The following is a 139211-nucleotide window of genomic DNA, read 5'->3' on the forward strand; positions in this document are numbered from 1 at the left end:
GACATTGCTAATAGACAAGCAAGCAGTTCTGAAAGATAGAGAAGAAATGAATATAATGACTCAGGATAGAGCCTGCAAAGTAATGTGCTCTGGAAAGATGTTAGTTCCTGGGAATATGCAGGGGCTGGTTTCATGGGAGAGCAGGGTTTCAGCAGTGAGAGGTGGCAGCGTGTGCTGGGGCTTCTAGCTGACTGTTGGGGGCGGGGGTTCGGGTGGGGGGCACCCTGGAGCCCTGCAGGTGAGAGGCCATGCTACGCGGGGTGCAGGGGTGGCCCGAAGCCAGACCGGGGCTCCCCGGCATCACGCACTGAGAAGGGAGCCAGTGAACACAGGGAGGCTGCCCGTCTGTCCACTCCCGACGCGGGATTCACACACCAGACCCTGCGAAAAGCTCACATTTTCCCAGCTTTTCTCACCCAGAATCACTTCCTTTGTTTAGAGGAGGGGGTGGGGGAGGAGACGGAGGGCGAGGAGGGAGGGGCCCGCGGGTGCCGCCGCCGCCCCCGCCCCCTCCCGGTGTGCGGAGCCGGGTTGTCACTCAGCTCCCGCGCCGGGGGCGACGGAGGCGCCGGCGCCCGCGTCGAGTCCCAGCCAGCGACCGTCCCCCTGGACCCGACAGGCTGGCCCTGGCTCATCCAGGCATCCCCGGAGCGGGCTGCTGCCGAAGGCGTCGAGCTGGGAGGGTGCTGGGACACAACCGTTCAGGTGGCTAGGAGCTCTGCCAGCTCTGGTGACCTTGGGTAAGTCTGTGCCTTGGTTCGCCCCCGGGGCTCCCCAGTGGGTATGCAGGAGAGGGCTGAGAGGGGAGGCCAGAATGCCCCTTGGGGCAGGAGCGGGCGAGAGTCCCTGGCCTGGGAGGGTCCCTGGAGCGGGACCAGGGAGCTGTGAGAGGCGGGCGCCAGCAGTGCCCGGGGTGGGTGGCGCCGGGCACGTGTGCGCTCCGGCCGGGCAAAGCGGAGCCGGCGCCCCGATCTGCGGCTGGGCTCCGTCCCCCAGCCCCACGCCTGCCAGCCCAGTCCCAGGTGCGACACCGGGGCGCTACCTCTTTAAAAGCGCCCGGGGCCGAGCCTCCGCCGCACCATGTGATTGCTTGAAAGGCCGGGCTGGGAGAGCTGCGGCGGGAGCCGGAGGACGATGAGCCGCCGCGCGGTGCCTGGAGCCCAGCCCTGCCCGGCGCGGCCCCGCAGCTCTGCGCGCCGCCAGGTGCCCAGAACTTTGGGCACCGCCTCCGGGACCCCCTGGTGGCCAGCGGGCAGGATGGTGAGCTCCCTGCAGCCTCTTCTGTGGGATGGGTGGGCAGAGCCAGGCACAGGGACCCCTGTGGGGTGTGTGCGTGCCCAGGGAGCTGCCTCACACCTGATAAAAAAGCCAGTGGAGGAGTGAGCACTGCTATTTTAAGTTGTTGAATGGAACCTCTAGGGATGATAAGGGGAGGGGACAAAGATTAGGCAGAGAAAGGGCCAGGGTTCCCCGCCAGCCTGGGCAGGCACCAGGTGTGCCAAGTGGGGTACTGCTCCAAAAGGCAGCGGGAGTGGCCGAGCTACCTGGGCTCCCCCTGCCCCTCCCAGGCAGGCTTCCCCACCCCAGGCTTCCGTGACCACAGGTACCTGCCTCCTGACCCTTGGTGCCCGTCCGCTGATGTGCCTGGCCCGTGCCTGCCATGCCGCCCTCCATCTCGGCCTTCCAGGCCGCCTACATTGGCATCGAGGTGCTCATCGCCCTGGTCTCTGTGCCCGGGAATGTGCTGGTGATCTGGGCGGTGAAGGTGAACCAGGCGCTGCGGGATGCCACCTTCTGCTTCATCGTCTCGCTGGCGGTGGCTGATGTGGCGGTGGGCGCTCTGGTCATCCCACTAGCCATCCTCATCAACATTGGGCCACGGACCTACTTCCACACCTGCCTCATGGTCGCCTGCCCTGTCCTCATCCTCACGCAGAGCTCCATCCTGGCCCTGCTGGCAATCGCCGTGGACCGCTACCTCCGCGTCAAGATCCCCCTCCGGTGAGTCCAGAACCGCTGAAGGTACCCGCTGCGCCCCACCCTGCGCCCCATGCTGGGTGGCTCCAGGGCCATCTAGAGAGGACAAAAGGTAGAGCAGAAGACCCCACGGAAGCCAGATAGTCCCTGGGCCATTGTGTGCCAGCCCTCACTCTGCCTTCCTGTCCCCTCTACAGTGCCAGGCTGAGCCGCAGTGGAAGCAGTGGGGGGCTAGGTAGCTGGAGGAATGGGAACCTGGCAGTGCCCAGGACCCCAGAGCCGAAGCTGCTGCTGTTCCCCTGACGTGCCCGGGGAAGCCGAGGCTGCCTGTTCAGCCTGGGGTGGGAGTGGGGGGGTTGGAGGGGGGCCACCAACACGGTCACAGTAAGTGATGGGTGGGAATAAACTGAACTCCACCCAACTGGGGATGGGGAAGGGGCCAAGCAGATGGCTAGAGTGGGGTGTCCGGAGGGTGGCCTACCAGGGGCAGGAGATCTGCTTCTCCAGCCAGCCCCGGGCAGGCTTCCCGAACACACTCTTCAGCTCTCCTGTTTTCTGGCATCGGCGGCAGCCAGCTCCACCCTCCAGCCCTGTCCGGTTGAACCCAAGCGCCTGATTACCTCTGCCCAACTTCCACTTACGGGATCTCTGTTGCAGGCAGGAGCGGGGAGAGATGCAGGTGCCCGCCCTTACGGTCCCTGTTCTGTTGCTAAGCTGTGTGTGGCTTTGTCAGGCACCGCAGGGGAGCTAATGCTGGGCCCAGGCAGCGCCAGGGTGGGTGGCCTGACAGTGGCAGTCTTCAGGCGGGTGTCCGGTCCACGCTGGGGCCTGCCAGGCCATAATCTCGTCACCAGGCACTGCCTGGGCCACCAAGTGCCAGTGAATGCCCGGGCGCGCTGCCAGTCCGTGCTGGTCCTGCTGGGACACTTGTGAGGCGTGGTGGCCCCTTCTTTGAGTCTGGTTACCACCAGTAGATTCCCTTCCTACCGGGAGATCTGGCCATCTCTGGCACCTGCCTTTCCCAGAGTAGCTTCCATATCTGGGACACGGGGCCTCTGGCCTCACTTGGCAGCTTGCCCGGGCAGGCCCAGGCGCCCACATCTCTCCCGTGTGTGTTACATTTGTGCACGTTTACCTTCTCGAAGCTTTTCTTCATGCACCACTGTTCTCCTGTCCTCTCTGTGATCCTCTAAGGGCGGTGGAGTAGGAACTGGTAAAGGAGAAACTTCGGAAAGACCGACAGGGTCTCCCGAAGCTGGTTGGGAGCGCAGCCTGGATTTCCCACCTTCCTTCCTGACTCCCCCTGTCCCGGCACCGACATGCCAGTCTCCGACATGCCCTGTGTACCTCCCTCATGACCTCGTTTCCCAGGGGAGGTGGGTGAAGACTGCTGCTCAGGGGACAGGGGGAGGCAGAGAAGGGGGCCCTGAAGTCCCCTGCAGGCCCCGCTGTGGAGGGGCCCCCTGCTGCCATTGGTCCCAGGTCGTGGCTGGGCCGTGCAGAGGAAGCGGGTCTCGGCCCATTAGAGCGGCCTGGGCGTCTGAGCCGGACCATTATAACAAGGTGTTGCCACCTTAGGAAACTCACTCAGATATGCAGACGCAGGAGGGCCGCTCGAGAAACTGTCTGCTGAGCGGGTGCCAAGGTGAACCGAAGGCCCGATCCCGATGTGACAGAGGTCGCAGGCCTGCAGAATGTGCCCTACTCGCCCTGTGGGGGATGGGGGTGGCTGTGCCAGCAGGACGGCACGCTCGGTCTTCCAGGGGGTGGCTGTGGTTGCTTCTTGCTCCGGCCTCCGGGAGCTGGGGGTCTTGGGGAGCTGTCTTGAGGGCCGAGGCAGGGGGCTGCCTAGAGGCGGAGAATACAGGCCTGGGTTCGAATCTTAGCTATAAGTTCCTAGCTGTGTGACCTTGGGAAAGCCCCTTCTTCACCTTGTGAAGCTTCAATTTCCTCATGTATAAAAGGGGACATTAATAATAGTGCCTTCTTCCAGTGCCTGGGGGGCTCAGTTGTTGAAGCATCTGCCTTTGTCTCAGGTCATGATTCTGGGGTCCTGGGATCGAGTCCCGCATCAGGCTCCCTGCTCGGCGGGAAGCCTCTTTCTCCCTCTCTCCCGCTTGTGCTTGCTCATTAATAAATAAAATCTTTAAAAAATGAATAAGTATCATTTAAAAAAATAACAGTACCTTCTTCCTAAAATGATTGGAAGAATATAATAAACTATCTAGAAAACACTTAGTACCATCTAATGCGCTTAGTATCACCTGCAAGCCGTAAGTGGTATGTTTATGTGTGTAGCCCTATCGACATTGTTAACACATGCCTCAAAGCGGATGTGAATAAGCAAGCCCTGTGCCCCACCCCCTGCACACTCGTGCTCTTGTCCAGTAGCACATACGCTCCCCCCATATATGCGTGCATGCGCGCGCACACACACCGCATTTCCAGGCAGGTTTCAAAATAGTGTTAAGTTCTATTTGTACATGTTTCTTCCTCCTTGGTGGATTGTCAGTGTGTTCGGGGCAGTGAGCAGCAACTGCCTGTTGTCCCTTTCTGCAAGTTCTCCAGAATGCCTGGCTCCGTGTTTGGCACAAGGCAGACACTTAGTAAATGTCAGTTGAATTGGATGAGTTTTCAGAGCCTACAGGGTTGAGCCTCCGTCAGGCCTTCCAGATGTCTAACCTCTAGCCTTCTTGCTGGGAACTAGACCTCCCCTCCATTCTCCTTCAGGGATCTGACCACAGCTGCCCAACAGCTCAGGCCGGTCCTTTGGAACCACACCCCGGCAGTGCCTGGGAGTGTCCTGTCCTGTGGACAGGAGTCTTCTCAGGGGACAAAGACGGCTGGGGTCTAGGTCCTAAAGCCAGGATCCTTGAGGCTGGGCTGACTGGCTGGGCCACTCCAGGCCCTGGCCCCCGGGTCCCCCTGCAGGAGGAACAGCATGGTCCTCCCTGCGCAGTCAGAGTCAGCAGGCTGCTGGGCCTGGGAGAGCATCTCTCAGCCAGAGGTTCTCCACCCCCCCCCACCCCCCGCCCCCCGCACTTGGCTTGCTGCCCTGACAAGCCAGGCAGAGGCAGAGGCTGTGGACACTGGGGAGGACTATTGACAGAGCGCTGGTGGGGCATCTGTGGGGCGGCCCGGTGATAGCAGTTAGCTTGGGCCCCTCACCAAGCAAAGCATGGTTTGGTCAGCCAACCACAAATTTTATTTCATTCCATTTGGCAAAAAGCCAAAGGAGAAAAAAGCTTCACATCACATAGTATGATCCAGTTACAAAAAAGAAAGAAAGAAAGAAAGAAAGAAAGAAAGAAAGAAAGAGAGCTTGAATTATTGATTTGTCAATAACCTGTGGTCATTTACATGTGTTTTGTATTTTATTTGCATAGCACCACGCTGGCCTGCTAATCCAGACCCTATTCCCCTGAGCTCCTACTTCTAGGGAATCTCCAGCATTCTTCCACCGCCCCTCCCCTGAGTTTCTTTGGTGGCACTCTGTGGCCTACTCCAGGGGGCTGGTTAGGGGGTGGGGTGCCCTGAGCAAGGGCTGCCTGTGGCCAGAGAGGTTGGGGTGGCGTGAAGGGGTGGTGGGCGTCTGGGAGTCAGAAAACCTTGAGTCTGAGCCTTGCTCCGTTACCACCTAACTGTGCGTCTTTGGCGAAACTATTCAACCTCTCTGAGCCCCAACCCCCACCTCATCTGTTTGGTGAAGGGACTAGGTCTGAGGCCTCTGAGCTTCCTTTCAGCGCTGTGTGGTTCTTCCTTATCATGACTCCTGCCGATGTGGTGTTGAGACCCTGGGACGGTTGTGTTGGGTTGTGTTTTCTAGCTTCTGGTGGTTCTGAGCCAGGCACAGTGTCACGTGTTGTTGCTGTTTACATGCTTCATTGCGTTTAGGGTTCCTAGCCTCTCACTAGTAGACCGCATTGCTATCCCCATTCTATTGACGCGTCTGTAGAAAGACTGAAGTCTGAGGGCCAGGGCGGTTCAGTGATTTGCCCAGACAAACACTTTGTCAGGAGCAGAGACAGGATTTGAATCCGGGCCTGTCTAGCAGATGTCTGTAACCAGGGAGAACATATGTATCTTGAATCAGCCCCACGAAGCTGTGGGATTTATGGAGTTTCCTCAAGGCTGTCAGTGGGGTGATTTTTCTCCTCTGATCTTTGCCAATGGCTTCTGCGCTCTGCACGGCCGTGCTGGGCGCCTCCCTCTCAGACCTCCTCACCTTCACTCCAGTGGGCAGGGGAGCCGCTGGCAGGCCGGCTTCTGTCCACAGCTGGAGGCCGGCCCAACTGGGCTGCTGACCCGGGGGAGCCCAGCAGAAAGCGTTGGAGGCCAGCGTGCCGGGGCAACGGAGAAATCTGGTAGATTAGGACATGTTTGCTGTTAGAAATCAAGTGAGCCTTTCCCACCCGGTGAGCCTGGGTCTTTTTTGATACCCCAAGTGTCTCCTGTGCTTGTACCCCGGCAGGCGACCGGCTGTGGCCTCAGGGTCCCAGAACAATTGTTCTCTATGGTGCCGTCTGCTTTCAGGGGTGGTAGGCTGTCTCCAGCTCCCCTACTGGGGGTGGGGGGGTGAGTCACAGGCCTCGAGTGGCTGGGGGGAGAGGAGCCCTGCAGCTTGACTTCCTCACACTTGCAGAAGGGGAAACAGCAGGGACCCAGGGCTTCAGCTCAAGGTCACTCCGTCTCTAGCCCTTTCCTCCTCCCAATTCTGATTCTCCATCCCCAGCCTCTGATGGAGAAGGCTCGGGCAGGAGGAGCCCTTGACAATGGCCCCTCCTGAAGGAACAGAACAGAGCAGGCAGCCTCCCCAGGATAAGTCAGCAAATCAGTGGTGGGCTTTGAGGGAGAAAGTGAAGAGAGGCTGTCCCCTTGAGATGAAAAGGGAAATGTCTTTGAATGAGGGCTGACCTTCGGGTGCTAAAGAGCCTGCCGAGTGCAGGGGGGACGTAGATTTAGTGGAGACAAATCTGGATGAGTTTCAAGGACGAAAGAAAGCTTCCCCCAGCTGGCATCGGAACTCCTTCCAGGAGGCCTCCCAGGGCTTTAGGAACCGTTGCCCAGGTGTTAGTGCAGCTTGGAAGCAGGGGAATGGCCACGATGCCGTCTAGAGAACCCCTCCACCAAGGCTCAAGGGGTGGAAACTTAGAGGCCATGCCCTGACATTTGATATTCATTTCTGAGCACGAAAGCAATCCACGCGCATGGTGAAAATGTTGAGAAATATGGGGAAGAATACAGATGATAAAGTCACCAGTAATTCCACCACCTACAGATAACTAGTGTTAACATTTTGGTGTTCCAGAAAATTTTTCCACATGTATCTATATATAGCTGTATCTCTATATATCTGTGTCTTTCTCTATAGAGAGAAATATAATTTTTACATGGTAGAGAGCATGTGTGGCTCTATATCCCGCTTTATTTACTTACTGTGTTATAAGTATTTCCCTATGTCAATAAGAATGATTTTGTAAGAATTTTATGAGGGTAAAATATTGGATTGTCTTTTGTTCATCCTTTAGGTCTCAGCTAACACAGCCCCTCCTCTGGGAGGACATCTCTGACCCCCTCTCCACCTGGACCGGGCCAGGCTCCTCTGTTAGGGACTCAGGCTGTATCCACTTCTTCCCAGTTCCTTATGGTCCAGGTGGTTTTTCTGAGCCGGCTACACAGCAAGAGAGCCAGGACCCCATCTGTGTTCGTATCCTCTGTGCCCGGCCCAGAGTAGGCATGCTGGACACATTTTTTGAATAAATGAATTTCATGTCTTACTTCTTCATTCTTACATTTTTAGCTGTTTGGATTGTGACTGATTTTGTGTAATTACGATCAACACTACAATGGTACCCACAATTCACCTTGTTTGTGCGGTCAGGGCCAAGCCCAGAGCCCTGGGTGTGCCTTCCGGTACAGAGCACAGCTTCCAACTACCAGGATTTTTAAATGAGGTTAAATATTTCTCCTCTCTCTTTACTCCACTTCTCCCCACTCCTCCTGCCCAAGTTCATGGACACTGCCGACCCCCAGAGGTGCGTCTGGTACCCCTCTGCCCATTTGCCCTTCTGGGCTAGACAGGGCGGGACTGGCTGGCCCGGCCTCCTTCTCATTACCTAGTCTCTATTCCCTGAGGCCTGGCCATCCTGTTTCTTTGCGTCTTGGTGAGGAGAGCAGCTCCCCGGGGAGAGGCTTGGAGCGTGGCTCTTCCTAGTTGTCCGCATTTGGCAGGGTGGGCACAGAGCAGAGAGGAAGGAGGACGGATGGCTCCTTGGGCTGTGTGAATGACCTCTTCAGCCTCAGCCTCTTTAACTCAAGCCCAGAGGAGGCTGTCAGCTGCTGTAGGGCAAAGAAGAGGCTGGTGGGTCATGGTGGGATGGGAGAGGAAGAAGGGGCAGGTGGGTGGGTGGGCCTTGGCATTCCTGCCCCCTTGGAAATACCGGCTTGGGGGTGGGCAGGGAGGTGGAGGCAGTGGCAAGGGCCTTCCCTGACCCTGAAGAAGAGGAGATGAGGAAACTTCTCCTACATTGCTCCTCACCCTGGGAGTTTTATCCCTGGCAGGAGTGGAAGTATAAGGTCAAGGAGATGGTGGCTTCCACACAGCTATGTCATAAACTGACTTGGAGCCCCTGTCATGTCCCAGGCACTGTGCAGGCCTTGCACCTGCAGATACAAAGATGAGCGGGCTGGTCTGGTCCTTCCATCTGGAGGCTCTCAGCCACTGTTGAAATTGTGGATTCCTGCAGACCAAGGTGGTCGAGGACAAACTCCCAACCTGCCTGGGGTGGAAGTGGGGGTGTCAGGAGACTGGTACCTGACACCTTGCAGTGCCTGGGGGGCGCAGCTGGACTTCACTCCACCCACACCCTCTGCAGCCTCGGTCACGCGGGAGAGGCCCTTCGGGACTGTCTTCCTGCCGCCTGCCTCCAGAACTTCTCTGTCCTGGGGGAGTGGGGCAACTGGTTACCCTTTCTTGTTCTCATACAGAGCCCTGATATAGATAGATCTATTCATTCATTCATTCATTCAGCAAACATTTACCTTATGCCTCCTCTGTGCCAGGCATTGTTACAGATACTGAGATACTCAGGATACGTTTGTTAACAAAACAAAGATTCCCCCTAGAGTCTGCATTCTAGTGGGATGGAGGACAGATGCTAAGTATTAACCACAATACCTGATATGCAGAGTGTTAGAAGGTAGACCCGAGCAGATGGGAAAAGGAAAAGAGCAGGCTAAATGGGATTGGGGTTGCCAGGGTGGGGGTGGGGAGAAAGGGTTGCAGTTTTTGTTTTGTTTTGTTTTAAGATTTTATTTATTTATTTGAGAGAGAGAGAGGGAGAGCGAGTGACCACGGACAGCGTGTGGGGGGGGGGGGGAGGGGGAGAAGGAGTGGGGGTGGGGGGCAGGGAGAGGGAGAAGCAGGCTCCCCACTGAGCAGGGAGCCTGACACAGTTTCCATCCCAGGACCCTGAGATATGACCTGAGACCCAGAGATCATGACCTGAGCCGAAGGCAGACGCTTAGCCTTAGCCGACTGAGCCCCCAGGCGCCCCGTAAAGGGTTGCAGTTTTAAATGGGGTGGCCACGGAGGCTCCCTTGAGAAGGTGCCGTTTAAGCAAAACCTTAGAGGGGAGGGACAAAGCTGCGCAGATATTAGGAGAACATTTCACGCAGAGGAAATGCTTAGAGCGAAGGTCCTAGGCAAGGAAGAGACCTGAAGGGTTTGGGGGACTGGCAAGGAGGTCTGTGCTGCTGGGGTGGAGTGATAAAGGGGGAGAGTGGCCGAAGATAGGACTGGAAAGGTCATGACCTACTGACTCGGAGGCTGCTGGAAGGACTTTGGCTTTTATTCTGAGGGAAATGGGAGCCATTGCAGGGTTTAGAGCAAAGAAGCCACATGATTTGACTTAGGTTTTAAAGGCTCACTCTGCTGCTGTATTGCGAAGGCCCCGGAGGGGGAAGCAGGGGTCTGGGTAGTTCTGCAGTAGAGGTGGCCTGAGACAGAACGGCGCTGCGCTGGTGGTGAGAGGTGGTGAGTTCTGGATGCGCTTTTTCAAAGTTCACTTTTTATTGAGGTGACATGTGTATATAGTGAAATGCTTCAGTCTTAAGCATGTAGCTTAATGAAGTTTTGCATGTAGCTGTCTGTATCTATGTGACCACCACCCCATCAGTATTTGCAGCCTCTCAGCACTCCAGATGGTTCCCTTTTGTCCCTCCTATACCCTCTGAAAGGTCGCCACCATTCTGACCTTCATCCCCATAGACTGATTTTGCCTGTTCCTGAATTTCTATAAAGGGAATCCAGTAGTATGTCTCTTTTGTGTCTGGCTTCTGAAGCTTCAAATGATGTCTGGGATTCATCCCTGTTCTTGAGTGAAACAGTAGGAGTTTTGTTGGTTGGATGGCTTGTGGGGTTTTTTTCTCATTGCTAGAATTCCATTGTATGAATGTACGATGATTTGTTAAAATTCTGGATGTATTTTGAAGAGCCAAGGAATTTGCTTATGGATTGGGTGCGGGATGTGAGAGAAGGAAGAGGCGAGCAGGACCAGACTTTCAGTCCTCAGCAGCTGGCAGGGTGGAGTTGGCATTATAAGGCGGGAAAAGGCTCCCGGGCGGTCCGGGTTTTGTGTGCAACGGAGTTCAGATTTGGACACATTGAGTTTGGGGTATCTGTCAAGTAGCTCTGGAATGTTGAGTGGGCGGGTGGATGGCTGTGCAAGGATGGAGTGCAGGAGAGAGATGTGGGCTGGGGATATAAACACGAGAGCCATTGCATGCCAATGGTGTATACATCCCCAAGCAGCCCTGATGAGATCTTCAGAACGAAAGTCCAGACAGAGAAGAGACGAAGCATGAGGCCCGAGCACTGAGAGGTCAGAGGGAAGAGAAGACGTGGATGTAGGAGGAAAACCCAGAGCCCGGAGTGAGTGTGGCGCCCGGAATGAGTGTGGCGCCCGGGTGGCGGAGCTGGGAAAGTATGTCAAGGAGAAGCGAGGGATTGGCTGTTGCGGGTGGCTGGCCATGGATCCAGTGAGACGAGGACTGAGAATTACCACTGGGTTTAGCAAAAGCAGTGTCAGTGGAGTGGTGGGAGCAGAAAGCTTGGCTAGAGAAAGCTCCAGAGAGAAGAGGAAGGAATTGAAGGCAGTTGACGTAGATTACTCTTTTGAAGAATTTTGTTACGAAGGGAACAAAGCAATGGGGCAGAAGCCATCAGGAGACGTGGGAACAAGGCATTTTGTTTTGTGTTGTTTTCTGAGATTGGAGGGACGTTAAGACGTTTGGGTACCGATGACTAACCATCCAGCAGAGACTGCAAAGCTGACGTTGGAGCCAAGGAGAGAATTTCGGGGGTGTTGGCTTTGGTTCGGCAAGGTCAGGACCCACGCAGAGGGGCTGGCTTAGAGGCGCATGGAGGTCGTCTATCAGGCAGGAAGTCGGAGTGTGTGGGTACAGATGCTGGGAGGTGAAGTTCTCTTCTGAGTGTTTCAGCTTTCTCTGGGAAGTGGGAAGCAAGGTCATCGTCTGGGAGGGAGGATGCGGGAGGAGGCGGTCGGGAGAGTAGCAAGTGTGAAATAATTCTCTGGAAGTGGGGGAGGGACTAGACTCGGGAAGAGGAGTATAACTGGGGGTAGCATGAAGGGCCCACCTGAAGTTCACGGTGCTGAATCTAAAGGGAGATCCCAGCAACGGGGTTGTGTGCTTATCGCCAGCCGTGTTCAGCGGCACTGGTGCAGGCATGGGAGAAGGGGGAGAGTTCATTCCTGCATTCACCCAGAAGGGCCAGATTCTGGGCCAGGCGCTAGGTGTCTCATCACGGTCATGGAGTGGGCCCTGGTCCCTGGGGCTTAGGAACTGGTGGAGGGAGAGGGCCAGTCCACAGATAAGCGAGCAGGTGGTTACAATCATAACTGGAGGAGAATTCAAGGAAGGAAGCCGTCCTGCTCCTCTCTGCGGCTGGCTCTGGCTTCTCCAAACCCTGAGTCAGTGTCCAAGGAGACCTACAGGTGCCCAAGGACTTGGGTAGGGTCTTGTAGGCCTTATGGTTCACGGTTAAGGGTTTGAATTTTATTCTAAGTGCGCTATGAAGCCTCCGAGTGCTTTAAGCAGGGAATGACATAATCTAAATTACATTTTGAAAAGGTCAGGATTTGTCAATGAAATATTAGCAAATCAAATCTAGTGATAGATAGAAAGGTTAATACATCACAACCAAATAGGGTTTATTGCATGCATTTAAGGCTGGTTTAACATTGAAAAAACTCAATCAGTGTATTCAGCACATTAACATAAAAAGGTCACCCTGCCTGTTGTGTGGAGGATGGGTTGAACGGGGCAAGAGAAGACTGTAGGAGGTCATGGCTACCGGTGGGGGTGGGGGCGGGCAGGGAGCCCAGGAGGCAGCGGAGATGGAGGGAACTGCAAAGAATTAGGGTGTGTTAGATTAGAGCCAACTGGCAATGGGCTGGGTGTGCAAAGAGGGAGAAGGGGTCAAGTGTCACTGCCACGTTCATGGTTGAAGCCATTGGGTAGATGGTGGTGCCAATTCTGGAGAGAGTGTGGGGAGGGAAGAAACTGGAGGGAGATTCGGACCCAAGTGGAGGTGATATGCTAGTGGGTTCTCTGGTGGTCTTCTCTCTCTTGCTCGTACACTCCAGCTTCTATCCCTTCATGGGGTCCGGCAGGTGGGCCCTTTCTTCCCCCACACAGCCTTGAGGAAGGGGCCACTCAAATATCCAGCAAGCTTCCTGGGTGCCTCCTGTCACTCCATCTACTGTCCTCCCACTTCTTAGGAGACCGTCGGCTTTCTTAGGCTGGAACCACAGTCAATAAGGACGTGTGGCTTTGGGCTCCCTAAAGCTTCCAGAAGGAGATAGCAGAGTTGGGGCTTCTTCCTTCCTGCCAGGCTCCATTCAGAATGAGACACAGTGGCTTCTGGGATAGCTAAGGCCCCCGAGTCTCTGTCCATCCTCAGTGTCCCTCGGGTGACACTGTCCCCAGACTCTCTGTGTGCCTCAGAGCCCCTGTTCCTACCCGCATTGCTGCCACTCACCAGGCCTGGCACTGTGGGTTGTGCCAATCCCCTGTGCGGTGGCTGTCCCTCCCCCACCCTACAACAGGGTCCCCCCAGAACCATGGTGGGGCCCTGAGCAGTGCAGTTTCCGCTAAAGCAGTGGAGAGACGGTCAGTCACAAAGCAGCGAGCCAGTATCCGCTCTGGCCCCGCCCTGATGGGCAGAGCAGGTGGGGCAGGGGAGCCCCATCCAGGTCTCTGGTGCCCGGGGCTGCTCGGAGAAGCCCTGTCTCTTCTGCCATGAAGAAGCAGTCTCCTTTTGCCTCGTGCAGCAGAGAACGCCTTGCAGGGCAGTTGGCAGGGTTGGCATGGGCACCGACGGCCGGACCTCGCGGCAGGCAGCATGCAGCCTGATCTCAGAAGCCACTGGTTTCTGATTCCCCCTCTCCACCCTGAGGAGGGGCCCAGACTACAGCATGGCAAGAGCTGCTTCTCAGTGCTTTTGTTTGCCTATCCCAACAGAACCAGGAGCTCTGATGCACACCCACCCAGTTGGAACGCGAACTCACCAGGCAATGGTTCTCTTACAGGCACAAGAGGGGAAGGTCTGTTTGCAAAAAAGTCCCCCTACCCCAGATATTTTTAATGATCCCCTTTCCAGGGAGGCATCTCTCTTGCCCTGCTTTACGGAGATACATCAGCGGAATGAAGGGTAAGAGCGGTCTCCCCAGGCCGACGGTTCCGGCACTTAGAGCTCTGCCACTTTGGAGCGCTTACTTAACCTTTCTGAGCTTCCGCTTCCTCTTCTGCCAAAGAGGCTTCTTAGTACTTCCTTCCAAGGGTTGTCAGGAGGCCTAGAGATGAGCTGTGTTAAGGGACTGGCACGTGTAGGTACTCAGTGAGTGGGGGCTCTTGTCCAGTAATCCTAACTCCTTTTTCGTTTACTGCTCCGTGTTACGTGACCGCTGGGGTCCCACGGGGCTTGGGTCCGTGGCAGATGGGTTGTGTGCCTTGTGAGAGCAGGGTGTGGTTCTCTCCATCTGTCTGGCTCGTTGTATCCCAGTACCTAACACGGGCCCGGCGGTCGCCTGCTAGGTGGCCAAGTCAGTGTCTGTCCGGGGAAGGAATGAGAACATGCTCGCGTGGAGGAAGGAGGCCTCATGGGGGCAGATGGAGGGGCCGGCTTGGGAAGAAGTCAGTCTGATCTTGCGTATTCCCACAGAGGCAGGTACCGGAGCGTGAAGGGTTATTTCATTAAAACATTCCCAAGAGATCGGAGGGCGGGGGGCCAGGGTGCAGAGGCGTAAAAGGTCTCACCAGAGCTTCCCCGGCAAGTTGCAGGGAGAGTCCTGGTCTCTGGACCCCAGCTTGTGTCCCTCTGGTCCCCATGCCCCTGTTCCTATGAAGGGAGGGTGTGAGCAGCCCCTCCCGAGCCCTCCTTGTCCTCCCGAGGAGCTGGCATCTGAGGGAGCTGAAGCAAGAGATCCCCTGGGGGCCGGCGGCGCCGTAACTGCTCTCTGGAGGGGAAACATTCAGTGTGTTTGTGGACTCACAGTGCTCAGCGGACACCTCCAAGGTGGCTTGTGTTCTGCAGAGTAAACACAGCTCCCACCCCCCGTGTCCTGGGCTCCGAGGGCTGCCTTGATGACAAGGGCTGGGGAGAGACACAAACACCGTTCAGAGTGGCTGTGTCAGGCCCCAGGGGCTGACGGTCTGGGACTGAGCAGCGAGACAGCAAGGGGTGTGAAGGCGCGACACCTCTGCCACCACCACCTGTAATGGCCACTGTGGCTTCGGGCTCTCAGTGGGGTGTGTGTGCATTCATGCGTGCATACCTGGATGTGTGCTTGTGTGGGAGTGTGTGTGTGTGTGTGTGTGTGTGTGTGTGTGTGGAGGGGTTCTAGCTTTTTATTTTTATCTTTACAAATAAAAAATAATACCCTGGGCTTCCAGACCTTTCATTTGACCCTGCTTGCTCCCCCCGACCCCCATCCCAGCTCTCACTCTCTGAGGCCCAGACAAGAGTCCCAGCCCGGCTAGTCTCTTTCCTGTTTGTGGCCCGCCCCCAACCTCCAGTTCTCAAGCCCCACCCCCCACCATTAATCCTCCTTGACATAAGAACACAGTTTATGGGTTTAAGTCAACAAGTGTTTTCTGACAACACAGGTCCTGTCCTCAAGGGCACAGACACACAGTCTGGTAGTGAGACACAGTTTACCAGCTGCCACGCAGCAAGAGGCCTGAGCGGGCCTGCCCTGCACCCAGGCACTCAAAGCCAAGGTCACTCCCCCAGCCAGGATACTCAGCCCCATACCTCCTTGTTCCTGTGCTCAAAACTCACTTTCCCTGCCTCCGGGCCAGTCATTTCTTACCCTGTGTGTCCTTGGTCTGGAGAAGAAGATAAAAGAAGGGGATTTAGCATGTAAGACCACATCTTAACCACACACACACACACACACACACACACACACACACACACATCCAAGAAAGCTATTTTTTTCTCTTCTCTTGTCTAATTCCTACTAATTCTTTAATACTCAGCTCAGATAAGACCTCCTCCAGGAAGCCTTCCTTGATCTGCCTTCATGTTCCCATATTCTCTTCTTCAAGGGCTTTAAACACAGCCCTTGTCAAATTGCATGGAGGTAATCTCCCTCATTTGCCTGTGCACAGTTTGTGTGTGTGTGTGTTTTGGGGGCCGGGTCCAAGGCTATTCATCTGTCTCCATAGTGCCCAGCGTGCTTTCCACCCAGTTTTGATACCCGATGGCTGGCCCAATGAATTAATGAATGAATGGCAATAGTAACAAGTGATCCTTGAGCACCTAATATGTGGTAGGCCCTGTGCTAAATATTTTATATGGACTCTATTTATTTATTTAGAGTGCAAGCGGGAGGGGGGTGCAGAGGGAGAGGGAGTGGACTCTCTTACTTAAATCCATGCACAATTTTAGGGGCTCTAACAGTGTTTGACATTAGTGGTATAATATAGCCCTAATGTCCACAGTTTCTGAGAAGCTGAGGCCCAGTGAGGTTGAACAGCGTGCTATCGGGCACATAGCTGCTAAGTGTAGCAAGAGTTGCTGAATGAACATCTGAATGGATGAATGAAAAGATCTGTATTTGAGCCTTGACTCCAACACTTATTCTGGGTGATTTGGGGTAAATCACTTCCCTTTTTGGATCTCAGTTTTCCCATCTATAAAATGGGCCTAATTCCAATCCTTACCGCAAAGAGTTATCTGTGAGGCAGTGTTCTTGGAATTCGAGGGGAGAATGGCTTCATTGTTCGGGGATACGGTGGCATGGGATATATGTCAGGGGAGGAAGGAGTTACCATGATCCCCACCCCCAGCCCAAGTCTGCTCTCTGGCCTGTAGTTCCAAGTGCTGCCCAAGGCTGGCCTGATAGCCCGGCACGGAGGTAGCAGAAGGAGCTGATGTTTTCTGCAAGGCTGCAGGTGCGCGAGGGGAGCAGAAACCCAGGAGCCAGACGGAGCTGCCACGAGGAGGTGGGGAGGGTCAGGAAGTGGGTGCTGCCGCACGCCTGGCATAGGAGCCAAGTTTGCCTTTGGAGCTGTTTAAAGAGAAAGCGTCTTCCCTCTCGGGTGTCAAACCATGCTGCCTGCCACCTGCTGCTCCCGGCTCCAGCGTGCTCCCCGGGCAGGGGCGTGCGGGCAGAGCAGAGGCTACACCGCCAAGCTCCCTGTGGCCACACCAGGCAGGGAGGCGTGCCTTGAGGTTGGCGGGGAAGGAACCAGCAACGACTTGAATGTGCAGGCTGGTGCCGGGCTTTCACCCCACGGGAGAGGGTGTCTCCTCCCGCTGCTGGAGTCACTTGGGCGAGGAAGGGCCTTCTCCCGCCCCGATCCCCGCTCTTCCTGTCGGAACGTGGCCCGCACCTGAGCTCAGTCCGCAGGCAAGACTTGAAGAAGAAAAATGTTCCAGTGAAACACCTGTGAGGAGAATCAAGGACAGGGAGGCTTCTCCCAAACCAGGGGAGGCTGGGGGAGACGTGATTTCCCCATCCGGCCAGTGCAGAGGGAGACTGGGGGCTGGGAACCAGGAGGCCAGATCTCAGGGCCTGGTCTGCCACCGGAACAAGCCGCCTCCCCTCACCCCACAGGACCTGCATCTCCAGTGGCAGAGAGGACTCACGGCCCCCACCTGCTTCCCTGCCAGGCTGGCCACCCTGGTCTCCCAGTCTGGCTGCTGCTGCTTGTGTATTCTGACCTTAGCCAAACTCTCTCAGCCTCAATTGCTTTGAACCAAAACGGAAGTAATAGTACCTCCCGCATGAGCTTGTCCATTGTTAGACATGAAAAGGAACACGTAAACCCAACATCTCCCTGCAGGATCATGGGGCTTGTTCTTCCCCTTTCCTGCTGTTAGGTGGGAGGGAGGACGATGGATGGATGATGGGGTGTGTGTGTGCGTGTGTGTGTGTCTTCCGTCTCTGGTGCGGTGGGGGTGGACAGCTGACACCTTTACGTGCATGCCAAGGCCTGACGTTTGCGAGCTGGGTCTTGGGGAAGTGGCCGCGTGGCAGGGCTGGGAGGCGCACGAAGCCCTACACGCAGGTAAGGGTGTATCCCATCCCTGTTCTGGGTCCAGTGCCTTGGGCACCTCCCTTCCAGCTCCAGGCTCCTCCCCAAGCCCAGGGCGAGACGGTCCCCAAGAAGGGGACGTGCAGGCTGGTGGGGGCGAGGGGGTAGTGCCTGCCTTTCGAGCATCTCCTCAGGGGCCGGAGCCCCGCTGGGAGCCTTCTGTGGCTGCGTATTTAATTTTCTGTAGTTTGCAAGGCTGAGATCAGCATCATTTTACACATAAAGAAATAGGGGACCAGGGAGGTAAATCACTTGAAAATGGTTACCCAGCTCATAAATAGCCAAACTTAGAATGGAACTTGGTGCCCGCCAGATAGCAAAGCGGATGCCATTGGTGAGATAGCCCAGTCCCGCTGCCACCGTCCTCGGGGATTTCCAGGCTGGGCACCACAGCCCGACCGTCCTCAGGGAGCTTCTAGGCCGAGATGCACACACAACACAAGCTTCTGCAGAGCACGATAGGTCAGCACAGGCTGAGCTAAGATGGCTGCGGCTTCCGGGGCAGAGACTGCCAGTGGGCACGGGCCTGGCCTGCTGCCTGGTTTCCTCTAGGCCCTGCCTGCTTTCTCGCAAGCCCCAGGGCTTTCGTGGGCTCGTTTGCACAACTGCTTCAATCACAAGGGCAGGGAAGCTAAATCCGGAGGTGTCGCCAGCATCACGGCAGCAGAAATGATCCCACGGAGGTGAGAGGGGTGGAGATGGGGTAGAGAGGCAGCCCTGGGCTGGGTCCTGGGCTGGGCCCTGGGAGGGGCTCAGAAGGACCTTCTCTGCCATCCGCAGCTAGAGTGCATCCTGTGAAGGGCACTGGGCCAGGGTCAGAGGAGCCTGAGTTCAGTGTCAGCTCAGACACTAAGCAGCCAAGTGGTGGCCTTGGGCACTCACTGAACCTTCCTGGGCCTCAGTTTTCCAATCTGCAAAATGGCAACAATCCGCTCTTTGTGTACCCGGCAAGCTGATGTTTGCAACAAGTCAGATCACTGGCTGGGAAGCACTTTGCGAGCGGTGCTGGGCTGTGTCTTTATCAGGTTGCCAAGATGGGGAGCTTCTCTCCCCTCCTTTTTCTCCAGTGCTGGCCCCTGGCCTTTGCTTTCTCTGCGTGGTGAAGGTAGCCATTCATGAAGAGAAACAGGTCACACAAGTGGATTTCGATGGACCTGGCGGGGATCTGTGTTCCTCTTTCCTCTAGGATCAAAGACAATGCCTTTCCTTTTTCTGGGCTCCTCACTCGGCCTCCTCCCCAAACAAGGGCGAGGACGGTTACTTCTGTGCCAGATATCGTATTGAGTGCCATTGGATCCTGCCCGTCATGCATATTCTAGTCTGCGAAGCTCAGACAATATGGGACACTGAGGACTGAAAGACGCTGGTCCCTGTCCTCTCTTCCCTCCCAGCCTCCTGAAACACAAAACACTACCTTTGGAGGCAGCCCACCTGAGTTGCCATTCCAGTGCCAGCCGCCGGCTCTGGGACCTTGGGCAGATCACTCCGTCTCCTGGGATGACCGAGGAGAGACGGAAGGAGAGACTGTGGGCAGAACTCCGTGCCAGATGGCCACAGGGAGCACAGTGGGGGCTGGGCTGGGCAGATCTCACCTCCATTTTACAGATGCGGAAATTTGCATTCTGCGGGGGTCATGCAATTTGCTAATGCTGCAGGTTTGAATCTGGTTCGAAGCCAGGCCCTCTAATGCCCCGTCAAGTGTCTGCTAGTGCTGTGTCGCCTGGAGCTTCTGGCTCCCTGGCCAACTGGTGTGGTAAGGGCAGAGACGTGAGGACCAGCGTGGAGGGCGGGGAAGGGAGAGGTGTGGGTGGTCAGGCCTCTGCAAGATTTCGATGTTGGGGGCCCTGAAGGAGGACCTTCCAAATGGCCCAGATGGTCGGCACTGGTATCAGGGAAACCACTTCGGGAGCCCCAGCCCCACCTCCCTCACCCCGGGGCTGCGGTGCGTGTCCGGCCTGATTCTTGCCTGGCCGAGTCCCCAGGGCCCAGTACCGCCAGCTCTCTGTGTTTTCTTTTTCCAGCTCTGAGCACGGCACTTTGAAGTTTTCGTGAATGGTAGATGGAAAAAGAAGGCTTTGATTTAATAAGCTTCCCCCTCCCCCCCACACATCATGATGTGAGATTCCCCCGTCCAGGGTCGTGGCGCACGTGAGTGATTTATAGGGCTTTGCAGAAGTGGGAGTGACGGAAAATGAGTGTATCGATCGGCCCTCCGAGAGGCTGCCTCGCCAGACCCCTGCACTGGGACGCGGCCAGCAGTTCAGGCTGCTCTGATCTCCCGGTGCAGACGGCAGGGGTGCAGGCCAGCTCCCTGCAGAGCGAGAGAACAGGCTGTTCCCCACCTCCACCCAGGGCTGGCAGCGAGGAGAAGGGCTGCTCTTGCAGCAGGAGGAAGTGTGGTTAGACTCTTGCTGGAACTACCTCATTAAGTGGCTTAAACGTGCCAGGGCCGGGTGACGGAGGCAGGACCTGAGGACCCTGTAGACCCTGTGGAAGGCGGCTGCTCTGTGTGCACCCGGTGCTGGAGCCTCCGGCAGACCTCTGACCCTCCCTCCGCCTTGAGCCACATTTAAAGTGATTATTGATAGGATCAGATTAGTATCTACCATGTTTGTAACTGTTCTCTAGTCATTGGGTTTGTTCCTTATTCCTTCCTCCTGCCCTATCTTTTTCTGCCTTCTCTGGTTTTCACTGAGCGTCTTATATGAATCTATTTTCCTTCCGCAAGTATTATTGGGGGGCTACTGTGTGCCAAGTACGTGGCAGCTGCTAGGAATATAACATTGAACCACACCTGTGTCCTGCTCTCGGGGTACTTGCAGTCTTACGCTGGAGAGGAAAACAAAGAGTTCAGCTTATTGTCCCACGTGGGAAGGAGGAGGGCATCAGCCTCCAACCGGGACCCAGGAGATCCAACATCCTATCTCCTGCCCCCTGCTGTCCTGGGAAGGGGAATCTAGGCCCTCCTTGCATCCCCCCCCAGGGTGAGCCTTCCACTGCATCAGGCCCTCACTGTCTCCCAGCTCCTTTCTGTGTCTAGGGCAGAATAAAGGGGGCAACCAGAGCCAATACAGGGGGGCTGGAGGGGCACAGGACCAGGGCTCCCATGTGCTGCTGTCTGGGTGGCTGCTGACCCTGAAGGACTGAGCCTGGGCTGGGCTGGGGCTGGCCTGGGACTTGGCCATGTGGGGCTGGGTGAATATGCATGCATGCAGTGAGACTAGAGGCAAATAAAACAGCAGGAGACACCGGGGAGCAACTGCTGGAAAGTGCCAGAATTCTTCCTGCTGTTATTGTTAGTGGGTTTGGGCTCCAAACTCCACTGACCTGGGTGCCGGTGGGGAGAAAGACCAGGACCTGGGAGAATATGCAGCTGCTTCCAGGTCCGAAGAGCTGAGTACCGCCTTGGGTTGTGAGGCAGCAGAAGGGACTGAAGTTAGACCCAGGAAGGACTTTCTGATAGACAAGTAGACGCTCTGGAGTGGAGGCCTGATGGTGGGAGTGGACTCTTTGGGAAGATTTCCAAGGTGGAGAACTCCCCCCGTCCTCTCTGTCCTCCTACATCCTGCCATCTGTCACATCTTTTCTAGAGGAGAGAGTATAACTTTAGGAAGCCCCAAAGGCCCAGGCAGCAGAAACAGAGAAAGAACCCACGCCCTGTGAGAACAGTTGCCTCCCCAGGGTGAGCAGCCCTGTCTCCTAGGCCGGGGAGAGTCCGGAAGGGGCACTGCCTGTGACTCCAGGCTCGGCACCTGTGCAGAAGGCTCGGCTCCTGGGTCCCAGCCAGGCTACTGCCTTTGGGCTGCTCTGGAGTCTGCATGGGGTCTCCCTGCTGGGGGTGACATTATCGTCCCTTGATGGAAATAGGCTTTCACGCAGATGCTGAGTACCGTGGTTTCGGACAGGCCAGGGGCCCAGAAGGGGGGAAGGAGAAAGGGCATGGGCTCCCCGAGTCAGGCCTGCCCCTGTCTCCAGCCTCCACACCGGCCACTTCCCCTAAGAGAGCTTTGCTGGGCCCAGCCAGGGAGTGCGCCTTCTCCAGGGCCCTGTGTGGGGTGTAGCGCTGGGCTGAGCGAGCTCCCACACCCCACCCCTTCCCCACCTCGGATGGATCAGGAACACAGGCTAATTCTGTACCAAGGTTGGGTTGGGTGGGAGGGCTGGCTGTAAAATAGAAACTAAAGCCGTGTGACCAGTCTTCCAAAGTGAAACAAGTCACTTTTTTTTTTTTTATCTGTGCCCTGCAACCTGTGTTGTATCTCTTTTGGAGCTGACTGTATTTTCCAGCGGAATCAGGGATGTCCTCCGTGTGGCGAGGTGATAAGGCTGGGCGCCAGCTGCTGTTATGTACCCAGGGCCCGGGCGAGTTAGCGCACCAGCCCCACGGTCACAGTGAGCCTGCCAAGCACGTCTTTGCAAGCCCTTGTGCTGAGGACAGAACTGAGGCTCGAGGGGTGGTGACTTGCTCAAGGCCACGAGCTGTTAACCGGCAGAGCCACAGTCTGAAGGCCGATGGGATCCACAGCACACTTCAGCCAGCAGCCGGTCCCTTACTCACGCATTCCACCACCATCTACTTCTTTCTCTTTCCATCCTAGATTCCTGCCCATCTTCCTCGTTCTGGGGCGCGGAGCTGGAGCGTGAAACCTTAGGGGAGGGGCTCCCTTCTGGGGACTTGTGGGTGCCTCACAACCACAGCCCCTGGGCCCCTCGTCCCCAAACTCGGAGAGGAGTTTTGTCCTCAGCACCCTCCCCTTCTGTGAGTGCCACGCTCAGCTCATCCCTAGAGGATGGTCATTCCAGAAGAGGGAAACACGACCTGCAGAGCTTGGGACACATCTGGTTTAGTCCCACATCATCTTGATGAGGACACGGATGCCCCAAAGGGGAGGGTCTCCCCCAGACCAGTACCTGGGTCTCCTGACCCACACCGCCTTGGAGGAGAGCCCTGTCCCTCTTTGAGGGGTCCTGATGTTCCTGCGGTGCAGGTAGGCACCCCTCAACGGGCAGCACGGGCCCCTCTGTGCTCTGGGCCCCGGGAGGTGTGCATTCCCGGGACCCTCCTGCCCTCGCCCTGCCGACGGGCCAGCCAGACTGGAGGATCCTTGGCCGCCTCTTGTCAGAGGCCACTGTCTGCAGAGACCACGATCCAATCGGCTCCCTTTCCCCAGAGGCAGGTCTTTCCACCTCGCTGGAAAAGGAATTTGGCCCCTTTCCCGCCGTGGTCATCATGGTGAGGCCTCACTGGGCCAGCCACTCACAGGTCATTAAATCTGCACGCAGACAGGACGGGTTTTTCCGTCCCACCCACCCGATGACTCAGAAAGTCACCCACGGCAGGTGGGCCCATTTGGCCTTGGTCTTTTTGCCATCCTGGCCTTACCTGAGAGCCAGAGAGAATCAAGTCTCAGGGCAGGAAATGGCCAGGAAGGCTGAGGGCTGGGCCCACTTTCCCCAGTTTCCCGATCAGGTCCTCCTCCTTAAGGACCACCCGGTCACTGGGATGTGGGGCTCCACCTGGCCTTGGGAGTCAGAGAGCTGCTTCCCATTGTGTGTGTGTGTGGGGGGGCTGCCTCTCAAAATCCCCGAGGGCATTGTTTCAGATGCCGTCCCTGGGTCTCCGTCATCTCTATGGGGACCTGCTTCACCCTGGACGGTGTGGGGGACAGGACTGGGGATGGCAGGCAGATATAGTTGGAAACTGTGCCTCCCCCAAATCTGAGAACCCGCTCCCCACACACCACCCCCAGGAGCCTCCTTTGGAGCTCTGAGCCAATCCAAAGCCCTCCTCGTAAGGATGAGAGAACACAGCCAGAGAGCAGAGAGCTCTGTCGCAAGGCGTTGCCGGGCATTGTGCAGCCTGTGAGTGCGGGGGTCGCGCCGGGACCTTCGTCCCTGTGTACTTCAGCCCAGGCTGCTCTCTCCCCGGACTGGCGGCTCCCTTTGGGCAGGCGCTGTACCCCTCTGGTGGACAGAACGTTCCCGAGGACAGGAGCTAGGTTTTTTCTGCTCCCTGCCAGATGCAAGGAAGAGGCTCTGCGTCTGAAGCAGGGAGAGGGTAGGGGCGGTTGTTGGTCCCGGAGTCACATACGGGCCCTCAGTTATCTTCCCACCAGGCTGTGGAGCTCTCTGTCCCCAGCCAGTGAGCAGGAGCTGTTTCCAAGGCCCATTTACACTAATAACGGAATCAATTTATCCAGCTCTTCTCTTTCAAGGAGCTCCGAGCGTCTGCCCCTCCTCTCCGTAGCCTTCAGGCTGGCCCTGGAGGTGTCAGACGGATTTCCCTTTTGGAGATGGGTGACACTGATATTGGAGATGGTAGCTGATGCCACAGGGTCTGAGGGGAGTAAGACTCGAGGCAGGATGATTAGGACCCAGACATCAGCCCCCCCCACCCCTGATCCAGACTCCCCCGGGCAACGTTACTATTAAATCTGTGGCCCCTGGAGTGTGCCCAGCGCCTTTGATTGTATCTGGTTTCCTGTTCTCCTTGGGGAGGAAGAATTTCTCTGCAGGAAGTAGTTTAATAGTCTGAAAGCCTTACTTCCCTGGTCTGGAGACCCAGGCCAAGCTCCTTGATAAAAAGGGAGGCAGGAGGGAGGGCACCAAGCTCTGCAGCATTGCTCCTTCTCAGACACGGAGGATGAAGGAAGGAGAGGCAGAGGATTTGGTTCCTGATTCTCCGAACTGCAGGGGTGCAGAAACATGCTGTCCCTCCCCGCTCCAGCTCTCGGCGGTGCTCTGGCCACGTGACTGGGGAACAGGGCCAGCCAGGCCTAATGACCCTGTCCTGGCCTCGGCAGTTGACAGGACACTTCATCACCCCTGTCGTCCAACAGAGTCACGTTTAGCCTTTTCCAAACCAACCATGCGGCTTCTCTCTCACTCCCTCCCGAGTTCACACAGATTTGTTAAGAGTCTGGTCAGTTCTCTGCTGTCCCTGACAGGGAGTTCTTCATGATGACTACGTCGGTTCTTCCCCGCTCTGGCTTCGCTCCTGAGCCGCTGGGGTCTAACTTGGAACTCAGGGATCACTCAGGTGCTTACAGCAGAGGGATTGGTTATGCAGGTGATGAAGCATCTGAGAAGTCAAGGGGCCAGTGAGGAAACCCAGGGATTAGCAACGAGGGAAAGTTAGCCCTGGGAAGAGCTGGAACCGAGGTGGGCCTGCTGGCTGGGAGGTAAAGCCAGGAAGGACATCTAACAGCTGCCCGAAGCACAGAGACGGGGGGGGGAAATATCCTGGCTTTCCTCTCCTCCCTCAGGGCTCCAGTGCCTCCTGGGGACCCCGCTGACACGGGAGCTCCGGGGATGCAGCTGGCTGGGCTCAGCCCCTGCGGAAACAGAGCAGGGCAGGGAGAGGAGCGAGACTGAGAAGAGCCGGCTTCAGGACCAGCACGATCCAGTCTTGTTCGAGCAGGGACAGAGCGGCTGCTCTGAGCGCCTTCCTCTGGGTGGCAATGCTCCGTCCACCAAAGAGAGTTCTGTAGGGCCTCTCTGCCCTCCCCTTCTCTTTTCTCTGTCCAATGCTTCTTTCCTGCTTAGGTCTCAGGGTCTGTTCATTGCTTGATGACTTTCTGAGCTTTTCCTGTTCTTAGGAGGCTTTTTGTTCACGTTCTCAGAGTCAGCCTGAAAGTCAGTCCCCGGTGGTGTCCCGGAAAGAGCCCTTCTCTGAGGCTGAACGCAGGGAGAGGCGACCCCTCGGTGCTCAGCCAGGGCCTGCGACTGAAAGTGATCTTATCTATGAAAGGGGCCTATTCATGAGGCCGAGGACCAACGAGGAGCCCAGATACGCTCATGGCTCCCACTAGGACTTAGCTTGAGATGGAGACGCGGCTTCTCTGGACCGCAGGCTGGAAGCCTCTGGGGAAGCTGGCTCTGGCCAGGGGAGTCTCTGCTGGTCTCACAGTGTGAGGTGGCAGCGCGGGGGCCTGGGCTGCATGGGTGTGTTGGCGGCCAGTGGCACTGGCTCATGCCTCTCGTAAGAGGCCCTCGTCAGAGCGGCCTTCTGTCCCAGCACCTAAGCAGGGCGCCAGTAGTTACCCAGTTCAGCGGCAGACTCCCCACGGCTCCCAGCGCGGCGGGGAGAGACCCAGGGAATGATTCTTCTCATCCAGGGCACTGTGATTGCTTCCAGGGCGACGGCTACACCTTTCTCCTCTGACATTCTCTAACCCAGCAGCTACAGTTCGTCCTTATTTCAGGCCCCCGAGATGTTCTCATGGGGTAGGTCTTCAATCAATCGCAAGTGATTGAATAAATCCTTTTTATTTATCACTGAATTTTATTTATCATTGAATAGATCATAAGAGATTGTGTAAGTGGGTGTATGGATTCACCTACCCATTTTCACACGTATATAGTCATTTATTCGGCGGATAGGGATTGAGCTGGGTTCTAGGTACTGTTCTAGGTCCTGGGGATACAGTGGTGAGCCTGCAAAAAAAGGCCCTGCCCTAAATGGACCTCATATTCTGCTGGGGAGAAGCAGATGCTAAATGCATACATATATATGGAGAGGGAATGAGAGAGACAGGAAGTGATCAGTGTTATCAAGAAAATTCAACACGGCAACAAGTACGGAGTGGTGGGGGCTGTTTTTGCAGGCTGCTCACGGAAGTTTCTCTGAGGAGGTGACATCTGAGGTGGGATCTGAATGAGGGGAACTGAGCAGGAAGTGGGTGGACACAGACAAGGGTCCAGCAGTGTGGTGTGGATCTCACGGGCAAGGGGGGTGGGGCTCAGATGAAGGGGAGGGGCCCCTTGAGGAGACAGGGGTCCGGGAGACTCAGGAAACGGAGTGTCTCTCTGCTCAGTGGCCGGGATCAAAACCTGAGCCCGTCTTGATTCTGTCGGCCGGACACCCAGACTCGGCAGCAGATCCTGTTGGATCCGTTCCCAAGGGTGCCTCAAAGCCGCCCCCCGCCCCAGCTGCTGCGCCCACTAGAGCGCACCCCGTCCTGTCTTGCCTGGATGGCTCCAATGGCTTCGCTGTGGTTGTCTTGCTCTCCCTGCTCCAGCACCTTCTCTACAGGGCGCTCTGGGTTAGCTTTTAAAGACAGAAATTAGAAGATACTACTTGTCGGGGCGCCTGGGTGGCACAGCGGTTGAGCGCCTGCCTTCGGCTCAGGGCGTGATCCCCGCGTTCTGGGATCGAGCCCCACATCAGGCTCCTCCGCTGTGAGCCTGCTTCTTCCTCTCCCACTCCCCCTGCTTGTGTTCCCTCTCTCGCTGGCTGTCTCTATCTCTGTCGAATAAATAAATAAAATCTTTAAAAAAAAAAAAAAAAAGAAGAAGATACTACTTGTCTGCTTGCAGTAGCTTCCTTGCCCTTAGAATGTCCCCGAGAACCTTCACTGTGGCCCTCCCAGCCCTAGATGGCTGTTCCTGACCACAGCTGGCACTGACCCACCCTACCCTTGCCCTTAGCGGCCTCACTAGCTGCTCTCTGTTCCCTGACCCCCAGCCCCAGGGCCTCCACCAGCTGTATCTTCCGCGCGGAATGTTCTGCCTCCCCTCTACCCCCCATCTCTGCCTGGGTGGCTCTTGGTGATCGTTCAGCGATCAGCTCAGCATATGCTCCCCAGAGAGGCCCCTCTGTCCCCCAGCTACTCACTCTCTCGGGGTGTCCTATTGATTCCACTCTCTGAAACGATCCGTTTATTTGTGCATACATCTATTTCCTGCTCCCCTGCCTCTAGAAAGTTACTTTATGACAGCCTGTTCTTGTCAATATTTCTGAACCCTACCTTTACCACTTGGTGCCTGGCACCTAAATGTGTTCAGTGGATGATGAACCCAAGGGAGGTGCCTTGTTTGTTTCGTCGCCCCAACACGCACCCCTTAATAGCCAGGCAGCTCGTCAACGGACAGTCTGGGGTCTATGAGGAGGTCAGACCTGGAGGGAGGAGGGAGGCTCCCAGGCAGGTCTAATGGCATCTTCAGAGCTGCTCAATCCAGGGAGCTGGCCTCGAGCAGGCAAGGCTCGCCATGGCTCCCTAGCACTCTGAGGTCCCACCCTCCAAACCCCCTTCGCCCCAGCCCACAGGAGTGCCAGAGCTGGGTCCAGCCGGGCTTTATTTTAGCAATTTTGTCTCTACGTCTTCCTGGCTAAGGGACCTTGGGCAGGTCTCATAATCTGAGTCTCAGTTACGGTAATTAGAAAATGAAAATAATAATCATAGTAATACCTAACTGATGGAGCTATCTTTAGTCAATGTCGGGCCCGCGGAAAGTGTCAATAAATGTTAGCTCTTATTAGCATGTTGTTGTCATTACTACTGATCAGTTAGCTGTTATTTTTATTTTTGTTTAAAGATTTACTTATTTGAGAGAGAGAGAGCATGCCCATGAGTGGGGGGAGGGGCAGAGGCAGAGGGAGAGAGAGAATCTCAAGCAGACTCCCTGCTGAGTGTGGAGCTGACCCGGGCCTTGATCTCACGACTCTGAGATCACGACCTGAGCCGAAATGAAGAGTCGGACTCTCAACCAACTGAGCCACCCAGGCGTCCCAGTTAGCTGTTATTTTTCAATGCCACCGCCCCCCCCCCCGCCACCCCTTAGCCTTCAGAACCTCTGTCTTCTGTGTGGTAGCCCGGCCAGAGAGCAGGAATGTGGCAAAGTTGTCCTCTGCTCTGCCCTGTTGGGTGTGGAATCGTAGCCCCGCCCCCACGTCCGCCTCTGAACCCCACTTACTCCGCAGCATGTGTGATAGGAGACACTTCCCCACTCGGCCGGGCCCGCTCCCTCCCATTGGTCCAGGTACACAGTCTGCGTGTTATCAACATGGTCAGGAAGGTGCTGGCTGATAAACGAACTCATACTCTGGAGTTAGTACTGTCTTGGCTTTTGAAAATGACACACAGAGGGGCCAACTCTTAACCCAAAGGAACGTCTCACCCATGGTGGGATTGTAAGCCCTGTAAGGGAGGTACTGGAGGTGATGGGGCTGGTTCTGTAAGGAGCTGCCTGCCCTGCTTGCCTGTGGACAAGGCCCCACGGGTGTTTCAGTGTCTCCATTCTGTTCCTCCCCCTCCTGTGTCTTTTGGAGACTGCGCGCTCCTGAGGACAGCCATCTCTCTGGCTAGTTCCCAACACAGCCCCGGGAGTGGGGAGGCCTCGGTCCCCAACTCAGGAGGGATAGCCCAAGCACTGGCGACGCGTTCAACATGCCCTACCCCATGTGCACCCTAGGATTTGCAGCCTCTGCTTCTCTTTCCCACGTGTGGGGAGAGGTGAGTTTCACCCTGGCCCTGGGACACAGCCCTTCCTGTGGGAGCCTGCCCCACCTCAGCTAAGGTCCTGGGTCCAGCCCTTTCCCACCATGGAAAAAATAGCAAGAAAAACAGATGAGAACTGATACCCTAAGCTGCAGGTCTGCTGGGACCTGGCCCTGGAGGAGCCCCAGGAAAGCTTTAACCCTGGGGCTCCAGGCCATCAGGAAGGGCGAGAGGAGGAGGGGAGTGGGTGCCTCCCTAGTGCGAAGCTGCCTCCTTTCTCTCTTGCACCTGAGTCACTGCTGGGACCCATGGGACCCACCTCTTCTCGGTGGGTCATCATTGCTCAGATGTGAATCCTGGGCAGCCTCCCCCGACCCCCAGTCCTCCGGCTGGACAGCAGCACGAGGTCACCTTGTCCACCCCCCCATCTCTGGGCATACCCTCTTTGAACAGGGTCTATATGTTCCCATTTTAAAAGCTCTTAGGAAAGGGGCATTTGCAATCTGCCAATCATCCTGTATCTAAGTGGCCCGCAGTGAGCCTGATGCCCGGGAGGAGTGCTGGTCTTGGAGTCAGGAGTCCTGGGTGGGCTATTGGCCATTTCTGGGCCTGGGGTTCCTAATCTGTGAAATGGTAATCCTGTTATGTGCTGCGTCACAGGGTGATTACGGGGATGACCTGAGACACGACTGTAAAGGGCTTTGTAAACAATAAACGTGATATAAATCATACGTGCGAAGGGCCGGATGGGGGGGCGGGGCAGGTGCCTGGCCTCCATCCTTCCTTCTGCAGCTGCAACCCGATTAGGTCCTGTTGAGGCTCACCCTGGAAACCTGCCCCCCCCAACCTCATGACAGCGCGGCAGCGTCCCTCAGCCTTCTCTCTCGGCAGAAGGATCTCCGCTCCTTTGGTCTTGCCCCCTTGATTCACCTAGAGCTTCTTTCACCATAGGATGTGTGGAGAGCACTTTGAGACCGTCACCAACAAGCCCTGAGCCGGATGTTTGCAGAGCTCTTAGGCCGTGTTGGCTGAGCTTCTAGAGATCCTGGAGGTTTTCCGAGCATGAGTGTTACTAGGGGCTTGGAGGGTAGGAGCGAGAGCACAGGAGTGTTGGTGGTGTATTTACAGACTATGGCACTCACGGTGTCTCATCGGGTCCTCTGAAGCGGGGTACGCTGTCTCAGTTTACCGAGGAAGAGTCGATCTAGTAGGTTGCTGATTGACTGCCAGTGTGTGCACCTGGCTGGCCACCCTGCTGGGGGTCCGAGAGGCGGGAATGGGCTTCAGTTACAAGATAGCGAGGACTATGTGTGAGAAAACTTAAGGAGGCACAAGTGAACTGTGTGCTTTCAAGGCGCCTTCGTGCTTTGGGGACACAAGGACCCTATGATCACAGAGTAGGGTCGGGGGCAGCACACTGAGGTGCCGGAGTCATCTAGGTTCCTCCTTTCCCCCATTGGAACGGTGAGAAGATTGGAAAAGAGGTTCCATGATCCCTTCTAGTGCTTGCTTCCTCCATGGGGTGGGAGGATCCGGTTCCTCCCACCCCCCCCAAGTCATTCCCCTTCCTGTCCTTGTAAAGCCTTCCCGGAGCAGTGGGCTTTGGTGCGTGGACAGGTGTCCAGGGCAAGAGGGGCCATAAGTATCGTCACTGTGAAGAAAGCCATTGATCCCATAGCGCAGAAGAAACCAGAGGCGGAGGGAGGCCTCTGCCTTCACCCCCATGGGTTTCGGTAGCTGCTTACAGGCTCGGGGTGGGGGGCACTCCATCCATCTCAGAAGCTGCACTGGAAAATAACAACTGGGCAGCGTCCCGCGCAGAGCTAGCTCCTCGGCACAGAGCCGGGCGGGCCCCAGCCCCTGGCACTCGCTCCAGGGCGGCGTGTGGGCAGAGGGCGTGCTGGCCGCTGGCTGCACTGGTTTAAAGGGAAGTGAGGCGCTCCCAGGACATTGTGTTGTCTGCCTCTTCACCCAAAATGTGAGCTGCTGAGAGGCCAGGGTCCTTTCTTATTCAAGGCACAGAGAGCAATGCCTGGCGCAGAAAGCACCCACGTTGGGCGCTTCGCCGAGCAGACGCAGCCGTGCACACATGTACGCAAGTGCCTCGCTTGGGGCAAAGCTCTGTCAACACTGGTCATCTTTCCCAAGAATCATTCCCCCACTAGCTTGGGGATGCGGAGCTGGTGCTTGAGCACAAGCCCTCGGGAGATACGCACTGCGTGGCGATTGGAAGGGGGAAGGGGAGGTCAGCTTGGAAGGGGAGATGGGGGCACTGGTAGGGGGTACGGGGCAGAACCCGAAGGAGGGAGGTGTGCAAGGCGTTTTTGGACAGTTGTGTCAGCCGGCCTAAGGGGAAGTGTGGTTCACTGATGATCGGGCTGGTTTTGGGTCAGTGTCACACAGGAAAGTGCTGTCACCTTCCATGCGGCCCTGGGCAGATCACGTGATTGCTTCGAACCTCAGTTTCCTCCCTGTCAAGGCTTTCCTACCTTACAAGGACCGCCACGCAGTGACCAATGACGCGGTGACCGATGGCGATGTGCTGGGCGGGCACATGTGATGGAGTTTTACTTTGGTGATTGTATTAAAACTCCTCTGGGAGGTCTTCTGTTATTTTCTGTTACGGTGTTTATCTTGATTTTTCATTCGTCATGATTTTTACGTTAACCAGGGTTCCCACCCTCTGCAGACGAGATGAGCCCGTGCGTTGCAAGCTCTGGCCCAAATCTTCGACCCTGAAGACTCGGACCTCTAGCCAGAGACCCGCACCTCCCCACTCGCGGGGCCCTGGTGGGGAGAGGGGGCCTCCTCTTAGAAACCCCTGGGGGCGGGTGGAGCCTGGGGGGCGCTCACACTCTGCCCTCCCCTCCCCCAGGTACAAGACGGTGGTGACTCCGCGGAGGGCGGCGGTGGCCATCGCTGGCTGCTGGATTCTCTCCTTCGTGGTGGGCCTGACGCCCCTGTTTGGCTGGAACAGGCTGGGGGAGGTGGAGCGGGCCTGGGCGGCCAACGGCAGCGAGGGCGCACCCGTGATCGAGTGCGAGTTTGAGAAGGTCATCAGCATGGAGTACATGGTCTACTTCAACTTCTTCGTCTGGGTGCTGCCCCCCCTGCTGCTCATGGTCCTCATCTACCTGGAGGTCTTCTACCTGATCCGCAAGCAGCTCAGCAAGAAGGTGTCGGCCTCGTCCGGAGACCCGCAGAAGTACTACGGCAAGGAGCTGAAGATCGCCAAGTCGCTGGCCCTCATCCTCTTCCTCTTCGCCCTCAGCTGGCTGCCCCTGCACGTCCTGAACTGCGTCACGCTCTTCTGCCCTTCCTGCCAGAAGCCCAGCATCCTCATGTACATCGCCATCTTCCTCACACATGGCAACTCGGCCATGAACCCCATCGTCTATGCTTTCCGCATCCAGAAGTTCCGAGTCACCTTCCTGAAGATTTGGAACGACCATTTCCGCTGCCAGTCCGCACCCCCCGTGGACGAGGATCCCCCGGAAGAAGGGCCCCACGACTAGACTCCGCCTTCCGCTCCTGCCTGCCCACATTGGGGGCGTCTCAGCCCAGTCCCACCTCCCCGCTGGTCCCACTCCTGAGCCTTCCTGGCTGGGCTGTGGGGTGTGGGTGCCCTGCACCTTGGGCCCTGGAGGAGGTTTGGGAGGGCGGTCCATGGGGGAGGAACCCGGTAACCTGAGGAGAGGAGGAAAGCGGCTTGAGCCCCCCCAGCTGTGTGACCATCCTACGGGCAGCCCAGTGCTTCAAGCTGGACAGACTGGGGAGACTGAGGCTGCCAAGGGGCCATGTGGGCAAGCTTGGGCTTCCATGGTAGTCAGGGGAGCCTGCTTGTCTCTGGTGGTAGTGGTACAACCCTGGGACCAAGTCTAAAGAGAGGAGAGGATCCCCTCCAAGATGGAGGGAGGGAGAGAAACGACCTCATGGTCTTGCCTTCTCTCCTTGCTGTAGGAGAAGGTGGCGGAGCCACTGAGGGGCAGGAATCAAGGAGCCTCAGTCTCTGCCTCCCAGGACCCTGAGCTCCAGGCCATGCTGGGTGCCAGGGTGCCTGCTCTCCCTGCCCTGGGGAGCCTAGGTTTAGACTTGGGAGAGGCAGAAAGAGCGGGTCCAGAAATCATTCCCAACCTGCTTTATTCTCAATACCAGCCCTCGGACCCTGAATGGGGGCTCCAAGCCCTGTGGAGCTTATGTGGGAGTGGAAGTGCAGGCCTCACACAGCCACCAGGTGGCAGCACTGAGCCCTTGCTCTGGCCCAGAGCGTCCGGAGGAGGAGCCGGGGCTGTAACTACCTGTCATCTGGGCTACCAGCTCCACTGGCCCCTGATGATGGCCTGGACTCTCTGGAGTGACACCCATCTCTGCTGTTTCTGGGCCAGATGGAGAGGAGAGCCCCAGACATGCCAACACGAGGGAGCATTCTGATTGCCTGGGGAGGGGGTGTGGACAACGGAAAGTGCCAACCGTCAGTACTCCCGGGATGACTTGTGACCGGGCTGGAACAGGCCAGGGGGGACCACACTCCTGAGAGCGAGGCAGGAAGGTCTGGCTGGCATTTCAATGCCCCCAGTAGCCCTGGCACTTAGCACGGGTTTCAAGGGCTTTGGGGCTCTGAGGCACAGTGTAGGCTTTAGAACACCCAGGGAAGGGTCCACCCTCTGCCAAGCTCCGGAGACCCTTGTACAGAGGGGTGGGGGCGGGGTTCCGCATGTGATTCCAGGCTCTTCCCTTTCTCGGAGGTAGGATGTTCCCTAGCTCCCCAGAAGGACCACCTGACCAATAAAGACTGTGAACCTTAATGGAGAGCCTGCCCCTGGCTGCCCACCCCCACGGGCATCTGAGGGAGCAGACAACCTCAGCAGAGGAGAGCAGGGGCGGGATGGGGGGGCAGCAGGGAGGGTGGGTATGGAGGCGTTCAGAGCAAGGAGGGTTCCAGAGAAGAATGTCTGTTCTGATAGTTGTGTTCTCGGCATAGCAAACCCTGAACAGAAGGCAAGATCTTAAAAAAATCTCATGTCTGGAAACCCACCGTGACATGCTGAGGCCCCTCCCACTGCCACCTTCCTCCTGATGTCTTATGTGGAGACCCCCTCGTGGTGACGCATTCCACCCCCCTCACTGTGACACAGCGCCTCCCCCATCACAACGACGCTCACCGTCACAGAGGCCCCCGCACTGTTACACACCACACACCTTTATTTGAGTGGTTCTCACCCAGAGTGCAACTCTCTTTAGGGGCGCTCCAATCTTTGCCCCTTCCAGGCCCCCTCGTGCCCAGGAAGCCTGGCCTGGGGCCTGCCAGGCCTACTCCTGGCTCCTGGGCTCCAGCCTCTGGGGGAGGGAGGCGAGGCAGGTACCAGAGAGCAAAGCCTTCAGCTGTCACGGTGGAAACGGGGCTCTGGGGCATCTGTGGAGCTGGATTCTGAGTCTGGTGGCCCCGACCCCCCAGGTCTGCAGCACCTGGCAGAGAACACTCTTCATGAGCCCTGGGGTTAGGCAGAGCTGGGCTCTACCTGCCCTGCTGAAGAAGCGAGATGGGGCAGAGGGACACAGCGCCCCTCTTTCCTTCCCAGGCCTCCCCCAAGGGCCCAATGCCCAGCCACTGCAGCTCTGGGACCCTTCCCTACTTGTCCAGAGCCTCAGAACCACCTGGGAGGGAAAGTGGGACCTAGGTTGTTGTCCCCTCTTTGCTGACCAGGAAACAGGCCCAAGGGAATGCCCTGGCCTGAGGGCACTCAGAGCCAGGACTTGACCCCTCTCCTATGCGCTCATTGCCTGGGACTGCAGGTTTGTCCTCAGAGCTGACTGCCACCCTCCCCTGTCCCCCTCACCCCCTGCTCTGGCCTCTGCCCCCAGAGGTCCAGCCATTTACCGTCCTCCTCATCACGGCCTCCTGTCGTTCTTCAGTGTGTGGCTGACGCTGGAAGAGATGTCACAGTCAGAGTGGGGGAGGGGAGCCTCTGCAGGGGACCCAAGTTGGGGGTAGTGGGACGAGAGCGGCGCAAGGCTACATACCCTCCCCCCAGGCAATCCATCAGTCCAGGTGGCAGACTCTCTGCTACCTCTGTTCCCTACGCTGGGCTGTCCTCCCACTCGGAAAATCTTTCCACTAACTGGACCTCTCCATCTTTACTACCCCGCTGTCTTGCCTTGAGTTCCAGCACCCAGCCTCATCTAGCCCAGCAGGAGAAGAGGTGGCCTCTATTAAGGGACGGTCCTTAGGGAAGGACGTTCCTCATACCTTTCCCTTTGACCTCCAGCCGGCAGTCCACAGATGCCTCCCCTAGCACATTGACAGCCTTGCAGGTGTAGACCCCGGAATCAAAGGGGCTGGGCTTCCGGATCTCCAGGGTGCAGATGCCTTGCTCAGAGAGGGCACGGTATTTGGGGTCACCCTGGATATTCATCTTGTTTTTCATCCAGATGATCTTGGGCTAGGGGAGCACGGTCAGAGGAGAGTTGAGGCTGTGGGCTGGGCTGGGCTTTGAAGGGGCTGCCTGGGAAGATTCCTCAAGCCCACTGCCCCCACCCACCCAGGGCACGGGGCGGGGGGGGGGTTCACCCCTTACCTTGGGCGATGCTCGGACACTGCAGAAGAGCTGAGTGCTGTAGCCGGGAGTGGAGGTGTGGTCAGCCAGGGGCTGAGTAAACGAGGGGGCTTCTGAGAAGTCTCGCTCCACAAACCCTTTAGTTTTGGCAGCAATATCTGGGTTCAGGAGAGAAAGGGGGCAAATTTGAGGTTACAGGAGTGGACCTCTTAGAACTGACTTCATCCATTTTCCTAAAATAATCACTAGAGCTTACACTTAGGTGTCTTATTTAATCTACATAGTATCCCTCTGCAAGAGCGGGTTTGTTATTACTATTTGACAGATGGGAAACGAAGGCCCTTTGTGAAAGAGTGACTTGCCCAATATCACTTAGTGAGTTTGGGGCTTTAAGGGTAGACAATCGCGCGAGGATCACGGCTCTCTGGGCAGAGGGCTGGTGGTCTGGAGGAGGGTCTTAGCATCAGTGAGGGTAGGAGACCAGCCATTTCGTTGCTGCTGTGGGATGAAGGAGTCTGTGGCAGGACCCCAGGCTCCTGGAATCTTCGGGAAGCCAGGCACGGCCAATGTGTGGGAACTTAGAGACAAAATGTCTCAAAGAGCCAGAAGAAAGCCGGGACCATGCCTGGGTGGGTCAGGGAGGGGACAGAGAGGGCAATGGGCAGGAAAACTGGATAGATGAGACGCTCTTGGCCGAGGCTGGGGACTTGCAACCCAGAGAGCCACATTTCATTTCTGTTTGTCTTTGGGAGACCTGACTGGTTTTCCTTTTTTAAACAAAAATGTCTTCCTAGTTCTGTGCAGCACAGGCTGGTGTTAAAAATTCGCGTGTGCCTTCCCGAGCCCACACAGACTCCGTGATGGTTGGGGGGGTGGGTGGAGATCGCAGGGTGACAGGGAGCAAGGGCTTGGCATTTCATATTTGACGCAAGCATGTCACGTGGCCGTGTGGAGACAGTAAATACCCATATCACTCTTGTTCATCTGTGTGGTTTTATATTAGGGTCAGGAGGCTTGTGTTTGAGCCAACTCACTGGACTCCAGCTACCCGTGCACCCTGCCCCGCAGAGTAGTTCCCTTGGGACACGGCGCATGAGCCCCAGTGACTGCTACGATGCCGGCAGCCACCAGCAACTTCAGAATACGCGCACGGCCTCCCAAGGGGCGCATCTCCTTTGCGTGGGTTTGCTCTGATGTGTTTGTTAAAATCAATCAACCACATCCATTTCTTTACAGTCCCTCGTGTGAATGCGAGAGCGCCTGCAGAGCTGCAGAGGGGGTGTGGAGAGGGCTGCGGACACTCTGGCGAGCAGCACTGACGAGGACCTCATAGGGAGGGGTGCTGACGCGCCAGGACAGGCCCAGCCCGGTGGGGGTGGGGTGGGGAGGGTGCAGCAGGCAGGCCTGGCTTGGTTCTGGTCCCCAGCCCAGACCCACCTGCTTTCTGGATGCGGGCTAGCTCCTTGGTGGTCGCGGCCGAGGTGCTGAGCCCACACTGGTTCTCCGAGAAGACCCGAAAGGAGTAGGCGTTTCCCACGATGAGGTCAGAGATGGTGCAGGTGGTTGGGTGGTAGCGCTCCAGCACCGTGAACCATTGCTGCGGGGACCCCGGTCCGGTCATCCTCTCCTCTGACCCCCACCCTTGCCCTCCTGGCTTGTCCTGTGGCCCCTTCCTCCGGGGGGCTCATTCCATGCCTTATCCCGAGGAAGCTGAACCATCCAGCTTTGGGAGAAGGGGTCCCTGGATCTCTCAGAGGACCTCACTGGGGTCCTCAGAGAAGTTGAGATTCCTACTGCTCAAAGTGTGGCCTGAGGACCTGCAAACTCAGAATCACCTGGGAACTTCTGGAAAGTGCAGGATCTCAGCCCCCGCCCCAGACCTAACGAGTGAAGATCAGCATGTTAGCAAGATTCCCGGGTGATTCATAGGCGCATTACATTTCCAGAAGCTCTGCTCTAGACCTGGCCCCCCTCGCAGTCTTCAGGAGGTACCTGAGGCCCAGAGAGGAAAAGGGTCGTGCTAAAAAGCCACATGAGCAGTTAGGTTAGTGGTAGTTAGACTAGAACTTGGTCCCTGGACTCTTGGAGGGCTGGGCTTCCCGGCCACCTTGGCTACTTCCCCCAGCCCCGCTCTGCTCCAGCGGCCTCACCCCCGTCTTTTTGTCTGCCTTCTGCACTGTGTAGCCCAGGAGCTCCGTGTTGCCCATGTCCTGGGGCGGCGTCCACTCAAGGGCAGCATTGCAGCCCCAGACGTCCAGGAGCCGGATGCTGCTGGGGGGTCCAGGTTTCTCTGCAGGACCAGAGTGCAAAGGGGGTGAGGGGGAAGGCTGGGCTTGCCGCAGAGCCCCCACACCCAAGATTTGGCTCCTGTCGCACTCCCTGGCCTGATCCCGTCAGCTGTCAGCTCTGGGGCAGGAGGTGGGGTCTCTGGGTCCCCAGCAGGGCAGCCCTGCCTCCCCCGGCCCCGTACCAATCACCAGGATGTCGATGGCTGCCTTGGCCTCCAAGCCCTCCAGACATACGGTGAGCTCATAGCATCCCGAGTCGGAGCGCTGGGCCGAGCGGATGAAGAGGATGGAGTCCTGGTCCCCGGTACGTACATTCACCCGCTGGCTGTCCAGGGCGTGGCCATTATGGGTCCAAGACGCCTGAGGCCTGGGACTCCCCTGGGAGGGGGGGGCTGTCAGGGTAGGTGCAGGAGGCGCCAGCACCCCCATACCCACTCCGTTCTGGGGATCTCTAGAGCTGTGCTCAGGGGAGCTGGCCCCGTCGGCCCTTCCCGGAGATGCAGGTGCTGCTCACCGCCTCCTTCCCCAGGTGTCCAGCCAGCCCTGGGGCCACCCATCCTGTCCACAGCCTGGAGAGTCACAACTGAGTCATGCGTACAACAGAGGGAGGGTGAAGCTATCTTGGTGGGTCTCATGAGGGTCTCGTGAGGCTCCTGACACTTCCGGAGTTCCTCCAACACACCTCAAGTAGGGGCCCTGAATTCCATTCAGGCTGTTATCCTGGGCAGGGGCCATACTTACCTGGAAGGGGATTTGCAGGTTGACTGGCTCTCCCACCTGGCGGATGTAGGTCTGACGAAGGTGGCGGGGGACTCGGATCTTGGGGGCCTCTGCATCAAAGGGAGAAGGGAGGGTTAGCACAGCGTGGGGTTGCTGGAGGCTACTGTGGGAGGCAGGCGTAGGAAACAAGCAGTGAGGGCTGCTGGCTGGGCAGGAGGGCTCCTAGGTGTGTTCTGGGGCTGCCTGCTTGTGGGAAAGGCAAAGCTCACTAGTGGAGATCCAGGGGCCCAAATTCCTGAAGGCCCTTGGGGAGTTGAGAGCTGGGAGGTTCCAGGAGGGCAGGCCCTCCACGGTGTGAACTGGTAAGCATCCTGGGCACTCCCTTGGCGCCCTGACCCTGCCAGGCTGGGATTTAGCCTGCAGCCCAGGCATTCCTGGGCCCCAGATGGGTCCTGGCAGGCTCCTTGGCTCCCCCTAGTGGCGAGCAGGTGCTGCACCTGCCGGCCTGCATTCCCAGGAAAGGTGGCCATGCCTTCTCCCTCCTAATTCAGCACCCTCTATTCCATAACAGCCCAGAACGTCCAGAGAAGCCCGTGTGAGATCCATTTGCCCATTTCTCTGTCGGAGGCCATATGGGAGGATTAGGATCTTTCCCTTCTTAAATGAGGCCAGAGCAGACATACCCCTTCTTTCTCTGCCACCCCTCCCACTACCTTTCAGTTGCACAGCTGGGAAGTCCTTCCTGAAATCTCACTTCAGTCCCATGCTACAGCAGGGAGCCACCTTCCTGACCATCACCTAATCAGGGGCAACCACCAAAGCCACTGGGCATTCCGAGGGAGCCTGCAGCAGCCCCTGCCATCGTCCCCCTGGGCGGGGGCAGGAGGGGTGGTGGCGGAGGCTCCTCGGCAGAAAACAGGTGGCCGCAGTTGGGCAGTGGCACACAGGCCGGAGGGGAGGAGACGTGAGAAGGAACACTGTGTCTCCGAGGATTAGCTGTGCAGGCACTTGGCTCTGGGAGCATAAGGAGTGGAATGCTCTAGGGGCAGCTGCAGGGGGCCAGGAATGCTTGGCAGCTCCAGGTGGCTAAGAAGGGACAGCTGAGAAGCCGAGGATTCTGGACAAGGTCTCCACCCTGCCCTGCCCATGAGGAGGGCTTGGCTGGTCCCTGCTCGTTCATGGCCTCCTCCCCCTCTTCTCTCCAGGAAATCCCCCTCTCTCCTGCCAGAGGAATTTTAATGGAGTCGTAGGTGCTGAGTCTGGCTGGCTCCTTCAGTGTTGGGCCTTGGAGTAGAGGGCCTTCGCCTCTGTACCCTCTCAGAGTCTGAGCTCCTGGGGCAGGTCCAGGACCCTCCCAACCAGGCAGGCTTCTTGGCACCTCCAGGCTCGAGTCGACATGTCTACACTGTGGCTGCCAGGTGGGGTCATGTCTCTCCCAGACTCAAAGATTAGGAGGGTTCCAGAGAAGACTCGCTGATGCTTGATGGCACAGGAATGGTCCCGTGTGGGAGGAAGGTTCTGGGATTGCTGCTAATAGGCTGAATGACCTCAAGGGAATCCCTGGGCCCCTTGAGACCTGCTTGGCTTGGATGGACCAGCTGTCACAGTCTGTGATTCTCAGCTCCCTAGCCCTGTGGTTCCCACATCTCTTGGGTCTGGAAGTTGAGAACTATTTCTTTGAATCCAAATTGACCCCTCCTGTGGCCCTGAAGCCCACTCTTTTTGAAGGCCTTGTCCAAAATTCTGGGGTCCTTATGTGGGTGTGGGGGAACAAGAAGGAAGGTAGAGAAAGCCTCAAGCCACCTGCTGGCCTGTGTCTCTCTTCACCCTAGGCCCTGGGCTGTCCCCAAAGACCTCAGATCAGACCAAATGACTCAGTGCCATTAACAGACTGAAACCTGATCGGCTCTGGGAAGGGAGCAAGGGCAGGCTTGAGGCTAATGCTCCCTGCAAATAGAACTCTTAGCAAAGGGACAGCAGCTGGCCTCCAGGGTCCCCAGCACACCGCTGCCCTCTGGGGATGGAGAAAACGTCGCAGGCCTGCAGGCTCTCGTCTTTCTCCCACTAGGGACGTGGTGGGATAAGAGGCAAGCAAAGACTTCTCTCTGTTCCAAAACCTTTGGGAGGATCTGGAACCCAGGCCCTATGACACGAGCAGAGAATGGGCAGAAAATGAGCTTCCCAGCTGCTGGAGGGATTCAGATTAGACAGGAGGAAGAACAGAATGGCTCTTAGCATTGGGACGCTGAGGCAGGTGACCTGGGGAGCTTGAGCTTTCATTTCTGGGGGTCAACGAGCCCCTCCCCCAATGCCACTCAGGGACAGGCTTCTTTGACCTCCAGAGGCTTACTTCTGAGGAACCTGGAACTTTCTTAAGGCAAGATGGTGATAGCATGTGGCTTGTGCGCGTGAGGGTGGGATGGGGGAAGATGACGGTCCTGCTGCCTCTGCCCATTAGCCTCAGGTTTCCCTACCCATCACAGCAGGTGCCTGGGAAGAGCTGGGGCAGGAAGAGAAAGGCTGGGCTTTACCGATGATCTTCTGGATGTGGACAGGCTGTTCTAACACAGCTGGTGGGCCAGCCCCCGCAGAGCTCACTGCAGCCACACGCAGGAAGAACTTGTCCCCCAGAGCCAGGTTCCGCACCGTCAGCTGGGTCACCATCAGGGGCCGGGCGTTCACGGGCACCCACTCCGAGGCTGGGGAAATGGACAGCATGCAAGGCCCCGGCTTCACGGCCATGGGCATCCTTCTCAATGGGGCTTTCCTCCTCCCTGGTGATCTGGGCAGTTGACCTCCCTCCCTGGGCCTTATTTTCCCCCTTGATCTCCTTCCCTGACTTCTTGTCAAATGGCATCAAAGACACCCGGAGCTCTGGAATGGTGGTCAGAGAAGGTGTCCCTAAAGCCCGGAGAGGGTTGGACACATTTGCCAAGTCATGCAGCAAGGTAAGGGCAAAGGCAGGGGCCAGCCTGAACTTGGCCACCATGGAGGTGAACAGGAGAGTGGCAACAGGAGTTGGGCCATTGCCCGGATCCCCTGTTTCTCCTCACTGTTTTCTACTCTTAAGGCTTCCCACCCCCAGCTTTTCCGTCCTCCCCTCCTGCTTGCTCTGCCCAAGCACGCTCCTCTGAGAGTCAACTTCTCCTTCCCTTATCCCAGCAGGATCCCCAGCGGCCCTGACCCTTCTCTCCCTGTTACTCACTCAGAGGATCCTTGGAGCTGGAGGCCGGGGGCGGGGTTGGGGGGGTCCCCTGAGGTCATTTGGACATCCCCCTGCCTCCGAGGTCCATCGGGGTGAGCAAGAAGTGGTAGGTGAGTGGGTTGAGGGGACCCCTTGGACTTTCTTCTTCTGTATCGCCCCCGGACTGGCCCAACTGCAGGCCCAGTTGCTACGACCCCCAAGCCTACCTCCCCTGGGAGTACGCAGGGCTTAGCCCAGAGCTCACCTCCCTCTCGACAGAGCTCCAGCACATAGCCCTGGAGCCCCAGCCTCCCTAGCTTCTCCGGTGGCTCCCAGCTCACGGTCACCGAGCTGTCGCTCACATCCTCCAAGGCCAGCAGTAGCGGGGCACTGGGCACATCTGAGGAAGAAGCAGGGCGAGATGAAGAGGTCGGTGGTGAACTGTCCCCCGCCCGCACTCCCTGCCACACCTGCTTCCCTCCTGCACCTGCCCCGCCTCTCGTCACCTTCACTTGGAGGGGCTGGGGGGGCTGCGACAGGGGCGGCGGGGGCTGCCGGGGCTGCGGGGGCAGGTTCCTGGGAGGCAGGCTCCTGTGGCGTGGGAGCCTGCTCTTCCCCAGTGGACTCCAACGCTGCCGCTTCCCCAGAGGGCTCTGTGGTGGGCGCCCCGGCTGACTCAGAGGCGGTCTCCAACGGACCACAGGCGGGGGCATCCGAGGCGGCTTCTTCTGCCATCGCCGGGCTGGCTGGAGGTGGTCAGGCTGGAGTGTGTAGGGGTTAGCACGGGAGGGTCTGGGCCTCCAGGGTGCCTGGGACACCTAGGTCCAGGCTTATATAGTCAGGGGCTGCCCCACCCCCCGCCAAATGATGATTCCCAGCTGTGGGGTCAGGTCAGGCAGGGGGACTGGGGGGCAGGGAGATGCCTTGGCCAAGAATAGCTCGGGGGAGGAACTGCAGGGTCCCTTGAGGAGCACACTACCTCGTCCATCACTCCGATTGGATCTCAGCAGCCAGGATGTTGGTGCCCTGAGGGGAGGAGGGCCCAGATGGGTGAGATGGGGCATTGCTGGGAGCTGGTGCCAGGGGTCAGGGCAATGGGAACAAGAGCTTCCATCTGGAGAAGGAACCCGGATCAGGCTTTACACGTGGCCTTGTGGAGCCCCTTGTACCCAGGGCTTCCTGGCCTGAGCACCCTTCCCTGGGGAGCACTCCAGCTTTGCTTCTGGGATCCCACACTCCCCTCGGCCTCACGTTCCCTGGGCCTTCTCATGTGTGCTGTGTGCTGTGTGGGGTTGAGGGCTCCAGAGGGGGAGGGGATTGGGGTGCCCCAGGTGGGGCTAGCTGGAGGAACGTCTTCCAGCAAGGGGACCCCAGGAAGGGGGCCTAAGGCCCCCGGTTACTGCTTTTGCTGGAGAGGCTGGAGAGGACCCAGTCTCCCCAATCCTGTGACAATCCCCTAGTCCTTGGCAGTGAGATAAAGTCATGAGGCAGAGCTGGAAGAGACCCCAGAGGAGGATGGCCCTCTGAAACTTCGAAACTCTCTGAAGCAGGAGTGCTAACGAGGCAGGTACAACCGAATGTCTAGACACGGATTCATTCACCCAATAAAATGTTCAGACTGGCAATCATTTAACAAGCCTGAAAATACCACGTGTCAGGGAGGAGGGGGGGCCACGGGCACGGTCATTGTGGGTGGAAGCGGCGGTCCTTTGGAAAAAGGGAGACAGCGTCTGGTAAAAACGGGGAAATGGACATACCTGTGACCCAGCAGTGACGGCCCTAGAAACCGTCACGCGTGCCCAAGACACAGGCACGCAAATGGGCACAGCAGTACTATTTGTAGTAGCCCAAACCTGGGGAAAGCAGCTGTCCCTCCACAGCTCCCTGAGGAGCACGTGTGCACCTGTGATCCAAAACATGGGATGGGACGAGCCAACGGCAGCTGCGGGGGCGACCTCACAGATCTAACAGTTTCGTGGTGAACGAAAGGAAGAAGGCTCAAGAACGGTGGGATCCCGTCCAGGTTAAATTCCAACGCAGGCAACCCCAGGCTCTCTTCTTGCAGGGGCTCCTGTAGGTGGTGAAACCCAGTGGGAGGCAGGGGAGGTCAGGAGCGGATGTCTGGGCTGGTGGGGTTTCAGGGGGCACTACTGAGGTCTCATTTCCCTTCCTAGGGTGGGGGTAAGGTGGGGGGGGTTACACAGGTTTTTGCCAGTTAGTAATTCTTTAAATGAAACAAATCCATTTTATGCACTCTTTTAAAAGTAAATACACATGTCATTTATTAAGGCCCTCAGCCACACGCAAGCTCTCCCCCTTCCCCAGGACTGGCCACACAGGAGTGGGGCTGCCTTTCCCTGCTGGTTGTCCTCATTGCGGAGTGGCAGTGGAGGGCCTGGGGAGCCTCAGGGTCCAGCCCTGCCTGGGTGCCTGTGCCCTCTGCCAGGTGACTCAGTGTCCTGCCAGGCAGGAGGCGGGCCCCGGAGACCCGATCCCCATCCCTGGCCTGTGACTCTGCAGCTATAAGTGAATGTGACTAACTCTGCAGGACCCTGAGTCAGCCCTGCGGAGCTTGTCCCAGGCTGGGGGAAGGGTGGCTCCAGGGAGGAGGAGGGGTGGGGGTTGGCTGCCCGGGAGGGCTCGCAGCCCCTGGGGTTTTGAAGACCCTTGTGTGGTGGGGTGGGCAAGTAGCGGGGATTAGGGAATCCGGGCCCCACTGGCCCGAGATGAAATGCCAGTTTCCCTCCCGAGGCTCTGGCCAAACTCTCACTTTCTTTGCCTTTAGCAGGGCTGTGACCTTGGGATCGGGCGCATCTGCTCAGCTCCAGCTGGTTCAGATTTCAGGGTGGCCAATAGGTACTTCCTTCCCTACACCTCAAACCAGTGTCACAAACCACTAGGCCAAGTCACGGATAATCGGAACATGAGGGAATCCACACATAAATTCTCTTTGATTTTGGAGTGTGTCTCTCGACTCTGGATACAAGGCATGCCTGGGGCCCTGGGAATTCTACAGAAACCTGATAAGAGCGTTTCTACCTCATAAAGGCTGCAAGACAGGCTGGTCTTCTGAGCCCATCCCGTCTCATCTGTATTCCCATTCCACCTGCCTGCTACCTCATGTCCCCGGCCAGTCAGAGCAAAGCAGCCTTGTCTCTGCTTGGGTTGAGGGCCTAGTGTGTCCCAAGAGGACAGACAAGGGAGACAGAGGGCTGAGCCGCAGCTCTAGGACATCTGGTGTATTTCAGCCCCCCCTAATGGAAGGGGCTTCTTAAGGTCATGGGCCACCCACTGATCTCTGGGAGTCTCAGAGGAGGCCACGTCTCAAGCACCCTACGGAGACTCCAGGCCTGGGCTGAAGAGAACATGCAGGAGGACATTGGGGTCTCCTTGGAGCCCTGAATGGCCAGGGTCAGGGCTCTCTAACCTGGCCCTGGGTTGGCTCCCTACCCCTGCCAGGGCCTCAGAAGAAATGAAGGTTTGGAATGTGGCTTCTTTCCTAATACCTGCTAGCCTTCAGGAAACAGAAAAGTCTTCTTTCAACAAGGATCTATGTCAAGAGGTCTGGGCTACTTTACTATCTGGAAGGCCGTCAGCCCTCCTGGCTTAAGTCCACGGCGGATGGACCTGGGGAGGCTGGCCTCCTTTTGGGGCTCCCTGGGGCCCAACGGAGGCCAGGGTAGCCTTGCCTTCTGCACCTTCTACAAACTCCAAGCCCCCAAGGCTGAGAGAGGAATCCAGAAGAGACGAGGGAGGGGAGCCCAGGGGGTCCCAGGGGGCCACAAAGAGACTGAAGCAAGCGCCAGCACACGTGAAGCCCTGGAGCTTTACTGAGCCGCAGCCGTGGAATTAGGAGAGGGAAGCGGGAGGGGAGACGTGCTAATGTTCCCGAGCACAGGTTTCAAGTTGGGCTTTGCAGAGGCTGTAATTAGCGTGGCGGCTGCTCCATGAGAGATGCTTGGCTACTTGTGCTGGCCAAATGGTGTCCTTTGGCAAGAAGGCCTGGGAGTAAGGGAGTCCAAGATATCTCCTTGGGTGGGTCTGGGATCATTGAACATTTTCACAAATCAGCAGGGGTGTGCTGACCCCGTGTCTTACACTGTGCTGGCCCCCAGGCCTTAGCTGCCCACGGCCCCACCTCTATCTGCTGGTCCACTGGAGCTGAGCTCAGATGGCTCTTCTGTGGCCCTCCACATGGGGTCCAAGGGAGGGAGACTGAGGCTCAGTCGGGGACTCAGCAGGCGGGCGATGAGGCTCCGGGCCGGCAGGAATGCTGCTCGCCCCACTGTGTGCAGGACAGGGGCTAAGCCTTGACGAGCGCGTCCTTGATGGCACTGGTGAGAGGGAAGCGCACACCCCCGCCACAGAAGACACCCCGGAAGTCATCCAAGTCCAGAGCCCACACCATGGCACCGGCCAGCTGCCGGTTTCTCAGGTACTGCACCTGGCAGGGAAGACCCGGAGGGGGCAGAGCTGGGTTCCCCGGCTAGAGCGTGCCGGGGCGAACGTGCTGCCTGGGCCCCTGCCTAGGGAAGAGAACAGCAGGCACCCAAGACCTGAGCCACCCCACCACCACGACCCAGCACCGCCCTCAGTGCAGGGGACCTGAATCTGGCTGCTTGGAGCAGGGGCTCCCTCTCCCGTTTCATCCTGGGGGGTGGCCTGGAGAACCTACCTTGTTTTTGACGCTCTCCTTGTCGTCGTACCCCACCCACTGGTTGCCCTTGGTGGCATAGGGGACCTGCTGGCCAGTGAGTCTATGGACTGTGGCTTGGTGGAGGAAGTCACAGATCTGAGCAGAGAACAGGGCAAGGTGGCATGGAGAGCTGGGTGAGACGGTGCAGGTCACCAGGGAGATGCCAGTCCCCAAATCTCTTTCAGCCCCTTGTGTCATTCTGCTCAGGACATCTGCCCCGAGCCCCCAGACTGCAGTCCTTATGCAAATGTATGTAAACTAGGTGCAAATGTCCCAGGGATCTGGGGGTGCTGTAGCCTGAGGGCATGAAGGGGACTCTGATTTGCTTCTGGCATCTTAAACAGGGATGTGGGAAGTGATGGGCTGACATAAGAACTGGCCCAAGGTGATACAGAGCAGCAGGGGCAGGGTCCAAAAAGAACCCTCCTTTTGGCCACTGCTCTTTTCTGGGCAGGCAGGAAAACCTCAACGAGGGCCAGAGGGGTGTCTGGGAGCTTGGGGGTACAGACCAGGTATGCCTGCAGGAGACTTAGTAGCAAGAGGCCTGACCTCCCCCCTTCCTCCCCCTCAGGGTGCTAGGTTCACAGGAACATATGTTTTTATTCCCAAAGGAGCCAAAGGGGGGTGGGGTGGGAGGCTCACCTGCCTCAAGGCCTCTGGGTGTGTGGGGATTTTACCTTCTCCCTCGCTCATACCTCATAGTAGGCCAGGGTCCCCTTCTCCTTGGTGAAGCGGCCTGGTAATCCGGGCCCTGAGATCGGGGCTCCCACGCCGGTCTCGGAGGAGGCCAGAGTGAAGCTCCTCCCAAAGGTGGGGATGCCCATCACCAGCTTATTGGCCGGGGCCCCCAGCCTCAACAGGTAGCTCACGGCATAGTCCTGGGAGGGGGTGGGGGAGAGGGGAGGAGCTGTTAGCGGTGCTGGGGCTGCAGGATGGGCAAGACTGTACAGTTCCCTCTGCCGCCTGGACAGGTGGAGTTCCAGGCGCACCCAGCGTCTGGGACTCGCTTCCTCCTGAGAGCTGATAATGGCAGTCTAAAATGCATTTTGTAGTTGTGTTCTCGAAAAGATGGTCTTAGGTATAGGAAGGGATTATTACTATTGGCAGCCAATCAGGTAATCGGCTCAGGTTACACAGTAAGTGCAAGGCTGGTCTAGACCGGACTCCCGCCTCCTCCCTTCTGCAGGCATGGAGCACTCACAGACTTTGGGCCTCAGTTTCCTCATCTGTGGAGTGGGTGCCACAAGCCCTCCCTTGCAGGATTCCTCAGGGGCACGGGCTGGTGTGTGAGCGCTGGCAGGTGGCAGGTCTCCGTGGCCCCTCCCGGCCAGCCACCCTCCTTCCGGGCACTCACAGCGTTGTTGAATCTGTCAGAACTCGCGTCCTCCTGGCCTCGGAACAGGGGGCTGTGATGTCCTGTGGTCTGACGCCAGGCTCCGTGAAAGTCATAGCTCAAGAGGTTGATGAAGTCCAGGTATCTGGGGAAGAGAAGTCAGAGGGCGAGGCAGGAAATAAGAAAGGCTCTTGGCCTCACACCCATCACCCCAGCACAATGGGAGCCGGGCGGGCAGGCAACCCAGAGGCAGCCCCGTAGAGCCCTGTGAGTCACTGTCTGGGCTGCCGGGCTGCTTCCCCTGCGCCGCACCCAGGAGTGGGCTCAGAGCCCCACAGGTGCATTTAACGCAAGAAGGGAGCTCTTCTGTTATGCCCCCAGCACACAATCGGGAGCTGGCCTCTGTCTTGCCGTCCACTCTCCACGTCTGCCACCTGCCACGTTCATCTCAGTGAAAGCAGATTAAGAGTGACATCAACAGACAGCCTGGTGGGGAAAGAGCTGGACCAAAGGATGGCCTGAACCTATGATCCACTGGAGTGGGGAGGAAGGCTTACACACACACACACACACACACACACACACAGAGCCGCGTGAGAGGGACCGCACGTGCGTTGCATGACTATGAGCTTCAGATGTTTGGGGCAAATGGATGACGGTCACCTAGTTCCCACCTCCTAAGTGATCAATTTAAACACTGACTCTACACCGCCCCAAGATCATAAAGAAGATTCTGGAAAGTCATAGTGAAGAGCCTTTGTTCTTTACTCCCGGGTTTCCTAAGATCCATGTCTTTGATTCCACTGAGACATCAGCCCGCGGGGCTGTGAACTGCTCATCCTCACGCGCAGAAAGGGGCAGGGTGAGGAAGAGGAGGGGTGGACAGGGGAGGGGTGGCCTGTGTGTGTGTCTGCACCCCGAGGCATCTAGCAATGCAAAGTGTACTGCTGCTGCGCTGTGTCTCCAGTGACTGGAGCTGGGGGTGGGGGGTGCCCGGAACGGAGATAACGCCCCATGGCGGCTGGCCGGTTTCTATGTCATTTCCTACCTCCTTTTCCACAAATGCATTCATAGAAACTCTCTCTACTGGTTAGCACAATTCCCGATGTGAAAAACGGACGCACAGGGATTACGGTGCCCCATTTGACAGATGGGGAGACTGAGGCATGGAGAGCAGAAGTGACTTGCTCAAGGCGACACATGAAGTTTTTGGAAGAACGGGGACTAGAAATCCAGTCTTCTGATTCTGCGTGGAGCGCTGGGCCGGGGGTGGGGGGCGGCGGGAGACTCACTGGGCTATCTGGGCGACGTCGTAGCCACTGTCGATGGTCACCTTGCCCGCGGACACTGCCGCGCTGAGTAGCAGTTGCTGTCTCGTTCCCTCCTGGGCTTCCCTCGCAAACTCAGCCTTCATTTCCTTGGTTGGGAGAGAGGCAGGTGAGTGACAGAGGCTCTGGCAGCGTCAGAGGGAGCCTTGTGAGAGAGGTCAAGGTCTCCGAGCCTGTCATTGACCTTCCCCATCTGCGGGGACCCCCAACCTGACAGGGCTTCAGGGGAAATGCTAGAGTGGTCAGTGGTCCCACCTTGGGCTCATCCGCCCATCTTCTAAAAAACACTTTGGACCCATCACACCCCCACACTCCACACACGTCTATCAGTTGAGTAACTGCTCCCTGAACTAGAGGAACCATGAGGACAGATGTTTTTTGTTTTTTTGTTTTTCAGTCTGTGTTTTGTTCCTGCTGGTACATGAGACCACAAAATTAAAGTGGTCTTTCAGTTTATATTTAGTGGTCTTTAAGATTGGAAAGATATTGGTGCTGTGGACAATTTGTCTAGACAATCACTCTGCCCCTGGGGTCATGGAGATGCTCGGGCTGCCCTCATCGGATGTGGCCAAGTGTCCCCAAGGCAGTGCAAGCTGAGGAGTGGCAGCATCAGTTTGGGACCAAACAGTGGATAACAATTCTCCCCCACGAGGTGGGCGCTCCGCTTAGTGACCTTCTGACGACCCCAGCGCACCGCCCACCATGGTCACAAGATGTCTTCCTTATTGTGTCAGATCTCAGGGCACAGGCCAGGTTGTCTTTCGCCGGTCCGGGTCCCCGGACCCTGCGGCCAGGAGGCCTCGGGCCCCTCTCTGCCTGCGCTCAGGGGGCCAGCCGCTGAAGACAGCTCCTGCCCACACCGCCCCCTGGTGACAGCCCACCTTGGCCCTGCTCTCCCCGCCCAGACAGCACCTTGACCAGCTTGGTGAAATAGCGCCTGTCTCTCCGTCCAGGGTAAAGCCAGGCCAAGTCGAGCCCGTCGAAGCCGTGGGTTCGCAGAAATGGCGGCACCGACTTGATGAAAGTCCTGCGGGTCCTGGCCTTGGAGGCGATTTTGGAAAATCTAGGGCCCGAATCACCCCAGTAGAGTGCTCAGTGCTGATATGCCGGCGGCCTCGGGCATCTCACGGGGCTTCTGAGGGCTGTGAAGCCGGAGCCTGAACCCCCGAGCTCCAGAAAGGCATGGCTGGGATGGGGCCCACCTCTAGGCATCTCAGACAGAGCTCTGGAGCGGCCAGTCCGGGCTCCAGACCCCGCTCTGACGCCTACTAGCCAAGCCGCCTTGGAAAGACCATAATCTGCATCTCCGTTTCCTAGTCGGTGAAGTGGGGATAATTACCATGTCTCACAGTGCTGTTGTGGGGATCCCCTGTGATCGTGGATGCACGGGGTGCCTGATGCCGAGCGATCACTCAGTAAGAGGCAGCTGTTAGGGCCATGTCTTGCCCCCTTTTTCAGCCCTGCTCCAACCCTACCCACTCCAGGGAGTCCCCAAGCTCTCCACACTCCCCAATTTTCCATTCCTTCCACCTCTCTCCTTCCAGCCCTAAGGGCAGTATCTACCAGAAGTTCGGTGTTTTCAGGTCTAAGAGGCGGTAAATGGAGCACTGTCAGGGAGTCAGAAGATCACTGGCGATGTGCTGTGTGACCCTTGGTAAGGCCCTCGCCCTGTCTGGGCTCTGGTTTTTTCTCTGTACATGGGGTGGGCCCCTGACAACCATCTAGGCCCCCGGGCCTGATGGGTCTGCAGCCCCTGTGGCTCTCTGTAGTGGGTAAGGGAGACCTATGCCTCCTCCCCCCCCATTCCATCATCCTCTGGGGACTGGGTCCTACCTTTGAGAACCAAAGTTCCATCCTCCAACAGATAGGAGGGTCGTCAGGTTGGAGTTCCTGTGGGGCACAGGGAGGCAGGAGGGCGGGGGTGGAGTGAAACTGATGTAACATGGGCCGGTCCCATGGGTGGGAGGCTGCTGCACGCTTCCAGGGTTGGGCGGGAGGTCCTTCCAACCCCGAGATTCAGGGTTCTGGGAGGCATAGCCTTTGCGGAAGTTACTCTGAGGTCTGCTGCCCATTTTTATTTCCCCTGAGTGCGGAAGCCAGGATATGGCAAAGTAGGGTCATGAGTACTGTCTATGTTCCCTGGAGAGGTACCCCCAGTAGGAGAGAGGGCTCCCCTTCCCCAGGGGTGCTCGGCTCGCCTTGTTCTACAGCCTGTCTCTGCCATCACCAGGTAGGGCCCAGCACGTGCCCTCATCACCTGCTCCCACCAAAGCCCAGGCCCTCCAATTCCCCAGCCAGGGTCCCGGGGGCTGTCCCGCAGCCTCCCGAGCAGACGGACCCTGCCCTGGGACCAGCCAGTCTAGCCCTGCATCCCCTCCTGTCCGGGCAGCCTGGGGCCCAACCTGTTCTTGAGCGTGTTCAGCGTTTTATAGAGGGTGACATCGTTCCACTCCCAGGTGTCGATCTCGTTGCTGCTTATGTTGGCGAAGCTGTAGATGACGTGGGTGCAGAGGAAGGGGTCGATGGCGTCCGGGAGGCAGCTCCCCAAACTGTCCCGGTACTGGGCCCAGTTGGTGTAGTAGCAGACCAGTTTGGACGCAGAGCCTGGAGAAGAAGTCTGGGGTGGTGCCTGGGCCAGGATGGAGCCAGGGGGCCTCAGGCTGAGCCCTGCCCTGAGCACCGTTGGGGTACTGGGGGCTGGTGCCGAGATGTGAGCCAAGTTAGAACTCTCAGCGCGAGGGGCTGGCTCGGTTTCCTCTGCCTCTGATGAAAATAAGGCCTATTCTGAAAATGCTTTGAACAAATTAAATGCAGTGGATGAATATCCTGCAGACTAAGGACAGGGCACTGTGTGCGGTGAGCTTGGGGGCTGGTGAACAAAGGTAAAATGGGACTTGGTGCAAGTAAAGAGGCTTCCTGGAGGCGGTGGCTTGGAAGGAGAGGAGGGACCCAGCCCCAAACAGCCAGTGTCAGAAGACCTTGGCCTTCAGAGGGGAGCCTTGGGGAACCTGCAGGGGGTCGTCGATCTGGGGTGCTCTGCTTCTTCTCTGCCTCCCTGCGGCAGTGTCCCTAACTTGTAACCCACCCAGAGTGGTGGTCCCCAGTCCCCCTCAGCCCCTCCCCCAAGCTGGGGCATGATTCCAACGGACCAGGAAGCTCTTCCTCTCCTCATTCCAAGTCCTCCTCCTGCAGAGTGAGCCTCTTCCTCCCTCCCGGTTACGGTTATGGAGGAAGAACAGCGGGCATCTCTCGCCCATGCTGCCCCTGGGCCCGTCCGTGGTGCCCACCAGGGCACGAGCCCAGGCCTCCAGCGGACCAGAGCCTTTGAATGGCTTTTATTTTGAAAAATATCAAATATACAGAAAAATAGAGGACAGTGTAATAAACATCCCTACGCATATCACCTTGGTTTAACAAACGTTAGTATTTCTGAGCCATTTGAATCACAGAAGAAACTGCAAAGTGCTCCCCTCTGCCAAGACCTCCTCTCCATCACCCGCACCACACCCCTGTCTCCTGTGACTTGAAAGAGGGGGCTACTTACAGCTCTGGAGCAACACGAGGACCAGGAAGCCTGAAGGGAAATCCAGAGTCAGACCCCCTGCGAGGACCTCCTGCCCTCCCTTCTGCTCCACCCCCCCACCCAGGCAATCAAGGGGTTAACTCCAGTTGCCCTGCTCTGTCTCCTCCTCCTCCTCCCTCCGGTGCCTCTGTTTCCCCTCCCTCCCCAACTCTACCCACCCCACAGCAGGTAGGAGGCCAGCCTCTTTGTGCAGTGGCTCCCTGGGCTGTCTGGGCCTCTTAGCCTGAAAACCCACAACTGAGCCAGCCTTGACCGTCCCAGAGACCTGTCTGAGCCGCCCTCAGCGCCATCCTGGCTGCAGAAGAGCTGGCTGTGGTGTGGCCGGGTCCTGTGCCCTCAGCTCCCGTGTCCAGCTGCTTAGACAGGGCCTCTTCCCCGGGCCTCACGCTTCTTCTTTATACCTGTCCCCTTCCACTCCCACGGGCCCCCAAACATTCCATTTATGGGAACTGAGCTGTGTCAAGGAAGGAAATACAGGCTGGGACGCAGCCGGGGAGGAGCACTGTGGGCCACAAGACGAAGATTGAGAAACCCTGGAGAGTTTTGAAAACTTAAGCCAGGTCTCTGGGAGACACCTGCCACCCACGGGGGTGACGATCTGGTTGCTCCCGGGTGAGTGACCCAGCCTTATTCCCAGACACCTTCCTCATTGCCTTCTGCACAACCTCCCCCTCATTTTCCGGCCTGCAGTTTCCGGGCTTTTCTGGCAGCCTCTCCGTTGGCATCGCCAGCCCTCCGCCAAGGCTCTCGGCCAGGTGGAAATGGGGCACAATTGAGTTCTGTAACCCGCAGCGCCCCAAACAAGGCTGTTATTTTCTTTCTCCCCAGGCCCGCAGCATCCTGCCTGACCTGCTCCCCCCTTCAGACTTTCTCTCTCCAAGCCTGGTTCCCGTAGCCTGGCCCGAGAGTCAGGTGCAGTTCGGACAGCCTGTGAGCGGTAGCTGTGCTGGTAATTAAAGGGAAATCTGGGGAGGAATGGAAAATCCCCCCCCCCCCCCGGCTGCTCTGAGGCCCGATGCTGTTTGGCTTCCTTTTCGAAATTCCGGTTCCAGGGGGCGAGAGGGCTTCTGTCCCAAGCCTGGGGCTACAGCGAAGGACCAAGGAGTCGATTCCCGCAGCTCCAGATTTCCCCCAGGAGCAGATAATCCCAGAAGATCGAGAACCTCCATAATCTCCCTCAGGGATGCTTCTGACACCCAGACCGCACAAGGTCGCCCCCCACCCCCGCCCCCAAGTCCTTGAATGACTCCAGGGCAAGAACGGAACTTCTTAAGAAGGCGGTTCAGGCTTTGCCCTCTGTTTGGGGATACTTTCTTTGGCCAAAGATCCAAGACAACTCCATTCTTTGCAGGCTGCAAATTAATGAAGAGGCAGTGAGTGACAAGTTCCAAACTCCAAGAGCCAAGAGTGGGTCAGAGGGCTTCTTAACAAAGTCCTTTCATTTGTACCCTAATGTTAGGAAATAATCCGACATTAGCCACCGCGGTTTCACAGACCTCTCTTGGTGAGTGAGGTCTCTCCCCTTCTTCTTCTCGTCCTTCCTCTGCCTGTAAAACTGGGGCAACTCCTCAAGGGGTGGATAAAGAGTGCTTTGTCCAGAGTCACTCTGTATGTACTAAAGGGTCACTTCTTTTCCCTTTTAAGGCCACTGCCTCCTTTTGGACCCTACCGGGTAGAGAGCAATGCCAGTCGGTGACCACTTTTCCTTGTTCATTGCGCTGAGAAGTGGACTTCCTCTAATCTTTAAAAGAAGTATTACGAAGGCGTATGCAATAAAAACATTTTCATTACAGGGTGAAGTATGTTAAGAACACACTCCAATTTTCACTCTTTCTTTGTTAAAAATGATCTCGTAGGCTCAGAGTGGTACAAGCCTTGTTGTCCTGTGCCCCTCTCCAAACCAGTTTACTAACTCTGCATGTCCTATAGAAAAGTGGCATTATCACAACAAACAGCCAAGATACCCTGGGCCTGCCTCAGCAGCAATGGCTAAGGGTCCCATGGCTCAGCCCCTTCCAGTCTCATCTCATGTCCCCCTCTTCCCTACACTCCACCCATGCATGCTTTCTTTCATATCCTCATATTTGCTCTGCCCTTGCACACCACAGGGACTTTGCATATTCCATCTACTTGCCCATCAATAACTGAAGGGCCTGAAGTCTTATGCTGTTTGCAAACTAATGGGACAGCCACAGTTTCATGGATTCTGGCAGAAGACACGAGAATCCTGGCTCAGAGACAAAGGACTTGCTATTCATGGCACAGCAAGAAGCATGGATTTCATGTTTGTGTCATTTTCTGTGGTGAGAAAGCAGCTATTTTGAATTGCTGTCTGGACATTTTCTAGACTCTGCTCACACTCAGGGTCTGGACATTTAGATTAGGACCTGAGCTTAGGATTCCTGCGGCAAGTTCCTGCTTTGTTTTTCCTGATATAACTTTGAAAATAACCACTTAAGAGTTGAGCCCGTGAAAAGTCAGTGCCCTCCACCCCAACCACCTTATAAGTAAAAGGTGCTTGCTCTCTACTATTTCCTGCCTGCTCATGACCTGGGACAGAGGACTCCCCTTCTCCCTGCTGATTGCCATTTATCCTTTTATTCTCGCTTCTGGGATTTGTAAGTAAAGAATCTTCTGACTTGACTTCCCTTGTGTAACTGTATTCAAACCACGCCTTCAGTCAAAAGAACCCCAGCGTTTTCACTTCCCCCAAAAAGGGAGCTCTGATGTCAAAGGTGCCACCGGCCCACCTCATATGAGTGGCTTGTGCCTCTTCACTCAGCAGGCCATCATCTGCATTTTCTTCATTTAACACACCAGCTATGGGCCCCCATCACACTTCCCTTGGCCCCATGTTCCGGCGGGGGGGGGGGGGTCACATTGGAGCAGCCCAGGTGCCTGCAACGCCTTGTACCACAGCAGAGGGGTTTAAGAACCCAAATCTTTTACAATGCACAGTAAGCCTGCCTCTCCTTGGACCTGCGGGGAGAAGTTATCTTTATTATACTGGACAGCCATCGAAGCTGCCTTTGGCTCCAGGGGAAAACACCGTTTCTATCGTCTAAGGCTGTTTGCTATACAAACATCATCAAAAAGGTAGCCTGGAACAAAGACAGCCTGTTCCTCTCTTCATAGGATGGACAGAAACGTGAGAGACCCATGGGGAGTTGTCTCCCAGGACTGTCCCTCTGTGGTCACTTTACTCCTATTCATCCTTCAGATTGCAGCTCGGCAAGCACCTGCCCAAAAGGCAGACTCCTTGGCAAGGGAAACCCTCCTAGTGGGGCTGTCAGAGGACCTTGTACCCCTTTTCCTACTACCCGATGGGGTTATAATTCTACATCTTGCGTGTGGATGTCTTATTAATGTCTGCCTCCCTCACTAGGCTATACACTCAGTAAAGGCAAGGACTGGGCCAATTCTTTTGAAGTTTGTTTTTATAATTTTTTAAAGTTCAAGTACAATTAACATACAATGTTATATTAGTTTCAGATGCACAATATATGATTCGACCACTCTATGTGTTGCTCAGTGCTCATCATGGTAAACATACTCTTAATCCCCTTCACCTGTTTCATCCATCCCCCTGCCCACCTCCCCTCTGGTAACCACCAGTTTGTTCTCTGTATTTAAGAGTCTGTTTTTTTGTTTGTCTTTTATTTGTTTGTTTGTTTTCTTAAATTCCATATATTAGTGAAATCATATGGTATTTGTCTTTCTCTGACTTATTTCACTTTGCATTATACCCTCTAGATCCATCACATCATTGCAAATGGCAAGATTTTCTTTTTATGGCTGAGTAATATTCCATTGCATACGTATTTATATATATATCACATCTTCTTTATCCATTCATCTGTGGATGGACACTTGGGCTGCTTCCATATCTTGGCTATTGTAAATAATGCTGCAATAAATATAGGGGTACATGCATCTTTTGGAATTAATGTTTTCATTTTCTTTTTTTTTTAAAGATTTTATTTATTTATTCGACAGAGATAGAGACAGCCAGCGAGAGAGGGAACACAAGCAGGGGGAGTGGGAGAGGAAGAAGCAGGCTCATAGAGGAGGAGCCTGATGTGGGGCTCGATCCCATAACGCCGGGATCACGCCCTGAGCCAAAGGCAGACGCTTAACAGCTGTGCCACCCAGGCGCCCCTAATGTTTTCATTTTCTTTAGATAAATACCCAGTCGTGGAATTACTACATCATATAGTAATTCTATTTTTAATTTTTTGAGGCACCTCCATTCTGTTCCCCAGAGTGGCTGCACCAGTTTGCATTCCCACCAACAGTGCAAGAGGGTTCCCCTTTCTCCACATCCTTGCCGATACCTTTTGTTTCTTATGTTGTTGATTTTAGCCATCTTGACTGGTGTGAGTTGATATCTCACTGTGGTTTTGATTTGCATTTCCCTGATGATGAGTGATGATGAACATCTTTTCATATGTCTGTTGGCCATCTGTACGTTTCCTTTGGAGAAATGTCTGTTTATGACTTCTGCCCATTTTTAGTTGGATTACTTGTTTTTTGGTGTTGTACCAATTCTTTGTATATTTTGGTGTTGTACCAATTCTTTGTATATTTTGAATATTAACAGGATTGGGTCAATTTTATTCACTGTTGTATCCATCTCCAGTGACTGACATGGAGTAGATGCTTAGAAAGTACTCGCTGAATGACTGGATAAATGAATGATGAGTGATCTCAAGAGGGTCCATAACTCCAAACTCTTCTTTTTGAGTTTGGAACCTGATGTTCATGAAATTCATCTCATTCAATAGTTCTTGTCACTCTGAATAAGCCCCCATGCTACCCTGGTCATCCATGCCCTCATTCAACCAATGCTTACTGAGCCCTCACAGGTGCCTTGCACTATAGGAGAGGGAAGAGATGGAAAGAAGAGTGAGAACAGAGTTAGCCCCTGTCCTCTTGAAGTATATGGTCTGTCAGAGAAGATGGACATTAAACAAAGAATCACATAATGAGTTATTTATTAGAATTGTGAGAAGTTTACCAAAATAATTCTGAGGGTTGGGAGACCTTATAAGTGGTATGGATGGTCAGGGAAAGCTTCCATAGGAAATGATGTGTAAACTGAGGTGGGAGGGAAGGGAAGGTACTGGTCTGGCCAAAGAGCATGTGCGGCAGAAGAAACAGAAACAGCCTGGGGTAGGAAGAGGCTGCCATGTTCCAGGAACTGAAGGATCTCAAGAGTGGTTGAGGCAGGGAGGGGAATGTGGGAGGCACGGTTGAGGCTGGGTCAGGAGCAGGAATGTGGACTGAACCACCTCTCCCAGGACAAGTTCCTGGACCCCTGGGGTGGTCTCTTGGGCATAACTGTTTCGAGGATCCCTTTCTTTGGCAACAAAGAGATATGGTGTTAACTTCCCATGAAATATTTAAAAGGGATGTCCCCTTTTTATAGGCAAGTCTTTTCCTCCAGGTGTGAACTTCTGCCAGGCAGGCAGGAGTTCAAGTTCATTTCTAAATCCTCAGCTCCATAGTGTTGCCGTTGGCACATAGTCTGGGCTATCAAAGACCCAGAGACAGAAACATTTAGACAAGAAAACAATTACTTGGGAAAAGGGAAAAGGAGTCAGACTTTAGGAAGAAAGATTAGCTCGTCAAATATAAAACCCAAGAATTTAAAGGGAAAAACAAGATGACCAAGGCTACCATATTCATGGTGGACATCAGACTCTTTCTTATACGTGCATCATATTTATGACCTATCTTCATTTGTTAGCCTGGTCAAAACCAGGGATAAAACTGTTCTTGTCAGAGAGTCCATATGTGTGACAACCAGTCAGGGCGTATTCTTCTGGAACGGTCAGGAAACCTGTTGTTTTTGGTTTTTCTCCTGATGCACAGTGTCCGCCGCCCCCTCCCCCCCACCTCCTGTGCTGGTTGGTCATGAATGGAGCAAGGTCAGGTTTTGCTTCTACAGGTTTTCTTTCCTTGTGGGCAAGTTCTTGCCATTGAGAAAACTTTAAGTTGCTTAACAATTTTCTGACTCAACGTCATTAAATGAATATTTTGTTTTATTTGATGAAAATTTATTTCCATACCCATATTAAGAGGCATTGATTAAAATACATAGACACTTTGTTTTTAAAGATTTTATTTATTTATTTGATGGAGAGAGAGAGAGTGTGTGCGCAGGGGGAGCAGCAGAGGGAGAGGGAGAAGTAGGCTCCTGCTGAGCAAGGAGCTGGACATGGATCTCAATCTCTGGAACTCGAGATCGTGACCTGAGCGGAAGGCAGACACCTAACCTACTGAGCCACCAGGCACCCCGACACTTCATTTTTGAATGACTAACAAAACCAGAGCCCTGTGATAATGATGGTGAACTTCTGTCTGGAGGCTTCGTAAAGCTCCTCGGGTTGTAAATTGCTTTTACATATCAGAAGAATTTTTACCATCTTTTTTTGAAAGTTTTTATTTATTTGTTTGTTCATTTATTTATATATTTGAGAGAAAGCATGAGAGCGACAAGTTGGGGATGGGGGAGGGACAAGCAGACTCTGTGCTGAGCACAGAACCTGGCACAGGGCTCTATCCCACAACCCGGAGATCATGATGTGAGCCGAAATCAAGAGCCAGATGCTCAACTGACTGAGCCACCCAGGAGCCCCTTTACCATCTTTATCAGCATGATTTTCTCTAAGATTCCCACATTTGTTAATCGTTCTGGCCTGCAAGGAAGTGAAATTTTTTTATTACCAGTAATGCTGGAATTTCTTAAGTCATAAGCAGTGTTGCAGAGAAGTTTCTTCATCATAGATGTCGTTCCCACATGTGAACTGTAGTCTTTGTTTTTTAATAACAATATCAGTAGAATTTTTGGCATAGTCAATATCCAACTATATTCTGGCAAGAAAAAGGACAGATTCTTGTTGAGCCTATGTATACATTCCCTCTAGAGGCAGATAAACCATAGCAATTTGGTTGCCTATTTCCCCCCTCAAACTTATGAAATAGGAAATTTGGTCACAAAAAGTAAAGTAACTCAGTAAACTCACTTTCCATAGTATTTAACCTTTATTATTGGTTTGTGGAGAGGCCAATCGGTATACATCATTATTCTATAAACTATTTTTTTCACTGTCCTGATGGTGTATTAGCTCATAGTCTATATTAAGTCTCTCATGGAATTTTTTTCTTTTGTAATTTGAAAGTTCAATTGGGACAAAATGACACTGAGAGTGCTTGAATGGGCTGTGAGTATAAAACTACTATAAAACTAAACACTATAAAACTATATATATAACTATATATATAAAACTATATATATATATAACTATATATATAAACTATATATATAAAACTATAAAACTAAACACTGGATTTGAAGATACAAAGTTTTTAACATGTAAAATTGTTCATTAATATTTTTTAGATTGATTACATGTTGAAATGTTAATATTGTAGATATACTGGGTTAAATAAAATATATTATTACAATTTTTTTTAAAGTGCTTCATTCTAGTTGGTATAGGTGTAATCTGTTGAGGGTAAGAAATCAATGGAACAGGGGCGCCTGGGTGGCACAGCGGTTAAGCGTCTGCCTTCGGCTCAGGGCGTGATCCCGGCGTTATGGGATCGAGCCCCACATCAGGCTCCTCCGCTTATGAGCCTGCTTCTTCCTCTCCCACTCCCCCTGCTTGTGTTCCCTTTCTCGCTGGCTGTCTCTATCTCTGTCGAATAAATAAATAAAAATCTTAAAAAAAAAAAACGAGATTATAACTTTCATTCTAAAAAAAAAAAATCAATGGAACAGAAAGGTTTTTTTTTTTCTTATGTCGGTTAATGTAAATATTAATCATAATGAAATCAGTTCATTTAGTTCCAGGTAGCTGATTTTTATTTTGCTGCTCTTGGGTTAGGTAGCCTACTTCTTCAAAGTTGTATGGTTTTCAATTGTTTGCATATGCAAACACTCACCTGTGCTGTTCAAGTGGGAAAGCAGCCACAGATAACAGTAACCCAATGAGCATGACTGTGTTTTAATAAAACTTTATTTACAAAGAGAGACAGCTAGTTGGATTTGTCTTGAAGGCCACAGTTTGCTGAACTGTGCTCGAATTTAGACCAAAACCACTCCACAGATTCTGACTTGATCACGTAATTCAGTCTGCCAGGTCCATAGTAAAGATGTCAGCTTACACAGGGAAACTTGTACCTATGGGTGTATGTCCTGTGGTATCAAAAGTCAACAATTCAGTTCTTTATTGATGCCCTTTTGTTATTTCTTCCAGAGGACTCAATTCCTGATCTTGAGCTTGTAGCAGGGGCCTTTAGTAGACACAGGGAAAAACGAAATATCATCTGTAATTATAAGATTAATTAATTATCATCTGTAATAATGAGATTAAACGGTTCTGGTTGATCAACAAGAACCAAGGAGCTTGGAGTCTTTTATAAAGGTATAATATGCAATCAATTTGTGAGACTGAGGACATTAGGGAATCTCCAGGGCCTTTATTTTATGCCATAAAATAAGAATGTTGCCAATTGACAAGGATAATTAAACCTAGGAACAAAATTTAAAGTCAATGACTGTGTTGACGATTATTGTGTCAGTCTCTGTCCATGAAGATCAGAATGTTTCTTTTCAATGTGAAATGAGAGCATGATTGTTCTCAATAGAATCATTGAAATGTTGAAGTCAATACATTTTACTTATGAATACTTAACCTTAGTAAAGCTGAATGGTTCTTTTTGATAAGCAGGAATAAACAGGATGGCTCTGACGATTGTGTCAAGCTAATCAACCATCTGGAGAATGGCAAATAGAACTCATTATTTTTCATATCTCCCGTTTCATACAGCGAAAAAATAAATCTCTGTGTTAACCACGGCCATCTAAAAAAATCTATAAATAGTTTGGTGTAAAAGATGTCTTCACGGTTTCTGCATGTGGGGCCTGATTTTGGGCAAGGTCAAATTTGAAAGAGTTGTCTGAGGATACAAGGCATGAACTTACATAAGGATTTAAAGGCAAAAACCAATCATAAATGACACTTTTTCAAAACACACAACAATAGGTAGAAATAATTTAGGAACATGAACATGTTCCAGAGAAGGAATTTATGTTAAAATGTAGAAATATGATAAAAAGAACAGAGAATTAACAGAATATGTTTATGAAAAGGGATTTGAGTCCTTTGGGAGTAGGTTACATTGGTTATAAAAACAGGTAGCAAATCTCAATTCTACATTTGCTCCTTGCATAGCTCATTAGTGTAATAATTTACAGTAAAAAAAATACAATACTAATGAGTAATTTAATTAACATCAAGCCAACTGATTAAAAAATGATCACATCATTTCTCCTTTCAAACTCATTATTTATAGCTATTTTATACACAAGAAAATGAATTTTACTTCCCCTCAGACCATCTAAACTGGTGACACAACCTCAAATTTGTCTCTTACTATCTCCTTTTGTGTTTTGGCACAAAGCTATTTTTAGTTTATGATGAAATTACTCTTTTTTTCCTTCTTGTAAACGAAAACGCATCCGTTATCTTACATACACGTCTTATTATAACAGACATTTTTTACCTTTCTTTAAAATATCTGTGTGTACATTAACATAACCCAAAGGCATTTATTCAAGCTTGCAACCTGTTGCTGCTGGCTATGCCATGCTGTATTAAGTAACCACAGGGGTATTTTAAAATTATGTTGTTCAAGTATCCAAACACTGTTTATGATTAACTCAAATTAATATTAGTTTAAGTTATTAAGTTTAAGTTTAAGTTATTAATTAAGTTATAATTAAGTTATTAATTAATTAAAGTTAACTAAGGTTCTGGAAGTTACTATTTGACACATTAACATTGTGTGTTCTTTTAGCATGTTACAAAATAATCTCTTTCTATAAAGACACTACTTTTTATTATTAATGTGGCTGAACTCTTTATTTTGCAATTTTATAATCTTAAATAAATTAATGTGAGTTTATATGACCAGAAAAAACAGTAGAGGAGATTTAGGCAATTCAAAATAATTGCACTTTCTACAAGTAAGTAAACTCATGAGTTGTATAGACTAGAATATTGTCTTCACGTTGGCTTTATGATGGTGATAGAATCAGGGAGAAGGCATAGAGCTATTTATGAACCAAAATTATTAACTGGTTTAATTTTCCCAAAGAATCATCTTCGTTAGAATATTATACAAATATTTCTTCTTATACAATTACAGATTAGATTTTAAAACTTTCAGTTTGTTTTAACAGTAATGCTTATGCTTATCCTATAACCTGGTAACGAAGGTCATTAATTAAACTCATGGTCAAAACCGTGGGTTTTTTTCTCTTTTTCTCCCTAAATTACAGTTTTAGCAAGAAAAAAATTCTCAAAAAGTCAACAGATTGAAAGCAGGAAAGTAGGAAAATATTTTAGAAATCTTTGGATTCTTCACATTTATGTGAGTGCTTGATATGGTAATATTTCTTTCAGAAAACAAGATGTTTGGCATAGGAACTTACTCCATTAGATTTTAAAAGATATGGGGAGCCTGGGTGGCTCAGTCGGTTAAACGTTGCCTTCGGCCCAGGTTGTAATCCCAGGGTCCTGGGATGGAGCCCCGCATCAGGCTCCCTGCTCAGTGGGGAGTCTGCTTGTCCCTCTCCCTCTGCCCTGCTTGTGCTCTCTCTCTCTCAAATAAATAAATAAAATCTTTAAAAAAATAAGATTTTAAAAGATCTTATACCATAATCTGATTTATTGACTCCTGCCAGAAGTGACTAAACTATCAATTGGTTTGCTCAGCATTTTTTCATATTTGTAAAACAGATAATTTCATCAACTCTTGTACAAGTTGGATGAAGGAAGAGAATCTGAGGTAGAAACAGGCACCCCTCATATCTTTTAAGAAAGTTGATCAATTAAGTCATATCATTAAACACCATTAGGTCTTTGGGGCAGCTGCAGTGTTGAATATCGGAGTAATTGGGGGATTTCCTTCTGAATTTAGCAGAGCAAGCTCTCTCTCTTGTAATGCCCACATCCCTTACAAGGATAATAATCTCCTTTTTAACCTTCTATATGAATTTCTGAAGAGATATTGATTTTGAATCATTAATTATTTAGAGAAAGAGAGCTCTTTTGTTTCCTTTCATCTCAGGTATAGGATTTTCACCTTTGTCCCTATTAACAGCTATTTTACAAGCCAGGACTTCGGGACGGGGAAGAGGTTCTGAACTTAGAGTGAACAGAATCTCCACGGGCACCAACACAAAACACGTGAACACAGAGAATTCGATCAATAGTTACAGAAACATACACACAAACCCTTTTCAACTCTGTATTCTCATATGCCAGGAAATAGCAGAATCCTCAATCACATTGCCCCCACCAAAAAAAGATTACCGGGGGAATCCAATTCTGGAAACCTGACCTGCTGCCCTGGGACAGACATCACTCAGTGCTGGGGCCATATTCCGCTCCTGCTGCCACTGGTGTGGGCACAATTGGCTCTGCTCCTTCAGAACTAGAAATGAACTTGGCCGAGAATCAGATTTGGCTCCATCACTATGCAGAAGAGGAGCCAGGGGAGGGTGAGCTGAGGACTCCAGGGCTCCAGGTCTGGACAAGGTGCACGTGACCTTGACCCAGGTGGTGGGACCTCTAGGAATAAGCTGTCAAAGCAAGACCAGAGACCAACGCTTTTACAAAAGGGAAGAAAATGGTCACTTGTGGAAAGTATGAGTGAGTTGGTCTTCTGACGGCCAACTGACCAAATACAAAGGGCAAGTATTTAAAGGGAAACGTGAAAAATGACCAAGATTACCATGTTTACACCATTCTATTCATGGTGGAAAACAGCGGCTCTCTCACATGGCCATCATATTCATAACAGACCCTCGGATTTCAGCACAGCAAAACTCAGGGATCAAACATTGTTTTTGTTAGGAGTCCAAGTTTCTGAGAAGTATTCAAGGCTTGTTTTTTGGGGAATCAGAGCCAGTGAGGACAGCCCTGTTGGTTTGGTTTTTTTCCTCTTTTTCCTGACTGCGGTCTAGGAAGCACTCAGTCATATTGGAAACAGGGCACAAGGGGCGCCTGGCTGGCTCACTCGGTAGAGTGTACGACTCTTGATCTTGGGGTTGTGAGTTCGAGCCCCATGTTGGGTGTAGAGATTACTTAAAAAAATAAAATCTTAAAAAAAACAAGCAACTGGGCACAGGTTCACCTCTTGCTCCTATAGTGTTCACACACGTCTGGTAAATTAACCGAAGCTGACAGTTCCTCGTAGGATTATGAAAATGGGTCTCTCTAGAGAAGCCACACAAAGGTAATGGACGAGTGACTGTGCAGGTCCCCTCAGCTGACCTGTTATCAGTTTCTTGGTAAACAGACAGATGGGAAGTGACCCAGGCACCACTTTTGCCTGGACAGGTAGGATGGCCTGGGCGGGGGGGGGGGGGGGCGCTCCTCTGTATGGGAGCCAGGGCCCCTGCAGGTCTGCACTGTCTGGGTGGTGGACTAGCAAGAGAAAGCTGGGTGAGGAAGGACTCAAGAACTTGGGGCCAGCAATCCTCACTCACCCAAGAGCCCTCAGATCAGTGACGTGTGTGTTGATTTTCTATAGGACCCTTGCCCTGGCCCGTCTTGTTAAAGCAGGGATGACCACTCTGGCTCCTCCGGGCAGCTCCCTGCCGGCAATCTTGGCTGGCTCTCTCCCTCTCCCACCTCTCTCACCTCCACGGACCCCTCAGAGGGGTGAGCTCCTCTCCCTCCCCAGCCCTCGGCTGCCAACTCCCCACTTCAGTCTTCCTCCTTCTGCTTCCAGACTCACCTCCTCCTGGAGCCATCCCCTGTTTCACCAAGCTCACTTCTAATGGCTCTTTCCTCTGGCTCTGGCTCCACAACCATTGAGTTGTGGGATTTGGGAACACCTGTCTCTGGGGTGGCGTGCTTGGTTCCCGTGTGTTCTAACTCTCCTTCTAACCTGGGAACCCTCTTGTTCATCTGCCACACAGCGATCTCCCTGAAGCGAGGGGTTCTTACCCTCCTTTTCTTCTCAGATCTGATGCCTCCTGGGGGTGGGGTTGTGTCTCCTTCCACTGAACATCTCCACCGCCATGTTGGAGCAGGAATCTGACTCTCAACAGATCTCTTCAGCCCAAGGACAGAGGTGTCTGGTAAATGTCTTGGGATAATGATGATGGTGATTTCAAGCCATTGTTTTAAGGGATGTCTTGAACACAGATGGTGTTTTCAGTAACCCCTCACTGGGCTTCCCTTCCTATCCAGGTGACAGTTATACACCCCACCCACTAAGACATTCTCCCCTTTCCCCTCTCCATTCAGATATCCAGAAGTAAGTACGGGTTAATGAAACGCACACACATACCCTTTCTCTTCCCTAAGCTCTAAATCCCATCTACTAGTGTGTGGCCCTGACCTGTCTAAATAGCCCTCGTCATCATAAGCCATGGTCCCCTCTCTAGGATTGTTTATAATGCCAGAGAGAGGAAAGGCTGGTAATATACAAACCCAGGGCCCCAGTGACCCCAACCCCACGCTACGCTGTGCTGGATTTGGAGAGGACCCTCTCACTCCCGTTCAGCTCTGCCACCAGCTGATCTTGGGAACATTATTCCACCCCTTTGAGCCTCCGTTTCTTCCCAGGACTGTTGTAAGGATTGAGTGACACATTGTACGTCAGGCTCTGACGCGCCCGCAGGTGCACGGCAGGGGCTCATTCCCTTCCTTCTCCACTCCCCACCTCACCTTCTGGCTCTTCCATGGAATTTCCAACTTCAGCCGTTGAGATGCTCCTGGGGGCCCTCTGCTAGGTGCTGAAGGTGAGGAGCACGTGGGCAGAGCCGCACGGATCTCTTATGCCATAGCCAGGAGACGATTCAGAGAACAGTAAGAACTTCCTTTAAGGGTTTCAACATGAAAAGAAGCAACAAGAAGCTTCTACAGAGCCTCTGTCTTAGGGATCTTAAGCCCAGGGACCTTTGGCTTGAGATGACATGAGAAGGTCCCTTCTGGAGCCTGGGAAATGCATGAGGTTTGAAGAGAACAGCTTATATGGTAAGAAGATTAGGGTCGGCAGCATAACGGCTCCCCAAAGGCACCCCTGTCCTACTCCCTAGCACCTGGGGAACGCATCGTCTTACACGGCAGAGGGGGCTTCGAGGATATGCCAAAGTTAAGGAGAACTGAGGAAGGAGACATTACTTTGGATTCCCCGGGCGGGCCAATGTAATCACGAGCGTCCTTCAGACACAGAAGAGGGGTGTGGTGATGGAGGGCGAGGAATGCAAGAGGCTTCTGGAAGGTGAAAGAGGAAAGAAAACGGATTCTGCCCTGGAGCCAGAAGGAGCAAGGCCAGCTGACACCCTGACTTGAGCCTCATGACCCGATTGGAGTTCTGATGGTCAGGTAACAACTACACGCTGTTCTTAGCCATGAAGGGTGATGGTTATTTGTTACAGTGGCCATGGGAGAACAATTCAGAAGTGGCGAGCTCCGTCTAACAAGGCAGCTGAGAGCAGGCGACTTGTTTCCAGGTCTCTCGGCCACCTGCCCCAGGGCCCGGCCTCCAGTTTTTTGTTTTGTTTTGTTTTGTTTTAAAGATTTTATTTATTTATTCGACAGAGATAGAGACAGCCAGCAAGAGAGGGAACACAAGCAGGGGGAGTGGGAGAGGAAGAAGCAGGCTCATAGCGGAAGAGCCTGATGTGGGGCTCGATCCCATAATGCCAGGATCACGCCCTGAGCCGAAGGCAGGCGCTTAACCGCTGTGCCACCCAGGCGCCCCCCAGCCTCCAGTTTTGTTCCAGCAGACCTGCGTGCAAGCAGGCACTGTGAGGACACGCCCGAAAGTGCCCTTTCTCCTGCTAAGTGGGGCCCTCCAGGAGCTGGAGCCTGCGTGGTCTGGAACAAGTGCCCCTGAACTGTGGAAAGGAAGGGCCAGCGCCCTTAATAAAAACAAAGTCCGGGCAGGACTGCCTGGGTTGGCACCGGAAGAAGAATTCCTGTGTGGGGAGGGGCAGCAGCCTGCATGATCCCTCCTCTGTCTCCAGATGCGCCGAGATGCACCTTCCCCTTGGAAGGCTGTCACCAAGGGGGCCTTGGGGACACTGGTCATCCCTTACATGCTGGCCAAGGAGGAGATGGCACCCCCCTCCATCTGCAAAGCTGAGTCTGATCCAGGGCATTCAAATAGGCTTTTAGGGGAGGCTCCAGGGTCCCCAAGGGAAGTGAACACCGAGGGACGGGAGCCTGATAAAAGGAGCTCCATCCTCTCCCTTGGTTCCACACGGAGAAGTCATCTTTCAGCCCCTGTCTGGGGGCGCACTGCGGCTCTCAAGCCGGGCCCTGGGAGAACCAGCCCCAACAGATGCAAAGCCCTCTCCCTTCTGCTTAAGGCCAGTCTTCTGAGCTCTGGTGTCCAATAAAGACTTGTCCTTTGCCTGTGACTGAAATCCGCCACATTCCTCATCAGGAAGACTGAGCTCCCCACCTACAGACATGACCCAGCTCCCCACTGGGGCCCCAGGAGGACTGGGAGAACGTACTTGTCACTTGACACCGTATCAGTTACCCACCCACGCGGTTTGGTGAAAGCATTAAATTGTTCACTAGAGCCTAGGAGTCTTTTGGCTGAAAATGTCACCATCCATGCATCCTAAGAGGGGAGGTGGGGGACTTCCTATGAGCACCAAATGCTCAACACGTATTACGCCAGTCACCCCACTGCCAAAGCCTGGGAGGAAGGAACTGTTCTTCTTCCTATTTTACAGATGAGCAAACTGAGTCTCAGGGAGGATAATTTGCCCAAAGTCACACAGACTTTAGTGCGGGGGAGCAAGGGCTTGAAACTTGAACCGATGGCATTTCGACTGTTGCATGTGGGCATGGTTTAAGGAAGCCTGCCCGGGTGGGGAGGAGAGCAGGTGGAGAGGGGTAGAGTGACCATATTGTAAGAAAATTCATGATACATAGTCAGACAATAGAACAGAACAGTTGAAACGGGGACTGTCCTAGATAACCGGTAAGATCTTGCCAAGAAAGGAAGTCAGGAGCTAACTATAGAGCACGACCATGACGGTAGGAGCTCAGCTGGTCTCCGGACTCGGAGGCTTCTCTCTGCTGGTGAATTTCCATTCTCCCACTGTCCCCCTGCAGGACTAGCTTTGAAACCCTGGAACTGAAAGAGACAGCCAGGAAGCCAGCCGCCAAGGAGTCTTTGTCCGTTTCTGCAGCTAATTTGGGAGGAGAAAGAAACCCTACAATATGGTGTTTGTGTGGGCAGTTTTGAGAAATTGTAAAAATAAAGGGAGCAGGCGCTGGATCCCGGGTAGCAGAGAAGGAGGGAAGGAAGGAAAACAGGAGATCTCAGGAGGCGGCCTGGGATCAAGGCCACACCTACCCTTTCAGGAACAGTTACTGAGCCCCTTTGAGGTGCCAATCTGGGGCTAAACTGGGTGGGCGCTGAGTGGGGTTTAGTTAGATGGTCAGGGAGGCCTCTCGGAGGAGGTGTCCTGAAGCTGGAATCTGAGGGATAAGAGGGGAGTTAGCTATGTCAAGAAGCAGGGAGAGAGCGATCTAGGCAGAGAACACCCTATGCAAGGTCCCGGGGTGAGAAACAGAAAATTAAAAAAAGAAAGAAAGAAAGAAAGAAAGAAAGAAAGAAAGAAAGAAAGAAAGAAAGAAAGAAAGAACAGTGAAGGAGGCCAGCCTGGCTAGAGGGAGAGAGGCCAGAGGCATGGTGGGTCTGTGTCAGGGGCCCTCATAAACCACGAAGGGGGTTGGCCCTCGGTGTGGTTGGATGCCATTGAAAGTTGAAGCAGGGGGTACACCATAGGACGGATATTTTGAAAAGCCACTCTTGCTGTCCGCAGAGACCAGATTTGGAGGGGGACTGGAGCCGAAGAGGCAAGAGCATGAATAGCTATCAAAGAGATTCCGGCAGGACAGGTGGCGGCCGGGGCTAGCTGGCAGGAAGGGAGATGGAGAGAAGCGGGCAGATGCTAGACATTTATTGGAGGGAAAATCAAACGTACTGCTGAGTTGAATGCAAGAGCTGAGGGAAGAGAAGGAAGCAAGAATCACCTTGGGATTCCACCTCAGGCACGTGGAGAGGCTTATGGCAATTTTCTAAAGTGAGGCAGGCTGAGGGTGCGGACAGCTTTTATAATAAGGGCTTCTATTTCGAGCAGAGTAAAGATGAGCTGTTTACACCTCATCTGAGTGGAGAGAGCAAGTAGGCCAGCGGATATATGCATCTGGAGCTCGGAGGGAAGGTCTGGGCTGGAGATATACAGGTGGGGGAGTCATTAGCATAACCGTGCTATTTCAAGTCTTGGAAATGGATGAGATCATCTAAGGAGAGAAGCTCAGAAGGCCCCGGGCAAGCCCTGAGGCATTCGGACAGCAGAGACCCAGCAGAGGCAGCATAGACCCAGAAGGTGAAGGTAAACCACCTCATTCCCGCAGTTAATAAGCCTAGGGGCGGCGGGCTGGAGCAGGTGCTGGCCACGCTAAGGCATTAGGACGAGGCTCTTGCCCTCCAGGGGCTGACAGTCCTATGCAGGTGCAGCCTTGTGAGCCGATATTTACATACAATGTGGTACAGTATAGAGATGGGCCCAGGAGAAGGTCCTGGAAGATGTGTCTGTAGCCTCAGGTCCCAGAAAGAGGTGTGGCCGAGCCTATGGAAGGCACCATGGACCTCAGGAAGATGCAGAGAAAGAATGCAGGGGCTAGGAACTCTGTTGGATCCAGCATCCTTCGCTGAGACTCCCTGAATGCTCTAGAATCCAGCTTTACTCCCGCCCCCCCCCCCGCCGCCCGCCCCACCAGCCTCCTTCTACCAGAGCCCCCACCATCCATGAGCCACACTAGGGAGCCCCTAGGAATGAGTTCATTCCTCATTTCCACCCCACCTCCGGGCCTCTAGGTCTTCTGTCCTTTCCTGACAGGCTAGCACCCTTAGGAAGAGAACTGTTTTCTACAACAGGATTAACTTGACAGCAGAAGGGCTGGAGCCTGGAGCCTGGCCCTCCAGTAAGGCAGGATGTTGTCTTGAAAACGGTTGCTTCATTTCCTGCCGTTGAGAAATCATGCATGTTGACCAGTTTCTATTTCACACTGCTTGAAGAAAAGAGAAATCTGTCTCACTGAGCTTTTCAGAGGGAAACGAGGTCAGCCCCCTCGTGACTGCAGGCAAGAGCCCTCCACTGACCAACCCCTGCTCCTGTCAGCTGCTGAGTGTGAGGGACCGGGCTGCTTTCGCTCACTTGGCTGCCTGGGTCACAGTGCCCTCGTGGCTCACTCTCCCACGCCTGTGTTGAGTCCACGAACCCGCACAGTCTGGCTCTAACCTCTCCCTCCATCCTGATCTCGTGCTGCCTCCTTCCTGTGCCCCCTGCCTGGTCCAGTCTGGACAAGCCCTGGGGATCCTGGCTCTCGGTACTCGGCTGGGTTAACGCTCTGCCTGGGAGACTGAGGAGGGTCTGGACCTGCCTTCAGGCTCAGTCTCAGTGCTGGCGCCTCTGTTTGTTAAAGCCTCACTGCTCACTCATCCAGAGAGGATTTCTGCTTCCTTTGAACTTGTTTAGCGTGTTCCTATGTCAGTGCCTATGGCTCGTTTAATCTTGAGTCATGATGCTTCGTGGGCATACTTTATCAGCCCTTCTGGACTCTATAAACTCCAGAAGATCGGGTTTGTGTCTGGGGTCAAATCTTATTTATCTCCATCCACAGCCTCAGCAAAGAGCTTGGACATGCTTGTGGAGTGGAGGAGGTTAGGTTCAAGTTGAAGGGACTTGTGCTGATATGGGAAATGCAGCCTAGTGCTTGATGTCATTGGCTCCCTGGGAAAATGTTCCTCTGCTAAGACAGTCTATGAAGGGATAGAAAGTAATTTGTTCATCCTTCCATCGATCCATCCATCAATCCATCCATCCATTGATCCATCCATCCATTGATCCATCCATCTCCATCCATCAATCCATCGATCCATCCATCCGACAAGTCTTTATTAAGCATCTATGCTAGAAATAGTGTTAGATGCTGGAGATACAGTCATAAGGCTGGATCAGTTCTTGCTCTCGTGGAGATTCCGTCCTAGCCCAGGGAGATAGATAATAAACAAAGAAAACATCACGTCATGGTAAGTGCCATGATAAAAATAAGTCAGAGTGATATGCTCGTGTGACCGTGAAGGGGTTGGAAAGGATCTCTGAAGAAGTGAAGCTAAGGAGAGACCTGAAGAGGAGCTGAGGTGGCGGAGGGAGTGAAGGAGGGAGAGTGGAGGACTAGGCAAGAGCAGTCCTGGAAGGCGGAACAGGTGGGACCAAGCTTTGAGGTCAGGGAAGGTGGGGACCGAGATGAGACGAGTTTAATGGGTATGAGGAATAGAAGGAAGGCGAGAGTGACCAGATCCTGGAGGACAGGAGATGAGGAACACAGACGATCCACAGTTCAACAGGGGGATGGTGGTGAGATAGTGAGTACGAGGGGGCGAGGGCATAGAGCATAAGCTTTGGACCAAGGTCTGGATCTGGTGCTGACTCTAATTATTATCGATGCGTGAACTTGGGCAACTTTTCTGAGTCTTAGCTTCTTTCTTTATAAAATGTCTAATTTGTAGAGTTCTTGTGAAATTAGTTGGTGTAATGGAAATAAACACCCACCATGTTGACGATGAGTGATAACCTGTAATCCAGGTAGTAACGTGAACACCAGCATTGCCGGGTCAGGGACGACCGGGAGCCCAGGGCTGAGAGGGGATGAGTTAGCAGTCATCCTGAGGAGGCTCCCGGGCCCTGTCCTCACTTCGTCTCACTCTCCCTCTTCCTTGCCACCACCTGACCTCTCTCCTTCCATCTCTTTTCTTACCTCTTTACGTTTCTCTTTATTCTCACCACAATTTCTGACTCTCACTTTCCTTCACATTATTTCAAATCACATCAGCTCAACTGCTCCAAATGTAGAATAAAGACATATTTTAAAATATTGGTTGTTGAGGTCGGTTTTGTTTTCCTTTAAAAATCAGGTGTTCAATGCTTCATAGATCTCTGTGAATGCAAACCTAGCAGCAGCATCCACACCTGAACTAAGTAATTTTATATGACTGTATGGCCCCTGGATGATTAATTTTTTCCACTGAGATCACTGTCTCTTAATAGAAAATGGCTCCTACCACTGGATTAAAGGATCAGAAAGAGATTGTCTCAAGGCATTTGGGGACTGGTGCGCCCAGAGAAGATCTCCACTGGCTGGAGCTCTGGATGCCCTCCCCAGGCCAGTGACCTCTGAGTCACTCCAGGGATGCTCTGGAACACAGCCTGGACATCATGCTCAGCCTCTGGTCGGCTCGGGGTCTGTGGCTGCCACTGCAGATGTGGAACAGGGCAGACGGGAGGGCGGGGGTGGCCTGGCTAGGGTCTGCTGGTGGAGATGGAGGCCCGGAGTGATGTGTAAAGGCAGGCTCTGGCATGAAGGGTAATGTGAGATGCCCTGTTGCCATTGTTGCAGCTGCCTGTAAACAAAGGCCAAGAAAGGATAAGTTTCGTGGGTGTGAGTGTGTGTGTGTGTCAAGTGGGAAGAGGGAGCTACAGAGCACACCCCCTACATTCTGTTCAAGGCTCATCTTGAAAGGGCCTTGTGGGTAGAAGAGCAGGGAGGCCAATACTTAAGCCAAATGGAGGCTCTGGCCCTCGTTTGCTTTCCTACTTCCTGGGAAAGGACATCCAGTAGCTGGTGGCGGCTGACTATGGCCGGTAGGTCATCTAGTCCAACCCCACACTGTTCAGGAGGACACTGAGGACCCGAGATGAGAAGTGACTTGCCCAAGGCCGCACAAGGAGGCAGAGGTAAAGACCTAGTGTACTTTCCTCCACAGCAGGTCACCTTTGAGTCTGGATGATGGTGGTAGGAAGATGGCAGGGTGACAATCTTTCTGTACCCTGACTTTAGGGATCCCAGATGTCGAGCCTCAAGTCCTGCCCAGCTCGTGTTACAGAGTCTGAGCCCATTATACTCAAAGTCTGCTTTCAGTGGGGCAGGGCTGAGTGGAGCCCTGGGTGGTGCGTTGGAAGCTGGCCCAAGATTATCCATGGACACAAATAAGCCACATGTGGTAAATTGAGAGCTAACTCTAAAAATGAATAAGGTAGAGATTTTCATCCCCACAGAGGCTGAAATGGTCACATGAACTATTGGTACGGATCAAGGATCTCAAATGAGATGTCAGGAAGGAGCTTAGGGAAAACAAGACCACTAGACAGTGGGTCTGGGCTGGTTTGGAGGGGTCTGGCTCCTTGGGGCCCTAGCTGTTCCACTTCAGACGAAGGTCAAGGGCACGTTGTAGTGATGGCAGAAGTTATGGGCACTGGGTCCTCTTGCTATTTTCCTTTGATGCCTCCCCTTCTCAGGTGGCCCCTTCAGTGTCCCTTCTTGGAATGAAGGGGCCAGGGGGTGGGGGGATAGGGAGGGTGTACTCCACTAAGCCTGGCCTTCTGGCTGCCTGGCTTCATCAGTTTATTACTGGCCTGGGCGACAGCTGGGAATGGCAAGGGCATGCTGAGGAGGGAGAGGGTGGTGCTGGGGCCATCCTAAGCTCCCAAGATCTCACATACCATGTGGTAGGGGCCGAGGCGGGGTGGGGGTGGGGGGGAATGGAAGGAATGTCTGTCCATTCTCTCCTCCCCAGTCCCATGCTCAACAGAATGGCAACGCCCAAAAGGAATTTAACAGTGGGCCTTTGGAAGCCATCTTTCTCTCCTTGAGACAAGTTTAGAAAACACTGTTTTTGCCCAAATGACTGAATTAACGAAGAGGGATCTGGCTATTTTCTCTTTGCGCCAAACTCTGAACATGGGAAAATGGGCTTCATTATAACAACAGACGGTGCAATGGGCGCAACGAGTGCTCCATAGTGGGAATCCCACGGCGCAGCAGGGGCTGGCCTCCGAGCAGGTGCGTGACCCAGCAAGGGGGGGACCCCGGGGGTCCTTTAGCTGCTCCCCACTTCTGATAAAATACCCTCTGTGCCCTCTCAGAGACAGCTCCATCTAAGAGGCTTTGCCTTCTTTTTCCATTCTGTATCTCCGAGGGCGTTGTTTTCCCAGCCAGGGTCCCTTCAGTTTCTGCCAACACTCACGCAGCAGGCCCTGGCGTGAAGGCAGAGACAGGGCTCTCCCAAGTGTGGGCCTTACAGTGTAGGGAGAATGGCATTCCTAGGCTCTCACCTTGTATGTGCGTGGGGGTGGCAGGGGGTGGTCAGCGCAGAGGAAGGAAGCTGAGAGCAAGGAGAAAGCTGGTTCACTGAACATGGATCCCCCCCAGGGGAAATCTGGGGACTCCCTCAATGGCTTCTTGGTGAACAGCCTTTCCAGGAGATGACTGTCCACAGAACTTCAACAATGTAGGTCCACTCCTGAGACCTCTGGGAAAACTGCAGGTTTACAGCCTGACCCAACCCCCTCCAAGGTGACTTAGGAGGGACAGATGGAAGGGAGAGATGACCAGCAAACTCTCTGACTTTCTGTCAAATAAGGGCTCTTCTCTGGGGAGCACAGAGATATGAGTTCTGAGTAAAACAAAAGCAAGTTTTGTGCCACCAACTATCACCCTTAGGCCCCTTAGATCCTTAGTAAGTTGTTCTCTCAACCTATTCAAGGGAAAACTGGAAATGTGGTGGCTCTGTGACAACTAAAAGACATTGAATCAGCAGTTACAAATCATCTTGGAGAAAGCATGGAGCCAACATGGCTTTCCTAGTGACAGCTACCAAACATTCAAGGAACAGATAAGTCCTGTGACACAGCTCTTTCAAAGAGTGGAAAAAGGGAACCTCCCCAACACGTTTTATGAGGCTAGTAAAACATGGATACCCAGAATCAGTTTATTATTAGCCTGGACGGCAGTGGCGATGGCCAGGGCATCCTAGAGTGTAAGAAAGAAAACACGCAGGCCCATCTTACTTGTTAATATATCAACACAAAAAGGTGAAACACAAGATCAGCCAGGTCCGGCAATGTACAGAAAAGATAACCTATCGTGACCAAGTTGGATTAATCCTAGGAATGCAAGATGAACTTAACAGGGGAAAACTGATGAATATAATTCACTGTATTAACAGAATAAAAGCAAAAATCTATTATAAATAAAAGCCACTTGACAAAATTCACAGTCCCTCTTATGGAAACTCTCAGGAAACCAGGAATAGAAGCAAACTTTCTTAGTCTTATAAAAGTCATCTGTGAAAACCCTACAATAAATAGCATACTGAGCATTGAGATGTTGCAAACATCAACTTATAGGCCAGAAACAAGATAAAATGCCCATTATCCCTGCTTTTATTTACCACTGTATTGGGGATCTTAACTACCACAGTCAACTAGAAAAATAAACAAAGGCATAAGGTTTGGAATGGAAGAAACAAGACTTACTTGTGTAGTTCGTATTATCGTCTATATAGAACTCTGCAGAGTGATCATTACAATGAATAAGAGGGTTTGAAAAGTTTGCTGGACACAACACCAATATCCAAATGCGAACGATATTATTATCAGTTAACAACCATTAGCTAGAAAATTTAGTTTTAGAAAAGAGAAATTTATAAAGTAATCAAAAAATTTTAACATATAGAATAAATATAATTAAAAATGTATGAGATTTTTAAGAAGAAAGTCATAAACTTTTATGAAGATATATTTTAGAAGTATAAGTCAATAAAGGGATATACTACATTTATAGATCGGGAGACCATATCACAAAGATATCAATTCTCCCCAAATTGACCTATAGAGTCAATGAGACTCTTATCAGAACCTAAACAGAATTTTTTAATCGAACTTGGCAAGACAATTCTAATTAATGTACATGGAAAAGTAAGGGCCAGGAATAGCCAAAATGTTCCTACAACAGAGAGCATAGTACATAGAAGGATTGGCCCTACTGGATTTCAAGACTGATCATAAAGCTTTAGTAATTCAGTCAGTCAGTTCCGGGGGCAGGGATAGAAACATAGATCAAAGAACAGAAAAATGCCCATGCACATTCAGAAATCTATTTGTTAATATGAAAAAAATAGATTACTGAGGAAATAATGAAGGGAATTTCCAAATGGAAAAAAAAAAAGCAAATAGGATCCCACCTCACAGCATACTCAAATGTCAATTTCAGAAAGATTAAAGACTTAATGATAAAGAACTATAAAACTTTTAGATGGCAATTTAAGAAAAGATCTTTTGCTCTTTTTAAGATCTTTTTGATCTTAGACTAGAAAAGGATTTCTTTTTTGTTTTTTAAGTTTTTTTTTTTTTCACCTAGTGTGGGGCTCAAACTCACACCCCTGAGATCAAGAGTCACATGCTCTTCCGACTGAGCCAGTCAGGCACCCCTAGAAGATTTCTTAAATAAGATGCAGGAAGCACAAACCATAAAGGATAAACGTAGTGAATTTAACTACATAGAATAATACTCAAGGAACGAAAAGCCAAACCTCAACCGGGAAAAGATATAGCGAAACCTGTAACTATCAAGGATCTGGGTTCAGAATATGTAAAGAACCCCTACATTTCAACAAGAGAAAGACAAACAACGCAACAGGAACATGGGCAAGCGACACAATAGATAATTCACAAAAGAACAAACATAAACAGCTTGCAGACATAGAAAGACACTGAAATAAGAAGTAATTAAGGTGATGGGGGTTTAAACCAAAGAGAGATGCCATTTTACACCTCTCAGATCGGCACAGAGGAGACGGTAGGAATGGTGAGCGGGGCTGCGCTAGGAACTCCGCAATGGTCTGGAAGAGTTGTATGTCCACTTTGGGAAAACATCTGCCCGCACCTAGTAAAGCTGACCTTGCACGGTCCTCAGATTCTACACATATGTACCAATCAACATGCTCAAAACTGTTCACAGTAATGTTGTCCACGTGAGCCCCAAACTGGAAAGAACACCGATGCCTCTTGATGGCAGAATGTGTAAGTCGTGGTTTAGGCACATGGTGGGATACTCTCTCTCCAGCAGTGAAAAGGAGTGGGTTCCAGCTAAGTGAAGATGAGAAGCCGCAGCAAACACCACGCAGTATGTTTCTACATATGTAAGGTCAAAGACAGTCTAGACTAAACAATATCTTGTTTAGGAATATACACACAGTAGGTAAAACTCAAAGAAAATGAGGGACTGAATAACCAAACTCTAGCTAGAGGGGTGTAGGATGAGGGAGGGGTGCATCAGGAGCTTGGAAAGTACTGGTAATGTTATGTTTCCTTACCCGGTGATGGATTCATGGGAGATACACAACATACCAACATACTCTTTTGTCTGCATGGTAGATTTCATAGCCAAAACAAAATAAGAACCATAGAGATTCAGCTCTCACTACCTAGGTATTCGGACATGGGTGCAGGTGGGGGCAGGGGACTATGGGCCTACCAGGAGAGCTGGTGTATCCGGCCCCCAGAAGGTAAAGGAAGGACAGAGAAGGGAAGAGGAAGGGGAGGCGTGAGTGCCCATCATGAAGAGGGGTTGACGCCACCTGACAGATGAGTTGGTGAGCTCTGTTCCTTTGCCTAAAGTCACATGCTAGTAGTGGAGCCAGAAGTCAGCTCTGCACTCCCCAAAAGGAAACTGCACGGATGTGGCGTATTTCCTTTGAGTTGAGACCCCGAAGGAAGGAAACGTGTGCGAGAGCGGACCTGTGCCCTGGGCTGAAGACGAACAGATTTGTGAAGGCCTGAGCACGGGCAGGGTGCAGAAGCAGAGAAGTCCCCCTTGACAGGGATCTGGGACTGGCTGTACTCGGGTGACCCATCCCCATCTCGAGCTGCCTGCCGGAGTGCCACCCCAAAACCCAGCTTGGGCGCGTGCAAGGCCAGATGGACCATTAGGTGATGCGTGGATTTTCTTCACGGGATGACCAAGCTTCAGCCCAAAGCTGCAAGGACCGTTTGGATGGCTCGGTCATCCAGGTCACTGCGCGCTCATGCTCTTCTGGCCCATCTCGGCCCCTGTAGGCCTCAGTTCTGTACTCAGAACTGGGTGAGAATCAGTCTTCGGCTTAAATTCCTGTATAATGAGGATACTATTGTCCCTGCCTTATCTGGCAAGTAGGAGCACTAGCTGACATAGGGCAAGGGAGGGGCCTGAAACAGGATTTAATCTCAAAGTGAGCCCTCAGTACCCACCTGGGATCTGATTCGCATTTTCACGCTGAGCAGCGAGGCAGAGCCCCGAAGAGCAAGAAAAGCTCTTCTCTGCTGCCATCCAGTGTGAATCTTGGGAATGACACCTGAGCAGAGGCCCGCGGGAAAAGCTCTCTGGTGAGGTGAGGTCACCTGGGACCCCCGAAAACTGCCCGCCAGAGTGTGGTGAGATGTGATGCAAGGCCTATCACGCCCCAGATGGGCCACCTTCTCACCTGGCTTGGACCTCTGCGTGCCTTATGTTACCCTCTCCTCCTAGCTTCCCGACCTCCCCAGTTTTGAACTAACAGTGTGCTTAGAAGACTCTGTAAGTAACCACACCCAGGGGCAGTGGGGTGCAAACCACAGATTTATTTTGCAAGTGAAAGAGGCAGCCCAGGAGGGCCCGAACAAAAGGAACCAAGGCTGAGAGCAGAATACTTGGCTATCGAAAGACCACAGAGAGGTCCGTGGACGGGAGCTGGGGAGGCAGGCCGTGGAGTGACCCCGGGCCCTGGCCTGGTGGCCGGGGCTCCACGGGCCTCAGGCGCTTAGCTCCACGTGCAGCATTTGCAGGAGGAGCTGAACACCAGGCTCGGTGGGCAGCTCTGCCGGAACAGCCTCCCTCCTGCACAGCTGTAGTAGCCGCCCTGGTCCTGGGGGTTAGGGTAGAGCCCGTCGGCTTTGCCCTGGCAGAAGGTGTCCTGTTCAAGGCTGGGGCCGTGCTCAGGTTCAGAAGGCTGGTCTGGTGTGGGGACTTCACTTTCTGGGGTGTCTAAAGGCATACAGGGAAACAGGGAAGGTTCAGCCAAGTCTCCCCCAAGAGATCCCCACCCACCGGCCAGGCACACAGGTGATGCCTACAGCAGAGAACAGCCCTACAACAGCCACATCCACAGCTGCGGTGCAGCTCAACAGGGACACGTGGGGCCACACGTGCAAGAGGCAGTCAACGGCATTCTACCATCTGCACAGACCAGCCATATACTGGCGAGGGCCACGGGGAGTGGGGGGGGGGGGTCGCCCTGCAGGCTGAGTGTGCAAGCTTTCTCTGCAGAGAGGAGGGAGCTGCAGGCTGAGGGCCCCTAGAGGGAAGCCCCGGTTACCAACACCCCCCAAAGTCATTGCCACAATCAGAAAGGGGAAGAAGAGCCTGGAAAGACAATAGTTTCAACAGTTTCCTTAGCCCCTGGGGGCGCATGAAATTTGGGAAATCGCAGTGTTGGGACAAGGTTTATTTCCTCAGAAGGAGCCCGGACCTGCAGTTCAGGGAGGGGGTGTTCGTACCCTAGCCCCGAATTCTGCCTTTGGTCCCGGGCCCCTTACTCACTCAGCTGCAGCCGCAGTGCCTTGATGAGGGGGTAGTGGCCTTGGTTGCAGAAGAAGGCAGCAAAGTCGTCCATGTCCAGTGCCCAGACCATGGCCCCGCCCAGGCCCTTCTGCTTCAGGTAGCTGGCCTGCGAGGGGAGCGGAAGCAGGTGCAGGAGCCCAGGGCAGCCCGGCCAGGCCGCCCCAGAGCCCATCCTCTGGCTTCCTCATCGAGACAGGGCTCTTGTTTCCAGCACCCCCAGGCCATGAGTGGTCCAGGCTTCTGGACACAGCCTCGGGCTGGAAGCCCAGGTGACTGAGTCCTGATCCCTATCAGGCATAAGTCATTCTGGAATCTTCCTGCCTCAACAGGAGCATGGCCTGGGGTGGGGGGAGGGTGGAGGTGTGAGGAGTGGATGCGTGTGAACTTCCCTAGGTTGGAAGCTTGAACATCTCTGTCTTTTCTGGGCTGAGCTGCTGCGTTTGGGGGCACTGCCAGTTGTGATGAATCCAGTTACCATAGGGACAATGAATCTTCCCCAGAGATCTGAACAATTTCCTGTCTTTAGATCTTTGTCCTCCCTTGAGGGCCTTCTCTCCTCCACTAGATCCCCAAGTTGTCCCCAGGAAAGGGTAGTGTGTTCCCTTACGAGGGCCTCTCTGTCCCCTAAGCCTGCCAGGGGGCCCTGGCATGAGGCAGGGGTTGGAGGGTAGGGCCTGTCTGGGGCCCCGCCCACCTTCTCTGCTTTCAGACTTTCTCAAAGACCTTTCCACGGTGACCCCTTCTCCTGTCTCCCGTCTCCTCCAGCCGGGATCACACTCCCTGCTCAATTCTCCCAGAGCACTTGATCTGCCCCTCCAGGAAAACCTGCCACTGTCTGCCCTGCATCAGAAGGGGCGTGACCTGTTTAGACGAACAGGCGCGGGTGCCTCTGCAGGAGTTCACAATCTCATGGGGGAGAGAGGCATGGAAATACATAAATGCAGGGGAGGGGGTGGAGGGATGGGCTAACTGGGTGATAGACCTTGGGGAGGGTATGTGATATAAGGAGCATGGGTGTTTTATAAGACTGATGAATCACAGACCTGGACCTCTGAAACCAATAATACATTAGATGTTAATAAATTGAATTTAAATTTAAAAATTAAAAAAAAGAAATACATATATGCACGAGTTTTGAGCCACCAAAATCGGGTAAGAGCCAGAGGGGGGATGGTCACATAAGTAAATCGAAAGGTCTATAATTTGAACATGCACCAAATATGGTCAATGAGCTGAATAAAAGGGTACGTCTCGCTGTATTTCTCCTCTTCATATGTCTGTAGAATTTGCATTTCGTTAACTACAAATACAAGTATGTAATCAAATACAAATTCTTTCAAGAGTGGTACTCAGTGTAGAGCAACTTTCTGTGATTGTGTCTTTCCTTAATCAACTGGCGGTAAAAATACCAAATGCTATCGCAAGAAGATCTGGAACATACTGGGATATTTTAAAGGAGACTCCCCCTTGAAGAGGTTCTAATGTTATGGACAGGCTCGGGCCCAGCCAGGAGCACCCCCCTCCCGGCAGGGCTGGGCCTCACCTTGATTTTGAAGCTTTCCACATCATCGAAACCCACCCACTGGTTGCCCTGGAAGGCATAGGGCACCTTCTGGTCCTCGAGTCTGTGCTCAGCGGCCCCCTTCCAGGAGCAGACCTGTAGGAGCAGAGGGCAGAGCAAGTGGAGACTAGAATTGGAAAACTCCTGTTTAAGGGAGCTTGCAGGACCTAGGAGCTTCTAGACTGAGTGACCCAGAACGCTGTATTCAATGAGGCACTGGGGCTTAATGATAGTCCAGGATGACCGATACGGATGGAATTCACCAGGTCAGAACTCCCGATGCCTGGCATCCTCATTCTGAGACTATGGGAGAAGCAGCAACCCCCACCCCACTCCGTCCTACCTCATAGTAAGCCAGCAGCCCTCCCTCTCTGGTGAAGGGGCCAGGGGATCCAGGCCCCGTGGCTGGGGCCCCCACTCCAGTGTCTGATGGGGAGGCCAGGGTGAAGGATCGTCCGTAGGTGGGCATGCCAAGGATCAGTTTGTTGGCAGGGGTCCCCTTCTGCAGCCACAGCTGCACGGCAAAGTCCTGGTGAAGGACAAGGAGGGGCAGGGTTAATTCACTTTGCCTTTGGCCTGGTTCTGGTCGTTCAAATCTGGGGGCTTCAGAGGAACTTCACAGGCCTTAGTAGTGTTCCGACGCTGCCCTGTCTTAGATCCTGGAGCCCAGAGAGAGAGAAGCTGCACTGCACCCTAGCCAAGACCATGAGCTTTGGAGTCAGACAACCATTCATGCAGCCAGAATTTACTGACGGTCCACTGTGGGCCGGGCGAGATGCTTGGATGCATCCGTGAGCAAAGCAGCCGAGATCCCTGGCTGGCTCAGCAACGTACTACCTAACCTTGCTGAGCCCCGGGCTTCCTGTCTGTAACATAGAAACAACGAAAATTGCTAGAATTAAAGATATAATGCAGGTATAAGTTCCAGCAAAACGCAGTAACGAGTTGCTGTGATCACACTCCGCTCATCGTCGTTCGAAGTTTCACTGAGTACGGGAGCAGGGAACGCGGTCTGTTTCATTTATCTCTGGTCCCTGTGCCTGGAACAATGTTTGACACTCAGATGCTCAAACAGAAAGAACAAGTGAGCACACGGCATCCTCATGGGTCCCTGGCCAGGGCCTTGCCCTCACATATGACGTGACGTGACACCCCCAGCCCGCGACACGCAGAGGTACCCAATCTAAGGATATGGACTAAATGGACAAGGGAGACTCCTCCCTCAAGCCAGGACTACAGGCTCGCTTCCCCCAGGAAGCCGCCCTGTTCAAGTCCAAGTGCTCCCGTTACTCCGCACCCTCTTAGCCCTTAAGTAAGGAACACTTCTCACTAAAAGCATCAGTATTTATTTCCTTTTGTTGGTCTCCATGATTTATCTCTGATCAGACTGGAGCTTTCCGATGGCAGAGGGCGGGGCCCCCTGCTGAGCTCAATGGCACTTCTGGCCAAGTTTGGAAAAGTCACCCTCTGGCCAGAAGCAGTCCCGAGCACACAGGGCAGAGAGCGGAAGGCCTCTTTGTAAGAGGAGAAAGGCCTCCCTTCCCCCACGTGGATCCAGGGCACACAGCCTGGAGAACACAGTGCTGGTGGGATTTCAGGCCCCTCACCTCTCAGCTGAACGTCTCCGGGTATTTCCCGGCCGGGCTGACTTCCCCCCGGGACCCACCCAGCTTTCCAGATGGGGGTGCAGGGGCTGGGCTCAGTGTGAATGATGGATGCTGACTCAAGCGCCCAAAGATGTGTCCCTTATTTGTGAAAGAGCCCCAGAAATCTAAGATGTTCTGCCCCAGCTGGTACACTAAGATGCATGCTCCCCAAAATTAAAAAGCATTTTTATTTAGGGTTTTTTTTTGTTTGTTTATTTTATAAAGAAATAATAGGGTTGTTCTTAACTTTTAAAACTCAGCGTGGGCTTATAAAAAGCCTCTGGGCTGTTCCACCAGGGTGAGCCGGGCAGGAAACCCCCACCCAGACCAGCCTGAAACCAAACCTGCCCTTTCCAGGGGCTGGGGCGGGGGTGGAGGTGACCCTGCCCCGAGGGACATCCCCTGATGTGTTATCAGCTTGGGAAAGCTTCCGCCTCCGAAAGCACCTTCCAAAAAGTCCATCAGAGTGACCAGGAGGGAAAGTTTACCCATTGTCTGGAAGGAAATGGGGTGGGGGTATGAAGAAAGCAAGAAGTCCTGTTCGCCGGACGTTCAAGCTCAAAGACAGCCTCCCAATGAGCCACCGCTTTTTTGCTGTCGTCACACTGGTTTGCAGCGTCTAGTATCAGCCAAGGTGCTACACAGAAGTAAGGTTTCCCCTCAGCGCGGGCACAGGAGAAGAAAAGAAACTAGCAAAGAAACAAAAAGGTCTGGCTACTCGGCCCCGTGCTTGGTGATCCTGCTTTTCGTTTCCATTATTGCCTCAAGGCTCTAAAGAGGCTGCCTGGGGGTGCCTGGGGGCTCAGTCCGTGAAGCCTCCGCCTTCTGCTCAGGTCATGGTCTCAGGATCCTGGGATCAGACTCCCAGCTCAGCAGAAGAGTCTGCTTCTCTCTCTACTCCTTCCCCCCCCAGCTCCTGCTCTCTCTCAAATAAATAAATAAAATCTTTAAAAAAAAAAAAAGGCCACCTGGGGATGGGGAGTCCTGCCTCACCCCTGTAGCCACTCACCACGTTCAATTCGGCTGCTGCCCCGCTCTCCCCCTGCCTCTTGTAGAGGGGGCTGTGATGTCCTGTGGTCCTCTCATAAGAGCCATGGAAGTCGTAGGCCATGAGGCTAATGAAGTCCAGGTTCCTGCAGGAGGCGTGGAGAGGGGCGTGGGGCTCGTGAGCAGCCCGTCCTCGCTCCTTCCTGCCCTCACTGTCGGGCCTAGGGCAGGCCCGCACGGTAAGAGGCAGGGGTGCAGGGTCACCCCCGGTCTGTAAGAGGTGATTAGACAGCACTCCCTAGTTCCCCCCAAGTCCCCAGTATTGAGGTCCTTGTCATTCAGCCTGTGGGGTTGGCAGCTCCCGTCTTTGGCACCCTTCCCACGGCAACCTCAGGATACCTCCCGCTCTTACCATTTTGGAGGGAAATCTAGCTCGTGTGCGCGTGAATCGGCTGGGAACCTCATTCAAACACATTCTCTAATTTAAGAAGCCTGTGGTAGGGCCTGAGCTCCCGCATCTCTAACAGGCACGCAGGTGCCAGTCCTCGGGTGCAGGACTCTAGACGACTCATCCTCTTGCCTTCACTCTTGCCCTCCCAGGGTACTTGATGTTAAGTCCGAGTTCCCAAGGAAAAGGGCAAGGATGCCGAAAGGGAGGATCTGAACACTGGAGTAGCAGACAAAGTGAGCAGATCCCTCCTGGATCTGCTGCTGGAGGGGCCTGGCTTTCCCAAAACGGTACCTCGCAGGTGAGCACCTGCTCTCCTCCCGGGGCAGCTCAGCCTGCCGTGGCCTCTCCCACCTTGGAGAACACTGGTTCTGTACTGTCTGCCTGAGACTCACTGAGTAATTTTGTCCACCTCGTAGCCAGCATCTATGTGCTTTCTCCCGGCCGGGACGGCTGCGCTCAAGAGGAGGCGTTCCTTCCCTGAAGTCTGGGCTTCCTGCTGGAAGGCGTTGGCCAGGTCCTGCAGGCGCAGCTCAGAGTGAGCACAGAGGCAGGGACCAGACAGACCCTTGGGGACCCCAAGCAGATGTTCACTCCCAGGAGTCTGAAAACCGACTGCAGGGCTGGTCTGTGCTATGCTAATACACGAAGCAGTGGCCCCGGGGACAGAGCAGCACCGACATGTCCCGTGAGGCCACCGATCTGGGCCCCCCTGGCCAGCTGGGTGACCCCCTACCCCACGCAGCCATACCTGCACCAGGGCTGTGAAGCGCTGCTTGTCTGAAGGAGGGCTCCCCCGGCTTCCTGGGTACTCCCAGTCCAGGTCAAGGCCATCAAAACCATAATCGCGCAGAAACTTAAGGGCTGAGTTGACAAAGATCTGACGGTTGCTGGCTGTAGCCACCATATCTGTGAACCTGCGGGGTGATGAAGGGCAGTGGGGGTCTGCCTTGCTGACAGGGGGTTCCTCTCTCCCTCAGATGCAAGCAAGAAAGTCCTCAGGATATTGGTGGCCGGCCGTCGGGGCCGGGAGGATGCTGGGAGGGCTGCTGCGATTTTGGCCTTGGAGTTACCAGCCTGGCCTCGGAAAAGAGACAGTCCAGAAGTGCGTCCTGCCCCCAGGGCACATTGACTTGCCTGGAGCTCTGCCTCCCAAAATTCCCTCCACCAGCCTACTGCCAAGTCCCTATTCTGGAATTGTCCTACCCTGCATCAGAGCTGGCTGTCACCCCAGCGTGGAGGTTTAGAAAAGAAGAAAAATCAGTTTCTAAAATGAACAGAGAGAAGTACAGCAAGGTTAGTGAGGATCCGGGTAACCCGAGAGTCTGCTGCTCTCATTCCCTGGTGGGTTAACACGGTCATTCTCTTCAAACTCACATTCGTAAAATGCTTCGCTATGACACTAGTCCAGAGCTCCTCGAAATCCCGAGCTGCCCGAGGAACCCCCTCCCCACCTCCTCCTGATTCCCAGGATCCCTCTAAGAAGTGTCTCAAGGTCTTTATAGACTGATCCTATTTTAATTAGTTTTCAATTGATTTATTACTTTAATTAATAGCAGCAGTTCTTAAGTGGGACCCTTGTGCTGGGATCCCCAGGAGAAGAACCCCTGTATTCCAATTAAAAATCTGCATATAAACAGTACGTGGGGAAGGTGGGTCATAAACTTCATCAGGTTTTCAAAAGGGTTCGTGATACAAAAGTTTTAGAAATGGGACGTCTGGGTGGCTCAGTTGGTTAAGTGTCTGCCTTCGGCTCAGGGCATGATCCCAGGGTCCTGGGATCGAGTTCTGCCATCGGCTCCCTGCTCTCCAGGGGACCTGCTTCTCCCTCTGCCTGCAGCTCCCCCTGCTTGTGCTCTCTCTGTCTCTCTGACAAATAAATAAATAAAATCTTTAAAAAAAAAGTTTTAGAAAGAGTAGTTTAGAACTCTGGGAACCTTACGTTCTGGACTTTCTAGGAAAAGTCTGTGTTCAAATATCTCATTCCATTATCTCCATAATTCCTCAAAAATGTCCTAGAAATGCCAATATTTTTGGCAGCCAAGCTCACTCTCACAGACTACCTTTGACACCCAGAAGTGGGACAACAATTCTCAGATTAGAGAGCCTGTCTCAGAGCTCTGGAAATATAGACACTGTATGTTGTCTGGGATTAGTTGGGAGTCTCCCTCTACCCATTTCATGCAGGAAGAGACTGAGAACTGGAAAGAGGCCAGAATATCTCCTGTGCTCCTGGCAAGACTGGATGTGTAACAGTCTGGAGCTAAGCCCCCTCCACGGTCCTCCCAAATAGCTACCAAGAGCCCAGGAGGAAGGTCAGCCCCCAGAGTCCAGGCCCCCTTCCGACCCCCTCACCCTGACTACGCTTCAGCCGGGTCTGATTCCCTGACCAGGGCTCTCTCTTGCCAGTGAGTCAGGTCCCCACCCAGTGGCTCTCCATACGGGTGCCCATGGCCAACTCACTTCTGGGTGCCGAAGTTCCAGCCCCCGACAGCCAGCAGCGTCTTCAGCTTGGGATTCCTAGGAAAGACAACACAAATGCTGGAATTTACAGAATTTAACGCCCCGCCAGCTCCCGGGGCTCACCTCACTGCTGGAGAAAGCAAGGGGTGGTGGGTGCCCTGATGGGCGCTGCTGGGGTGGGGGTTGTGTAAGTCTCTATGCACAAAGCCTGGTTGGGGGCAGCTCTAGACTGGGAAAGAAAAGGCACGCTCCTGCCTTCAAGGGCCTCCCCCCGGCTGGGAAGATATACACACAAAGAACTTAGGAAGTGAGAGATCATGGTGAATCGCAGAGGGGCTTTGTCAAGGTGGTGATAACGCTAAAGGATGGATAGACTTTAGGAGGAAGAAGGGCGTGCATTCCCAGCAGAGGGAAACAGTTTCCCAACCCCGATCCCACTTAGACCTAAACTAGAAGGGACCTTGAGGACTCCCTATCTACCCCTACCTCCTCCATATAAGCACGGGAAAGCCCAGAGAGGTGATGCGACTTGCCCAAAGCCACACAGCAGATCTGTAGCCGAATTACCGTGCTGGGGAAGATTTCTGGCTGTGAGAAGAGGTACCTGCCTTCTCTACCTCCCCTCCCCCTCCAGAGCTGCTCACATCTTCTTCAGGCCATTGAACTCCCGGTACAGCACGCTGTCGTCCCACTCCACAGGGCTGAGCTGGTGATTGTTCATGCCCGCAAATGCGTAGATGAGGTGCGTGCACAGGTTCGGGTCCACGTCCTTGGGCGAGAAGTGAGCGGCCCCCTGTCTGTACTGGGCCCAGTTGGTGAAGTAGCAGACGAGCTTTGCGGCAGAGCCTGACCATGGGGGGCCAAGGAAAGAAATGGCGGTCATAAGGGTCTGCTGAAGAGTGGCATCGCCCGCCCGGGGCAGGACCTACATAATGCCAGAGGGTGTTAAATATGACTCTTGACCTGCTGAGGCCAGGGAGGCAGGACTTTCAAAAAGCAGCCTGGAATACCTCAGAAGGTTAATTAAAACGCAAATACATGAAGTAGCAGAGAAGAGACCCCGGTTACATGCCTGCATTTATGTTTTGTCTTGCTTTAAAAAGTTTTATTTCTTGCAGAGAATCTATGTGTATTAATATCACTGATAAGTTTCTAATAAAGAGCTTGTTTCATCTAGGAAAAGGCAGCTTGTTTCTGGAATCCCCAGAAAGTTTGGGAACTTGGGGGGTCGTTTGTTCCTAGCAGGTTGATCTAGCAGTGAGGGCCCCTATGCTAGGTTGACCAGATAACCAGACAGCGAGAAGGCTGATTTTTATTCCTGCATCTGTCAGAAATGCACTTTGGGCCGATTGCCTCTTCAGCTCTGGCCCAGGGTCCTCATCTGAAAATGACTGTGCGGTCTCTGAGGTCTCTTCCAGAACTTGCGGTCTATGAGGGTGCAGTCTGCATGAGCCAACACTTTATGCCAGGGATTTGGCAGAATCGTGAGTTTGTACTGGAGTGCATCTATGACCAGTGTCTAGACCCTAGGACTTCCTTTAGGCCTGACAGTGTCTCTCTGCAGTTCCCTTTGGCTTCCATGTGGCCAGTGAGAGGTCAGGGGAGGAGGGGCGGGTGCAAAGTGGCTGCAGGAGGCTGTGTGGAAACCCAGAGCACGAGGGGGCTGTCTGGGACTCCCCTGGGCAGGCCGATGGTTCCCGAAGGAGAAGCTGGAGTCCTTGGGTGGTCGCTGGCTCTAGCCAGAGGCCACTCGGGAGTAGAACTTGCTACGGGGGGCTGGGAGTGTAGCCTGCAGTGATATAAGAGGATTGGTGAACTCCCCAAAGCAAAGGGTTAACCTGGGGAACAACACATCCTAGGACCATCTAGGAGGAAGCATGGAAGCTCTTCTTACATCGTATCCTCTTCTATCAAATATCATGCATGGATTTTTGTACTATGAGACAGTGAAGTGTGAGGGTCTCTGGAATTTTAACGCCTGGGTTGAAATCCCAACTCTGCCACTTTGCAGTCAGGTAACTCAGCTTCCTGCTCCACACCCTGAGAACGATCATCGTTCCTACCTCAAAGGACTGTTGTACGGATAAAGAGTTAGTATGTTAAATATCAGAACACTGCTAGCAGATAGCAAACTCTGTGCTAAGTGCTTTACATATACTAACCGTTACTTCATTCACACGAGACTCTGCTGATATATCTACCACACCGTACACCCAGGAGGAGCTTGGACTTAAGCTTTTGGGGAAATCTTCAACCTTTCTTCCCCATGTTTGTTATTTCTGTGGCCCCTGGCTGTTGCCTCCTGTGAGACCCAGAGGAGAACAATTTGTCTAACGTCACAGCCCAGCCTCAAGGTGCGGGTCTGAGGAGCCAGCACTCCTGGGGCCACTGATTCACAGGGAGTGTGGCGTGGTGGGAAGGGACCCTAGAATCCAACTTGCTGAGCATCCCCCAGAGAACTCTCTCCTGTCTGACACGGTAAGTCGCCCCTCCCGGCTCCCCCGAGCCCTACATGCCATCAGTCCAACAGAAACGGGAGTGAGTATGCTGTCCAGGCTGAACTAAGGGGCTGGGACACGGAGCTGGGTAAGAGTTGGGCTCCTTCCCCCCAGTAGCTCTCCACCTGGTCGGGGAGACCAGTAATTATGCCCAGAACTATGCCAATGATAAGCATCATTGACATACGTACTGGGAAGTGTGCTCAGCTCTGAGAGAACAGAGAGGTTGGAGCCAGTGACCTCAGGGAAGCCCTGAGAGAACTTGACAGTGAAGCCGGCCCCACAGACATGCAGTTCGGCTAGCGGGTAAGGCGGCAAGAACCTTCCCTAAAGGGGCGGCAGGGCTGTTTGTGGCACAAGGACACGTGCAGGGGGCTGAGCTTTGGAGGAGAGGCCCCACAGAAATCTGCCAAGAGCTCTTGATGTGGGGGTGGGGTAAGGTTGGGGCGTGAGCTGGGAGGGGAGCAGAGCCCAGGGAAGGGGCTGAGGGACTCTAGGGCTAACCTCAAAAAGGTGCCCCTTACCCTCCCCCTTCCCAAGAAAGGGCGCATCCAACTCTTGATCTCAGCTCAGGTCTTGATCTCAGGGTCATGAGTTCAAGCCCCCCGTTGGGCTCCATGTTGGATGTGGAGCCTACTTCAAACGAACAGTAAAACAACAAAACGAAAAAGAAAGGCTCCACCTACCCCACTGGATCGTCAGCAGCACTATCAGACCTAAAGCGGCACAAGAGAGAAGGCAGAGCTTGAGCGGTCATTCGTATTTTCCCCGGACCCCTGGGACGTAAAGGTGGTCAGAGAAGGGTAGGCCCAGGATGGTGTCCTCCAGATCGAACTTCTTCTGTCCAAAAGGGACCCAGCAGGACACTGCACCCATCCCTTCACCCCGGCCAGATGGCAGGGGCCCCTCTTTGGCCTGGACTAGTCCCAGAGCTGATGGAAGTTTCTGTGAGGCGAGGCTGCCCCTGTCCAGGGCGTCAGTGGAGGGCGGTGTGTATTTAGGAAGTTTCTAGGAAAACCCGCCCGACTCCTGAGGTTTCAGAGAGAACATTTCTCTTTTGCAACAAGCAGAAAACCTGTCCTGGGGCTGGAAAGAGCCAGTGTGGAAAGGCGAGGCCACAGACGCCATCTCTCGGTGAGGCCTCTGCGCCTCTGCTCACCCCCCCTAGTTCCCTCCTTCCTGCTGCTCTCCCGCCACACCTCACAGGAGCTTGGTTGAGTTACCAGCATCTTGGAGACCTAGGGCCCAGCGGGACTCCATTAAAAAGGTCTATTTCACCTTTCTGGTGACCTTGGATTTTCCTGTTAACCTAATAGGACCTGTGTGAACACTTGCAAGGACACCCAAGGTCATGGCCCCCAGGCTGCCCTCTTTCTTGCGGGACAACCCGCACAGGGTTGGGGAAGAATCTGTTGGCAGTGGGCATCCCTTGGAAAAGGCCAAAGGCAGAAGCCTAAGAACCTGGGGAAGATAAAACCACCTGCCCCAGCGGCGTTCCCTGACTCTGGGCTTGAAGGACAGGAGGAGGAAAAGTCCATTTCAGCCTGTTGAGAAAAGCCTTCCCTTGCAACACAAAGGCTCTTGGATTGAAAGAGCCTGGGGGGGGCCCCACTGGAATGGAATGACCCTCTGAAGTTCTCCCAAATGTTCCTGCTTCTTTGCAGACAGCACCAAGAAGCCACCTAATAACCACATCCTCACCTCTTCACAGCTCCCAGGGCCCAGCCCACTCTCCTAGACGGTGCCCACTCACCTGCCCAGGCCACGGACCGTGCCATGGTGCTGGCTCAGCCTGTGCCACGGCCTCTCCAGACCTGCTCTCCTTTTATCAGGCTGCCCTGTTCCGCCGTAGCCTGCAGTGTTGAAATCAGGGGGTGGTGGTGGGGGTGCTGGGGTATGGCGTGAAGGGCTAGGGTGTCACCCAGCATGGATTGGGCAAACCTAACACAATGGCCTTTAGCAATTCTTGGTTTTCTGGAACAATCACAGAGTGTAAACCGGGCCCTTGCCATGACCAAACTGGGAGGCAGAGAGAGGGAAGCAGGAAGTGTTTCTAAGCCTCCTACTGGACGAGCACGGTTCTGATTTCCTTGGTGGGGGGTGGTGAAGACCCTGAGTGACCTATAACTTAATGGGCTTGGGAGGGAGAGGAATGACTTACAAGTCAGGGGAGCTGGGCTCCTGACCAGCCTGCTTGCTTGCTTGCTTCTCCACTGCCCCTTCTGGAATTCACTTGCTCTCTCTGTAAGATGCTGGGGTTGCAAATAGAATATGTGTTTCCTGAAAGTCCTATTTTATTACTCTTCACATGATAGTAATACATTTTATACCCATTGATTGAGAAAATAATCTGATGACAAATAGCAACTATGAGCTCAGGTCATGATCCCGGGGTCCTGGGATTGAGCCCCACATTGGGGGGGGGGGGGTCGCTGCTCAGTGGGGAGTCTGCTCCTTCCTCTTCTTCTACCCCTCCCCCCCACTCGTGTTCTCTCTCTCTCAAATAAATAAATAAAGAAATAAAATCTTTTAAAAATGTCATTTCTCCTCAAGTTAAAACAAAATAGATAGTAATGATGTAATGATGAGGACATACCATACAGCACTTACTACAAACCTATTGGGATCGAAGCATGAAATTGGCACCAGAAGTAAGAGGTAGACCTGAGCATCTATGGAAAACATATGTCCAACAAAGGCAATGTTTCAATTGAGCAGGAAAAGGATGTTTCATAAAGGTCAGTGACTTACTTGTCTACCAAACGGAAAGAATCAAGGTTGGGTCCAGCACACTGTATGTCATAGTGAAGACTGGGGTAGGAGGAAGGGGTGCCCTGGAAGTAAAAGGGTGTGGCCAGAACCCAGCCAGAGAGGGCAACGGGAGGCTCGGGGAGTGGTGCTTGTGCGGCGCTTTGGGAACTAGCAGTGTGGCAGGCGAAGAGAGACAGGCAGGATGGTTCTGGCAAGCAAACCGGGTAGTCACTGATGGGTCGTCGCAGACAAAACTGTCCATCCTGCTGCAGGGACAGTGGGACATCAATTGTGAAGCACTGACTGAGGAGAGCAGGCTGGGGTGACCTCTGCTAAGGGGCTCTGGGTGGGAGGCCCTGGACACGCTGGCAGGGGAGGAAGGGGTGCATTGCTTTCCCAACCTGGACTTCTTTTGCAATTATGTCTCAGGCTAGGTAGGGGACATCTGAGGCTGACCTGATAGGCCTGACCTAGACTGCAAAATATCGAAGAACAGAAAGCCGCAGGCTGGAGGTCCAGGCCTGGGAAGCAGAAGGCAGACCCATGTCCTGTGAAGCTGGGGAGGGACCTTCCCCAAGGACCGACCCAGAACACCCACCCTTGAATTTCTCACTCAAGTAAGCAGGTCTCGACCTCCAGTGCAGGTGGCCCATGTCTAAGCTGAAAGATCCCTGGTACCTTCAGCAAGTTCAAATCAACAGCACGCCATGCCTCTGCTCCTTGAACTTCTCCCTCTTGGGGCAGCCTTCCTGGCCCCTCACATCTTACAGGGATCCGTCTGAGTCAAGCCTTGCCTCCTCCCCAGTCATGCTGGTCCACACCAGCTCCTGCCATCCGGGAGCTATTCCTTCCAATGGGGGCAGGAACACACCCTGCTTGGAGACCTACGGTCCAGGGTGTGCCTCAGTGATCTCCCAAGAGATGACCTCAGGGACCTTTAAACTTTCCTTCCATCCCCTTGGCTTCTCTCACCCTCTCTTAGCCACACCCCCCCCCAAAAAAGCCAAATTCATGTAAGACCAGTGTGCTCGATACACAATAAAACTTCAAGGTAAACCCCCAGCCCACCCCGCCCTGGAGCAGACGTCTGTAGAGAAATCCTGCTGCCAGCTCTGGTTCCCATGCCCGGGGTGTCTGAGCCCAGCCCAGTTACAACCTCTCCCCGCCTCTGTTTCCTCATCTGCAGAATGGACATAACACTACCTATCTTCCTTGGGAAGTGAATCAAGTAGAGAATGTGTGGAAGGGCTTGTAAGTGACAGGCCACCAACCGGATCTCATCATGACACCACGATCACTATGGCCGGAGTCACGCGGTTCTGCCCTTGCCGCCCGCGGGCGTCTCATCTCGGTAGCTGCACGGTCCCCAGCCAGGTGGGTCTGGGCCTCTCCCCCGACACCCTGGGCCTCCCCGTGCTGAACCTGTGAGGAGCCTTCACATAAGTCCGTTAACTGCTTCTTCCCACATTCCAGCCAGTTCTTCCCCACCACCCAGCCAGTTCCTCCAGTCACCCAGGAAGTGTCCCCGATCTCCTCCCTTTTCCCCCACCCTCACATGATCGGGTGCTACGAGGAGTCCTCCCTCCTGTTCCATGTCCTCCGCCACCCCCAACCCCCGTCAGCTCTCGCCTTGTCCCCTGGAAGCCTCATAACTGTCCTCCCTCCTTCCTTCTCTTGTCCCCTGCCCTCCATTCTCCACACAGCAACCAGGGCGGGCTTGGAGAAACTTCAATGCGATCCTGTCACTCTCCTGCTAAGACCCCCCCCTGTGGTTTCCACTGAACTCAGAATAAACTACAACCTCCTTAACTTGGTCTCTTGAAAATTCCAAGCCTGTTCTTTCATTAAGGCCTTTCCTCCTGCCATTGCTTCTGCCTGGAATGTTCTTCCCCGTGATCTTCACACGGCCGGCTGCCTATCCCCATTCAGGCGTCTCCTAAACACCAATAGAAAGTAGTGCCTCACTCTCAAGTCACTCTTCGTTCTGTTCTGTTGATCTGTTTTCCTCCAAGTACTTCCACAAGCTGAATCTGTCCATCTATCGTCTATCCAGCCACGTGTACGGTGTTTCCGACCGCTCGAGTTCGGGCTTTGTGACAGGAGGGACTTCATCCTGTTTATTCCTTTAACTCTAGTGCCTAGAACATTTCATAGCACGTAGTAGGTGCCTAATTCTTGTCTATTGAAAAAAAGAAAGTGGGGTGCCTGGGTGGCTCAGTCGGTTAAGCATCAGACTCTTGATAAGCGTCGGACTCATGGTTTCGGTTCAGGTCTTGATCTCAGGGTCACGAGATGGAGCCCCACGTCGTCAGGCTCTGTGCTGAGCGTGGAGCCCGCTTAAGATTCTCTCTCTGCCTTTCCTCCCTCTCCAGCTTGTGCTCTCTCTCTCTGTCACAAAAGAAAAGAAAAGAAAACTAGAGAAAAGAAAGAAAGAAAGAGAGGGAGGGAAAAGGAAGAGAGAGAAAGAAAGAAAGAAATTGAGAGCGAGAGACTGGCTTCCAGGGCGCTGCGTGATCCCCACCTTTCAGCCTCTCCTGGGCTGCCGCACCCCAAGCGTCTGGTCCTGCTTCATGAAATGAACATCATCAGCCCTCTCCCACCTCAGGGCCTTGGCACATCCTGTTCCCTCTGCCCGGAACGTGCTTTCTTCCCTCTTCTCGTCCTCCAGGTGTTGTCTCAACTGTCACCTGTTCAAGAGGCCTCCCCTGACTACCTGATTCCTGATACTCTCTCCTGAAGCAGCCTGCTCTTTCCCTTCCAAGCCCTTAGCCTAATTCGCAATTATATACTTATTTTGTGAGTTTGTGTATTTAATGTGTGTGTCTCTCACTAGACCGGAGGCTCCAAGAGAAGGGACAATGTCTGTTTGTCCACTACTGTGCACCAACAGCCCCAGGGGCGGGCATAGGGAACAGGAGGCCTCAATAAATGTCTGGTGAGTGAGCTCATTACTGAATGTTATTTCGTGGTACCCTTTATTTTTTTATTTTTATTTTTTAAAGATTTTATTTATTTATTTATTTATTTATTTATTTATTTATTTGACAGAGACAGCCAGCGAGAGAGGGAACACAAGCAGGGGGAGTGGGAGAGGAAGAAGCAGGCTCATAGCAGAGGAGCCTGATGCGGGGCTCGATCCCAGAACGCTGGGATCACGCCCTGAGCCAAAGGCAGACGCTTAACGACTGCGCCACCCAAGCGCCCCTGCAGTACCCTTTAACACTCATCAATGTCAAGTGCTCAGTGAGTGGCTGCCTGACGTGAGAAATGCGAGCTTCCCCCTAAATATACAAATATACATATACAGTCTAAATATATAAATTGAAATCTCTTAATGTATTAGCAGAAGCCGTTCTCCCCAAAGTGTGGGTGAGGAAGGAGAGAGAAGTTGCAAACTTGTCCAAAGCTGGATAGAAGCGGAGCCAGAGTAGAAGGGAGACTCCCGAGCTCTTCCCTTTCCTGTCCGGGCACCTTGGGATGAGCCTGAGTCCCGGACACGAAGCTCATGGCTGCTGGCTGACGTGGCCTTCAGTCATGCTGAAACTCACGTCTGGAAGTCAGGGAACCCTCTGCGGACAAAGGACGCATTGAGTCCACTCTGGCCAGGCTGACTGTGGCCTTGCCCGTCTAAATGTCAGCTTGTTTTCGGATCCGGGTGGACCACATCCCAGGGGAAGCTACTTCTCTTACAATAACAGGTTTGAGCCTGAGGCAGTTGGCACGCAGTGGGTACCAGAACTGAGAGAGAAGGATCAGGTCCAGCTGAGTGGGTCAACATGGGAAATACAGCCTGTTCACCCCCCAAGGCTCTCCCCCACCTGTCTGCTTCAGACACCAAACAGGGACACCGGCTCCTCTCCTTCTCTTTCCTTTTCTCTTTCTTTTTCTCTCTCTCCCTCTCTTCATCCCTCCCTTGTATATTTCTACACATAATTATGGATATACAATAAGGTCCACTGCATTCTTGCAATATTCATTAAAGTTTGGAATTCTATGTCCCATTAAAAAGAGATAAAGGGGGCACCCACCTGGCTTAGTCGGTGGAGCATGAGACTCTTAATCTCGGGGTTGTAAGTTCAGGCCCCACGTTAGGGGTAGAGATTACTTAAAAATATAATCAAGAAAGAAAGGAATGAAGGATGGGGGCGCCTGGGTGGTGCAGTCGTTAAGCGTCTGCCTTCGGCTCAGGGCGTGATCCCAGCCTTCTGGGATCAAGCCCCATGTCAGGCTCTTCTGCTGGGAGCCTGCTTCTTCCTCTCCCACTCCCCCTGCTTGTGTTCCCTCTCTCGCTGGCTGTCTCTCTCTCTGTCAAATAAATAAATAAATAAAATCTTAAAAAAAAAAAGAAATGAAGGATGGGAGGAAGGAAGGAAGGAAGGAAGGAAGGAAGGAAGGAAGGAGGGAAGGAAGGAAGGAAGGAAGGAAGAAAGAAAGAAAGAAAGAAAGAAAGAAAGAAAGAAAGAAATCCTCAATACATTGTTAAAGAGAAAAGGCAAGGTGTACCCATAGCACATGGCAGGTTGCACAAAGGTATTTATTTGCACTCTTCTGAAAACCCCCAAAATAGAGTTAAAGGAATAAAATGGTACAAATCAACGAAAACAAAGCAAATGGGAGAGGGGACCAAAATTGATGGGACATATCAACAAATGTTTTGAACACGTGTTCAAGTGTTCACACTTGATAATGGACAACGAGTGAACAAGTGGAACCAGCCTGGCAGACCTGAAGAAGCTGAGACCTCACGCTGCAGGTGGGGAGCCCTCGGGAAGCAAGGGACTCACGCCAAGGCACCCTGCAAAGCCACAGGAGTTGGCAGAATTTGCGAAGTGAGGCTGATAATAAGTGCAGGTGAACTGTTAGACCCCCAGATCCTCTTCTTTTTGTAGTCTTACCTGTCCAAATGGGTTCTGCCCACCTTCTGGAGAGCCAGCCAGAAAATATGGATGGACCAGAGTGACTGTACACTTGGGAACACCTTGCCCAGCACAGGGGGTGAGGGTGGGGATGGGGGTATGCGTGCCAGACTGAAGACAGAGACTGATGATTGGGGGGATTACGTGCAAGTCTGCATGTGAGATGCTCGGACCCCAGCCCTTCCTTCCACAACAGCCCCAAGCAGAGCATTGAAAAGTTCCTCTCAGGGAAAACTGGCCAGACTGAAAGAAAAGTTACTGAAGCTCAGACCGCCAAAAACTCAAATGACGTCTGGGGGTCCCCAGTGGAATAGCCATGTCCTTGTCCCATCACCCCAAGGTGGGGCCCTGAGATAAGAAACCACTCAAGCCCCCAGAGCTTCCAGTAGTGGTGACTCAGTATTGCACATGAAAGAAAAGCCAGGATCACCAGACACTTGACGAAAGAGTCCTCACATGAAAGATAGAGCAAAACCAACAGAAAAAAGGAACTTAAAGAAACCAGAGTGGGTGGCAGGAAGGGCTTCTGATTTTCTAACCTCAAACAGTTACGTTCTGCCTACTAGCAATGAGCATACATTACTCTTACTACTTCCAAAAATTTCTTTAATGCACCTGTTTGCTGTATACCATGTAGGTACAAGTCCTGAGCCAGGCACTGGGGACCCTGAGATGAATTCACAGCCCCTGTCTCTGTGGAGCTTACAGCCCGCAGGGTTCGGCACTGCTTTTTGCAGAGGTCATGTCTCAAAATACAAACCCCCCTGTGAGGTATAACCCTCCGAGTAATTCACACTCTGCCTCCTGTAGGGAGCATCTTCGGTCCCAATCGCAGGCTCTGAAGCTTTTCTTATCTTCCCCCAAACTTGAAGTCGAGACTCCTTATCATTCAAGATTTTTTTAAAAGATTTTATTTATTTATTTGTCAGAGGGAGAGAGAGAGTACAAGCAGGGGGAGTGGCAGGTAGAAGGAGAAGCGGGCTCCCTGCTGAGCAAGGAGCCCGATGTGGAACTCGATCCCAGGACCCTGGGATCATGACCTGAGCCAAAGGCAGATGCTTAACTGACTGAGCCGCCCAGCTGTTCCTATCATTCAAGATTCTAAACATGTGTGCAATGGTGGTGGCCTTTAGCTTGGGACCTTGGACCAGAACTTGCTGGTCCCCCTGAGATGGGTTCCACCCAGCCTCTGGGGAGCCAGGCAGGGATGACTGGCCAAAAAAGTCTCCTTGTGGGAGCATCTCAGCCCCAGAAGGGTTTCCTCAGCTCCCACTCAGGGTCTGTGCTCAGCCTTCTATTTTGGGGACTTTCACCCACTCCCTGCCCACTAAGTGACTCTAAGTATCAGCTTCCTCTCCCGTGAGCTCCCCCAAGATCATCATGGGGTGCTTTATCACATGTCCTGACCTGGGCTGGGCAGAGCCTGGCAGGATGCCCTTATATACTTGTTTATAATTCTCACTGTCAATTCTGGGCATCTGAGTTTTTCTTTTTTTAAAAAACACTAGCAAGCCGAAGCTTTGTGTATTTCATTCATCTTTTAAAGGACACAATCTCATATGTTTATTAACTGAAACTGGTAGGAACACTTAAAGAGCAATTGTAATGAATTGTTGGAGGCTGAGCTTGGGCTAGCTTGAGAATGAAAAGCTGCTGGGGGCCCAGTCTCTATAGTAGTGTCACGCTTTATAGACCTTACCTCCAGAAGCCCCATATGCTTCTCACATTAAAATTTAGAAAACAAATATCTTCCCATTCCCTTCATGGGGAGGGGGAAAGCAGCTATTTGGAAATATGCCTTGAGCATTATCCATAACAAAGGCTTGTCCTCTAAGGGAAGTTACTCTGCCAGAGCCTTATCTGAGCTTGAGAGAATCAGCTAGCAGCACCTCAGCCCCTCTAGCCTTGTCTTTTTTTTTTTTAAAGATTTTATTTATTTATTTGACAGAGACAGCCAGAGAGTGAGGGAACACAAGCAGGGGGAGTGGGAGAGGAAGAAGCAGGCTCATAGCGGAGGAGCCTGATGTGGGGCTCGATCCCAGAACACCGGGATCACGCCCTGAGCCGAAGGCAGACACTTAATGACTGTGCCACCCAGGCGCCCCTCCTCTAGCCTTGTCTTAAGGGGAGAAAACACAAAGGCTAAGAATTTCCTCGGAAAAACAGAGCCCAGAAACTCAGGTCCACCAAAAACTGAGATTTAATCATAAAATTATAGAATGCTTCACCTCCCTAATTTACCCCCATATCAACAAAGCTCCAGTGTAATAACAGTGGGTTCCAACTGAGAGAGACTTGATGTGACACAGACATTGTGGAAACAAGAAGTTCTAAGGGAAAACCAAAGACAACGGGGGGGGGGGGGGGACTGGAACAACAACTAGGAAACTGAAGCCACTGGTACTTACAGTCACATCAAACACGAAGCCCAGGCCAGCTCCTTGCTTGATATTATGTTAAAAGCCTTATTATTTCAGTTTTTATGACCTCATACATCATCTCTAGCTTCCAACAAAAAAATTATAAGACATACTACAAAGCAAATAAAAACAGAGTGTGGGAAGGACCAAACTCAGATGGGACACAGATTTTGGAATGATCAGATATGGAAGTTCAAATTAATATGATTAATATGTGAAACACTCTAATGGAAAAGCAGACAACATGCAAGGTACGTTACATACCTATGTAATGTAAGCAGAAGGGGGAAACTCTAAGAAGGAAAAGGAAATGCTAGAAATCAAAAACACTGTAACAGAAATGAAGAATGCTTTTGATAAGGCTCAGAAGACTAGACACAGCCAAGAAAAGAATCAGTGAACTTGAAGACATGTCAATGGAAACTACCCAAATGGACAAACTAAGAGAAAAAAAGAATTCTAAGAAATGGAGTAGAATACCCAAGAAAAGTGGAACAATGACAAAAAATATAACATACATGGAATGGGAATATCGGAAAGAGAGGAAAGACAGGAGCAGAAGAAATAGAATTAACAGTGGCTGATAAATTCCAAAAGTAAAGTATATGTGAATGGTCTAATTAATACAAATCAAAAGATAAAGACTGTTAGCATGGATTAAAAAACAAGGCCCACCTAAGTTATTTATAAGAAATCCACTTTAAATATAAAGACATAGATTAAAAGTAAAAGGATGGAGAAAGATATTCTATGCTGATACTAATCAAAAGAAATCTGAAGTAGATGTTAATTTCAGAAAGCAGACTTCAGAATAAGAAAAATGATCAGAGATAAAGAGGGACATTATGTAATGATAAAAGTGTCAATTCTCCTAGAAGACAAGCAATCTCTAATGTGTGTCCACCGAACAACAGGGCATCAAAATATGTGAGGCAACAACTGAAAACTTCAAGCAGAAACAGAGAAATTCACTAGTAGAGTTGGAGACCTCAATGTCCCATCAGGTACTAATCCCATTCATGGGGGCTCCATCCTCCTTCCCAAAGTCTTCATTAAGTAACCCCCCAAAGCCTCCATCAAACTGGAGGTTAGGATTTCAACACATGATCTGGGGGGAGAAGGGACACAAACATTCAGTCTGTGACATCAGGATAAACACATAGCTGTGGAATGATAGGATCATTGAGTAGATATGTGTTTAACTTTATAAGAAACCTCCAAACAGCTTTTCAAAGTAGTTGTGCCATGTTACACATCTAAGAGCAATGTGTGAGAATTCCAATTATGCCAAATACTTGCCAACATGTGTTGCTGCCAGTTTAAAAAGTTTAAATATTCTGGTGGGCGTGCAGTGAGAGCTCACTGTGGTTTTTGTTTTTTCCTGCTGACTAATGATGTTGAGCACTTTCTCATGTGTTTACTGTCCGTTTGTATGTCTTCCTCGGTAAAGTGTCAGTCTGTCATTCACATTTTTATTGAGTTGTTTGGTTTTGTTAGTGAGTTACGGGAGTTTTCAATATATTCTGGATAGAAGTGCGTGTTCAGATATGTGTATTGTGACTGTTTTCTACCAGTTTGTGGTTTTGTCTATTTCTTTTCTTAGTTGAGTCTTTTGAGGAACAGTGGTCTTTAATTTTGAGTAAGTCATATTTAATTCCAAGACTTCATAAAAGAAGTCTGGTTTCTGGTTAATGATTTTTATATCTTATAGAGGACATCACTTGGCCATATGTGTGTGGGTCTGTTTCAGAACCCTATTCTGCTCTGCTGGGTGACTTCTTTTGACCTTCTTCAAATCCATATACTTCCATAGCTATTGACGTCTCCAACCCTAGATGAAAAATTTAACTTTGCTACTCCCCAGTTTTTGTCAAAGTAAATTGTTATGTAAAACCCCAGTTCATAATAATGAAATCTTTATTATATATAATTGTAAGAATTATCTTTATCTCATTTTCCTGGAGTTTTGCATCCTGCGAATTACTTAGTTTATGTAGTTTTATTTAGTTCTACTGATTTAATCGTTCTTTGCCTTTTCTTTTATAACTTCATTTTTTGAGTTCTTCATTATGATTCATTTCTTAGCCGGCAGGGATGTTTCCTAAAGTAAGATTTTTCCAAAAGGGTTTATGGAAGAGCCCTCGCCCCGCCCCGCCCCGCCCCGCCCCGCCCCGCCCCGCCATGGAACCCGCTAACATCCGCATCAGTCATCACTGTACCGCCTTTCAGCTCCAAATCCACAGCTCTCCCTTGCCCGCTGGTACAGGTTAAGCTCCGTCAGTAGAGGGCGCAAGAGGGGAGGGGGGTGGGGAGAGGAAACTTCTGCTCCCTGGTCCATCGCACTTCCCTTCCTACGTGCTCCCGGGACTGCGGACTCTGGGGGAGTTCACTCCCAGCAAGTTTCTGCATCACTCCTGCTGGCGTCCTCATGGCTACTGCTGTGGGTGTCCCACCTGTTTCCCAATTCCACCGCACTCTCGTGGGTGCCTCCCGAAGAAGAGCAGGGGTGACTGAGCCAGTTTCCTGGGAAGTGCAGCACCAAGTGCTTTCCTGGGGCAGCTTCCCAAGGAGTTCTGCGTGAGCCCCAGGTGGCTTTGCCATGAGTCCATCAGCATCCCCCAAAAGCAGCTTCCCGAGGAATTCTGTGGGCACCCAACAGGAGGCTTCCAGCCAGCAGCCCCAGCCTGCCCTTCTCTGCCCACCAGCCTTGGCTCTCTGAGTGTGGACCAGCTTTGTCCAGAAACAACTCAGAAGGTTGGAAGGAAGGTTGGTCAGGAAGCTGCAACCACACTTTCACCAACAAAAGCTGGGTGCTCTCTCCCCGTTCAAGTGTGTTTCTTTTTTGCATACTTTTCATCAGCCTTAGGAGACTCTAACTGTCCCTTCTATTCTCACTGTGTAGTTAATTCCCTGAAAGTAGTTACTCTTTCTTCTATCAAACCTCCCCTGTTCAAATTACTGTGTGATTCCTCTCTCTTAGAGCAGAGGCTAGAAAGAGCTGTGGGTCATTTCCAGCCTTCTCTACTCAGAATGGAAGGAACCAGTGGAATCTTAATGCCATGAACGTGTCTGAATATTGCACTGGTTTCTGGAATCTACACAGAGCAGGAACCCTGTAAAATTATGGCTTGTTGGGAAGGTGCTATGTAGGGCGAGGTCACTGAGACACCGTAACAGGGCAGTCAAGCCAGTTGGAGAAGGTGCTGTCAGTGTGCCACAAAAATTACATCCTTTCTGACTTCTGCCCCTGGGTCCGTGGGCACATTGTTCTCTTATAACCCGTTGGCTGGAATCACAGTCCTGTTTCCCTCGTTGAGGTCCTTCGCACACTCCCATAGCCACCCTCACTGCCATGGCCCTGCCCAGGCCCTGATCTCCTAGCCTAGGCTGGTGGCTTCCCCTGGGGACATTATTTCCCATCACTCCATTTGCTCCTGAGTGTCCAGCTTAAGCTTCGCCTCCCAGGAAGCTTCCCCACCAGCTCGACTCAGTGTTTTTCCCTAATCTGTCCCCTCCTATTATCTGTGTTGGTCTTAAGGCATTTTCCTAAATCTCCTCTGCCATGTGACTGATCATCCTTACCAACCTGCGCTGCTTTGGTGAAACCTGGTCCAGATTAGCGGAGGAAACGCACTTATTTGTGTGGAAATGGCGCCCTCTGTTGGTAAATGTGTACAACGACTGAAATTTTTTTTCATTGGCTGCATAAGGACCCTCGCTCAGGGCCCAAAGCAGAGAGAACCAGTGATAGCCAAGAAAATTCAGCTGCCCCTCTCTGTTCATCCCATTCCCTTAGCAGGTGAAATGCAATCCACTGACCAACCCATCAGATTTCCACGCCTCACTATCACACTAGAAGATTTCTGATACTCCATTCTCCCAGATAACAATCTCTAACATTTATGGAACACTTGCTGTATACCAGGCATGGGACTAACATCTTTCTCTGTGTTATATCATTTTATCTTCATAGAAATTTTATAAGGTAGACACTTGGGTCAGGTTCCCTAAAAGCAGATTTCAGCACATGTGAGGAAAAACCTTCAGGAGAAAGAGAAGCAAGCAGGATAGGGTAGGGAGCAGGATGGAACTAAGCAAGGTTGTGGTCTCAGCTGTGGCCCAGCATCAGCTTGGTCCTGTGGGGAGCTCAGGAGCATGGGTTGCACCGGAGATAATCCTATCTTAAGGTAAGGGGGAGCTGGCCTTTCCTCCCCCTGTGTCAGGCAGTCACTGGCTGCAGGCTCCCCAGCAAGACAGCTTCCATCCAGCCAAGGGAATTCTCTGGAAAGGGAATAGCTGTGAGTTGTTAGCACCAGTCCTCGCACGGCTGGGGGGTGAGGGCACCAACCCAGAAAAGAGGATCTGGTTGGGTACAAAGTGCCCACGACAATATTATTATTTCTACTCTACAAGTGTGGGATCGCGGTCTTTCACGTTTGTAAATGCTTTACGAGGTCTGAGTGTTTTCATGTTCAGCATCTCGTTCGATGTTGCTGTAACTCTGAGACGTAGTGATCGAAATTCCCGTCATAGGAACCAGGAAAGTGACAAGGTAGGAGACTTCCTCAAGATCACCCAGCCAGTTAAATGTCTTCTCTGTCTGTGAGTAGCGTCTTCTCAGACGTGTATCCAGCTGTTGTGGGTCCTACTTCAGACTCTCCTCGGCAACGTGGAGGTTCTGGTGGTTTTACAGCAGGACCTTAAAGCCCTTTGGACTCAGACCAAGTACTAACACCCCTTCTGAGATTGGGTAAGAGTAAATATACCTTCTTACTAAAAGGGGGCCATGCCTTGCCTGCGTGAAATTGTGCTGGGCTTACACAGCTCCTGCAAAATACCCCAATGGAAAGAGAATGTGCCTGGCGCATCGTTCACCTGTTTTAGCAGGTTTCCTTAGCAAAGTTTCCTTAGAGGTATCCCAAGTGACCAGAGTCTGTCAGAGGAGACTCAGGTGGGGGATGAGGGGGCTACGTGAATGCGCCTGTCACAAAACGTGGCTATGTGGCAAGTCCAATGGCAGAAGGATGAAGTTTCCTGGATCTTGGGGAAAAGGTTCCCTCCACCACCCTCTCAGGGTCCTGGGCTTTGGCCCCAAGGTGCCTCTGGACTCATCAAAGTTCCCTGGGCTGTCCTCGAATAAATGAGTGTGGAGGGTTACGTTAGAGAAGCTTCCCCCTTCTGCAACTCCCACACCATCGTAGTTCCAAGTAGTGCTTCACTCTAAGAGCTTCTGGCAGTACAGTGAGAGCACATACAGAGGCCCCAGAAACGTCCCATCGTAGTGGGAAAGCGTGGGTTTAAGATCTCATTGAGGGGCTCCTGGTCATGATCTCTGGGCTCCACACAGAGCATGGAGCCTGCTTGGGATTTTCTCTCTCCCTCTCCCTGTTCCCCACCCCTGCTTTCTCTCTCTAATTAAAAAAAAAAAAACCTCATTGACTCAGGTTCAAATTCCCCGCTCCATCACTTACATCTCAGTTAGGATGAGGTACAAATGAAGGTAACAGAAAACCCACAACAACGTGGCTTTAACAAGGTAGATGTTTATTTCCCTCCCACATAAAAGCCTAGAGGTACCATGTCCCCGTCTTCTTCCAGCTCACTGTCCTGCAGTTGCTAGTGCGTGGCTCTCATCTCCGTGGTTCTAGGTGGCACCCACCTACCAAACAGCAAAATAGAAGAAGGGACAAAGAGGAAAAGTCAGAAAGCATAAATAGGAGCAGTGCCTTAAGGAAGGTTCCTTGAAACTGCCACAAGACACTCCCTTTGCTTCTCATTGAGCAGAACTCAGTCACATGACCACACCTAGCCGCACAGGAGGCTGGGAAATGTAGTCTTCTTTCTAGGCAGCTCTGTTTCCATAACTGAGATGAAGTAGTAGACAATTATTGGGCAACTACTAATAGCTTCTACCACAGTAGGTGTGTGACCTCGGGCAAGTCTCGTGACCTCCCTGGGCATGGAGATAATGCTCTCTTACCCTGTACACATGGTTGTAGCACTTGAAACCTCACATGCAAATCGTCTAGCCCAGAGCCTGGAACAAACATCCCATGCACAACCTACGTTTTTATTCCTTTCTGATTCCAGGATTCTGGAATGTGCACTGATAGCTCTCACCCTCTCAAAAGTGGCCAGAGCCACTCTAGCTAGTTTCTGAGTGCTGTCCCCAACCAAGTTCCCCGAGCCAGCCTGAAATTTCCCAGGGCTTCAACGTTGGGTCTCACAGTACTAGAGTAAGCCAGAGTGACTTGCTTTATCCCCACGCCTGCCATCCTGGACGCTGTGAAAACAGATTCGCCCCACCCACCTTTCTTAATCAGCTAGTCATTTTGCACAAGAGAACACCTGCCCCCGACTCTCAGGGAGCCTCAGACTCTTGTCCTGGTGCTGGTGGTTGAAGCCCAAGAAAGATCTCGAGTGTGCAAAACCCTGTACGAAGGCTCGGACGGCTCTGCCGAAGGGGTCTTGCTGTGTGTGAGCAGGGACCTCACACACACATCAGACTCTTCTACCAAAAGACTCCCGAAGGCTAAGAGAGTGCCTGTTAACCACCAACCCCTGAGCCCCAAGTTTAGAGCGTAACCCAAAGCAAGTGACCACAAGTAATAGCTCTTCAAATGCATTCAGGGGCATCTGGGGGGCTCAGTTGGTTGAGTGTCTGCCTTCGGTTCGGGTCATGATCCCAGGGTCCTGCCCCGTCGGGCTCTCTGCTCAGCACGCAGCCTGCTTCTCCCTCTCTCTTTCTCTCTGTCTCTCATGGATAAATAAATAAAATCTTTAAAAAAAATGCATTCAGACTTTACATTTTGCTGGTTTACTTCAAGATACATTTCCCTAAATTTTTCTAATAAAATTAACACTCCAGCAAGATATTCCATGTTTATCCTTTAGCTTCCCCTGTCCTTGGCCCAGCGTACATGCTCCTTCGAGCCACTGCGTTACCCTCTTCCATTCCTGCATAACCTCATGTCATACAAGCTATGGCTTGTTGGCCTTTGAAAACACAGGTTTGAATTGCAAGGGTCCACTTATATACAGATTTCTTCTGATAAATACAGTCCGGGACTGTAAATGTAGTTTCTCTTCCTTCTCACTTTCGTGATAACATTTGCTTCTCTCCAGCTTGCTCTAGTGTAAGAATACAGTATATAATACATACCACAAACAGAATCATCGCGATCGTTTAGGATATCGGTGAGACTGCCGGACAACAGTAGTAGGCTCTTCATAGGTAAGTTTGGGGCAGTCAAACATTACACTTGAATTTCTGATTGTGTAGGGGTGTTGACACCACTAGCCCCCCAGTTGTTCAAAGGTCAGCTGTATTATCCTCGCTGACAGATTTGTAAACAGGTTATTCTGAGAGGATATGCGGATTGGCCAAGGTAACACAGAGTAACAGGCTGAGCTGGGATTTGGGTCCCAGTCTATCTGGTTCCAAATCCTCGTCCTGTCGTTACCTCGCTACAGTAAGTAGGGGTTACCCATGGCCCAGTAATGGAACCTGTTGCTAAGGGATTTTGGCCACACAGGAGAACGGGCGAAGAGGGAGGGCTATGAAGGAAGCTTCTCCCAGGTGAGGGGACTGAGCTTTGGGGACCGCGGGTCATTGACCCCAGTAGTTACCACCAAATCAACCTAGCAAGATGCCCAGAGGCTGGAGAGGTTCTCTGACTAATAGCATGGGGCCAGCTTGGGGCTTCCCCACACGCTCCTCATATTGTCCTGGCCTCAAGGGCAGAGAGCAAGGACCTGGTAGGAGTGAGAGCCCCTTGGATCCCTAGCCAGCAACTCTGAACAGAAAAAGCTCCTTTGCGAGCTGTAGTCAGTCCTGAGCACTTATTTCAGCCTGCAGTCCAGGGGAGTTCAGGAGAACTGACCCCAAGATGTCCTGGGCCCAAGAAAAGCAGGACATGGACACTGTCTCAACCTGTATGTTCTCTAGAAGACAGAAGAGGGGCCCCTTGCTGGAAGGACAAGCGAGTGCCTGAGTGCCCGAGGACTGAGCTTGGAGGAGAGGATGAATCCGGAGACTCCGGACATGGCAGGAACAATCTAGGCCTGGCTCCCTACCAGAAACGCCCGCCTGGCGTCAGCCTCGGGAGCCCCCCCACTTCACCTCCATGTGTAAATCCAGTGCCACTCCCTGCTTCAGGGTGTGATTTCTTGGTAGTTCCACCGGGCCTGCCTTTCCCATGATTGAGAGCTCCCCCACAGGAGGGCCATGGCAGGCTCCTTCTCCTGGACCCCAGTTCCTACACCAGGACCCCCTACCTTCTAGGCACTTACTCCCCAGCTGTGGGTGCCTGTCTCACTGCCCCTGTCTGACTGCATCTCTGTTGAAACAACAGTGATTTCTTTGGCCTAGATGTTCACCAAGTGGGCCCAGAACGCAGAAATGGCTCCTTGCTCTCCTTCAAAGAAGGTTTCTGTGCCACACAGCACCACAGAGGGGCTGTTGTCCAGACAGGTCACCTGCAGCCCGATGGGGTCGGTGGTGCGGCGGTAACCACCGTCCAGCCAGAGAGAACGTGGTAAGGAGGAGGCCTTGGCTGATGGAGAGGAGAGGACACTGCGAGGTCTCCCTGCGGGGTCCGGTGGGCCGCGTGGCACACAATGGGCCGGTGTGCGTCCTCGCAGCTTCCGAAGTAGGAAGCTCCAACTTGCTGTGTTATCTGGGGAGAGTCACTTGAACTCTCTGAGCCTCATCTTTCCTTCCACACCACAGAGGTGAATCTGGCCTTTGGGAGAATGAATGGGAGTAAATCCGGCTGGTTCCGTGGAAGAAAAGGACAGGGGAAGATGGAAACTCTTCTCGCTTGCTCCTGTCCGTATCCCCACAGAACCCAGGACGGACGGATTTTCCTGGTGTGTTTGCGATCACCCAACCCGGTGTGGGCACCCAGACTCACCAGCAGGGGGCGCTAAGTCTCTGTTTTGATCTGCGCGGCCCTGACTGGGAGCTGGGCAAGTTCCAACAGGTGTTGCTCTGGGCAAGGTGTGTCTGGCAGTCCAGAAAAGGCACCCCGTCCCCAGAGGTCTAAAATAGCTGATTGTGTTTATTTAAAGCTAGTCACCATTTCTCACCGTCTGACTTCCTCTGGGTGTGTGTGTGGCTGGAAGTGCTTGAGTGGCTGAGTGTGGGGGAAATGCCTGTGTGGGCCTCTGGGCTTTGTCCTGAGTCGGGGGAAGGGGCTTCTCCTGTCAGCCATGCCCTGGGTTCCAGACAGTGGCCAGGCAGCACGTCTCCTAAGCTTGGAGAGGGAGCCCCCCCCCCGCCCTCACCGACAACCAGTGCTTGACAAGAGTCCAGAAACACTGACCTCTGAGTTCAGCCCCGAAAGGAGTCACTCTGTAGGCCCTGCAGTGGGAAGGACCCACTTGGGTGGCCTCCGGAGGAAGCCCCTGGAGGCAGCACCTCCCCCCAACACCCCACCCTCGCTCCTGCTCTCCAGTCAGTTGGGCCCAGGATGAAGGAAGTCTCCCTTGTTTCTCTGGCCAGAGGAAAGAGGCAAATGGTTGCGAAATAGCTCTTAGGTTCCTGGACAGGAAGCCAAAACAAAACAAAACAAAACACAAAACGAAAAGCTCAGCGAGATCACTGTCTTACCCAGAGGGAAGTAATTGCTCAAGTCAAATCAGCCAGCCCGGGCTCTGTTGCCTGCTGAGCCCCGGGAGTGGGCCCTGCCCGGGGGGGACCAGTCCGATGGGGACAGGAGCAGAAGCAGGGCCTCTGTCCTGGAGCTCCTGCCTTGGGGGGAGATGCCGTGTGCCCCTCGGGGAACTGCAGGACAGAGCAGCTTGCAGGATGCTATTCTACCAAGGACAAGTCAGGCTGTTTCGAGGAAAGCCTGAGGCCATATGGAGGCAGAGAAGGTGAACGCAGCCTGCCAAGTAGACAAAGTGCTAAGGCCCTTCCCGCTGCCCAGTCAGCAGCTGGCTCTCCTCTTGCTTCTGGACTCCTCAGACTGTCCCCTATTTTTAATTTTTTTAAAATATTTTATTTATTTATTTGACAGAGAGATAGACAGCACAAGTAGGCAAAGCGTCAGGCAGAGGGAGAAGGAGAAGCAGGCTCTCCGCTGAGCAGGGAGCCCCACAAGGGGTTCGATCCCGGGACCCTGGGATAGTGACCTGAGCCGAAAGTAGACACTTAACCGACTGAGCCACCCATGCATCCCTCAGAGTGTCCCCTTTTAAGCCCTCACTGAAGGGCCACCGTGTGACCATCCTTCCCAAGTTGGGGGCAGGGACAAGAAGCCTACAGAACAGGGTGGGTGCTGGACAATCACCACAGAGTGGCCAGCCCCGAAGAAGCCTCCTGACACGGAAGGTACCTGGGAGGACCAGCTACAAGGAAACCCGAAGAAAGCATTGTCTAGGCAGGTGACAGGGACAAGGCCCCAGCGATGCCTGTCCTGGAGGGACTGGGGACCAGTGGTGACTCAGGGCAGACCACAGAGCACTTCAGTCTCCTGAGTTACTTTACGTCCCTTTATGCTGTGAGGTAGACCAGAGGACAGAGCTTGGGTAAGTTAAGTAACTTACCACAGGACACGCAGCAGAGATCTCCGTTTGCACACCCCAAGCCTTGACTGGGTCCCTAGGTAGCTCCTGCCTGACTGCCACCCCGACTGCCGGAGGCACGACCTCGGTGAAGACAGCAGCGCCTGGCTTAGCTTGACAGGTCTAGAACTCGGTCTTGCTCTATTTCTTAGGTACTGGAGTTGGTGAACGTCTGGAGGCCTGGCTCACGTCCCCAAACACACAGGAGGGGGATGGGCAAAAAGAAGGCCAGTGTGTCCGTTCACAGGGGGGGCGCGAGTTTTTGTCACTGAGGCTGGTGTTGGGCATTTGTGGGAGTCCCCCCGTCCCCCCTGGTGGTGCCCACGAGTGCAGGACCAGAACAAAGGGAGCCAGCCCAGCGAGCGTGAAGGACTTCCCTGTCTGTGAGACCGGCGGAGGGAGAGACATGCGACAGGCCGAGAAGTGTCGGGGGAAGGTGGCTCTGGAGCTGACCTGGGTTGGCATCTTAGCGCTACCCGTTCATGACCATGTGTCCCTGGGAGGTTACTTAAGCCGGAGCTTCTTCATCTGCCCGATGGAGATAATCACAGAACAATCCAGAATAGCTGGGAGGAGCGAGAGGGGTGCCACGGCTACAGCAACACAGAATAAACAGTGGCTCTGGCTGTCACAGGTGTCTGAGCGGCTTCCCTGTCCCCGCAGAAGGTGTCACCACCACCGGATCCACTCCTACGCTGTTGCGACTCCCCAAGGCCTCCTCCCACCCAGGGTCTCTCCAGGCAGGCCCCTGAACAATCCGCTGGGCCGGAGCTCCTGAGGGTGCTCTCCCCTCAACTTGATGGAGACATGCTCTGTTTTTCGGGGAGATCTGAAGACTTCACTTCCCTCAACTGTATGGCCTCCCTGGAGAGGTCAGTACCCAAGGACACAGGCTTCCAAGTCTGGGACCCGCATGACACTACCGTCTGGGACCTTAGCTGTGCGACTTCCTCTCGTGGGACCCCAGCTTCCTGGCCCCTCCGTTGGGGCGCACCCACCCATGGGCCTGTTGGGAGGACCGGACTCTAGCTGTCTGGGGTCTGACCCCTTGCCCAGCCTGCGATCGGGACTCCGTAAATGCTAAGTGTTCTGTTATCATGCTGATGTGGGTTTTCTAAGTGTCAAGTTCAGAGATGTTGTTTATGTAACTATGGCCTCGCGAGGGTGTAAGATGACAAGACCTCATCAACGGATGGCTGTGCTAGCCCATGGGCAGGAAAGACCAACGTCACAAACAGGGCGATGCGGGAGGCTTCCTGCAGGCGTTGGAACCAGGTCTGCTTGCGCCTCTGCCCTCCTGGCTGGTCCCCCTTTCCGAGGGTCCACTCTGGGCGCTCCTGGTATGGGAGCCAGGGAATATGAGAGAGGGAGGGCACCCTGCAGAGTGGTCTGCTCCCTGACACTCCCTGGAGTGCTTCTTGCTTGAAGACCTGAGGGCCCCTGAGGAGTCTGGAGATTTGGGGGTGGCTGGGTAGGAATGAGACTGTGGGTAGCTTGGTTAGGCAGAGGGACCCAGGCCTTCCTAAAGAACTTTTTGTCTCCTCTCCAGCTGCTAACTCTACCCCACATTCTCAACACGAACCCCTGAGGGAGACAGGCAGTCCCTGGACAGGTCTTTTTGGGGGACACCCGATTCAGGCACAGCCTCTAAGAAAGCACACTCAAGCTAGCTCCCCATTCCTGCTGCAGTTTGGAGCCCACTGGGGCCAGGGAAGCATGCACCAGCCTGGAGCTCATGGGACAGAGCTTACAAAATCCCTCCAATGCTGTCACGGTAGTCCCTGCTCACAGCAGTCCTGCAGGGTGCGCAGAGCAGATGTTTGTTTCTTGTTTTTTTGCATTTCAGAAACTTTTATTAATAGTCCCTAAACCGCAAGAATCAGATGGGTTTTTTGAAGAGTGCTAAACGCATAATGATTTCTATCTGGAGCATTTAATTCAAATTCTGCCAAATTCTACATTGTATTCCACCGTCTCAGTTTGCTAAGGCTGTGAGTTTTACTGCCGTCTTTGTTTTCCCAGGTGCAGGGGAAGGGCAGTCCATACCGTGGTGGGGACCCTGCATGCGAACATTTGGGCAACCGAAAGATCTGCCCCACACCAGCCTCAACACGGACATGACCGCCTTCCAACCGAAGTCAGTGCAAATGAGGAACTGGAACTCAAGCTTAGAGTCTAAGTGGATGATCCTATCCAGACATTGAAGACCCACATGCTCGAACAAAAGCTTTCCCTGTGCCGCGGCAGGACTTCGGGGACGCTGGTGATGCAAGGAGCCAGCAAAGAAATGTGGCGAAAGGCACAGGATCTCAAGCCAGACTGCCTGGCCTGAATCCTGGGGAAGGCAGTGCCCTGGGCCAGTTACCTAACCTCTTTGTGTCTCGGCTTCATCAGCTGTAAAATGAGACAGCAGAGTTTTTAAAATTAAAAAAAAAATTTTTTTTATTGAAGTATAATTGACATATAACATATTAGTGTCAAGCGTACGACATAATGATGTTGATATTTGTATATACCATGAAAGGATCAGCACAATACGTCTAGTTAACATCTGTCACCATATATAGTTGCAAAGAAATTATCTGTTTTAAGATTTTATTTATTTGAGAGAGAGTGAAGGGGAGAGAGAGAAAAAACACAAGCTGGGGGAGAAGCAGACTCCTTGCAGAACAGGGGGCCTAATGTGGGGCTCGATCCCAGGACGCTGGGATCATGGCCTGCGCCGAAGGCAGATGCTTCACTGACGGAGCCCCCCAGGCGCCCCCAGAAATTGTTTTTCTTATAGCGAGGGCTCTTAAAATCCACTCTCTAAGCAGCTTTCAAATATGCAACGCAGTGTCGCTAGCTGTAGTCCCCATGCCGTACCTTACACCTCCACACCTTGTTTGTTGTGTAACTTGGAAGTACCTTTTGACTCTCTTCACCCAATTCCCTCACCCTCCACCCTCTTCCCCTCTGGCACCCGCCAGTCTGTTCTCTGTTATCTGTGAGCTTGGTGCTTTGCTGTTGTTCCACAGTAGCAAAAGTTTTCTTCCCATTTTCCAGATGAGGAGACTGGGGCCCAAGAGGGAAAAGACCAGATCCCTCACCTTAAAGTCACGAGGAGACCAGGACTCAGCTGTCTCCTGAGGTGAGTGAGTCTCCCAAGGTCCCTGCGGCCCCTGATGAACTGGGTGGCTCAGGAGGGCAGCCTGGCTGACACCCGGCTCCACTTAGCTGCCTGGTGAGCCTTGCCAAGTCCTGGTGCTCCAGAGGACAGGCGGGTACCTAGTGCCCTCCCTGACCCAGGCCCTGACCCCTGGCATGGGGCCCAGCCTCACAAAGAGCTGTCAAAACGTGCCCTCACCACCCCCCCAGCCTGGAACAGCAAGAGTTAGTAAGCCCTTGGGGAGGGAGCTTCTTTCTGCGAATTCCTGTGAGTCTGGGTTTTCCCTGTTTTGCTGATCCCCTGCCTGCTGTTTTGTCCAGAGCTGACAAGCAAGGGAGAAGCTGGTACACGTTTCTGAGCTGGGGATGTGGAAGGGGAACCAGGCTAGGCTCCACCGCATATCAACATCAATTCTGCCCGTTTTAGTAAGTTTAGCGCTGGTTGCGGCTTTGAGGATTGTCATGGTTGAAACGACGTTTGGTTGCCCCATCTCTCTGTCTCTGTCTATCTATGTGTCCCTGTTCCTGTTTCCTGTGCCTTCTTTGTCTCTGTCTCCATATATAGACATTTGTGGGTATACATGTGTATATTTATACATATACTGGTATACACCGTATCTACAGATACATGCTTATGTGTCTAGATACACACACGTACACATATATATTGTCTCTGTCTCTGTGCTCTCTCTTCATTAATCTAACTTGAAGGTCACGGAGCTTCCCATGGATGGGACGAGGGCCACAGGGCCACCTCCTCTACTCACTACCTCTGATCAGGATGGTCCCTGGGCCACTGGAGGTGGGTTAGGTTTTCAAACAGACTTCCCCTTCTCACACTTGCCACTGGGGAGTCAAACAGTCTCCCTATTTCCTCCTTTGGCCAAATGCACACCCTTCGTTCCGCAGTTCAGACACCGGCTTTGGTGTCCCAGGGGAGAAATGGTAAGACCGATCAGATCCCAGCCCAACCCGCTGCTTAATGAAATTTGGTGCTTTATAGGGCTGAGCCTTGCCAAGGGGGAGGACAACGGGTGGCAGAGGCAGCTCGGGGAGTGTGGCAAGATGCTGTCATGGCCCTGTGTGAGACTCCAGCCAAGCGCTGTGCAGGAGAATATTTATAGACACCCAGAGAGCCACGCATGCCCGGGAAAGTACTACTTGTTTCCTGGAAACGCGGGCTGGCTCTCATGGTCTTACCAGATACGGGGAGCGCGTCATCCCAAAACAGGGAAAGCTACGTCCTCAGCTCCCTGGCATCCACCCGCCGCATGAAGAGCCATCTGCCCCTAGAAGCCTGCAGTGATTTCTCCCCGCTCGCAGGAGAAGCTCTTTCCCAGACCTGCCCGAGGCCCCGTGAACCAGTACAGCTCGGCTCCCGCCTCCCAGGCCTCCCCGCACTCCTCCCAAACCGAAGCACCATAGGTGCCATCCTCCAGGGGCACCAGACCCCCTTCCACCTCTGAGCCTTGGCATGGGCGGGGCCCTCGGCCGGGGGTGTTTTCCTCATCCCCTGGTCTTCAGGCGGAACCCCGGCCACACACCGTGTCCGCCGAGTGTCTTCCCCACCCCCGGGCAAAGTTACCCGTTCCGCCGAGGGCTTAGGACTCTGCACACTTAGCTCTGATAACTAGTTACTTCTACTCCTATCTGTCTCCCCCTGCACACCATGCATCCTCCAAGGTTAAGAACTGTCGCTTACTCATTTTTGCATCCTCAACATCTAGTGCAGTGCCTGATGCGGAGCAGACGTGCAATGGAGAGTGGCCCGTGGGCCCGTGCGTCAGACTGTCACAGCGGAGCTGCTAAGGAAGGGCTCAGGGCTGGCGTTCAGTGGAAGACTGGGTTTAAACACCCGCTCACCACTTGCTAGCCAACACACTTTTCCAGTTACTTAGCCTCTCCGTCAGTTTCCTCATCTGTAAAGTGCATAGAACAACAGAACCTGGGGCGCCTGGGGGACTCAGTCGTTAAGCGTCTGCCTTCGGCTCAGGGCGTGATCCCAGCGTTCTGGGATCGAGCCCCACATCAGGCTCCTCCGCTGGGAGCCTGCTTCTTCCTCTCCCACTCCCCCTGCTTGTGTTCCCTCTCTCGCTGGCTGTCTCTGTCTGTCAAATAAATAAATAAAATCTTTAAAAAAAAAAAAAAAGAACAACAGAACCTCATGGGGCACCTGGGTGGCAGAACCAGTTAAGCGTCCGACTCTGGATTTTGATCGACTGAGATCAACTGAGATCGACCGACTCCGTTTGGCTCCGGTCATGATCTCAGGGTCCTGGGATGGGGCTCCCCTCCCCCACGTTGGGCTCGCTGCTTTTCTGAGAGTCTGCTTCTTTCCCTCTCCCTCTGCCCCTCCCCTTGTTTGCACTCTCTCTAAAATAAATAAATCTTAACACACACACAATAGAACCTCACTTACATGATTGTTGCAAAATTCGAATGATTTGCATATAAAGGATTTCATGCAGCACCTGGCATATATACGCATGTAATTTTTTTCTTACAACCCCCATTTTGCCTGTCAGCAAATCCGGTAGGCTCTTCCTTTAACATATCCAACCACTTGTTATCTTCCCAGTGCTCACAGTCCAATCCAAACCACCATCATTTCTCAGGGGCATATTTCGATGGCCACTGTCCTGGTCTTGCTTCCACTCTTGTCCCCCATCACCTATTTTCAACACAGCTGCCAGAGGTGATCCCTTAAAAGTGTTAGTCAAGTCAGGTCCTTCCTCTGCCAAAATTCTCCTTTGGCTTTCCTACCTCACTGAGAGTAAAAGCCCAAGTCCTCGGTAGGGCCTCCAGGGCTCTTTATGATCGGTCAGTGCTGCCTCTGAATCCATCTCCTTGCTTTCCCTCTTTCTCTCCTCACTCCAGCCACCCTGGCTGACATGCTGTAACTCAGCCTCGCCCCACACAGCCCTGCCCCGGTGCCTTTGCACCTGCCATTTCCTCAGCCTGGAATTCTATTCCCACAGAAATCCTCCTGACTTCCTTCCTTACTTAGAGTCTTCGCTCAAGTCACCTTCTCCAGAGGCCCTTGCTGGCCATTCCATCTAAACTTCCGACATGCTTGCTATTGACTCCCTTCTCTCTTTCAGCCTTTATCATTACTAGAAAGATAGATTTCGTGTATTATCTCATTCAGTGTCTGTCTCCCCCAGTAGAATGTTAAGCTCTAAGAGAGCAGGGATTTGCCTGTTTTGCTCACTGTTGTATCCTCAGCCCCTAGAACAGGGTCTGACACAAAGTAAGCACTCAGTAAGTACTTTGTGGAATACATAGATCATTCCAGGAAGTTCTGTGAGAGTCCATGTTCCCTCTGTTACCAGAGCTCAGTGTCCTGACCGCACAGTTGAGAACTGAGATTGCTGTAAAATACTGGGACAGCGGCATCTGGGCTGTGCCAGGGCCCTCCTCACTGCCCCAGGGCGTCAGAACTGACTCAGGAGGCAGAACCCCAAACCGTGCTTCTGTCCTCAGACTGGATTTTCCTCTTCCTCCAGCCCAACCCAGCTGTGTCTGGTAGAGGGTTTGGCTGGGAACTCCAAATGCATCCTTTTCTCTGGAGAGGCTGGGCATCGGGCCTCGGCCCCAGGAAGAGGGAGTGGCGTGTGAAGACCCCCCACCGATCAAAGCCACAGGTACTAACAGTGTTGTCACTGCCCCTGTCCAGTTTTCTTGGGGTGCCCACAGGGCCTTCCAAGGGGAAAAACCAGTGCCATCCTTCTTGGATGTGGTTTCCTAAGAAGCCAACACTCCTCAGAGTGGGTCCACGGCATCACATGTCTGGGCCCGATCCCAGGCCTGCTAAATCAGAGCCTCGGAGGTGAGGCCTGCCCCGGCATCTGCATTCTGCGGCTCTGCTAGGAGATTCTTCATAAAATTAAAACAAGAGCCGCCCATCAGATGTCGATGACCTCCTGGGGCAGGGACCGTGACCTTCTCACACTCCAGCCACCCTAGCTCCAATCTCACCACCCCCCCCCCCGCTTCATTTTCCTCCTTAGTACTTCTCACAATACGATCTGATATAGTACGTGTATGTTCCGTTTGCTTATCCTGTCTAGCATCTGACCTTCCCCCACCCCCACCCCACACACTCCGACTGGACGTTTTTGTCTATTTCAGTCACTGTCGTATCTCCAGTGCCTAGAACAATGCGGAACACATAGTAAGTGCTTCAGCAAATAGTTGTTGAATGAACAAAGCCCTCCTTGATAAGAGCTCGCGGTGAGGGAGGGGGACTGCTGGGAGGGAGAGAGTGATCCTGTTGGGAGCCAGGAGATGGTCCCTACCCTCAGGGGACTCTCGGCGTCCCCAGGCAGACCAACACCCAACAATCCCACGTGAGCTCAGGCTGAGTCATCTTCTACGTGCTATCTGAATGTTGAACCACTTTGTAGAGCACAGGGATACGGGCCAACGGGGCTGGAGACATGCTGCACGCCTTTCCCCTCCCAAGACTCCCTCTCTTTTGCCGTCCTACCCCTCCTGTAGGCCCCTTCCGGCCGGCAGCCCTCCCTGAACGGCTCTGGGCCCCCTCTCGTCCTCCCTCTGGCTGTAAGGAGCTCCAGGGCCCCTCCCAGGCCACCTCCTGGCCTCCCCGTGAGCTCGCAGACAGCACAGACTCCCGTCTTACTCGCCTTCCTCAGCAAAAACCTAGAGCACAGTAGCTACTCAGTAAGTCAGGAGTCTGGGGCTTTAGGCAAGGAAAGCACAGGGAACACAGTTCTGTTCGGGGCTTGGTGGACGCCAGGGCCCAGGGCGGGCTCAGCCGAGGGGTTTTGCTTATCTGTCTGTCGTACAGGGAGTGATGGTGGGGCAAGGGAGTCTGCGGCAACATGCCTCGATGCTGGCCCTGTCACCCACCTATTTCGTCCGACTGCTAGCTCTGGTAATAAGAGCTAACATTTATTGAGTGTTTACTGTGTGCAAAGCGCTGCTCTAAGCATTCCATAAGGATTATCTCATTTAATTCTCATAACATTCTGAGGCAGGGACTTTTAATTACAGATATCACATGTGGTCAGGGCCTGTGCCAGCTTGGGGTAAAGGCTGTGAAGCAGTTGGTGGGAACCCCAGCATGCTGTGTTGAGGGGGTAAAGGAAGAGATGGGGAGGAGGGACTCCATCAGCATGGAGACCTCCCCCACTGCCCATGAGGTCCCATGAGCTTTTCAGAGCGGAGAGGCCTAGCTCCATCTCTGTCGTGGCTTCCATCCTGATACCACAGGGTCTCTGGAATGTCCTTCAGGGTTCCCCAGTCTCTACAAGCTCAGCCTTCAAAAACCCAACCTGGAAGTCAAGGGTCTAGGCTTGTGAATGTTTGCCTGATAGCTGGCCATTCTTAATCTGTTCAACCAGTGAGCTTCTTGTTTGCATTAGGAACGAAATAATTAGGAAATCTCCCTTCCCTCTCCCTAATCCCCACCACCCCCACAGAGGTCTCCCACAGGGGGCAGGGCTAGGTCAGTGCCACTCAGAGGGACCTCTCCACCCTCCCTGCCTCGCCAGCACTATGACTAGGAACTTCTCTTGGTCATCTGGCCCTGGCGGTGGGCCCTCCGCCCTGCTCCCAGGCCCGGCCTCTGTCCTGACAGCACTCTCCCCAGGCCCCCAGCTGTGAGTAACACATCACATATAGGGGCACCAGCCACTCCCGGCTAGAGTGAAGGTGGAAGGGAGAGGGATTGTGACAGGGTGTGAGAAAATCAGAGGGCAGGAGAAATTGGAGAAGGCGGCAAGGCCATGCCCTCCCTCCCAGCTTGGAGGCTGGGTCATTAGACAAGGTCTGTAAATAACATCTGAACGGTCTCGGGTGCTGTGTCTGAACCATGACGTTCTACTCCCCAAATAGACCTTGACTATGTGCTCCAGGCATTCCGTGGGCCCTGGGGGAGGCGCTAGAACCTGCCCCTCCCCCTCAGGGTACTCTAGAGCCAGGATCCAGGGCACGGGGACCCCAGCTCATGGGTTTATGGCAGGGCCCTGCTGAAGGTATTGGTAAGCCTCACCTCTGTCGCAGGCCCATGTCCCGGGAGCATTCAAAGTCCCTGTTTTCACCAGTTCATAAGAGTGACAAATACTGCTGTGTTTCCCCCTGAAAATAAGCGGAGATTCAGATGCTCACGGGCCACTACAGTGGGCTCAAAGGAAGTCCGTGTCTAAGCCCTCCAGACATTCATACCCTCCCGCCCCTGTGTTTTGGGTCCCCCAGGAAGGCTCTGAGGGCGTGCAGTGGGCAGACCCCCAGTGCTCGCTGCTGGAGGTGGCGGAGAAGAGGTAGGGTGGAGGAGAGCGAGGCAGGGTGGAGGAGGACATGGCCAGAGCCACACAAACACGCAGCTGGCTGTTCAGTCCCCATTGCAGGGTCTCCCCCTGCCACCCTCCACGTCTCCCGCCTTCTCCCCTTCTCGCTCCAGTAATCTCTCCTCCTCCCTCTGCAGGGCAGAGGGGTGACCCACGAATCTGCCATCTGTCACCTCCCCCAATGCCCAGGTCCCTGCCGGGGTAACCGAGATAAGCGTCTTGCTGCAATTAAACATTGACAGGCCTGAGCCTGGTGCTCAGCTGCAGAGAAACTCCCCGGGTTAGTGTGTAGGGAGGCAGGGAGACCACAGCAGCTGGGCCTTTAAAAATGGATGAAACCAGCCCCTTTCAGAGGGGCTGTGTCTCTTAAAGCGGCAGTTCTCCTGTTGGCCAGAGAGGCAGGATCCAGGAGGACTCAGAAGAGGCCAACAGCAGGGCCCAGATCCTGAGCCAGTTTCCAAGGCTCGGCTGTTCCTGCCCTTCCCCTTCTGTTGGGTGCGAAGAGCGTCATAGGCTCCAGCGTCAGGCAGCCTTGCTGTCTCAGCTCGACCCCATAGCATGGCTTTCCACACCCTGAACCTTCGTTTATTTATCTGTAAAATGGGCTTAACCCTTATCTAAAGGTTGTTACAAGGATGGAATGAAATAGCATATATAAGTTACCCAGCACAGTGTTTGGCCAAGAGAGGTGATTACTAAAGCTTAGTCCCCTCTCTCCTTCCTCCTGGAAGGGAGTGACTTTCTTTCCAGACTTAAGGGTCCTCAGGGAGACCCTCTCTGGCTGGGCAGGATCCTTTCCCTGCCCGCAGAGCTTCCAGAGACCCTGGCATCAGTATAGGTTTGCTTGTCTGTCTTCCCCACTAAACAGGAAGAACCCCGACAACAGCTATCTTGACCACTACTGATCTCCCAGCCTCCAGCTCAGTCTGGCATATTCTAGCTGCTTGGAGAATGCTGAATTGAATGAAATTGGAAAAAAGAAAAACCTTTAAAAGGACTCACATGAGATCAGCACACCAAAGGTTTGTTGACAAAATGACAGAAGATAGAAGGAACTGAGCGCCTTGTGCACAGAGAGGGTCATCACAGGCTGCCCGAGCTCACGGATGGTCCAACACCCTCACTTTATAGTGGAGGGGATGGAGGCCCAGCGAGTTGGTGGCAGAGCCCAACATTTCATGGGGCTCCTGACTCCTGGCTCCTTGCTGGAGAGCTGGGGCTGGGACCAGCAGGCTCTGCACCCCGTCCCCTGTTCCTTGCCCAGGGACCTGGAGGGGTTATGTGACTGGCCTCACGGAGTCACACAGTCAGCTCAGGGTGAACCTGGACTCAGGCAGCCCTCTGGCTGTCCCGGCCAGCACCGTGGCCCCCTGGGTACCCAGAATGCCTTGTTTGCAGGATAGAAGGGTACTGGGCTCTTCAATCTTGGTTCTAGCAACAGCACCACGTACTCCCTGGACTCTGGGAGGTCAGGGGTTAAGTGGGAGTGTTTGAAGAGGGGAGAGTATGAGCCCTTTCCCTACGCATTGCCCCAAAGAACCCACTGACTCCATCTGTTTTTGAGTCGCCCTGTTGCTGTGGGACCCTGAACTCTCGCAGCCTCCGTGGCCCAGGGGCCCGGCTGGCTGGGCCACTCCTCAGCCCTGAGCAGCCTGCTAGAGCAGAGGTCAGGAGAGGGAGATCCAGTCCCAGCCAGCCTCTCGATAAGTTCTGTACAGCCTATCCTCTGGGATCACCATCATGAAGATTACGTAACACCATAAATGTGAAAGTTCTGGGAGATAAACACTATCAATGTAAAAAAATATTTGGCTGGTGAGGGACTGAATGAATCAAGTCGGGGCACTTGGCCAGCCAGGTTTCTTACACTGAACAAAATCCTCAGACCATCTAACCTCCCAGTCCCCCGGAGTGGCTGTTCTCACCCCACTGTTGGTAGGGGACACTCCTGTGGTCTCCATAGTCCATAGGAAAGGGCTGAGCGTTTTCCTCTTGCTGAACCTGGAGTTCAGAGGCCAGAAGAAATACCCACATAAATGCTGGCCTGATTCAAGGGCATCAGAATTAGGGAGAGAACTTCATTTCATAATAGCAGAGAAATAGATTAGCAGGCCTCTTGAGTATTTATTGAGCCCTGAGTGTTATTGAGTGCTATTACCTCATTAGCCACAAATACTCTTATATGATACTCCTGTAATTCCCACCTTACAGTTGAGGAAACTGAGGCACAGAGAATATTAGGTAACTTGTTCAAGCTAAGGTTTGAACCCAGGCAGTCTGACACAGCAGCCCAAATCCCTGACTCCTCATCACACAATTTTGATTCTATTGGACCACTCCGGGGAGCCTGCTGGGTGAGGGGCAATTCTTGTTACAATGATCAACCCCAAAGAAATTATTCTGGACCTTTGCAGGGAGGTTGAAAACACTCCTCCATCCCACCCAGTTCTAGGTCTGCTTGATAAGCTAGGAATAAAGCTATCTTCTGTATCTTCTAGAAACTTCTGTTCCCTGGGGTGGTAGGGTATTTATTTGAACAGGGCTTCTTCTCACCTCAAAGGCACATCTGCCCCAGCAACACGGGCAGCTCATGGACACAGGCAGTGACAGCTTTCAGACAGGGAGCTGCTGGGGCGCCTGCCCTCTGCCATACCTCCGAGAGGCAAGATCAGCTGGGCAGGACAGCCCACTGAACGCTGAAAACCTGAGTCCTTTGTCCTTCTCCAGGAGGAAAGATTTCCCCAGCCCCTCTCCTGAAGGCCTGGCTCTGCTTGGTTGTCTGGGCTCCTCAGGCAGGCAGCTGCCTTCTTGAATGCCCAGTGAATCCCAAATTAGCTTAATTCATGAGGAAAATAAATACACAAAACCCCTCCATAGCCAGAGAGTGATTCGTCTACAAAGTCCTAAGTAGTAGAAATAAAGTTTCGCCCCAAGGAGCTGTCTGGCTGTGTGCCCTCTCCAAACTACACGCTTGGACTCACTACACTTACTGTGGGCAGAACAAGGAGGTACCGGCCAGCCGCGGATCAGCAAGGAACACGCTTTTATTCTCCTGACCCTAGGACCGGGCACGAGCAGGTAAGACAAGCACACAAACCATGGAACCAACCTGAGGGTATTTCCCGCACCCCACAAGCAACAGGTGTACCTGTCAGTGGCTCGATTCGAGTACGTGAGCCCTGAGGAGATGGAGTGCGATGCGCTCAGCTGCCCAAGGAGGGGAGACTTTATTTGGGTTTCAGGGAAGGAGGGCCCCTTCTACAGATGGCCGCTGGCCATGACCGGGCCTCTGGGTGGCGGCTGGGGGCGGGGGCTATGTGAGGGGGGTGACAGGCAGAAATAAGGCATGTGCCCACATGGTCACGAGGCACCGTCACAGACACATCTCTGCTCTGCTGGCCACTGTAAGCAGGTTTGTCGCCCTCAGAGGCGACGGAGGCTCAGACAGGCTTCTGAGAGGCAGTGGACCCAGGGCTTCTCTGACTCACATCGTCTCCCCTACGAGGAAGGCCACTCCCGAAGCGTGAATGCTTGGCTTCTACAGAAGCAGCTTCCTTGGGGCCTTGGGCAGGAGCCCTGCAGATGCTAAGAAGCGAGTGTGCAGGGGGCCACACCGATGAGGGCTGGCGACCAGCCACCACTGGAGTGGCCCTGAGCACTGAGGGGCTGAGCAGGGAGCTGATCGCCCAGGGAGGACGGGTCTGGCTCAGAGCGCCCGGGGGGGAAGGGCGGGGAGACAGCTAGCCCAGGGGCAACCACCTCTGTGCCCAGGGCAGGGTCTAGCCCGAGGGAAGCGGGCTGTGCCAAGGTCTTTGGAGGTCAGAGGTAAGGGTGAGATAAAGCCAATTTCACTTTAAACTGATCAGCGGGAGGACAGCTGTTTTCTGTTTCCGGAGCCAGCACCAAGGGAACCCGGTTGACCTGGGGTGGGCTGGGGGCGGGGGGGGGGGGGGTGCTTGGGGTAGTGCTGCAGCTGTGAGGAAGTGCAACCTGTCGCCCAAGCACTTCCCCAAGAGGAGTGGAGTGACGGGCAGACGTTTCTCGGAGGCCTCGGAACCTAGAGTAAAAGCAGTCCGCGCCATGATGATGATGACATGGCCCTGGGCTGATGGCAGTGATCCTCGGCTTTGGGAGGGGCAGGTATTCTTGAGTCCGGATGGTGCCTTCCCTCTGTCCTCCTCTCTTCCCCAACCCCTCCGTCCCAGAGGACAGAAGCCTGCTTCCCCAAATTCTGGGGTGGGGGCGCACCTCCCTCGGCCTCCTTCCCTGCTACCCATTTGCTGATAGACAAAAGGACACTAGCTTTTACTGAGTGCCTACTGTGTGCCCTGCCCTGCCCTGGGCTGGGCACTGTGTCACCAAATGAAACAAAGAAGACCCACCTCCTGCCCTATGGGGAGGTCAGGAGCAAGCAACTGTGAGCACTCTGAGGTCTGAAGGCAAACCCATCCAAAGGGCGGTACTCAACATGGCCGAGGCTGTGGAAAGAGCGAGACTTAGGTGTGGAGGAACAGGAAGAGAGCGGGAGCTGAGGCCGGGGAGGGAGAAGTCACCAAGTGGAGAATTGGTCAGTGGGGACAGTCTTTCAAAGTACGTGCACACACTTTGACTCCCTTGACTCTCACAAGAAGAGAAGCGTCCAGAATGTATACTCCCTATTTCAGGGATAAGGAAGTTGAGGCACAGCCTGGACGTGAATGCCTATGGTGTTTCCATGCTCACGGCTCTTTCTTCAAGGCCAGGCTGGGACCTGGATGGAGGAAGAGGTGGCCCAGGTGATGGGGTACTGGAGGGAAAAGACAGATGAGGGACGGGGGACTCAGGAACTTTCCCTGTCGGCACGTAGAGAGGCCTTCTTCAGTCACTGCTGCGGCCTCTAACAGTAATAACAGCTACTATTTATTGTTTTCTCTGTCTCAGACGCACAAACACTGCACAAGGGATTGATATGTGTGACTGCTTGCTAACCACCATCACTTTTAATCCGCAAAAGAACCAATAAGATAGATACTCGTATTCTTATGTTTCAGACAACCCCTTGTCTTGATTTGGGGAGGTTAGGACCACCAGGACCTCACGGCGAGTGGCAGAGCTGCGACTTGAAAGCTCACCCTCATGACCAGGACACCTTGGTATGATCCAGCCCCGGGATGCTGGCCCCCCAAGGAAGCAAGACCTCTGCTCTGCAGTCTCTTCAGTTCCCTAAACCATTTTCGACTAACCACCCTGAGCCTAGGCCTGGGCAGTCGAGGCAAACTGGCTGAATCCTGGGCACATCCCCCAGAGGAGGGCCACTGTCTCTGCCCCTGCCCCGACCGCCGTTTTCTCTCTGTGCTGGGGGCTTGGAGCCTGGGAATCTCCCCCAGCCTCTCTCTACCAGAGGAAGTGAAGAGAGGAAGTAGGCCTTAGATAGGGGAGGGAGAGTGGGTGGGTGAGCACTGTGGGTGTGAAGGGACAGTTTGGGAGGCCCTGGGGACTTTCCCCTATGCCTGAGCCCCACCCCCAGAAGGGCCAGCCAAGTTACTCAACCACAGGCTGAGCCTCTGCTCCAGTTTCTGGCTCTTCCCATCTGCGTCCTACTTCTCTTATACCCTCTCTGCACCGCATCCCCCCCCCTCCTTGGAATCCTTACTCATCACTGTCCCCCAACGCCCCCTCACAGCTTCAGGTGACACAGGCAGACAAGACACAGACTACAAGAGCCACACTCCAACAGGCTTCAGCTGAACACTGCTGGACTTAGAAACGACCCTCCCCGCCCCCCTCCAAGGCTCCACAAAGAAGCCTGGTGGAAATGTGAGCCCTGAATCTCTCTCCTTTGGATTCTCTTCCGTTTCCAGGCCTTCGCCTGGCACTACGCATCCCGAAAACTTCCTTTTTAAGGCTTCTCCTCACTCAGCCACTAAGCCAGATTTTTTTGTGTATTTTACTTGGCTGGGGCAGGGGTGGGTAGGAGGCGGCTCGGTAAAAGGGAAGCCCGTCCCTTACAGGAGCGCGGGTAGGGAGACTTTCGGGGGGGTCTCCGGGAGCACAAGGGCCGCGAGTCATTTTGTTTGTTTAACGAGGAAAAAGATGGAAACGGGGCGGTCTCCAAACAGCCCACGGCAGAGCTCCGCGTCCGTCTCCCGGAGTCAGAACGCGCACGGTTGCGGTCAGTGAAACACACATCCCGACGTTTGCATGCACGACACGCCGCAGACGCCCTTGGCCGTGCCGAGCCCAGGGGACCCGCGCCACCCGGGCACAGAAAGCGCCCAGGCGCGCGACCGCCGCGTAGCACCCGCGTTTACCCCGACGGCGCTCCCTCCCCCTTCCCCTCTCCCCCTCCCCCACCCCGCGACCGGTCCCGCGCGGCGTCACTTGTTTTCGTGCCGCGGCGCCCGCCCCTCTCCGCCGCCCGCTGACGTGGTTCCCGGCGCGTCACTGCCCGGCCGACGGGAAGCGCTGCCCTTATATGGGCGCAGACTCCGGAGGGGCCGGGCGACAGCTGTCCGCGTCCCCAGCCCCGCGCTCGTCTTCCAAGCAGCTCCCAGGAAGGGGCAAAGGTGAGCCAGTTTGGGGAGAGGATCTGGCTTTTCCATCTTGTTCGAGAGCCGAGGCCGGAGTGCCCGGGCGGGCCGCCTTCCCTCCCAGATGTTATCTCCCTGCATCCTCCCTCCTGTGCAGAGCGAGATTGAAATGCAGATGAGGACTTGGCCTGTAATGGATGCCCTCTGTTCCTTAATTCCCCCTGGGTCCCTAAAGTCCAAGGCTGTGATGTGGAGGCCAGTGTGCAGTAGTGGGAAGGACCTCCTTGCCTCCGCTGGCTGACCTTAAGCCTCCTAATGCCTTTGGGCCTCAGTTTCCCTACTCATAAAGTACAGAGGATACTTGCCTCATGGATCAGATGAACCTTCCACTTGTGGGTGCAAAACAGCTTGGTCAACTGTGAAGCGTTGTGCAAAATCACGGGTCGTCACTTTGTGCCCTGGAAGAACCTGTTCGGGTGTCCCTTTGGAAGAAGGGAGCAGCAGGGGCCCACATGCTGACTCAGCCTCCAGAGCCTGCCTCTCTGGGGCCTCCCCCTGCTGCTCTGGGAATGCCCTTTGACCCTGTCGAAAAGTTGAAGCTTTGTAAACAGTCATCTGGTGTTTGCCTCCTGGCTCCCTAAGCTGTGAACCGCTGCTTTGGGCCTCTGGTCAGTAAGCAAGTGGTGAGCCTGCTGGAGATGACCCCTCCAGTTAAACCCAGGAGGGAAACCAGCATTGCCAAGAGCCAGCAGGCCAGTAGCCATTGTGTGAATGCCTCGTATAGTGCTCGACAGTGTACAGGATTGGCCTGTCTGACCTCCGAATCCAGTTCAGGCTCAGAATTGCCAGCTGTTTCCTGCTGGACACCAGCTGACTGCTGGCGCCTCCACTCCATCCCCTTCCGTTTAATTTCAGGCTGGGTTTGTGCAGTGCTCGTCTTGCCCACATGTCTCTGTCCACTGGCTGCTTGGCATGCAGTGTCCTCCGTGTGCATGCTTCCTCATCCTCAGGAACTCGGAGTTTCCTGAGGGCAGGAGCCATGTCTCCCCAAACCAGACAGAAGAGCCCCACTCTCCAGCCCTGAGAGTGGGCACCACGTCTCCTTCCTTTGATCGCTCGCTCTAAGACAAAAAGAACAAAAGGTGTTCGGATCCTGGAGTCAAGGGGTTGATTTATGACCCATACGTAAATGGCAGTGAGTCATGGTGAGAGCCAGACAGAGCGAATGGATCTCTGCAGTGCTTACTCTCCCACTCTTCCTCACCACCCCCTGCCTTCTGTGATCCCCGTGGAACCCGCTCCCTGCCAAGGAGGACCACGCTGGGTTTCTGAGAAGTAGATTGCACAGTGGGCAGGGAGGAACCCTCTTTTGGCTGTGGTTGTCCTCATTAAAGTCAAGACACTTGGGGGCAACACCTATGGCCACGCTCCCAGTGGGTGAGCTGTGTCAGCTGAGGTCAACTGCTCTTTAGGTGCTGGCTAAGAGTTGCTCAAAGATGCATTCCAAGATCTATGGAAGATCCGATGCTCTTCCTCAAAATATTCCAGATTCCTCTGGGAGTGGGGATGGAGAGTGGGGAAGACTTTCCTTCTGTCATTGCCTCTGGCTTTGAGCTCCTATTTTCCTCCCATCAGATCAGGTTAAGAATCATCTTGTTGATCCACGGGTGTTCTCGCTGTTGTGAGCTGTAGGTTTCAGCCCATTTCCTTGCAGATTCCTCCTGTTATCCTTTGCAGAGTAATTCAGCCTTTCCTAACCCCTACCCACATCTCTGAGCCACTTTGTGAATTCAGTGAGATACGTTCAAAGCCTTTATGTGTTTCAGTTCTTAAGCGGAGTCCCTCCTTCTAAGCCAGGCCAGGCTGGAGGGGGTGAGGGCCTTCCTGGACTTGCACGGATTTTTACATAAGGATGCTTACTTACTGTAGATTCTTCTTTGAATTCAGAACCTGGGGAGCAGGGACTTGTTATCTTGCTAGGAGCTTACCCATTCCCACTAAGATCATCATCCTGCTCAAATTTGGGGGTTCCCCCTTCTCGAAATGCTCTAAGCCCTATCTCATAGCATTCCTCTCACCGCTCACCTCGGGAGCCGCTGCCAGGGGACCCACCTCGCTTCACACAACTCCAGTGCTGGGGGGAGGCAGCAGAAAACACCTGCGGCCACCTGGCCACTTGCGTGACTCAGAGGACTCAACCCCTGACCTCAAGGGAGTATCCTGAGCCAAGAGGGCGGGCGGGAGGGAAGGAATCCATGAGCTGAGCATAGAAGGAAACATGGAAAGGATGTTGATTGCTATTTTCCCGGCCATTTATCCTGACTCTGATTACTCCCGCTGTCATCATGGGCTCTCATTAAAGCCCAATTGAGAATGATACTAAATGCCAACTGAGAATAACCTCAGATCCCTTGGCTCCAATATTCCAACACAGGGATTCATACCATAAATTCCTTCTTGAGTTCAGTGTGCGTGTGCGTGTGTGTGTGTGTGTGTGTGTGTGTGTGTGTGTGTGTGTGTTGGGGGGGTTGTTACTTTAACAGCCTAATTTGAATGCTTTCTTACATTTCACAATGAAAACTATATAATGCATATATTCCTTTCTTGCCTTGGCTTTCTGGAATCTCACAGATAATTAAGGGGTCAATAAAGGAACTAATTCAGACACATTAGCAAAAACTAGCTTTATCTCTCTCCCTCATACTACTAATTGGTTTCTGATCTTTAATATAATGTAAATATATACATATAATTATCCTCTTTTATATGTGTGGTTCGATATGTTAAGGTGCCTCAAATTCTTCTTGGAAGGAAACAAAATATAAATTATAAGTAATAATAATTAACACGTACTGACCACTATCACATGTCAGGCACAAATCTAAGTACTGTAAACGCATTTAAGGCAACAGCTGTATGAGGTAAGAACTGTTAGCCTCATATTATAGATAAAGAAACTGAAAAAAAAAAAAAAGAAGAGAAACTGAGCACAGAGAGGTTTAGTAACTTGCTTAAGATTGCACAGCTAGGCTCTGGGGAGTGTGGCTCCAGGGCATGGCCTCTAGCCACCACACTAGAATAAATAAATTACAAGCTAGTTCAGAAGTTTAATTATGACCATCATTGTCAGTCTTCATCAGAACTGGGCTGATAGCCTAAGCAGCTGGGACCACCCATTCTTAATCTGCAGAGATTCCTCCCCACCGATCTTATTCTTGGTGCTGGGGTGGGGGGAGGCAGTAAGATTTAGAATCTCTTCCCACCCCTTCCCAGGCCCACCCCCCCACCCCAGCCCCTTTTAGTCTTTTCTGATATGTCCATCATCCTATCTGTGTGTGCTTTTTCCTTCACTAATATGGGAAGAATAATGTTCTCTATCACGTGCATGGAGGTAGGAATTCAACCAGATTCACCGAGTCTCTACCGTGCCCTGAAGGCCAAGGGGTGTGCCTGGCATTGAAGTCCGAATTTATAAGCCAGACCCCACCTTCAAGGAATTGAATTCAGAACCTCACAGGGCTACACAAGGAACTGTAACACCAGCCTATGAGCTCTGGAGTTATAAAGAAAGGAGGAAGTGACTAATTGCAATAGGGAGTTGGAGGTTGTGGTGAATCCAGGAAGGCTTCACATAGGAGGTGACATAGAAGCCAGGTCTTGAAAGAATGAATAGCCTTTTTGATGGGCAAAGATATGAACAGAGGATTCGAGGCTGAGCACAATATGAACAAAGAAAGGCACAGTGGGATCAAAGTACAAGGGCGTGTTTAAGAAACACTAAAAATGAGGTTAACTGAACTTAGAGGTTGGCCCAGATTATAAAGGCCTTGAAGGCCCAGCTACGAATTTGAACTTCCTGTAAGGAGAAGAGAGACAAGCTAAATCTGTGGTCAGAAGGAGTTCTTACAGCAGAGGATAGACTGAGAACGGGGCGTGAAGGGGAGCACTCCAGGCAGACAGACCCTGTAGGAAACTTGTGATTGTCGGGGGGAGATCTGATGGCAGAAGCTCTAGTGATGCGGATGGAGTAGAAACTGTTTCAAAAGGCTGATCGACAGGGCTGGGTCCCTAACTGGTTATGGGGTATCAGCTCAGCAGGTAGGTCCCCTGGATACCTGTCACCGAATCCGGAGATCCCGTGATCACATATTCTACTGGGCCCCAAGGAGTCAGCAATGTGGAGCACAGATCAAAGATTAAGGAGGAGACAGGTGGATCCCCTGGCCACGTTCTCTTACGAGAGATAAGCAGACTGAGGCTCAGGGCAGTGACTCCCAGTCTGGCCACCAGGCCCCTTCCCCTGAACCACATGGATCAAATGCTTGGCCTCCCCCGGCGGTGAGCCACAGGACTGTTGACAAACACCCTGGGCCCAGAGCCAGGAGGCCAGAGGCGGGAAGCTGCAGGGCCTCTTCTTCAAAATCTTCCTTGTGTCCCTCACTTCTTGAGTCTGTCTCTCTCCACACTTCAGGCCCCACCCCAGGGGGGTCTCTGGCTGTCACAGCTGTGATGTCAGCTTCCTGCCTGCCCCAGACACTCAGCCCCGGGAGGCCCAGCCCCATTATGGTTCTGCCCAAACAACATCTGGGGGAGCTCTGACCGTCTCAGGGCCTCTTGTTTTCTGTCTGGAGATGAAGGGAGTTTATCCTGGGCCCCCGGGAGTGAGGATGAGGAGGGTTTACAACGTGTCTGTCCTCTAAGTTTGGGAAAGAGGCAATAAATTCAGCTTCAGATCTGCCTCTGCCCCCAAGTCCATGTGTTCCCCTGGCGAGTTTCCGGCACTTTCAGTCACACCTTCTAGTCCCATTGGAGAAGGCCCAGAGGGTGAAGGTGTGGGAGGTCACATTCTTGGGGGGCCTCCGGGATAATAGACTTTTAACAGATAGTTTCCATCCTTTTGCTCTGATGATACACCTAGGGGGTCACAGAAGCAAAAACACATCACTGGGGACCTTTCCAGCCCAATGCTGGTCTGGCCATCTGTCCACATCTCCCCCACCCCACCCCCACCAGCCCCTACCTCGTCTCTTAGGCACTCTCTCTCTCTCTCATACACTCTCAGCCATCCCGCCTTGCCTTGCCCTTCCCCTGCCCCAGGCCAGGCTGGTGAAGGAGGGAAGGAAGCAGAGCGTTCGTTCGTTCGTCCGCCTGTGGATGCTAGTGGGTCAGTAGGGCACAGCAGCTGAGGAGCAGGCCTCAGGGAAAAGGCTGTCTTTGGGGGAGCAGATTCCCTCCCTACATGGGGCCTGGCATACCAGCAGCCTCAGTTACAAGTTTGATGAATTAATAACACTTTCCAGCTCTCTCCCAGAGGGAGGCGAGTGAGTCTGCAAGGGCCAGTGTGATGCACGATGACATGGGGGGGGGGGGGGATGAAGGGGTGGGTTTGGGGAGCACAAAGCAGGCCTGAAGAGCCTGAGTCCAAGACCCTGGCGGCCTCACCCCTCCAAGCCACTGAGGTCACCCTGTGGTCTCCCAGGTGCTCCCCCCTCCTCTACCCCCCCCCCCCCCCAGAGCAGAGATGGCAGTTCCCTGGGTTCGCTTTTCTCCCAAAGCCCAGTCGGGATAAATCCCCACTCCTTCTCCTGGCCTGGCCACTGTCCGAAGGGCAAACACTGTCCTCCACACCCCATTATGTACGTGCTCTCCAGTACTCTGACTCCCACAGCCTCCCCTTTGGATCCTCTCACCAGGCCCTCTTTGGTCCAGCAAGTTCCCCCATGTCCTCAACCCCTCTGAACATTTTCGTTACCTCTTGGCCTTAACTGAAGCCAGCTATACCCCGAAGGCCCGCTCCAGGGAGCTTGTCTCTGTGTCACACCCACACCCCGCAGGCTCACGCAGGGGGCAGAGGCCTCCTCACTCTGCATTACCTCTTCCAGGCCATCGTTCCCCATCGCCTTCTCTGAGGCCCGGTCTATCCCCCTGGAACATCGTCTTTGCCCTCCTGCTCACTCCTCATTGACCCAAGATCTTGCACCTACAAGCCTCCGAGTGTTTCTCTCCACCCCAAACTCCCGCCACCGCCTAAGGAAGCTTCAATGTCTGCGCGAGCAGCTGAACTCACTCTGGCCCTGGGCTCTCACTCTCCTGACTGCGTGTTGCCAAGTGACTGTGTCCTGCTGTCAGCCTCCGACACCCACCACTCCCCTGAATCTCCAGAGCCTGGCACCCAGGCGTACCTGCTAGGTACTCCCTGAGTAAGTGAATGAATGAATGAGTGAATGAATGAAGCGTGTGTCACAAGACAGAAGTCTGGAAAATGGAAAGAGCACGGACCAGGTGGGAGATTCAGGTTCTAGTCCACGACGTTGTTTCATGACTTCGGGCATCTTTCCCCATCTCGTGGCCTCCTTTCCTTCATCTGGAAGAGTAGACATTTTGCATAGATGGTCTCTGAAGCCCTTGCTTCTTCAAGAGTAAGAGCTACGGTTTATTGAACATCAGGATATTTAAGTGTGGTGCTAAGCACTTTCCACAGATTATTCGCATGTACCCAATAACTCGGTGAACATCTATTGTTCCCATTTTATTTTATTTTAAAGATTTTATTTATTTATTTGACAGAGACAGCGAGAGAGAAACACAAGCAAGGGGAGTGCGAGAGGGAGAAGCAGGCTTCCCACTGAGCAGGGAGCCCGATGTGGGGTCGATCCCAGGACCCTGGGATCCTGGTCTGAGCCGAAGGCAGACACTTAACGGCTGAGCCACCCAGGCGCCCTATTGTTCCCATTTTAAAGAGGAGAAAATTAAGGATAAGAGAGATTCCATATTTGCCTTGTCATAAGATAGTAGGTGGCAGATGCAGGATTTGAGTCCAGGATGGGCAACAACAGCAAGTACGTCTGGGGGCGCCTGGCTGGCTCAGTGAGTAAAGCACGCTGCTCTTGATCTCGGGGCCATGAGTTCAGGCCCCATGCTGAGCGTAGAGCTTACTTAAAAAAAAAAAAAGCAAGTATGTCTAAATGAGTTTCGTATCTCGAGATCAAAGAAGTCTCACATTCTGAAGGCCTACTGTTGGCTCTTCTAAGCAAGGTCGCTGCTTGTTGAAGGTCTCTCTGAGGTGGCAGGGGGCTGCCGTCAGAAATCTGGCTGGGGTTGAAGACCTAGCTTTCACCCTTTGCAGGGGCCTGCTCCACACGCACTCGGCTCAGCCAACAGTTGTGGGTCAGATCCTGGGGCAGGAGAGGCTGGCTGGGGGTGGGGTGGGGTGGGGATGGTCATTGCAGGGGCTATGTGGGGAGGGAGCAGTTCATGGTGTCTGGGCAGACACATTGGATAACTCTGGGCTTGATGCTCTAAGACAGGGTGTGCTGAGGGGGGTCCACAGGCCACTGCATCAGAATGGCCTGGGTTCTCATTACCAATACAGATGCCCGGGCCCTGCATCCCATTGCTGAATCAAAATCTCAGGGAGAGGCTGCTTCATCTGAATTTTTACGAAATTCCCCAGGTGATCTGAATTACAATCCTAGGAAGTCTCACAGTCTAGGGACTCAAAGGCCAGACGAGAGATTTGTAATTAATTCTGTAGGCAACGGGAAGCCATTGGAGGTCTTTAAAGCCCGAAAGTGGCATGATATTATTCAAGGAAACTGAGTCTGGCAAGCAGTGCTCAGCATGGATTGGAGTGAGGAGGGTCAGGAGAGTAGACTATAAGCACTAGGCCTCTGGCAATGGTCTGGAGGGGACAGAAGGACCGGGAGGGTGGGCAATGCCCACGAGCAGGGGCAAAAACAGGAAAGACGGTGCTGATAGAGACTTACTAGCCCTTGGCAACTGATTATCTGGGGTTAGGTTCAAGATGTCTGCCAGACTGTGAGCCTGGTGACCAGGAAAAGAATCATAATGTCACCGAGAGAGAGAAAGAAATCAGAGGTGGGGAAGAAGGGAGAGAAGGGTCTTGATTTGTTACGTGCTGAGATTAAAATGCTGGATAAGTATTTCAGAGACGTCCAGCTCTCAACTGGAAAAAAACAGTAGGCGGGAGCTCAGCTGTCAAGTTGGGGTTAGAGATGATGGTTTGGGATTTATTCTATATCGGGAGACAGTATAATTTTTAAAAACCCAGCATACCTGCTTAAGAAATGGTAACCAGCCTCAGAAGGGGCGCGACAGCGAGGGCCAGGGACCACAGCGAACTGGTCTTAGGTGCCAGTCACCGCTGAGCAGGAATGTGGGACCAGTGTTAACAGAGTCAGGTTTTTTTGTTTTTTGTTTTTAAGATTTTATTTATTTATTTAACAGAGAGAGAGAGACAGCCAGCGAGAGAGGGAACACAAGTAGGGGGAGTGGGAGCGGAAGAAGAAGGCTCCCAGTGGAGCAGGGAGCCCGATGTGGGGCTCAATCCCAGGACCCTGGGATCACGCCCTGAGCCGAAGGCAGATGCTTAATGACTGAGCCACCCAGGCACCCAAACAGAGTCAGGTTTTTAAAGAGAAATCGTAATTCTAGGGTTTAAAAAAATAAGACACTTCCAAATAGTTAAATGTTGACAACTAACTTTTAAAACACTTAAGTACTCTACAGGCCAGTGTATCTCTGTGGTCAGCTCTGCCCCAGGGCCCAGTCTGTGGCTTCTAAGCCACCCAGGTGACATTTGGGAGAGAGAGTTGAGGAAACTGGGAAGAAATCAGGGACTGTGCTATGGGGAACATGAGCCTCCCAGGCTCCCAGGCTCACCCATGGGTGTGCCCGGGGTTAGAGAGGCCCCGAAGTTTTTAGCCACTGGGCGTCTGGTGGGCTCCCAGCTTTGCGGCAGGAAACTGAAGCTGGTATCTGCCACGGATGTCTCTATTCATCACCTGGACGTCGGGGGGCAGCCACTGACGTTCTGATACTTTCCAGCTTAGATGCCACTTTGGGGAGGAGCCGGCAGCTTTCGCCCTGCTACCCCCCCTGGCCACCTCAGCCCTCCCTGGAAAGACGCCCCGTACCCCAGAGCATGCGGGTCCTGGCCAGAGCAGGCTGCTTGCCGAGCACGTCCGAGATGAGGCTTACCTTCCTATAGGAAGGGACTCTGTTGCCTAAGTTAGCTGCTTTTGGTATTGTTAAGTCTTCTTCTGCTTCTGTCTTCAGAGCAGGTGGTGGAAGGTTTCCTTTTTAGCTTTCGGACTCTTCTCCACTTCTCCACAGGTTCTCAGAAACGGTCCAGAGGGATTTGGAAATCGTTGCGACCCAGGGATTAGGAAGCCCTGCGTATATTTATATTTTACCAAGCCTTCCCTCAGTCCAGAGGGGTGGTTTTCCACTTGACCCTCGACCCTAGTCATCTTTGCATTAGCTATTTCTGTTCCTATTTTCGGTTCACTTTGGGGCAGGTGAAGGGGTTTAAAGACAAATTTTTGAAAGAGCTGAATCCTCAGTTTCATACAGTCGTCATGAGCAGGTCTGAAGGACAATGTCATCTTCTTCTGTCTTTGAGTCCTGTTTCTGATGGTAAAGAGTAACCCCCAGACAGGCTGGCCTGGGGCTGCTCCCGAGAGGTACAACTTCGTGAGATGACGGGGAGCCCAAAAGCTGTCCTGGACATGACCCCGCGATGCTGGCAAAGAGTGATGACTATATTTGGCAGTATTTCCAGCCTGATTAGGAAGTGAGGAAGAGGCGTCTGGTCCTCCTGGGGTGGCGTTTCTTATCAGCTCTGGGCAGCAGAGCGAGGCTGTCACCAGGAAGGTCTGAAAAGAGGAAAGATCAAATTAGCATCTCTAGCAGCCGCATTCAGACATACCCCGCCAAATCCACTCTCCCCGCCAAAACACACACTCCACCAGAACATCCAAACTTCATGAAATGACATTTCTCAATATATACTCATATAAGTACATCTTAACCTCTACAAACACACGGCTCTATTCCCTCCTACCCTCGAACATCAGAGCACGCAACACATTGAAGTGTGTACTCACTCGGATGTATATATGGCCCTCCCCCCCACGCTGACACGCACATGCACACACAGAGACCCACAAGAACTACACGCCACACAGTGTGGGAGTGAGCCGACGTTATCCTCCTAGAATACCTCAGCCCAGCCTCTGCCAGCAGATCGGCTTCACTCCACCTCACGGCTCCACATGTGGTCAGGAAACTGAGAGGTAACCTTGGCAACCAAGCCAAGGCCTTGGAGGCCTAACAGGACCCTGGGAAAGACAAGAGTTGCACCCAACGATCGGGCTGCTCCTGACTGGGGAGTGGAGAGCAAGGCCTGTGTGATGACCCCACAGACAAGGCCAGAGCTGAGAGGCCCGAGGAGAGGGACCCTGTCCTGGGTGGGGTTTTGGTCTGAGGAGGGCAGCGCGGGAAGCTGTGTGTCACTCTACAGTGGGCCGCATTGGTGGGCCAGACAAGTAGGCGAGCTGGGCATCCAGGACCAGGGGAGTCAGCGGGTCAGGATCACAGGGCATAGAAATTTCTGGTCCAGATGAGGCATAAGCTGATGTCCACCCCCACCCCCACCGCTGCCTGCCCCCTTGGCAATGGGCGGGGTCACAGGTTAGTACTGTGTTTCAAGGCATTGCATGTTCAAAATTCAACTCAAGGCCCTTGGGCGAGGGGGGAGAAACGAATGAGGAGGAAGAGGAGCAGGAAGAAGAGGGGGGGAGGGAGGGACCCACTGTCCTTATCCTGATGCTCCAATTACACCTTGAGTATGCCAAGGAACTCCTGGCAGCACGCAACATGCAAAGGGAAGAAGCGAAACTGGGACTTTTGAGTTTCTAAGGATCCTGGTCCTACCAACGGAAGGGCAGGTTCAGGAAATTTCCAAAATAATTTGGACAACTATAATGTATTTGCCCTTATAAGAAACTGATTGAGAATCCAAATCCTGAGTTGGGTACAATTACACTGTGTAGTAACTTGTGAACTTTTGAGTGTGGGATAAATGAAGCCTCCTCTCCCTAGGCTTGTGAATAGAAAGAAAAGGGGATGAGGAAGTAGGAGAAGTGCCTCCTGTTTCCTATGGATGCCCTATACAAAGCTCAGCAACTATCACCAATGAGTAGGCCAAGACACGTCCGGGTAATGGAGGAGGGTCAGGGATAGACCTCCTTGTTCCTTCCCCCAAATGCACCATTTGCCCCCAGTTTGTTGCACCATCACCTGGAACAATGGCTCTGTGGGACCATGTGGAACTGTGGGCCAAGCCATTGTAACAACAGTGCAGAGACTCCATGGGCCAATGGAAAGGGTGCCATATTGGAAGTCGGCAGATCTGGTCCTGGCTCTGTTGAGAACTAGCTGTGTGACCTGGTGAGTGATACAAAAATCTACATAAGGACAGAGTTCTGTTTCCTAAGGCAAAAAACAGGTGATGGTCTGGCAAAAGACTTTTTTTTTTAAATCAGTTCTGGACAAAAGCAAGGCCCAGAACACCCAACCCTTGTCAAAGACACACCCAAGCAGATGTTAAGTATTTTCAGATTTAGGTGCTGAACCTATTTAAAGGAAAAGTGCTGAACACATTTAAAGGAAAGCCAGAGCTAGCTGTATACCTATCTATACTTTAATCTGTTTTCCTGACTTCCTTGGTGGTTGCCCTCCATCAGTTCTGGTCTGGGCGACACGTGGTCTCCCTGGATGATGTACTGTAGGTCTTCCTGTTTCCACGCCCAACCCTGTTTTCTTTTCTTTTTTTTTTTTTTTAAGATTTTTTATTTATTTGACAGAGAGAGAGACACAGCGAGAGAGGGAACACAGGTAGGGGGAGTGGGAGAGGAAGAAGCAGGCTCCCAGCGGAGGAGCCCGATGTGGGGCTCGATCCAAGAACGCCGGGATCACGCCCTGAGCCGAAGGCAGACGCTTTACGACTGAGCCACCCAGGCTTCCCCAACCCTGTTTTCTGTAACAAATCATTTTCTTCTCAGCAAGCAGAGAGAAGAGTCTCATCTGGCCTGATCCTGCGTGGGGAGGAGCTGGTGAAGAGGCTGTCTAAGACATGTGTCCCAGGGCCTCTCGGTGAGCTCTATGAAGCGGTGGAGCAGAATATTTGAAATCTGAACTGTCCTGGACAAATGTAGGACAAATAAGCATAGTAACCTGTTTTTAAGCAGCCCGCAGAATGTTGTTGAGATAAGATGGCAGCCTCTAAAAATATCCCTAATAATACCAAACAATAGGTTATACATGCCACATAAGGGGCACAGATAACATTAATTCTGTAGAGGGAGAATGGTGAGTGCAGGTTTTCAGGGTAGAAGACCAAGCTTCAGCTATGCCTTCAGGAGTGTGGGAGGGAGATTGGGAGAGGTGGGAAGGAGGCAGGGAGGTGTCCAGGACATAATGACATGAGCCCCTGTGCAGCAGAGCCAGGCATGTTCAGGCGTACCTGGAATGGGAGCCATGTTACAGAGCAGGGGTGGGGATCACAGGCAAAATGTTGAGGGCTCTGGGCTGCAGAGCTGCTCTGATGCTTAGAGAACAGTGAGGAGAATGACCCTGGAGCACAAAGTGGCAGAAACCTAACAAGGTGGATAGGGCCACATTATGAAAGATCTTAATATTAGGCAAAGGAGTCTAGACTTAATGCAGTAGACAAATGGGGGTGGAGGATGTTTCAGAACGATCTAAGCAAAAGAGCAAGTGAAAGCAGACTTTTGGGGATGCAGATCTCCTGACAGTGGGAAGGGTGATTTGGGGGTGGGATTTGACAAGTCTGCTGCGGCCATCTAGATAGGAAGAAGCTTGTGGCTTGCGGCTGGATCTGAGGAGCAAAGTACAAGGAGGAGTCAAAAGTGAGTGTGAGTTTTCAGGGTAGAGTGCCTGGGGAAGTGATGGTATCTCTGACAGAAATGGACATCAGGACATCTCCAAGACGAGGACAGTGGGCTTGGACAGACACTGAGGTGGTGGCTGGACACCCAAGGGCAGGACAGAGCAGGTGGTGGGAGTGGCAGGATGAAAGGACACAGACTATGCAGCCGCGACAGTCAGTTGTGAA

At 53.1% G+C, this 139211-nt stretch overlaps 4 protein-coding genes across 8 annotated transcripts; 1 reads left to right on the forward strand and 3 right to left on the reverse strand.

The window, feature by feature from the left end:
- The first annotated feature begins 525 nt into the window (after positions 1-525).
- On the forward strand, positions 526-36355 carry ADORA1 (adenosine A1 receptor). Of its 3 annotated transcripts, none has more exons than XM_026480614.4 (3): positions 526-740; positions 1604-2001; positions 31699-36355. In XM_026480614.4, exons 2-3 carry the CDS (start codon positions 1661-1663, stop codon positions 32336-32338), a joined length of 981 nt encoding a protein of 326 aa, XP_026336399.1. In that variant the 5' UTR covers positions 526-740; positions 1604-1660; the 3' UTR covers positions 32339-36355. The 3 variants fall into 3 exon arrangements, with proteins under 3 accessions (XP_026336399.1, XP_026336398.1, XP_057171232.1); XM_026480613.4 differs by lacking the exon at positions 526-740 and adding an exon at positions 916-1260; XM_057315249.1 differs by lacking the exon at positions 526-740 and adding an exon at positions 927-1260 and having other exon boundaries at positions 31495-36355.
- MYBPH (myosin binding protein H) lies at positions 34008-42386 on the reverse strand. Of its 3 annotated transcripts, XM_026480615.4 has the most exons (11): positions 42076-42386; positions 41835-41969; positions 40917-41084; positions 38407-38495; positions 37848-38043; positions 37528-37667; positions 36815-36974; positions 35399-35535; positions 35071-35263; positions 34702-34749; positions 34008-34289 (listed from the first exon to the last, which is right to left on the reverse strand). In XM_026480615.4, exons 1-10 carry the CDS (start codon positions 42302-42304, stop codon positions 34733-34735), a joined length of 1464 nt encoding a protein of 487 aa, XP_026336400.2. In that variant the 5' UTR covers positions 42305-42386; the 3' UTR covers positions 34008-34289; positions 34702-34732. The 3 variants fall into 3 exon arrangements, 2 of the variants coding, with proteins under 2 accessions (XP_026336400.2, XP_048081218.1); XR_008960424.1 differs by having other exon boundaries at positions 34702-35263; XM_048225261.2 differs by having other exon boundaries at positions 34008-35263.
- Positions 42387-45370: 2984 nt separating this feature from the next.
- Positions 45371-52930, reverse strand: CHI3L1 (chitinase 3 like 1). Its single transcript, XM_026480611.4, has 10 exons — positions 52775-52930; positions 52471-52500; positions 51329-51530; positions 50760-50816; positions 49839-49989; positions 48891-49015; positions 47620-47743; positions 46961-47143; positions 46245-46361; positions 45371-46013 (listed from the first exon to the last, which is right to left on the reverse strand). Exons 1-10 carry the CDS (start codon positions 52797-52799, stop codon positions 45873-45875), a joined length of 1155 nt encoding a protein of 384 aa, XP_026336396.2. The 5' UTR covers positions 52800-52930; the 3' UTR covers positions 45371-45872.
- Positions 52931-79045: 26115 nt separating this feature from the next.
- Positions 79046-91517, reverse strand: CHIT1 (chitinase 1). Its single transcript, XM_044377724.3, has 11 exons — positions 91402-91517; positions 90335-90364; positions 87795-87996; positions 87151-87207; positions 85439-85604; positions 85083-85207; positions 84262-84385; positions 81950-82135; positions 81589-81702; positions 80025-80151; positions 79046-79469 (listed from the first exon to the last, which is right to left on the reverse strand). The coding sequence occupies exons 1-11, from the start codon at positions 91424-91426 to the stop codon at positions 79246-79248; spliced, it is 1380 nt and encodes a 459-aa protein (XP_044233659.1). The 5' UTR covers positions 91427-91517; the 3' UTR covers positions 79046-79245.
- Between the last annotated feature and the right edge of the window lie 47694 nt (positions 91518-139211).

Source organism: Ursus arctos, unplaced genomic scaffold (genome assembly GCF_023065955.2).
Source record: "Ursus arctos isolate Adak ecotype North America unplaced genomic scaffold, UrsArc2.0 scaffold_2, whole genome shotgun sequence".
NCBI classification, from domain to species: Eukaryota; Metazoa; Chordata; class Mammalia; order Carnivora; family Ursidae; genus Ursus; species Ursus arctos.

What these genes read in the sequence shown, in the direction of transcription:
- ADORA1 (XM_057315249.1), top strand. Translation starts at nt 1,661, where the DNA reads ATGCCGCCCTCCATCTCGGCCTTCCAGGCCGCCTACATTGGCATCGAG. An exon ending in CGCGTCAAGATCCCCCTCCG is followed by an intron (nt 2,002 to 31,494) that starts GTGAGTCCAGAA and finishes TACGTTAACCAG; the next exon opens with GGTTCCCACCCTCTGCAGAC.
- MYBPH (XM_048225261.2), bottom strand. Translation starts at nt 42,304, where the DNA reads ATGGCAGAAGAAGCCGCCTCGGATGCCCCCGCCTGTGGTCCGTTGGAG. An exon ending in CCCAGCCCCTCCAAGTGAAG is followed by an intron (nt 41,970 to 42,075) that starts GTGACGAGAGGC and finishes CTTCTTCCTCAG; the next exon opens with ATGTGCCCAGTGCCCCGCTA. An exon ending in AGGCAGACAAAAAGACGGGG is followed by an intron (nt 36,975 to 37,527) that starts GTGAGGCCGCTG and finishes GGGTCCCCGCAG; the next exon opens with CAATGGTTCACGGTGCTGGA.
- CHI3L1 (XM_026480611.4), bottom strand. Translation starts at nt 52,799, where the DNA reads ATGGCGCTGAGGGCGGCTCAGACAG. An exon ending in GCTGAGGGCGGCTCAGACAG is followed by an intron (nt 52,501 to 52,774) that starts GTCTCTGGGACG and finishes ATTTCCCTTCAG; the next exon opens with GCTTCCTGGTCCTCGTGTTG. An exon ending in CCTCGTGTTGCTCCAGAGCT is followed by an intron (nt 51,531 to 52,470) that starts GTAAGTAGCCCC and finishes CTTCTTCTCCAG; the next exon opens with GCTCTGCGTCCAAACTGGTC.
- CHIT1 (XM_044377724.3), bottom strand. Translation starts at nt 91,426, where the DNA reads ATGGCACGGTCCGTGGCCTGGGCAG. An exon ending in ACGGTCCGTGGCCTGGGCAG is followed by an intron (nt 90,365 to 91,401) that starts GTGAGTGGGCAC and finishes GTGCCGCTTTAG; the next exon opens with GTCTGATAGTGCTGCTGACG. An exon ending in GCTGCTGACGATCCAGTGGG is followed by an intron (nt 87,997 to 90,334) that starts GTAGGTGGAGCC and finishes CCCCATGGTCAG; the next exon opens with GCTCTGCCGCAAAGCTCGTC.